General features: G+C 41.8%; 5 protein-coding genes and 1 long non-coding RNA gene across 9 annotated transcripts; 3 read left to right on the forward strand and 3 right to left on the reverse strand.

Moving 5' to 3' along the window:
- Positions 1 to 1,645: 1,645 nt before the first annotated feature.
- Positions 1,646 to 13,435, reverse strand: LOC306982491 (trypsin-like; the record flags this gene model as incomplete). Its single annotated transcript, XM_079582426.1, has 5 exons — positions 1,646 to 1,838; positions 11,412 to 11,678; positions 12,322 to 12,463; positions 13,172 to 13,328; positions 13,411 to 13,435. The coding sequence occupies 5 exons, from the start codon at positions 13,433 to 13,435 to the stop codon at positions 1,662 to 1,664; spliced, it is 768 nt and encodes a 255-aa protein (XP_079438552.1). The 3' UTR covers positions 1,646 to 1,661.
- Positions 13,436 to 40,435: 27,000 nt separating this feature from the next.
- Positions 40,436 to 51,114, forward strand: LOC306982492 (trypsin; the record flags this gene model as incomplete). The annotated part of the gene is made up of 5 exons (XM_079582427.1): positions 40,436 to 40,454; positions 41,470 to 41,644; positions 42,926 to 43,067; positions 46,908 to 47,171; positions 50,962 to 51,114. The coding sequence occupies 5 exons, from the start codon at positions 40,436 to 40,438 to the stop codon at positions 51,112 to 51,114; spliced, it is 753 nt and encodes a 250-aa protein (XP_079438553.1).
- A 3,696-nt stretch (positions 51,115 to 54,810) lies between these two features.
- On the forward strand, positions 54,811 to 79,021 carry LOC306982318 (cytidine deaminase-like). 3 transcript variants are annotated; one of them, XM_079582232.1, is made up of 4 exons: positions 54,811 to 55,013; positions 57,212 to 57,323; positions 60,990 to 61,047; positions 78,884 to 79,011. In XM_079582232.1, the coding sequence occupies exons 1-4, from the start codon at positions 54,821 to 54,823 to the stop codon at positions 78,995 to 78,997; spliced, it is 477 nt and encodes a 158-aa protein (XP_079438358.1). In that variant the 5' UTR covers positions 54,811 to 54,820; the 3' UTR covers positions 78,998 to 79,011. The 3 variants fall into 3 exon arrangements, with proteins under 3 accessions (XP_079438358.1, XP_079438357.1, XP_079438359.1); XM_079582231.1 differs by lacking the exon at positions 78,884 to 79,011 and adding an exon at positions 62,704 to 62,904; XM_079582233.1 differs by lacking the exons at positions 54,811 to 55,013; positions 57,212 to 57,323; positions 60,990 to 61,047 and adding exons at positions 70,518 to 70,680; positions 73,009 to 73,120; positions 76,147 to 76,204 and having other exon boundaries at positions 78,884 to 79,021.
- On the reverse strand, positions 62,728 to 79,146 carry LOC306982335. Its single transcript, XR_013794188.1, has 2 exons — positions 79,008 to 79,146; positions 62,728 to 62,838 (listed from the first exon to the last, which is right to left on the reverse strand). It is a non-coding gene; the product is annotated as an uncharacterized lncRNA (long non-coding RNA).
- A 7,432-nt stretch (positions 79,147 to 86,578) lies between these two features.
- Positions 86,579 to 108,097, reverse strand: dnajc16l (DnaJ (Hsp40) homolog, subfamily C, member 16 like). Of its 2 annotated transcripts, none has more exons than XM_079582153.1 (15): positions 107,668 to 108,097; positions 107,442 to 107,508; positions 106,994 to 107,139; positions 104,790 to 104,965; positions 103,923 to 104,107; positions 101,694 to 101,798; positions 100,326 to 100,484; positions 98,949 to 99,079; positions 96,711 to 96,888; positions 94,556 to 94,738; positions 92,749 to 92,825; positions 92,526 to 92,606; positions 92,204 to 92,290; positions 89,785 to 89,955; positions 86,579 to 87,702 (listed from the first exon to the last, which is right to left on the reverse strand). In XM_079582153.1, exons 1-15 carry the CDS (start codon positions 107,856 to 107,858, stop codon positions 87,225 to 87,227), a joined length of 2,415 nt encoding a protein of 804 aa, XP_079438279.1. In that variant the 5' UTR covers positions 107,859 to 108,097; the 3' UTR covers positions 86,579 to 87,224. The 2 variants fall into 2 exon arrangements, with proteins under 2 accessions (XP_079438279.1, XP_079438278.1); XM_079582152.1 differs by having other exon boundaries at positions 94,556 to 94,741.
- Positions 108,098 to 108,539: 442 nt separating this feature from the next.
- b3galt6 (UDP-Gal:betaGal beta 1,3-galactosyltransferase polypeptide 6) lies at positions 108,540 to 111,420 on the forward strand (the record flags this gene model as incomplete). Its single annotated transcript, XM_079582255.1, has 2 exons — positions 108,540 to 108,817; positions 110,377 to 111,420. The coding sequence occupies exon 2, from the start codon at positions 110,389 to 110,391 to the stop codon at positions 111,418 to 111,420; it is 1,032 nt and encodes a 343-aa protein (XP_079438381.1). The 5' UTR covers positions 108,540 to 108,817; positions 110,377 to 110,388.
- Positions 111,421 to 113,204: the final 1,784 nt, after the last annotated feature.

The following is a 113,204-nucleotide window of genomic DNA, read 5'->3' on the forward strand; positions in this document are numbered from 1 at the left end:
CAATACAAAACGTGCACATTAACAATTGTACATGTATGATTCATAAACAACAAGCATAGTTATATTCATTATTATAAAAGGTTATTATTATCGTATGCTGATATTTTGAGTCTCTGTGCTCTCTGAAGACGTTTAAGGCGAGACACTGCAGGTGAATAGGGTAAAAAATAAATACATTTACAGATATCAATTTGAAACGTTTGCTGATCATTACTGACATAGATATGAGAAAAAAATTGTATTGCAAGTTTTCTGTCATTATATGTTTTCATATTAAAAGAAGGCATTTTGTGCATAAAAATGGCCAAAATTGCCGATACAGTTGTGCTTGAAAGTTTACGAGCCCTGGCAGAATGTTTGATTTTTTGACTATTTTTCAAAGAATGTGAAAGATAACACAACATTTTTTTTAAACTCATAGTTAGTGGTTGTGTGAAAACCACTGGTTGAGGAGAGAAAAAAAAAAGAAAAGAAAAAAAGAAGAAAAGAATAAGAGAGAAAATAAATAAAAAATAAATAAATAAATTTAAAAAAAAGGAAGAAAAAAAAGGAAAAAAAAATGAAGAAAAAAAAAAGGAAAAAAAAATAAAATAAAAATAATAATAAAAATAAATAAATAAAAAAAAGACGGCTGCATGAGACAGTTTAACATTTAAATGAACTGGAACTGTAAGTGATTTTGTGTTGATTCGGGGCAGACATTATAAGTTTTTACTTCTTTCTGCTCCTTTTCATTCATGCTAAATGCTGTTGTTGCATTTTTAAATGAATGAAATGAATAAAAAAAATGAAAATGAATGAAATGAAACCATTTACGGTGAAACAACTGAGTTTGCCATTTTTACATCAAAATGAAATATGACATATTAGCAAGAGATATTTAAAGGGGATTTTCAATCTAGAATAAGCTAATCATAAAGGAAAGCTCAAAATTTCCCTTGTTTTTTGAGTTCAAAGCTGAGTAAATCAGACTGGGAATTAGGTTAAAAAATAAAGAAAATACAAATTTAGAAAAAAAAACAGGCCTGTAACGAGTTTTGTAACGAGTTCGCGACACATTTCCGCTCTATGTGAATGAATACCGGTGGGAAAGGCGGCTTTGTGAAGCGACATAGCTGCTACTTCTGGGCTGCCTCACGGACAACATCATAAAATAAGCATCGTACGGGCTACGTTTTGTCTTTTTTACACTCTGACATGAAAACTAAGATTAAGAGGGAGGAAACGAACAAAAACAACCCACTTCGACCAAAAAAATCAGTACTTTCACCTGCTGTGTCTCACCTTTGACCTTTGACCTCAATCAATCTGTCTAATTAAATCATCTAAAGTCTATTTTTCACAGTTTAAAGGTCACAAATCCTTAAAATAATAATAGGCTTCTACATTATTAATATAGAAGAGAAGAGTGGTGCTCTTCTGGTAATATGGCACGGTTTAATACAACCAACCAATAACATGTTTAAATAGAGAGGGGTTAAAAAACAGCTCAAAAGTCCAATCATCCAAATGAAGCGTTCTCTGCACAGCGCCTCAAACGTTTCATGTCGTCCAAACAAACCCTCAGTAAAGCTCAATATGAAACCTTTAACTTCTTCTCAGTCGGGTCGAGTTCATTTAGTTTCGCACAGAACGTTGCAAAATGTGGGCAATGGCGGTTTTTACTTCCGCGTGGCTTTGGAGCAGCGAGGGCGGGCCCAGATGGTCTGGTTGATCCAATGGCGGTACTTGGACACTCTGGTGTAGACGCCCGGGAACCTGGCCTCTCCACAGGACTGGCCCCACGAGACCAACCCGAACAGCCTGGCCCCGCACACCAGAGGGCCCCCCGAGTCCCCCTATACAGCAACACACCAGAGAGACACAGTCAAGCACAGTCACTGCATTGGTGAGGTGGACAAACTAGAACAAAATATACTGGAAAAACTCATGAGATCAACCACATTGTTGCATTTAAGGTCTTTAGATACAACCAAACCCGGAGGTATTGATGAATTGGATGGAAAACTATTTCTTTACTACTTTATTGCCTTAATGGTTTGTGCGGCCCTGTGAGGCGACTCCTGTTGTGATATTGGGCTTTACAAAACCATTGAATGATTGAGACGTCATGGGCGAGTGATTCTAAATGTGTTCTGAAGCGTAGGAAGGAGCGACTGACGGAAAAATAACTGCTGTTTAAGTTCTAACTGGTCCCTCTTTGTTACTGCCATGTCCTATGGATCTTTAACTATAGCTATACACACGATCTACGCAAGGATCTCCCGAGTATTTAAGCACATATCAAGCCCATATGTCCGAAGAAAGGACTATTGTTTGTGCCAGTGGACGATGGTTATTCCAGGTTAGCCCCGTTAGCTTGTTATAATCGTACGTTTTCACTGGATCTGTGTGTTTACGTTTTCACCACCGGATCTGTGTGTTTACGTTTTCACTGGATCTATGTGTTTACGTTTTCATCGGATCTGTGTGTTTACGTTTTCACCGGATCTATGTGTTTACGTTTTCACCAGATCTGTGTGTTTACGTTTTCACCAGATCTGTGTGTTTACGTTTTCACTGGATCTATGTGTTTACGTTTTCACTGGATCTATGTGTTTACGTTTTCATCAGATCTATGTGTTTACGTTTTCACTGGATCTATGTGTTTACGTTTTCATCAGATCTATGTGTTTACGTTTTCATCAGATCTATGTGTTTACGTTTTCACCGGATCTGTGTGTTTACGTTTTCACCGGATCTGTGTGTTTACGTTTTCATCAGATCTATGTGTTTACGTTTTCACCGGATCTGTGTGTTTACGTTTTCACCGGATCTATGTGTTTACGTTTTCATCGAGTCTATGTGTTTACCTTTTCAACGGATCTGTGTGTTAACGTTTTCACATACGTTTGGTTGTATCTAAAGAATCTGTGGCACTGGAGCAACACCGCCGCAATATCCTCCAGATCGAGGCAAAAGGTTGTTACAGTAGTAAAGGACTATTGACACTACAGCAAACAGACAGGTCTCCAGCAAAATCAAAGAAACCTCATTATCTCTTTCTTAAATGCAACCGCACAGCCTTGTGGACCAGGGTGCGCTAAAGTTAGCTAACGGTAGCCAAACCTACAGGTGCCACAATGACAATCTGCTACAGCCAGTTATCAGGACCGTGACAAAATACACAGTACTGTTAAAGTTACAGCTCCAGTGCCAGTTTGTGTAACTTGTAACCATTTTGCTTCTGGTGGGTTTTTGGTGGTTAGCAGAAGAAAAAAAAAAAGTGCATTTGCTCAGTGCTCATTGCTGGTACGTCCCATTGTTTTGCATTGGAGGCCTGTAGCATTATGATCCTAGCTTCATAGTAACGGTTGCCAGGATGTCTGATTGTACAGTTACCGTTTTGTGGCGTGGTTTTGCAAAACGTCAATTCTGAAAAATGCCACACAAAGTCTGAGTGGGTCAAACTGTAGACCAATTAAAAAAAGATTGTTACAGCACAAGTAAAACAATTCTTACTGAAAATAAGTTCTTTACACAATACCAACATGCATATCGTGTAGGCCACTCGACTCCAACTGCCCTGACACAGATGGTAGATGACTGCTTTCACTACATCGACAACAATTTGGTGGAAGCTGTTTTATTAGATTTTTGTTCTGTCTTTGATTTATTAGCTCATGAGTTACTAGAAAAACATGACGTATTTTCATTGCATGCTATTGGGTGCTTTTCCAGCCATCTCTCACATCATAAACAATGTGTAAATTATTCTATAGCGCTAGTTTCTCTGAAAAAGATTGCAATGTGGTGTACCTCAGGGCAGCTGTTTAGGGCCCTTATTTTTTTTTTTTGGTCACACTCAAAAATACATACATTGCCTTAGGTTCTGTACTTTTGTGTATTTCCACTTTCTTCTTACATCACCTACTTTGGTGTCTCCCCAACAAGCACTACTACCATTGTTACATTGAGTTAAAGTATCCACTGTCAACAGTATCCAAAAAGTCAAAGTCATTATCACCTCCCTCTGAATGCTACTTATCACTATCACCAACTACTACTACAACGACTACATACTTCTTCTACTGCTACACTGAATTCAAGGATCTATCGTCAACAGTATCAACAGTTGAAGTCATCTTGAACTCCCTCACTATCACGTCACTAACACTAATAACCACAACTACTATGTGCTGCTCCAACACGGAGTTGAAGCACCTCTTTCCAACAGCTCCAGGAGTCGCAGGTGTCGTGGCCTCTCTTATCGGCGGACATCTACACCTGCGCTTGTGGAGTTTGTGAATGCAGTCTGAGCCCTGCAGTTCGGGCCCATCTCCAGTTTCCTCCAAAATAATGGTCAAAGTCCCCATTGAGACGCGCTGCTGGGAACCGCGGTCACTCCTGTCTGCCGACCTTTGTGTCATCTCATAGCGCCGAAGCTCTGGGCGTGATTCATCATAGACAGGACATGTGCGCATTGTTCACCATTGTTGCTCGAAAATAATGTTATTCTAGGGCAGGTGGTCTCCAAACTTTCTTTCCCCACCCATGGGAAACTTTTTTCGCTGGATTTAAATGGAGGGACGTGGGACTTCACATTCTCAAATACAGTGTTTGTGTAGTGTTCACATTATATAAAGCTAAAAACATGCGTAAAAACATAAATACACAACATGAATTCATTTGTGGCATTGTGTCATTGAGTCTTTTTTTTAAAATGGTAATGTCTGCAATGCTGGAAATGACTTTAGGCAGACAGTTCCGGGACTTTCTTCAGATAAAAGTAAATGCTCTTGTATTATCTGGAGAAATAACGTATTGGAGAAGGATTGGTCAGGTGGAGGATTCGAGAATTCAGACGGCTTTATTAGAATGGAACCCAAAAGGTAAGAAACAGGAACGTTGACATCAGAAGCAATAGATACAGACGGCATCTTGTCATAGAAGGGGGCGTGGCTTCGCCGAGGGGGAAATAGAATCTTTAGGGAAACTCAATTTTTCACTCTTTTTAGCCATTTTCTGGTGGAATATGAACTTATTTATCACACATAAATGAAGTCAGGTGTAAATCGGGCCCATATGGATATTTTCTCACAGCAGATTGTTCTGTAGAAGTGAAAAAACGGCAGTTGTAGCTAGCGCTAGCTAACCGCTAGCATTAGCTAGATGCTAGCATGTAGCATTAGTTTAGCATTCTTAGTTTTTTGTGTATTTATGGGCTGTTGAACCACTTTGCTCCTCCCCATGTCTTTGTATCTTTATTTAGTAGAACCTATATTCAGAATTCAGAATTTGCTAAAGTAGTTTTTGAATACTTAGAGAAAGTTTAGATTTTTTCAAAATTGTTTTCCCCCTTAACTGTTTTCAAACATGACCATATATGGGTGATTCCAGAGATGCCGTCTGTATCTATGGAAACGGCAAATCGAGGAAGACCAAAGGACGATTGGATGCCGTTTCTTGAAGCATTGTAAACATACTTTATCCCTTAGCACATTGCAGAAGATGCATATGTGTCTTTACATAGTGTATACCTCCAAATTGTACTGTTACTGTACTAATTGTACCCCTTGCAGCAGTGGTAAGTAGTAGTGTAGTAGAACAGCTCATCAAAAGTAGTGATGTTAGTTGATCACACTTAGGCAACAGCTACAGGTATTGTGATGGCCCAGCCACACAGAGGTAACCAGTTTAAATGAGATTGGAACTAATGTTGTTCTCTGTCCCTCTAAGAACTGAGCAGTGGCGAGGGGCGGGCCTGGAGAGAGCTGGAGGCGGCCTTATGTGGACCAGACCACTGCAGAGGGGGACTGGGGTTAAGGGGGCTTTGTTTGTCCTTTACTTTTGTTTGTTTCTCCCCTGTGTTTCTGCTCATTATGTTTTGGTATGGTCCAAGCTATATATAAGTTGCCTTTTGTCTCATTTGAGGAGATCAGTTTGTTTGTGTTATTTAGTTTCCTTTGCACATTCTATTTTTGTAAAGTTACATTAAGTTGACCTCTTTTATCGGCCCATGTTTGTTGTGGCCAATAAAGTGCCTTTTTTGAGATCTAGTAGGGCTAACAGTTGTAAACATCGAAACAGCGAAAGAAACTGATAGAAATGTGACATCATTTTGACATGAGAATTCCACGTTTCTCCAGTGCCCTTACTGTAAACACAGGCTGATGCTGCAGCCAATGGGAAGCACCAAGTCCCTCAGTGTTAAATATAGCTGTTAATCAGTGATTCAGTTCAGTCCTGAGGCACAACACCACTCCCCCCCCCCTCTCCCCCTCTCGTGCATACAGCATGTGTGCGTTTACATTAGTTATAAGTTGACCGTGAATCGTCTTCTCCATCTGAACCTCTCCCCTGCATCCTCTGCGTTTGTGTCACCGAGGCAGCTGTGGCCACATATGTGAAGAGGAAAAGGTTGTGAGTGGCGATGGTCACTCGACGGGTCAACTCGACCAAGATGCATTGCGAGAGTTGAAGGAGAACATCTGTCGACACTGACTGAATGAATAAAAACAGCTGTTGTTAGGGCTGCTCGATTATTGAAGAAATAATAATCACGATTATTTTTGTCATAATTGACTGGCCATATGTCCATTCTGGAAGAGCACAGAGGGGCCACTGGCTGTAGGGCCACCGGTCCCGCCTTAACCGAGCTTTACCCAAATCTAAAAGCTAAAAAGAAAAGCATCAAAATAGCGACAAAAAAGAGGATGAAAACAAAACAAAAAATGTGCCGGAAAAAGCATTAAAAAAAGTGACAAAAATGTGATGAAAAGTCAACAAAAACAGGACAACAAAGCAACGAAAAGGCCACAAAAACGTGCCAGAACCATAATAAAAAAAAGACAAAAATTCAACAAAAATGTGAAAAATTCAATAAAAATGTGACAAAAATTCAGCAAAAATGTGACAAAAATTCAACAAAAATGTGACAAAAACTCGACAAAAATGTGACAAAAATTCAACAAAAATTCAATAAAAATGTGACAAATATTCAACAAAAGTGTGACAAAAATTCAACAAAAAGCCACAAAAAGTAATGAAGAAACAACAAAACTATGACCAAAATTGCGGCGACTTGACAAAAAGTTGCAATCACTTTGTAGGTCTCAGCTTTCAAATGAGGTGTTACATTGTTGCTCTCCAGGCTGGTCAGAGTCCAGGGCTGTTTTTCAGTCCCAGTCCGCCCCTGAATGCGCCTATGCATGTGGCACTAACTCATTTCGCATCGACTTTTAGAAAACTTCAAATCTTAAGAGTTTAACAGCAACTTGGATGAACTCAGAAGCTATCTCCCTGTTACAGAGCAATAAATGGAAGGTGTGTAATTCTGAACTCAGGTCGATGAGGATCGGATTCTACTGATCCCAGTTTTGTTTTAAACACTAACCCCAAGGGAGAAACCGCGGGAGCACAGCTTTGAGACTCTAACCTCCAAACTTTCTCCTTGCAAGAAAACAATGCAAACCCGTCCGCCGCTAAATCGTGGTCACAATATGGATGTAGTGACCCTGTTCTCTCTTGTGTGGATGAGATGGACATTTAATACCGGTTGCATAAGCTTTGTTTGCGATCGTGACATACTGGTCAGGGCGCTGTCATGCAATTCATCATCTTTCACACACACCGGTCTCTATCCAATGTCCGACACTAAATTCTATCTTCCTCTTGGGATTTGGCCACAACAGCTTAATCTGGAGTAATCCCATTCCCAGAGACAGGCCGGCACTCTTCTTCAATAAAGGCTGGACTGTGGATCGCGCGGATTATGTAACTTTGTACTGTCGAGGGAATTACATCCACAAAGGTGAGGGGACAATGGCACCAGGTACTGGGGAGGAAATCCAAATACATGGAATTGCTTTCCCTAAAATGTTGAAGGATATTCATTACTGGGAGGTAAATGCGTGTGGGTCTTTACCTCTTCTGCAGAAAATAATATGACATAATAATAATGTTGGGAAATTTGAACACCCGGTTTAGCCCTGCTTTAGTCCCGGTTTAGCCCTTCTTTTTCAACTATTGTGATGTCCTGCTTTGTGGCCTTCCTAAAAAGAGTGTCTCAGGTTTACAACTTCAACAAAATTCAGCAGCTCGTGTCCTGACGAAGACCAGGAGGCGGGACCACGTTACACGGGTTTTAGAATCGCTGCATTGGCCCCCCGTGTGTTTCAGGATCGACTTTAAAGTTCTTTTAATGGATTTTAAATGCCTTAATGGTCTTGGTCCTTCTTATCTTTCAGAACTGCTTTTACCTTACGAACCTTCACGGCCCCTTCGCTCCTCCGGCAGGGGTCTCCTAGTTAGGCGAGGCGCCCAAGACCCACCTTTTTAGCTTAGCTTTTGACTGACTAATCTATTTATTTAGTCCTAACTATATATTATATAATTATATATATATATTTCATTAATTCCTTTTACTTCGGGATTCTAAACTCTTGTGAGGGTTTTTAGATGGTTTAGAGGGGTGGTGTCTCTGTCCTGTGGGTGCTCAGGTGGAGGGGTGGTGTCTCTGTCCTGTGGGTGTTCAGGTGGAGGGGTGGTGTCTCTGTCCTGTGGGTGCTCAGGTGGAGGTGTGGTGTCTCTGTCCTGTGGGTGCTCAGGTGGAGGTGTGGTGTCTCTGTCCTGTGGGTGCTCAGGTGGAGGGGTGGTGTCTCTGTCCTGTGGGTGTTCAGGTGGAGGGGTAGTGTCTCTGTCCTGTGGGTGCTCAGGTGGAGGTGTGGTGTCTCTGTCCTGTGGGTGCTCAGGTGGAGGGGTGGTGTCTCTGTCCTGTGGGTGCTCAGGTGGAGGGGTGGCAGAGGTGGGAGACTCGAGTCAGACTCGAGTCGCAATTTTCGGGACTTGAGACTTACTTGACCAAAGCTGCAAAAAGACTTGACTTGACTTGGGACTTGCTGTTTGTGACTCGAGACTTAACTTGGACTTGAGGTAAATGACTCTTAATGACTTGCTGTGACTTTATAGTTATTATTTATTTGAGTGAAACTGTCGAAAGATCAGGATTCATTGCGTAAAAACGGCGCATCTATGTTTACATGATGGTTATTAGCCACATGCGTGTTCGGTTTCCAGACCAGTCTAATCAATACAGGAAAAAGGAGGAAATATTTCTTTGGATGCATTAAAAGTTTTCTAAAGACAGTGAAGAGGTGGAGATTTACGGACAGGAAAATGTTTGAAACAATGGGCTGGACCTACAGCGCAGACGGAGCCTCCAGAACGACGATGCGTAAGAGATGGATTAATCAACAGAACTCTTGGGGCTTTTCGATGTTTACATCATTTAGTGACTATTTTACGCATCTGCACAGAGCCCAGTGACAGCGGGACTGAAGGCTACGCAGAATCTACTTTGAGCAGGGGCGAATCCGAGTATACAGGGGCTGGGGCAGTACAGGGGAACCACTGACAGAAAAACTGCCAGAAACTAACAAAAAACAAATATTATTCTATATTTATATTTCATACTACAAGGAAAAGCAGCTCATGTTTAAAAGACTTTTTTTTTTTAAGTCGCCCCCCGGTCCCCCTTCCTTAAAATGCTGTCCCGGTAATTTTGTACATAGACTGTTTATTTAAAATATATATAGTTTGAATTTTTTGGCAATTAAATATTAATTAGACTTTAAATCCAAATGAAAAGTTTGATTTTAGCCTAAATTTGTAAAATCGCTATATCTTGAGAAAGCACTTGTTATTTTCAAGATTAAACACATTTTGAAAAGTAGACACGCTGGTGTTTGTGACTTGAGGGGACTTGCCGGCTAAAGCAGGACTTGACTTGACTTGACAAAAGCTATGACTTGACTTGACTTGACTTGAGCCCATGACCGATTGACTTGGACTTGCTTGGGACTTGCATTTAGTGACTTACTCCCACCTCTGAGGGGTGGTGTGTCTCCTCCTGCTCCTCAAATGGGGTTTCCATACTTGTCCATCTGTATCCAGCCTTATATTTTATATATATATCTATTATAGAAAACGCAATCTCAATGGCCGCCGCCTGGGCGCCGCCATGTTTATTTCCCATACCGACTTTGAAGCTAAGCAGGGAAGTGCCTGGTTAGAACTGGGATGGGAGACCGTTCCTCGGAAGCTAAGCAGGGAAGGGCCTGGTTAGGACTGGGATGGGAGACCGTTTGGGAACACCAGGAAGCCTGGCGACAGTACTGAGTGTGTGCGTGGTTGGTGTTGGGGGCTGATGTGCGCAGACTGGTTGCCTGTCCATGAATAATGCACCAAATTGTTAGGCCACTTTGAGCGTCTGGAAAAGCGCTATATAAGACTAATGCATTATTATTACTCTTATTATTATTATTACATCCGCGGCCGGCCCCCACGTGACGGTCCCACCGGCCGCGGGCATTGGCCACGGGTCCATATGGACCGCGGTGCCGCTGTCCGAGGACAACCCGCTGTCACAAAAACGCGAGTGCACGAGATCTGACTGCCGTGCGTGTGCACGCATCCAAACAGGGCGATGTGTGCGTGTGTGTATGTGTGCGCGTGCGTGCCCAAAACCTGCTCAAACACGAGCCTCTAATCAAACGCGCTGCTCCGACTGATGTATCCTCCGTGTGAGTAAAAGCGAAAATGAAACTACCAGTTAACGAGCGCATGGCCTGCACTGCGTAGTTTTTTTCTTTTTTCAACTTTGCTGCTGGACCATTTGTTTTCTATTTTGCTTTCACGTACTGGGAGCCCAGAGGTACATTTTATTCTAAAGCAGCTTTGAAAGCATTGCCAACTTTATTGTAAGGTTATAAATACTGTCTAACAACGATCATTAGGCTATTTCAGTTCAAAACCAACTTATTATTTTTTACATTGTACACTACCGTGATGCACCAAACCACGGGTCCTGCACCGTGAACCAAACCGTTAGAGCTGAACCCCTAATATTTATCCATAATTATCCCACTGTCTCTTGAATCCTGTTCCCCGAGTTTAGCGAAAATATTGTCGTTGTAGTTTATAAGAAAAGAGCACGGGTGCATCAAACACTCCAATTGCAGTTTGTTAGAATTTTTTTTTTGCCTTCATTCTTTTACACATTTGTAGTGGCCATAGTTTTTTGGAATGGGTTGGGAACCACTGGTCTATAGCTGAACTGTGTGACAGGTTGGACATTTCTTTGTAATCACTCACAATCTCAGAATATCAAATGTGGAGACTAGCGAGGCCCGGCCGAAGGCCGGGTCTCAGCTAGTATTATATATATATATATATTTATTTTATTATATATATCGGGTATATATTGGGGGGGATGGGAGGGTGTGCCTGCTTTAGCCCCAGTTTAGTCCTGCTTTAGCCCCAGTTTAGTCCTGCTTCAGTCCCGGTGTAGCCCTGCTTCAGTCCCGGTGTAGCCCTGCTTCAGGCCTGTCTCAGTCCAGGTCTAGTCCTGGTTCAGGCCCTGTGGCTCTCACCTGACAGGCATCTCTCCCTCCTGTGCTGGAGCCGGCACAGATCATGTTGTGGGTGATGTTGTGGTTGTAGGAGTCGCTGCTGTTGCACCTCACGGTGGAGACCACAGACACATTGACCGTGCGGAGGACCGGGGACGGAAGCCTTGACCCCAGTGATGTATAGCCCCATCCGGACACCTCACACCGCCGACCTGCCCCCAGCACGGACTCGGATCTGGGGAGGGAGACCGCGTGCACAGCAGAGCCTTCAACCACAGGAATGGTGAGCTGCAGAGAGAGGAGCGTCGTCAGGACTGGGGAAGCTCCTCTAAAGGTAAAAGCAGCTGGTCCTGGAGTTTGAACATTTGTGCTTTGTTAATCTTGATTTTAATTCATGAATCACAGGTTCAAGAGTGCCTGTTCAGGCTTTTGCAGGTATTTGGTAGTAATATCAAGCACACCTTTAAAGCGAGACACTGCAGGAAAACAAACTACTGTAGATCCGGTAACTGAGCAGATCACTCCGCCCCTGCGTAGCTACAACCAGGAAGCTGATGCTGCTCAAATATAAGTTATTTTAAATGGAAAACGGTTATAGTTCAAAAAAATATTCATTCAACACAGACATATATATGGGTAGTCTGGTGTTATAAGTGATTTATTGGCCCCCGGTGCACTGTGGAGCGGGTCAGACTGTTTTTAATGCAGGCCACTAGTTTCCATAGGCATGCACTAGCCTAGCACCACTAAACTCGTCATATACAAGGACTGCATCAATTAAAAAGTATATACATATACATCCCCAGAAATCAACAACATTTGGATTACTCGGAAATGAGGCCCTATGTCACAAATCCTGAAATATCCTGGAGGAAGGATTTATGTAAAAAATCTCCTCCTGAACCGCACGTACAGCCTAGAGTGTGCGTACCTCGATGAGCATGATGTCGTTGTCCTTGGTCTCGTTGTTGTGCTGTGGGTGAGGCACCAGTCTGGCGGCGGAGATCCTCTGCTCGGTGCCGTCAAATCGGCCCAGCTCGCGCTCTCCAGCCACCACCAGCATGTTGTTCAACCTGCGGCACAATGGTGATAAAAATGGATAAATTTGTTTTTAAAGAATTCATACTTATGTGTATTTGACCTTTCAGTGGGTCATTAATATCAACTTAGAGGCCATAAGCGCAACTGCAGGTGTCGTAGCATGTTGCGTTTTTTTAACTTAATTGTCCGTGAGAGTAAATACTACGCTGACAGAAAAGGTGAAGGGAGAGAGGGATATTGTACATGCAATTACACAATGGAAATATTTTTTTTCACTCAGACTTGGCTGTAAAAACTGTTTAAGTGGCGCTAGCCCGCAGTTAGCTTTGCCCGTTAGCCTGCTAGCTTCTTCTTCGTGATTCCATTTGTGTGTATTGGTGCCCCTGGTCCGGTGGCAGTCGAGTTGCAATTGTGGTTTTCTGGCCAGAGACACCAGGGGGAGATGTAAGACCCTCCAATCATCCCATAAACACTTGTATTACCCAAGAGGGACTACGGAAAGGATTTCTTAAGGTAAACAAGTTACTTAGTACTGCTTTAATCTACTTTTAAAACCTACTGTTCAAAGCAATGTTTCCCAACTCGACGCATGATTCAGAAAGGGACGCAAATGTGAGTGAATTTCATGCAAAATAACAATGTTGAGGTACCAAAAAGGTTTTTAAGCCTCAGTTATACAGGATATGACCTCTTTAACAAACCTTTCTTAAGATGAGACCAAGTAGATTTGTTTTTCTCACCCCAGGTTGCAGTGGGCGGCCGTGAGGACCCAGGACGGGTGAATGAGTGCTCCCCCGCAGAAATGCTTTCCCATAGGACTCTGGAGGGACACGATGTAAGGGACGGCGTCAGGAGAGGCCGGAAACCCACCGATGATCCGCGCAGTCCGTTCCAAACCTGAGTCCAAACACACACAAGGGCGACAGAGAACATGTCTTAAGTACTTGATGTTATTCAGACAGGACAGACAGCTGTGTACAGTCTGGGATCATCACTGGCACCATTTATGCAAAAAGATGAGGCTGAGGAGAACGTTTACCAGTCCAGCAAACGCACACGAGATGTTTACTGTAGTCCATATAAAACACTCGCACAAAGCCTTTTCCTAAAGGTTAGTGCTAGATCAGATGAGATATCATGACACAAATTAAGGTTAGGGCCAGGGAAATGGGTAACCTCTTAACTCCCGCCTGAACCGAGAGGATCTTTTTCCTCACGTCATCAGATTTTTTTTTTGTTGGATGTTCAACTAATTTTTGTAACTTTTTTGTAATTTTTTATCACATTTTTGTCATTTTTTCGTCAATGTTTTCGTCAATTTTTTCGTCAATTTTCATCATATTTTTGTAATTTTTTTGTCACATTTTTGTCATTTTTTTGTCATTTTTCATCACATTTTTGTCATTTTTTTGTCCATTTTTCGTCAATTTTATGTCACTTTTTTGTCCCTTTTTTGTCACTTTTTTGTCAATTTTTTGTCACATTTTTGTCATTTTTTTGTCATTTTTTTGTCATTTTTCATCACATTTTTGTCATTTTTTTGTCCATTTTTCGTCAATTTTTTGTCACATTTTTGTCACATTTTTGTCATTTATTTGTCACATTTTTGTCATTTTTTTGTCACATTTTTGTCATTTTTTTGTCACATTTTTGTCACATTTTTGTCATTTTTTTGTCATTTTTCATCACATTTTTGTCATTTTTTTGTCCATTTTTCGTCAATTTTATGTCACTTTTTTGTCACTTTTTTGTCCCTTTTTTGTCAATTTTTTGTCACATTTTTGTCATTTTTTTGTCATTTTTTTGTCATTTTTCATCACATTTTTGTCATTTTTTTGTCCATTTTTCGTCAATTTTTTGTCACATTTTTGTCACATTTTTGTCATTTATTTGTCACATTTTTGTCATTTATTTGTCACATTTTTGTCAATTTTTTGTCACATTTTGTCACTTTTTTGTCACATTTTTGTCATTTTTTTGTCACATTTTGTCACATTTTTGTCATTTTTTCGTCAATTTCTTGTGACATTTTTGTGACACTTTTTCATACATTTTTCGTCACTTTTTTGTCAATGTTTTCTCACTTTTTTGTCACATTTCCATCATTGTTTTATTGCTATTTTCACAGCTTTTTTCCAGAAGCTTTTGGACTGGGGTAAAGCCAAACTGGAGAAAATGTGCTCGGTTCAGGTGGGAGTTAAGGGGTTAACTTTAAGGATTAGGATTATTTGTATTTTTAGACAAACCAACTCATAGATCTATACAAACTCACAGCAGACCGTCCCTCCGGAGCATACGATCTGGCACTAACCTTTCCTAAACTTAACCAGACACAAGGATGGTGCGCTGTTACTATGGAAACCAAATTCACTGTTACCATGGAGATCCGCCATGTTTGTAGGGATGGAAATAAAAAGGAGAAGCTGTGCTCGATCCTAACGTATGGGGACAGTTAACAGGTCGGCTAGTCCGTTAGCCTGCTCAATGTATTTTTCCTATAGCTGTTAGCATTAGCCACCAAAACATCACAATTATGAACAACGTCAATCCATCGACCACATTTAGGTGAGGTCAGAGGATAGTTAGAAATCCTTACTGGATGTACAGACCTTTTGGAGATTTTACTTCATACAAATTAGCGTCTTAAAGTAGCCTCTGAGCTAAATGCTAACTCAAATGCAGTTAAGTTTTGGCTTTTTGTGGCTCAGATGCACATCCTGTGGCCACTAAACATCCTCGTATTATGCGTTGATGACAAATAAACCGCAGAATTGATATAAATGCCCTGAAATGGACAAAACATACCTCCCCATACGTTTGTATTGCTCCGTTTCCTCCCCATTCATTTGTATGGGATAGAACATTTGATTTCAATCAGGTCCAGGATTTGACAGCCATCTAAATGTGTGGGAACATTTCTATGTTTGTGTGCACTAGCAAACATTTTCCATAGAATAGCATTAACTAAAAAAAAAAATAAAGTGGAGTAAAAAAGCCACAGAACAGCTCTATTAGCGAGCGAGTTACTGCTGGTAAATGTTTTAATGTGAACAATAACTGCAGTAGAAGGAGGTACAGAAGGCGTCATACTAGGGGGCGTACGAGGAAAGTGTCACAATTTTTCATTCTTTTTAGAAGTTTTCTGGCCAACTTTAAACATATTCGTCTCATACAAAGTCAAGTCAAAATCGGGTCCATGTGGAAGCTTTTTCCCAGCAAATTCCCAGCAGTAAAAGCGAAAAAAACAGATCTTAATGCTAGCATTAGCATGTTAGTCTCGCCAACCAGACTCCGCTTCTTTACAGAAGAGGGTCTGGCAACACTCGCGCTTTCAAAGGAAGTGACGCAGCGATATGGAGCCGACCGACCAATCAGAGCAGCTCCCTGAACGTCACGTTGTTGCGCCTTTGTTTTGTAGTTTTTCAACACAAGCAACCACTTCACGTAATGCTCCGGTTTGCTTGTATTCTTAAGTTTTTCTGACATAAACGACAGAAGTCATTTCCTGAACTCCGTGTGGCAGGAGCACCATTGTTAACGTCCGAATGACGACAACTTTCTTGTCACTGTTTCTGTCGTCACATCCGCTATGTTCTCATTGGCTGCGCTTCAGTTGTCCCACATTAGTCCCGCCTCCAGCAGTAGCTTTTCTACGACAGGGTCGCCAGACTAGTCTCCTGTTTATTAATTAATAAACATCGGAGATTAGTCTGGATACCAGGCTATTAGCATGTAGCATGAAGATAACACTAGGATCATGGTTAACATTCTCCGTCAATTATGGGCTGTTGAGCCACTTTGTTTTTCTCCCTATCTCTGTATCTTTATTTAGTAGGAAATATATTCATAATTCAGCTTTGATTAATTTTGGAGTAATGGGTGCAAGAGTACTTCTCTTTTCCCCACTTCGTTTTCCCTCTGGCAGCTTCGAACATTTATGGGTGATTCCAGAGATGCTTTCTGTATCTATGAACAATTTAGAATGGTTTGTAACTTTTTATCGAAAAAAAAAAACATTTCATTAAAATGTTTATGCATGTTTAGGTTCATCTGGGGAGTTCAGTGTGTATTCAGTCTAAGATTGAGATGGAAAGGCATGTTTATTTAGATCATTTTTCATGATATTTGTAGCACCACAGCACATTCTATGTTATAGTTACACATGTTATGGCTCATTTGAAAGGTGAGACTCAAAGCTCTCCATAGGTGGAAACAGTTTAAGTCTATGTGCCTCGGTTCCTGAGAAATCTTAGCTACACAGAGGATAATTTTGATCAAAATCACAGATTTTTTTTCTAGATTCAGAGATAATGAGTGTTTTATGCAGTGTTTTCATTAACTTCTCTCTCCAACTCTCTCCTCCTCTGTCCTCTCTCCTCTCTGGACAGATACAAACATTATGTGAAGAGGCAAATGCCTAAATATATTTGTTTCAAGTCAATTTTCAACAACAACACTGTCGCTTTTGTCTGGCTCTCGTGTTGAAGACTTTAACAGGATGTTTCTCAGCCGTCCTTGGACCGATTTTGACCATTTAAAAACTCAGAAAAATGTTCAAATCTCAACCGTTTCGATCCATGGGAAGCCACTCTGCTTTGTCAAATACGTTCCAGAGAGCGAGAGAGAAGTGTCGGCTTTACAGCTGCGCAACAACATGCCCCTCGGACTAAAAGGAAAAGAAAAGATACGCAATAATATATATGAAATGTCCAGATGTGACTTTTCACAAGTTTTGATCTTCATCTATTTCACTTCTGTTCATTACAGAGCTACCAAAATCACACATAAGGTGTATTAGAGGGTCTGGTTTTGCCATTTAAAAAAAACAAAACGCAAAAACAAGTTTTTCCGTTTTTGGCACTCAATGTGTTAAATACCGGATCTTCACTGATGAATAAAACAAATACCCACCCTCCACTGTCAATACTGTCGCGGGATTGGTCCAATCAGCCGCTGGGGTCGTGGGACAAAAAGGTTCAGTGGGAGCATGATGAGGGGGATGTTTGTGCGCTTGGAATTCCCATCGGGGCAGTTTTCACTCATTGTCCCAAAGCCATTTTTTCCCATGTCGTTGACGTGTATTATTATAATGACCTCTGCTCAGGTAACTGTGTGTGTGGGAGGGGGAAGGGGGGGGCAGCTCCTACCCCAACCCCCTTCACTTTCCCACCCACCCCGCGCCTCTCACAGCAGTGTGTATTTCACTATCTCACTGTGAAGCCATTTTTCAAGTGAATGGAACGTTGTTTTTAAAGATAAAGCTGATTTTCATGTTTGCACTGTATATTTCCATCCATCCATCCATTTTCTTCCGCTTTATCCGGGGCCGGGTCGCGGGGGCAGCAGTCTCAGCAGAGATGCCCAAACTTCCCGATCCACACACACCTCCTCCAGCTGTTCTGGAGGGACCCCGAGGCGACACCAGGCCAGCTCGGAGACATAGTCCCACCACCGTGTCCTGGGCCTTCCACGAGGCCTTGTCCCACTAGGACATGCCTGGAACACCTCCCGCGGGAGGCGACCAGGAGGCATCCGAAACAGATGCCCGAGCCACCTCAGCTGGCTCCTTTCGACGTGAAGGAGCAGCGACTCTACTCCGAGCTCCTCCCGGGTAACTGAGTTCCTCACCCGATCTCGGAGGGTGCGCCCAGCCACCCTGCGAAGGAAACTCATTTCGGCCGCTTGTATTCGCGATCTTGTCCTTTCGGTCATGACCCAAATCTCATGACCATAGGTGAGGGTGGGAACGTAGATCGATCGGTAAATCGAGAGCTTTGCCCTCCGACTCAGCTCCCTCTTCACCACGACAGACCGATACAGCGACCGCATCACTGCTGACGCCGCACCGATCCGTCTATCGATCTCACGCTCCATCCGTCCCCCACTCGTGAACAAGACCCCGAGATACTTGAACTCCTCCACTTGAGGCAAGGACTCCCCACCGACCCGAAGAGGGGAAGCCACCTTTTTCCGGTGGAGAACCATGGCCTCGGATTTGGAGGTGCTGATCCCCATCCCGGCCGCTACACACTCGGCTGCAAACCGCCCCAGTGCGTGCTGAAGGTCCTGGTTCGTTGAAGCCATCAGAACAACATCATCTGCAAACAGCAGAGATGAGACTCTGAGGCTCCCAAACCGGACACCCTCCGGCCCCTGGCTGCGCCTAGAAATTCTGTCCATAAAAGTAATGAACAGAACCGGTGACAAAGGGCAGCCCTGGCGGAGACCAACACGCACCGGGAACAGGTCTGACTTACTGCCGGCAATGCGAACCAAGCTCCTGCTGCGGTCATACAGGGAACGGACAGCCCTTAGCAGAGGGCCCCGGACCCCATACTCCCGGAGCACCCCCCACAGGGCACCACGAGGGACGCGGTCGAACGCTTTCTCCAGATCCACAAAACACATGTGGACTGGTTGGGCGAACTCCCACGAACCCTCGAGTACCCGATGAAGGGTATAGAGTTGGTCCAGTGTGCCACGACCAGGACGAAAACCGCATTGTTCCTCCTGGATCCGAGGTTCAACTATCGGCCGGATCCTCCTCTCCAGCACCCCGGAATAGACCTTACCGGGGAGGCTAAGGAGGGTGATTCCTCTGTAATTGGAACACACCCTCCGATCCCCCTTCTTAAAGAGAGGGACCACCACCCCGGTCTGCCAATCCTGTATATTTAATAAACAAAAAACAAATTAAGACGAAAACGAAAAACAACCCAATTTTCGTTTATGTAGCCGGAAGTCGTCATATTTGTGCCAGCACTTTTCATTAGACCTTTGCTAACTTGGGATGAAAGTGAATGTGTTCCTCCCCTTGATTTGCTAATAGGCCATTGATGACAGAGAAAATCCTGCAAACATGGATATCACCTTTATCTTTAAAAACAACGTTCCATTCACTTGAAAAATGGCTGTTTTTTGTTTTTTTCATTTTCTGTTTTCTGATTTGCAAACCCAAATTGAAAAACAACTTGTTTTTCCATTTTTTATTTTCATTCCAATGAGGAAAATCCAAATACCCAAAAGTACACTGACCCTTCTAGACTAATAGCTGCAATAATAGCAGTCTGACTAATAGTTGTAACACAATCGCTGACACCACACAAATGATGGATGCCATGACAAAGAATCGTTTGGGACCACACCTTTCTGAACCCGAGGAGAGACAATATGGCTCAATATCGACATCAATATCTATCTATCTATCTACATATCTATCTGTCTATCTACAGTATCTATCTATCTACAGTATCTATCCATCCATCCATCCATCCATCCATCCATCCATCCATCCATCCATCCATCTATCTATCTATCTATCTATCTATCTATCTATCTATCTATCTATCTATCTATGTATCTATCTATCTATCTATCTATCTATCTATCTATCTATCTATCTACTATCTATCTACTATCTATCTATCTATCTATCTATCTATCTACTATCTATCTATCTATCTATCTATCTATCTATCTATCTATCTACTATCTATCTACTATCTATCTATCTATCTATCTATCTATCTATCTATCTATCTATCTATCTATCTATCTATCTATCTATCTATCTATCTATCGCAGTGGGATCCAATAAAGATCCAATACAATGAATAAAATCAATCTATAAATCAATCTACTCAATTTATTTGACATGTATGTAACCAGGAAAGTCCCACTTGCGTATTTTTAGTGGTAGTGGAAACTGGAGTACTGAAAGAAATGTACGCAGGCACCGGGGGGGAACATGTAAAATCCAAGCAGAAAGGCCCCGTCCCAGGTGGGAATCGAAACCCGGGACCCTCTTACCATGAGGCGCAAACGCTAGATCTACGACGCTTGATCTTTGACACTATTCCGGCTTGTTTGTCGAGCACGAAGTCATTGGAAGTGCTTTAAGAAAGGCACGTTCAAGTACACGACAGCCTTGTGGTTAAGGCCGTGACTTGGCTTCGAGTCCTCTCGTTGACATGTTGCTGAATTTCTCTTCCCCCTCTTCACCAACAATTAAAAACTAAAGTAAGGAATCTATCTATCTGCCAACTCGTTTTCAAATGCTATTATTCTCAATTAGGAACCACACTTGATGACATTTTAGCTAATGTTTATCATAATATAATCTTGATGGTTATATATGTATATCAAAAACCTGGTATAACTATGTCTACGACTGGTGTACCATGTTTACTTTACTTACAGTATTCAAAATCACTACACTTGCCATCATGTACCATTATAAGTCAGTCCCTTTGAGCTGTTTGGGTGTGACGGTTCCATGGGAGAGGACATCCCCGACAATAGGGCTACACCAGCTACTCCCAGAGGACCTCGAGAGCTGGCCACTCTCCTGCACTATTCACCATCGCTCAAGTGGCTTTATTTAACTTCTACTACGACCATTGTTCCCACACAAATACACTCCAAAACACTACCCAGAGGATTCAAAACATCTGTACTTACTTTGAACTAATGATACATCCAAGAAGAAGGCGAAAAGACAAAGCGCGGTCTTCATGTTTGCTGGAGTTTGCTGCTTTTAGGGTCCCGTGGAAATGTACGTCCTCCCAAATCCCGTGCCTTTATGCCGACTCACAGCTGCCTATGCTTTCGACACTTAACCCTCGCCCAAATCCACCCCTTACAGAAAGCCGTCAGTAGGTTAGCATCCTCGGGCAGTTTCATCTTTGTATCACTTTATTGGGATGATGAAATAGCACACCGCGGAGGCAGTGGCGGAGCGGGAAGGGGCACCGGAGCGGGCCTGGCGAGCGTTTACTGGAGGAAAGCGCTGACTAGAAACACTGATACACACAAGGACAAAGTAGCACTTTTCTCCAGAGAGACATTAAGTTCATTTTCTTTGTAGGAAACGGAGAGGATCAAGTACTTTTCAAGCATGTTTCTTGTCGGCCCATGTCTTTATCATTTCTCATCTGTTTAGGGACATTCAATCGCTCATTTTCAAAAGCTTGAAGGGAACCACCACAGACACAGAAGTGCTTTTGAAAATATAACTTATTTAGATGGATAACACCTGTTGTAAGTAATGTCATTTTATTTCAGTGAAGCAACAATTTTGATGAAGTTGACATTTTTAAACTACTGACCGGAAGTGACATAGATACAGACGGCATCGTGTCATAGAAGGGGGGGCGTGGCTTCAGGGAAAACAGAATCTTTAGGGGAACACAGGTTTTTCACTTTTTTTTTGTGCCATTTCTGGTGGAATATGAACTTATTTATCACGTTCAATAAAGTCTAAATCGGGTCCATGTGGATGCAGCAGATTGTTCAGTAGAGACAAAACGGCGGTTGTAGCTCGCGCTAGCTAGCATTAGCACGATGCTTACATGTAGCGTCATGTTAGCATTCTCCGTTATTTTATGGGTTGAACTACATAGCTCCTCTCCATGTGTTTGTATGTGTATTGGGTAGAAAGCTATGTCCATAATTCAGCATTTGTTAAAATAGTTTTTAAATAATTAGAGAAAGTTCAGATTTCTCTTGTTTTCCCTCTTAACTGCTTTCAAACATGACCATATATGGCCGATTCCAGAGTTGGCGTCTGAATAGATACAGACGGCATCTCGTCATAGAAGGGGGCGTGGCTTCGCCGAGGGTGAAAATAGAATCTTTAGAGAAACACAATTTTCCACTCTTTTTTGCCATTTTCAGGTGGAATATGAAGTTATTTATCACATACAAATAAAGTCAAGTGTAAATCGGGCCCATATGGATATTTTCTCACAGCAGATTGTTCAGTAGAAGCGAAAAAAAACGGCAGTTGTAGCTAGCACTAGCTAACCGTTAGCATTAGCCCGATGCTAACATGTAGCATCATGTTAGCATTCTCCATTATTCATGTATTTATGGGCTGTTGAACCACTTTGCTCCTCCCCATGTCTTTGTATCATTATTTAGTAGAAACTCTGTTCATAATTCAGCATTTGTTAAAGTAGTTTTTGAATAATTAGAGAAAATTTACATTTTTTCAAAATTGTTTTCCCCCTTAACTGTTTTAAAAAATGACCATATATGGGCGATTCCAGAGATGCCGTCTGTATCTATAGGTACAGACGGCATCTCTGCATTAGCCCATATATGGACATGTTTGAAGCAGTTGAGGGGGAAAACAAAGAAGAGATAAATCTAAACTTTCCATTATTACTGCAAAACTAATTTAACAAATACTGAATTATGGACATAGTTTTCTACCCAATACAGATACAAACACATGGAGAGGAGCTAAGTAGTTCAACAGCCCATAAAATTACATCGAATGCTATCATGCTATATGCTAATGCAAGCGACAATCGCTGTTTTTTCACTTCTACTGAACAATCTGCTGTGAAAAACATCCAAATGGGCCCGGTTTAGACTTGACTGTATCTGTATGTGATAAATACGTTTATATTCTGCCAGAAAAAAACGGAAAAAGAGTGAAATATTGTGCTTCCCAAAACATACTTCCTTCCCCCTCGGTGATGCCGACTGCATCTATAGAGGTAAAGTTCCACAGCAGTTTGACTCACTCATTTCTCATAGACATGACGTGTTCGGCACAGCAGCAGTTTAAAATGGTCAGTGTCCAATAAGGCAGTGGAACTATAAACATCACAAAAATGGTCAAAAGAGGAACATTTTTAGCAAATCTTAGATATAATTTTGTTAACTGTGTTTTAGTAAAAGCCTTCCGATGCTTATATATGTAGATAACTGTATAAAATGTCGCCCAAACCTGGTATAACTACGTCTAGGATTGGTGTACCATGTTTACTTTACTTACAGTATTCAAAATCACTACACTTGCCATCATGGTACCATTAAGTCAGTCCCTTTGAGCTGTTTGGGTGTGACGGTTCCATGGGAGAGGACATCCCCGACAATAGGGCTACACCAGCTACTCCCAGAGGACCTGGAGAGCTGGCCACTCTCCTGCACTATTCACCATCACTCAAGTGGCTTTATTTAACTTCTACTATTGTTCCCACACAGACACGCGGCAAATACACTCCAAAGCACTACCCAGAGGATTCAAAACATCTGCACTTACTTTGAACTAATGACACATCCAAGAAGAAGGCGAAAAGACAAAGCGCGGTCTTCATGTTTGCTGGAGTTTGCTGCTTTTAGGGTCCCGTGGAAATGTACGTCCTCCCAAATCCCGTGCCTTTATGCCGACTCACAGCTGCCTATGCTTTCGACACTTAACCCTCGCCCAAATCCACCCCTTACAGAAAGCCGTCAGTAGGTTAGCATCCTCGGGCAGTTTCATCTTTGTATCACTTTATCGGGATGATGAAATAGCACACCGCGGAGGCAGTGGCGGAGCGGGAAGGGCACAGGAGCGGGCCTGGTGAGCGTTTACTGGAGGGAATGCTGACTAGAAACACTGATACACACAAGGACAAAGTAGCACTTTTCTCCAGAGAGACATTAAGTTGATTTACTTTGTAGGAAACGGAGAGGATCAAGTACTTTTCAAGCGTGTTTCTTGTCGGCCCATGTCTTTATCATTTCTCATCTGTTTAGGGACATTCAATAGCTAATTTTCCAAAGCTTGAAGGGAACCACCACAGACACAGAAGTGCTTTTGAAAATATGACTTATTTAGATGGATGACACCTGTTGTAAGTAATATTTTATTTCAGTGAAGCAACAATTTTGATGAAGTTGAAATTTTTAAGCTACTGACCGGAAGTGACATAGATACAGACGGCATTGTGTCATAGAAGGGGGGGCGTGGCTTCAGGGAAAACAGAATCTTTAGGGAAACACAGGTTTGTAACTGTTTTTTTTTGCCCTTTTCTGGTGGAATATGAACTTATTTATCACGTTCAATAAAGTGAAGTGTAAATCGGGTCCATGTGGACGCAGCAGATCGTTCAGTAGAGACAAAACGGCGGTTGTAGCTCGCGCTAGCTAGCATTAGCATTAGCACGATGCTTACATGTAGCGTCATGTTAGCATTCTCCGTTATTTTATGGGCTGTTGAACGACTTTGCTCCTCTCTATGTCTTTGTATCTGTATTGGGTTGAAAACTATGTCCATAATTCAGCATTTGTTTAAATATTTTTTGAATAATTAGAGAAAGTTCAGATTTCTCTTGTTTTCCCTCTTAACTGCTTTCAAACATGACCATATATGGCCGATTCCAGAGTTGGCGTCTGTATAAATACAGACGGCATCTCGTCATAGAAGGGGGCGTGGCTTTGCCGAGGGGGAAAATAGAATCTTTAGAGAAACACAATTTTCCACTCTTTTTAGCCATTTTCTGGTGGAATATCAACTTATTTATCACATAAATAAAGTCAAGTGTAAATCGGGCCCATATGGATATTTTGCCGCAACAGATTGTTCAGTAGAAGTGAAGAAACGGCAGTTGTAGCAAGCGCTAGCTAACCATTAGAATTAGCCCGATGCTAACATGTAGCATCAAGTTAGCATTCTCCGTTATTCATGTATTTATGGGCTGTTGAACCACTTTGCTCCTCCCAAAGTCTTTGTATCATTATTTAGTAGAAACTATATTCATAATTCAGCGTTTGTTACAGTAGTTTTTGAATAATTAGAGAAAATTTACATTTTTTCATAATTGTTTTCCCCCTTAACTGTTTTAATAGATGCAGTCTGTATCTATAGGTACAGACGGCATCTCTGCAATCGCCCATATATGGACATGTTTGAAGCAGTTGAGGGGGAAAACAAAGAAGAGATGAATCTAAACTTTCCATTATTACTGCAAAACTAATTTAACAAATACTGAATTATGGACATAGTTTTCTACCCAATACTGACACAAACACATGGAGAGGAGCTAAGTAGTTCAACAGCCCATAAAATAACATAGAATGCTATCATGCTATATGCTAATGCAAGCGACGATTGCTGGTTTTTCACTTCTACAGAACAATCTGCTGTGAAAAACATCCATATGGGCCCGGTTTAGACTTGACTGTATCTGTATGTGATAAATACGTTTATATTCTGCCAGAAAAAAACGGAAAAAGAGTGAAATATTGTGCTTCCCAAAACATACTTCCTTCCCCCTCGGTGATGCCGACTGCATCTATAGAGGTAAAGTTCCACGGCAGTTTGACTCACTCATTTCTCATTGACATAACGTGTTCGGCACAGCAGCAGTTTAAAATTGTCAGTGTCCAATAAGGCAGTGGAACTATAAACATCACAAAAATGGTCAAAAGAGGAACATTTTTAGCAAATCTTAGATATAATTTTGTTAACTGTGTTTTAGTAAAAGCCTTCCGATGCTTATATATGTAGATAACTGTATAAAATGTCGCCCAAACCTGATATATCTACGTCTACAGTTGGTGTACCATGTTTACTTTACTTACAGTATTCAAAATCACTACACTTGCCATCATGGTACCATTAAGTCAGTCCCTTTGAGCTGTTTGGGTGTGACGGTTCCATGGGAGAGGACATCCCCGACAATAGGGCTACACCAGCTACTCCCAGAGGACCTGGAGAGCTGGCCACTCTCCTGCACTATTCACCATCGCTCAAGTGGCTTTATTTAACTTCTACTACGACCATTGTTCCCACACAAATACACTCCAAAGCACTACCCAGAGGATTCAAAACATCTGCACTTACTTTGAACTAATGACACATCCAAGAAGAAGGCTAAAAGACAAAGCGCGGTCTTCATGTTTGCTGGAGTTTGCTGGTTTTAGGGTCCCGTGGAAATGTACGTCCTCCCGAATCCTGTGCCTTTATGCCGACTCACAGCTGCCTATGCTTTCGACACTTAACCCTCGCCCAAATCCACCCCTTACAGAAAGCCGTCAGTAGGTTAGCATCCTCGGGCAGTTTCATCTTTGTATCACTTTATTGGGATGATGAAATAGCACACCGCGGAGGCAGTGGCGGAGCGGGAAGGGCACGGGAGCGGGCCCGGTGAACGTTTACTGGAGGGAGCGCTGACTAGAAACACTGATACACACAAGTATCAGTTTTTTTTCTCCAAATACTGTAGACATGAAGTTCTTCTCAAGGTTTTTTTCTTGTCTCATTGGTTTAGCCCCTTTCTTTGCATGGGGAATGTACATGGTGGGGCGTGGGAACTTCCTTTTTTTGAACTGTACACGTTTTCATTTGTATTTTTTGCCTGTGATAAATTTAATTGGAAATTTAATTTTACACTGTTTTCAAAAGAATATATTTTAAATGTCAGTCGATTTCGAAAGTTGTGGTCCACACTTCCAAGCCTGTTGACTGGTATATTGGAAGTTTGGATGTTATTCTGTAGGTCTTCCAGGGTCTGTGGACGATCTTTAGAATCAGGGATCTGAGACCCCACAGGAAATAATCACTAAATCAGGCGAGAGCGCAGTTTACGTCTCCTCTCAGGGACTTCAGTCGTCCGGGAATTGGACGAAGACAATGTCCCGACACTTTTATGAACAGAACGTTCGGGAGAGCACAGCACAGACAAATGAACTGATCCTTTTCTTTCTTTTGGGCACATTCTCCATTTCCCTGAAGGCATCCACCCACACTGAAATTGTCTTGTGATCAGGAACACGGCTCAGTTCTGTGACTACGAAAGGCGCATTGCAGCGCAATGACAGTGTGGCCGCTTCTATGGCAAAAGTGTGGTGTTCCCTCAACCACAGCATGTCTGGGACTGAAATAGGTGTGGACACAAACGTCCCATCCAGCCCCATCTATTGGGCCCTCCCCCATAGCTGTCAAGTCAAGGGACAGTACATGTTAATGAACAATACAGGAAACAGGACGACTACAGGACAAGGAACAATGGGACCACAAGATACACTGACATTCACACATACTGTACAAGGAACATGAGGGATCTCAAGTAACTACAGTCACAAGAGACTGGACAGGACAGAGGACCAGGAGGACAGAGGACCGGGAGGACAGAGGACAGAGGACCGAGGACCGGGAGGATAGAGGACCGGGAGGACAGAGGACAGAGAGGACAGAGGACCGAAAGGACAGGGAAGGGTGAGGCTGCTGAATCCACCAGGAGACCCCTCCCCTGAAGTTCTCAGGGCCCGAGATGGTTCATAGATGTCAGAGATGTACTTCGGTGCTAAACCATGGAAACACTTGTACACGAGCAGAGCTGTTTTAAAGTCTATTCTCTGAGTTACCAGAAGCCAGTGCAGAGACCGGAGCACTGGACTAATATGGTCGTCTTTCCTGGTTCTTGTCAGGACTCGAGCAGCAGCGTTCTGGATGTACTGTAGCTCTGATAGCTCGTTTAGAGAGGCCAGTGAGCTGCCGTTACAGTATCTAACCTGCTGGAGACAAATGCATGGATAAGTCTCTCTTTAAGTTTGTTTTGACACTATTCCTCTGATCTTAGCCATGTTTTTCAGATGGTAAAAAGCTGCTGATGTTATTGCTTTGATGTGTGCTGTGAGTGAGTGAAAAATCCAAACAGAAAAAATTCTATCTGTGTGCGTAAAACACGTCGCCGTCTGCAGGGAATTCTTCCATCGTCTGGGCACCACAATGGGTCATGTGAGTCACCTTTCTATTCAGACCCAGTTCAGAGAAAACCCCACTTCCTCCTCTACATACTGTGTCAACGCTACTGCAAACCACGCAGGACCGCCCAAGGAAGTCCTACAGGAACACTACAGCGCCCCAGGGGGAGGACACTTCTGACCAGGGCCGTCCCACATTCACAGGCGTCAGAATTACTCACAGAGAGAGAGAGAAATGACAGACGCACCCTTTCCAGGAAGTTCTTTAACACTGTATACAGTATATTATGGAACGACATGGTGATTTTACTCCACTGCTCCAACATCAGCACATTGTGAAGATGGAATGGTGCTGCAGGAACCCCCTGTTCTTCTGAAACTCGACACTCTGATACACCTTATGTGTGGTTTTGGGAGCTCTGTGATGAACAGAAGTGAAATAAATGATGATCAAAAACTTGTGAAAAGTCACGATCTGGACATTTTATTTATATTATTGCGTTTCTTTTCTTGTTTTTAGTCCGAGGGCGCGATGCCTCGTAGCGAACAGCTGAAAACCCGACCCTTCTCTTCTCTGGAGTGTGTGTTTCTTTGGGTTTTTAAATGGTCAAAACCGGTCCAGGGACGGCTGAGAAACATCCTGATAAAGTCTTCAATCCGAGAACCAGGCTGTTTAAACAATGTCGTTGTTGAAAATTGACTTGAAACTGAGATATTTAGGCATTTGCCTCTTCCCACAGCGTTAGTGTCCGTCCAGAGAGGACAGAGGAGGAGAGAGGAGTTAATCAGAAAGGGGAGTGCTACATAAATCCCCGTTATCTCCCTTTCTAGAAAAAAATAGTTTGATCAAAACTAGCCTCTGTTTAGCTTAGATTTCTCAGGAACCGAGGCACATTCATTTAAACTGTCTTCACCCACTGAGAGCCAACCCTAACCCTGGCTTTCAAACGAGCCACAGCATGTGTCCATAGCTATAACACAGAATATGCTGTGGTGCTACAAATATCATGAAAAACGGTCTGGATTGTTGGCACTCTACAGCTCGGCGCTCAATGTGAAAATCGGCCCACACTATATAGTAGAAATAACAGCGCATAGATCCGGTGAAAACAAGTATTATGCAATAATAGCGTCAATACAGTCGGTAAATATATAAAGCAGCCTTTGAGATGATCACACACTGAGCCGAGCTTGATGCATTTGTGGTTTATTGTGGACTTTTCATCAACAATGAGCTGTAGGCGATTGTAACAAGCTAACGGGGCTAAACTGGAATAACCTTTGTCCACTGGCACAAATAATAGTCCTTTATTCGGACATATGGGCTGGAGATCCTGTGTGTATAGCTATGGTTGAAGATCCCTAGGACATTGCAGGAGCAAAGAGGGACCAGTTAGAACTAAAACAGCAGTTCTTTTTCAGTCAGTCGCTCCTTCCTACGCTTCAGAACACATTCAAAATCACTCGCCCCTGACGTCTAAATCAATCAGTGGTTTTGCACAGCCCAATATCACAACAGGAGTTGCCTCACAGGGCTGCACAAACCATTAAGGCAATAAAAGTTCAGTCTGAATGCAGTATAATAGCAACAGGAAGTGCGCTAGGACACGAACGGTGTCATTTTTGATCATAGCGCCGCTCAATGGATGAAATTTTGAGAGAGCAGAACGCCTGAATTGTCCGTTTTACTCCACCTCAATTTTAAACTATGGGATCTTTAGAATGTTGTGACGTCTTGTGAACCTATTGGCCCAGTCAGGTCGACAATTGGCTCCGAGGAAAGATTTACCGGGTTTACATGGGTTTGAGCAATCTTACATCGTCCGTGTAACCCCAGTGATTGATCACCAAGCGGTAACGTACACCAGGATCTGTCGGTAACATTATCTAATGTTTGCACTTAAACCATTAGCGTGTCTTCAGACCCTAACGACAAGTCAGTCAACACTAGTCAACACTGAAACCCTCCGCTCTTTAGGCGAACAAACTTCAAACGCAATGACACGTGTGCTCTGTGAAATGGAGCTCCGAGGGGCTGGAAATGCACAAGGAACATAAGCATAAGATCTCAAGTTTCCTACAGCTTTGTTGAACAGGGGGAGCTGCATGGATGCTATGAGTTACAGGCTTGAGAGCTGGTGTGGGAACTAGGGGTGAGAAACCATGTCGGGAAACAATGTGAGGCCACAGTCACGAGGTCCGGACAGGGAGCCTGGCGACCGGGTCACTAGGTACGCCTGAAGCGGGAGTGGGAAGTTGTTGTTGCAGCTACAGTCAAGATTTACTTCTGTAACGGCACAAAAAGTGTTTTCTTTCTTTTTTATTTTTACTAGTGATGGGATGTTTGTTCAGGTGCATCCGCACAGTAAAGTGAAGATTACTCCGCAGTAAAGTGAAGATTACTGCGCAGATTTCGAACTACTCCTAGTATTATTACGCCTTACAATATAGTCCCCCCTTTTATCCGCTTAGAAAATCCACATTGTTTAATTTTGTGTAATTATACTTGGAGCTATAGAGGAGAGAGGGAGAGGCTAAATGCTAACGCCGTCTGCGCTGTGTTTACGTGACTGAAGGCACGGGTGAAGATCAGACAGGTCCTAAAGAACTCGTCAAAGCTAAGGCAAGAACATATCTCAGTGTGTAAAAACGGTGGCATACTCCTTTAAGCTTTTTTTTTTTAAGTATGTACGCAAACTATTGTCATGGTGATGGTAAGCTACATACTCACATCATTCACCCCGGCCTATTCCACACGTTTATAGTGGTGGGGGAAACCAGGCATGGGGAGAACATGTAACCTCCACACAGAAAGGCCCCGTACGACCCACGGATCAAGAGCCTGGATTCTTGAGCTATATAGAAGAAGCCCACACGATCATTTTGACTTCAGGTCCCGTCTCTGCATTTTCTTTATAGTACAGTGTCTTATATGTAACGTTATATGCATGTGAATTCACATCCCGCGCGGCAACTTTCAGTTCGACCCGGGTGGGGGCCTTTCGGTGCGGAGTTTGCACACTCTCCCCGCGTCTGCACAGGTTTCCTCAAGGTGCTCCGGTTTCCCCGACCAGTAACAACATGTATAACAGGGTCCCCTCTGGAGCTATACAGTTCTCCTGACCAAGACATTCAGAAACCCCAGCGGGCTTTCCTGGTGAAATGAAAAAACAAACGCATTCGCTGAAATATTATCTTGGCCGTGACTGTCCAGGCTGAACTCGGGCCTTGGTCCCTCGTCGCTAAAGTTTCCGCGGTGTGAAAGTACCGTAGATCTCTGCTGTTTTGTAAAGGTGTCCCGAGGGGGATTGAGGGGGAAGTTCAGAGCCTCTTGGGATAAGTGGCCGCCTTGCCATAAGTACCGAACCAATTAATCAGGCCAAACTCCTTGATGAGGTTTTGAAGCACCAGCGGAGGCCCCACCACAACATGAAAGATTAGCAGAAAAAAAAAACACGACTTTTCGGCGCATATCACCTCCACGTTCGGGTTTCACGTCTGTTCACCGGGACTTTGTCTCCGTAACGCAACAATAACGGCGGCACAAAGGCGTCCGAGAGAGAGGCGTAAGGAGAGAGAGGCTCGCTGCTCGGCTCATTGTCACCGCTCCTTTGCCTGTACTAGGTCAGCTGCTCTGCTTTCATTTTAGATATAGCCCTTACAAAAGGCGCGGGACAAAGCCGGAGCCGTGCCCGGTTTCAGTATAAAAAGTGGGCTTAGAGACCTTCCCAAAGATCGATGTCCCGGAATGAGAGGAGTGCGTGACAGCGAGCGCGCCTCAGTGAGTCAGCGCTGGGCCAGGGAACGCAATCCGAGCGAGGTAAGGCCGCCGTGGAGGAGGAGGACGGGTTTTAGCGAGATTCTGCCGCGCGCACGGGGGTCCGCAACGCCGCATTTTGTGATAATACTGAACTCTCTCAACGCGTTTTGTTCAAGACTCTCTCGGCACTTTTTGCAGCAACTTTTCTCGACACATTTTGCACTAACTTCTCTCAACACATTTAGTTCTAAACTCTCTCAACTTGTTTCGCTAATTTTGTTCTCAACTCTCTCCACGCATTTCATTCTTAACTCTGTCGACACATTTTGCAAATTTTGTACTAAACTCTCTCGACACATTTTGTTCTAAACTCTCTTGACACATTTTGCAGTAACTTCTCTCGGCACATTTTAAACTATATTCTTGACGTATTTCATTCTAAACTTCTCTCAACTCGTTTTGCTAATTTTGTTCTAAACTCTCTCGACACATATTAATCTAAACTCTCTCGACACATTTTGTTCTAAACTCTCTCGACACATTTTGTTCTAAACTCTCTCGACACATTTTGTTCTAAACTCTCTCGACACATTTTAATCTAAACTCACTCAATGCATTTTGTTCTAAACTCTCTTTACATATTTTGTTCTAAACTCTCTCAATGCATTTTGTTCTAAACTCTCTCGGCACATTTTAATCTAAACTCTCAATGTATTTTGTTCTAAACTCTCTCGGCACATTTTGTTCTAAACTCTCTCGGCACATTTTAATCTAAACTCTCTCAATGTATTTTGTTCTAAACTCTCTCGGCACATTTTGTTCTAAACTCTCTCGACACATTTTGTTCTAAACTCTCTCAATGTATTTTGTTCTAAACTCTCTCGACACATTTTAATCTTAACTCTCTCGACACATTTTAATCTTAACTCTCTCGACACATTTTAATCTAAACTCTCTCAATGCATTTTGTTGTAAACTCTCTTTACACATTTTGAAGATTCGGCAACTACACACTAGTGTTGTGTTGTGAGCATCTTAATAGTTACCACAGTAACAGGGCGCACCATCCGAGCGGCTGGTTGAGGTGAGGAAAAGGGTTGAAGCATGTCATCCCTTCTTAGGTGCTTATAAATGATTAATTAATGATGAGGAAAGCTTTGTAAATGTTTTACGTGTATACAAATGCTTCGTGGTCAAGTATTGCAAAACAAACAATATTCCAAAACAAAGACAGAAAATACATTTTGCTGCTTCTTAAAACTTTCTACTAAATGTTCACAGATTGAGTTCAATGTGGTCATGAGTGGATATTTGGTGACTAAGAGGGAAATGCTTCTGTAGATGGGGAAAGCATCATTGTTTTGGTGTTTTTATTGTTTTTTTAATATAATGATTTGACAAATCAAAGTTGTGGAGCTACCTTAGAAGGAAAGGAGAGGGACAGGGAGACTGTTGTTCGAAAAACAAAACAGAAAAATAGGATTTTAATAGATTTAATTTGTCTATAAATACCATTTGGCGATAGCAATGCAGCTATACAAGCTTTTTCTTCAAATCTGAATTATTAATGGGACTTTTTAAATGTGGATTTGCCTGTCCAAAAGCTAAAAAGTAAGGTCTAAAACAAACAGTTGAAGGTGTTTTCAATCGATTGTGTTTTGGCAGTGCAAAAGAAATAGCATAAGGCAATAGTATTAAAATACCAGAACGTGTTTTTCAAAGATAAGAGTCCATAAAAAAGCATATGGCAATTGAAGTTCCACCTCAGAATGGACTGTTAATAGTTTTAAATCCATTTTCCATCAGCAGAGAAAGTCTAAAAAAAAATCCTCAAACGATCCTGGAGCATCCTAGAGGCCACTGTGATGGAAAGTAAAAGTGCTCACCATAAAAAGTATTATTATGCAACTGACATTTTTCTCAGATTTTCTAAATAATCAACTCAAATGAGAGTCAGCATCATTTTCAATCCTTTAACTGTTAAAGGATCATTTGAATGTGATTGGAAAAAACCTTCCAATGATAAAAGTATTTTGTTCAAAAAAAATATAATATAATAAACAACTCAAAATCTGCTGTTTGATTGGGCAGCGTTTCAATACATTTCATAGGTTGTAAAGAGCTGATGATTGTCATTTGTTGAATTTGTCGCATTAGGAGGTCATATTTACTGAAATCAAAAGCTACTTCGATCAAAAACATCTTAACAAGTCAAGTTACAAACAATGGCAGCTTCAAAATGTATAAATCCATTCAAGCTTTTTGGAGAGTTTCTGCTTGGATTTCTTTGCAGGATGTCAGACATGTAGTGATGGGCGAGCGAAGCCTTGTAACACTTTGAGGCTTTCCTGCAAAAAAGTATTGCAAGTCTGTGAGCCGTTTCATTCTGTTTGAACACTGACCTCTTGTGGACAAACTTTATTATTGTGACTTCTCATAAACAGGACTGAAGCACCAGCACAATCATGTGGAAGAGAAGTTTCAAACAGACATGTGGCGGGTTTATTATTTCAAATCACTCATAGGCCGACAAATAAGAGTCATTTTCTTTTTGCTCTGCTGCTAAAGGCAGGACATCACTGTGAGATCTTTTTACTTCATTCAGTCAGAGCTCATTTTGGCACTACTTCCTGTAGATGGTGCTCCTTACGCTTCCTAGATGTTCATAGATGTTTTGCTTGTTGAGGCTCCAAAGGTTCTCAATGGGTTGAGGTCAGGGGAGGAGGGGGTCCACATCATGAGTTTCTCTCCTTTTATGCCACTGATGCAGAGGTATTCTTTACAGCAGGACATGGTGCGTTGTCATGCATGATGATGATCTTGTTAGGGAAAGCACGGAGCATAGAAGCAGCATAGAAGACAATGGTCAGTCAGAAACTCCACGTATTTTTCAGAGGTCATTTTCACACCGTCAGGGAGCCTAAAGGGGTCGACCAGCTCTCTCCACATGATTCCAGGCCAAAACATGACTCTGCCCCCTCCTTCCTGACGTCACAGCCTTGTTGGGACATTGTGGTCATTCATCAACTATCCACTACTCCATTGATCTGACCATCCAGGGCTACAGGGCACTCATCAATGAACAAGGCTGTTTGAAAATGAGTCCTCATGTATTTCTGAGCCACTGCAGCTGTTTCTGTTCTTGAAAATGTAATTAACAGTTTAGGGGAGGCCGGATAGAAGGTTTATGCACAACTGCAGCCTCTGGAGGGTCCTACAACTTGATGTTCGGGAGACTCCAGAGGCACCAGAAGCTTCAAATACCTCTTCTCTTACTCTGATGTATTTGTCTGGCAGAAACCGTCCTCATTGCCTTTATCTGCACAAACCTGTGTGTGCTCAGCCACAAATCTCTTACGATGATTACACTAAATCTTTGGTGAAATATCGAAGGTTTTCAGACCAAGGCATTCAACTATTTCGCGCTTTTCATCAGCAGAGAGATCCTTTTTCTTTCCCATATTGCTTGAAAATGGTGGTCTGCTTAGTAATGTGGAACCTCCTTTTTCAGTAGTTTTTCCCTTAACTGGGCTTAAACTGACAAAAATCATCCCAGTTTAATTGAAAAAAAATATTTTCACATAATGGCTCAGTATCACAACACAAATCTAACCTCAATACGCCAAGCCTGAATGAAGAATTGCTATTCTTTACAACAAAAGGGACAAACTGTCTTTTGGGATTTCATATGAGTGCATGGGCCACAACAGTGGCTAGGTTTACATAGTCAGAAATATCAGATAACTGGAGTAATCAGTAGGGCCGGACCGATATATCGGCAGCTCCGATATAGGGTATTTTCAACATCGTTTTAAAATGAGCCACAAGTTCCTCAGCCTCAGGGGAGCAGAGAAACATCGCAGTGAAAATCGGTCATAAGTTTGTGTACCTATTTTATATATATTGTTGAAGACTTTGCGTATAATTTAAGAATCATAAGAGACCAAGACTTTAATGTTTTGTAACCTAATGTTTTTTGTCTTTCAAACAAGCTCCCTCTGAAGTACCTACTACAAATTCATATACAGCGCCTTCTGTCACAGCTTCATACACAGGATTACACGAGACATTTAAAAACAATATGGCCATAAATATCAGCAGTGCATATCAGCATCAGCCTTAGAAAAACCCGCATTGATCAACCTCTAATAGAGATATTTCTAGATACTTTTTATGATTGAATACATTACTATGATATGAGGAAAAAAAAACATCAAATTGAATTATTAGAATATCAGTCAATATATCGGCTATCGGCCATGCCAAACCCTTCATATCGGTATCGGACCCCAAAAGTCCCTATAGGTCAGGCCCATAGATAATAATTAGAAATAGATGACTATCTATTCAGCCCCATTCATAGTAATGGTCCCAAGTCGCCTGTGAAACTTACATGACTGCCTAATATCAATTCAATTCATCTTTTTTTATTGAGCATCTGAGTTCCACAAGTTCTACATAGCACAGTAATCAAAAGTAATCAAAGCCAAAGAAAGATGCATGCGCAGGTCCATAAGTAAATAAATAAATAACGTGGATGTGATGCTCAAAAGGAGTAGGCAGAAGCTTTAGCTTGTTAGCACCTTTTGTACATTTGAGCAGTAAATACATTAATTTACTATAATCAAGAAGATAAATGACCCTGTGGGCCCTTGTCGGCAATGATGGCGCAGTTGGTAGAGCGGGTCGTCCCGTCCCGCAAAAGCACACTGTCATTGTGTCCTTGGGCAGGACACTTCACCCACCTTGCCTCCAGTGTCTGCGTACATTGGTGTATGAATGGGTGACTGGTTCCTTAGTGTAAAATGCTTTGGGCCTGATAAAGGTTGAAAAGCGCTATACAGTGGAAACCATATGTTTACATAGACCTTACAAAAAGACACATTTGCATTTTTTTCTCACTGTCATAAATAATAGAATAAACTTTTATTTTCTTTAGCTCAATTCAAATTTGACAAATTATTTCTATTTGTCAAATGCCAGAAGAAAGGGAGAGAATTTTCTAGAAATGTTTTTGTTACTTTTTTTTTCGTTACTTACACTAAGATTACTATACCTTTGAACAATTTGGGAAAGCCCAGATGACGATGTCATGACCTTGGAGGCACAAGTTTGGTTCATCCTTGGGTGCAATTTCAAGACACTTGAAGGTTCAGGTTCATTGGTTCAAACAATGATGTAAATGTCCAGTCATCATACAGATCAGAAAGAAGGCGGTTTCTGTGTCCCAGAGATGAACGTGCTGTGTCTGAAATGTGAACATCAACCCAAGAACAAAAGCAAAAGACCTGGTGAAGATGCTGAACCTGGTCTGAAGAGTTTGTCATTATCCAGAGTGAAACAAGTCCTGTACCGACATGGGCTGAGAGGGGACTCTGCCAGGAAGAAGCTCTTACTCCAAAAGACAAATCAAAAAGACAGTTTGGAGTTTGCAAATAAAAAAAGGATCAAGACTTACATTTTTGGAGACATATCCTTTGGCCTGATGGAAAAAAAAAAATGTTTGGCCACAATGAACATTGTCACGTTTGGAGGAAACACCATCCCAACTGTGAAATACACGGGGGCAGCATCATGCTGTGGGGTTGTTTTGCTGCGGGAGGGACTGGTTCACTTCACAAAATAGATGACATCATGAAGAAAGAACTCTAGTGGAAATATCGAAGCAACATCTCAAGACATCAGCCAGGAAGTTAAAGCTTGGGCGCAGATGGGTCTTCCAGATGGACAATTCTCAAAGCAAACGGCCAAACTGGTTACAAAGTGGCTTAAGGAAAACAAAGTCAATGTTTTGAAGTGGTCATCACAAAGTCCTGATCTCAATCCAGTTGAAAATGTAAAGGCAGAGCTGAAAAGGCATAGGCACGCAAGGTGGCTACAAATGTGGCCCAGTTACACCAGTTCTGTTTGGAGGAATGGACCAAAACTCCTGCCACCTGTTGTGAGAAGCTTGTGGAAGGATATTCAAAACGTTTGAATCAAGTTATACAGTTTAAAGGCAATGCTACCAAATATAATGAAATGTATGTAAACTTTTTGTTTTGTAAAATGTAACAAAAACATTTCAAAAAAAATTCTATCTGTCATTTTTCTGGAATTTAGCAAAATAGAAATAAATTAAATCTCTACTTGACCCCCCCAAAAAAAATATTTCTGGTTTCATGTCAGACAGTGAGAAAATAATGCAAATGTATCTGTTTATAAAGTGTATGTCAACATATGTTTTCCGCTGTAAGTTGAGTCCTTTTGGTCCATGTCTCGCCTGCCTTTATCCTTATCCTTTGCCAGTAACAGTAACAAAACATAAATAGAATATTCTGCAGTTATTTCCATTTTCAAGGACATTCATCCACAGCTAGAGTTGAGCTCCCAGTTTGTTCCAGAGCCTGACACCACACACAGGCACACACATACTGTTCCTCATGGTACTAACAGCTGGTACTTTAAGTGGACCACATCCCCTCAAATTGTAACAGCTAGCCTTTTTATCAACAGTTTTTGAATATTTGCTGGTCCCGGTCCATGGTTAGCTTTATACACTAATTGTGCAGTATGAAAATCGATTAAATCCATGAGTTACTTTGTAAAAACAATATATTTGTGTGTTCAAGGTATCCAACCTTATGAATAGTTCTGATTGCTCATTTTTGTAGTATCACAAGGGGGTGAAGTCATTTTTTGTAATCATTACCACAGACCTCCTACGCAGCCTGTTCCTTAAAAGGGCAGCAGGTGGACGGAGCCTCCACAGAGCTCCAGAGATTGACTGACAGGCACTGGAGCCAGTCAATGCACTGAAAATTCTTCCACTATTTCGGGTGGATGTAAAACAGCATGGTTAAAAATATTCACTACCCCAGTGTGGTCACATGGGTCATAGTGATTTTTAGAGTGAAAAATCTGTTTGCAGCCAGGGTTTTAAACCGTTCTTGGGGTCTGAAGTCCCATAAGAATCCTGTTTACCAAGTGTCTTTTGGAGTCACCCTTGGCCACCAGGGGGGGGTATTACAGCAATGTCAGCGCCATGAAGACCTCGCCTATTGGTCGGCCCCTAGTAATCAGATAGCCCAATAATCAGACGATCCAAAAACTTCGGGTTCACAACTGGTATGGCGTTGGAACCCACCAATAGGATGACAGACCATGACTCAAATATTCAGTTCAAATCAAACAACTTGATTTATCCCAAAGGACCATTTTGTTCTTTGGTCATAAAAAACGATAAAAATGAGACACATACAACCACATTCAATACATACGTCATAAACTGTAAGTGCATCAGGGCACAAGTGAGCCAGTGACGATGAGGAAAAAGAAAAACAAGACCTGTTGAACAGCGGTTTCTTTTCTGTTGGGGGGGACATATCGTCTCCCGGAGGGCATCAGAGTAAAGCGCGACCGCAAAACAGAAAATCGATTGAGTGTTATGGAGGACTTCACTTGTATTTACTAAGTGTAATGCAGAATACTTTTGTTTCCCCACACATCCTTCGTCATTAACAATTACAGAAGTCATTATAACAGACTCCGGGGTGTTTCTCTCCGGCTACTGTATTGATGAGAGGGACGAATGTTTGGCTGGGAAGCCGCAAATGAACTGCCCTTCGAGGAGAAATAAAGTCTTCTGAATCTGAATCTGAATCTAAACGTTGAGAAATGCTTTCTGGGAAAGGCTTGTGATCCACTGAAAAGGGTTCCACAACCCACATTTTGGGTCCAGACCCACCAGTTGAGAATCATGTGTTTTACTTTTCATATCCATCCATCCATCCATCCATCCTGGATGGATGGATGGATGGATGGATGATGTGTACCTGTCTGGTCTTTGTGCGTATCCAATACTGAATCGATACCAGAGAGAGCTCTGTGTGTGTTTGTGTATATGGCTGCTTGAGTGTGTGTGCTGCAGTGTGCAAGGAGTGTCTGCGTGTGTGTCATTTGTTATTTTCAAGAAAATGTTTCATATACTTCTCAAAATAACATCTGCCCAGCACAAAGGAAAACTAAAGGATTACTCACATTTTCATGAATGAAATTCTCTGAGGGAATATAGACCCTGTTTCTTCATCAGAAAAACATTGGTTAAAGTGAATTTCAATCATCCAGGATATTTAATACAAGAGTCCAAATAAACCAGTGCAACTGGACCTTTGTTGAAATAAGATGATGAAGTTGAAGCAGTGGTGGTCAAAGAACTTTAAAGTGTAAGAAATTAGTAAAAGTTGAAAGGAAATACTTTAAAAGTAAGCCCAATTCCGTTTCAAAACATGTTGTGAATAATACATTTGTGGCTTAAATTACACAAAGATCGTGCCCAAGTTCAGCACAGACCTTCTTTCTTACGGTCCATTTAGACCAAGCACGGCTCCTGCAGCAGCTGCGGGTGACTTCAGTGTTTTGTCCATAGATGATTGATCTGCTGTTTGTGTGGCAGTATGCCTGCATTTGGGCACTGCCACTTATAGTTTTAATGGTGACTGGCTGTGTGTGCCGGCCATCACCTGATAAATGGCATTTCCTGTGTATTGCTTGGCCTCTGACTTCCTGCTCACTCGGTCTTCTGTGTTGGCGGTTGTTGCTCCTCGTTGCTCTCCATCTCCGGCATTATTAATATTTGGCCGCGATAACAAGTTCAAACAAGTAATAAAAGTCAGTGCTAACTAGTTCATGCAAATGTTTCGTCCAACGCCGCCTTGGGCCTGCGTTTTCCCCCGTAAATGGCCCTACTGTGACTCGGCCCTCACTGTCAAAGCCCTGAGCCATGCATCTGCCCCGCTCAGGTTGGTACCGGCGAAAGCACTGGCACGCCGTTGTTTGGACCCATGATGTTTAACACTGAGTCAATAACAGCATGAGGGGTGTAACAAAGGTCGACATATTTTAGTGACAAAAGTTTGTTCCTGTGAATTTGATCGTAATGTTCTGTTTATGTGTTTTTCTTTTCAGTAACAAATACGATGAAGGCCCCGAAATTCTGGCATCTCACCCTCCTTCTCCTTATAGTATATACTAATGGTGAGTAAATTATAACCCTATTATACTAATTATTACTAATAGCAATACAGATACTGGATCAGATATCCGACATGCCCATGAAGTATCGATTCCAAATATATTTGAACTGGACTATTTTTGCACTCACTGTCTCTTCAATATAACTTTCACCCACCTAATCTATATTATGGACATTCCTTAACTGTAGAGTTTCAGAATGAGTTGAGCAAACACACTCTTTTTTAAATCAAAGCATAAATACCACATGCAACTGTGGTGTGATCACAGGGATTTTAGTTAGACAATAAATAATCTACAGGCCATTTTTGAGGAAGTGGCTTGTATCAGTTGGTGTTGGGTGTCTGTAGAAGCTCTAACCCAAACAATCAGAATTGAAACTAATATATGCATATAAAAAGTCTATGCATAGAGTTTGGGAAATTCCAGTTACCATGGAGATCCGCCATCTTTGCAGCTGTTAGCATACATTTCCATTGACTAACATTACCTAAAAACAGTATGAAAAGTGGTGAAAATAGCCGTGGAACAGCTCCGTTAGCTGCTGAGTTACTGCTTAAACACATCTGACAAACTGCAGTGTCCAAGTGTTTTACTGTGAACAATAACTGCAGTATTTTTTAAAACTAACAAACAACAGTAACTTTTAAAATCTCCATTAGTTTACAATTGCTGCTAATCCCATAATGCTTAGCGATATGACGTCACATTCCCGAACTCTATAGTTTGGAAGAACCCCATTACTCCTGCTAATCCTTTGTTCTGTTGCTCATTTGTGCTCAGTTTCATCAGCGTCGGTGGATGAGATTGATGAAGACGGGCGGATCATCGGTGGGCAGGTCGTTGTTCCGAACAGTATAGTTTACCAGGCCTCGCTTCAATTCTTTGGGCAGCACTTCTGTGGCGGCACGCTTGTTCATGAGCAATGGGTGCTCTCTGCCGCCCACTGCTGGAGACCGTGAGTCACTCTACATTCAAATTGTAAGCAAAGGATTTTGCAGACAGGTGCTCTTCCAGGACAATCATAAATATCATGATTTAAATACCATGGGTTAAAAGATCGACCCCGGGAACTGCCACATCCCAAAGGGATGACGTGGGCCCACCCTCCTGTGGAGCCACCATCCGCAGAGGACCCGTAGGGGTCGGGTGTAGAGAGGACTGGGTAGTGGTTGAAGGCAGAGGCCTCGACGACCTGGGGCCTTTCCGAAACCGCTCCCTCCTCCCTCACCCTACCCCCTAACACTCAATTTGCGCGTGCCCGTGGAGTGGAGTTCTGTCCGAAATGGACCCCTCAGTGAGGGGGAGTGGGAGAAAAGCTCTTTCTCAGCGAGTCTGCATCGACACCACACTTAGCAGGTGTGTGTTACACCGGAGAACAGTCCCACGAGCAACACACCAAACAACTTCAGTTCCGCGTTTGGAGATATGGAGTCCGAATGGAACTCACCATAGATACAGACGGCATCTCTTCATAGAAGGGGGCGTGGCTTCGCCGAGGGGGAAAATAGAATCTTTTGGGCAACACAATTGTTCACTCTTTTTAGCTATTTTCTGGCGAAATATAAATGCATCCATCACAGGGTGGCTGGGCACACTTTTCGAGGTGGGGTGAGGAGCTCAGTTACCCGGGAGTAGCTCGGAGTAGAGTTGCTGCTTCTTTGTTGAAAGTAGCAAGCTGAGGTGGCCCGGGCATCTGTTTTGGCTACCTTCTGGTCGGGAGGTGTTCCAGGCATGTCCTATTGGGACAAGGCCTCGTGGAAGACCCACGCTGGAGGGACTATGTCTCTGCGCTGGCTTGGTATCGTCTTGGGGTCCCCTCAGAACAGCTGGAGGAAGTGTGCATGGATCGGGAAGCCTGGGTATCTCTGCGCAGACTGCTGCCTCCGACCCGGCCCCAGATTAAAGGGAAGAAAATGGATGTATGGATTACAAGATAGGCAAAATAGTCTTATAAGTGTCCCTGATGAAGACCGCACTGCTAGACACGATTTAAGTCAATCAGTGTGCCTCAGAAAAGGACATGACTTTTTATTAATGAATGCTAATCCTCGGACGGTTTTAACTTGTAATGGTGCCTCCCATCTTTATTCTAAAAACCCACTGCCAACTTGCTCAAAAACCCCAATTCTTGGATGAGACACCAAACTGACGACATAACTTTTCCCTGCACTATGGAGAGCTCTTATGACTGAGAGCTTGTACAAACATGTCTGACCTGTGTTGTTGTGCGTTGCAGGCCGATACTGATCAGTGTGGCTATGGGAAAACATAACCTCAAGAAGACTGAATCCATGCAGCAGATCTTCAGTGTGCGTCGAATCATAAGGCACTTCAACTACTATTCAGGGACGTTTGACAGTGACATCATGATGATACAGGTAATACTACTGCAACTACTGCCACTACTGCTACGGGTCTGGGGCGGGAACCTCCACGTGTGACACGATTTGACACATGGCTCACGATAACCTCACGATATGCCGATACTCTGTGCTTATCAATATATAGAACATTCTGATCAGCATTTGTTTTCATGAGCTTTGTTACTCTTTTTCCTCAGTAGATTAGTAGCATACAATACTTGACTATGTAAAGGCGTTTTCACACATGTTGGAGTGCCTTATGGGTCCACCCAAGATCGCCCTAGTTTTAACTGTATTTTCTTCTAAATTAGTTCAGTCCGTGTTCACATGCACTCGCACCAGATGTCGCACCAACAGCCACGTAACAACGATCAGCTGTTCAACAAACTCTCTATGGTCACTCCTCTCCCTCGTAGTTAAATATAATGAGGCTGATAGGCGAAGCGAGGAGAAATGACCTGCATTGGCTCATGGGGAGGAAAGCTTTTCTGTGCAGCCGGAAGGGAAATGGGCAGAAGAGAGATGTACCTTAATGATATAAAGTTGATCCATTTTGCCTCGTCAGAGCAGTAATTCAGACGTCCTCATGCAGTGTTTATTCATTGTTCCTTCGCATAAAAAAGAGGCATGAATGCGAGAGTAGTTCAGCCCAAGGTCGGCTTCCGTGAATCGTTACATCCATACACTGACCCAAAAGTGCCACTCTCCGGTGGAGAACCCCTTTAGGTCTACTTAACTAGAGCCTGTGTGAAACGCCCTTCCTCACTGGTGTAAGAGGCAACTCTTCATTTTCTTTTCAATACGCAACAAACCACAGCTACACTAAAAGAAATAACTCACAGCAAGCTATTGAGAGTCTCAAGACACCAACAGCAAGTCCCAGGTCAAGTTAAGTCTTCTGGAGCATTGATCAATTAGGCGTAAGTCTCAAGTCCCGAAAATTGCGTCTCAAGTCATTAGACTGGAGTCTCCCACCTCTGGTTCTCACTGATCAGGACGTGTATCGTTTAAAAGAGACTGCTCCTTAAAGTTAGAGGTCAAGTGGCCAATGAATAGGTATTCCCTATTCATCCTGACCATGCTCAAAAGAACTGGGGCCACTGAGCAGGTGGAGGTGGTGACTGCCCAAGATGTCTTCTAGAAGGAGGGTTCTGGTCATCAACAATCCAGTCTCTTCTGCTCTGTGACACAAATTACGGTGCATGGACCCTCCTGCCTCTCTCTTGTCCACAGTGCAGACGATCTTGGTGGATTTCTTCCGGGATGGACTGCACTGGGTCCCGCAGGTGGTGCTGTTTCTTCCCGGGGAGCAAGGAGGACAAGGACTGATACTACTGGCCAGTCGGGCGGCCGCCTTCAGGCTGCAGTTCTTCCAGCGGCTGGTGGCAGGTCCAGAAGAGCTGATGTGGAGACTGTTGGTGTTTTCCGCATTGGAGCGAGCTGGGGGCATGGGACTGTTTCTCTTCTTTACTGATCACAGACTGGATGCCCTGCCACCCTTCTACCGCAGTCTGCTGACAGTGTGGAGCGAAGAGAAGAAGCAGAAGGAGCCTTCCATCGCACTGCACTGGCTGCTGAGAACGTCCTTGCTGTCCAGCCACCTGGACTGTCCTGCCCACACTAGAGCATTTGATGGAGAGGGCAGGACCTCAGTTGAACAACGCCCCAGCTTCGGCTGCTCACCTGGGCCGGAAGCCGGTGCGGAAAGTGGAGCGGTCTCCTGGCCCACTGGAGACAGAGACTCACAGGACCTGACTGGACTATGCTGAGGAGGTTCAGTTCCAGCGAGATGTCCCCTGACTCTGCAGATCCCTTCCCAGTCATCCCTAGCCCTAACCTGGAAAGCTCCTCAGGCCCCCTGTTGTCCAGCCCTGTCTCCACCTCACTGGACTGTTCCCTTTGGAAAATCTTACACAGACTGATGGTGCAGGCCCTGAACCTCTAGTGATGTGTCAGTCGCGAACGATCCGGCTCTTTTGAAGGAGTCTTTACAGTGAACGATATGAAAGGGTTCGCGGAGGTGAGGTGTGTCCGTTCGGGTTCGGAGGGTGTTTCCAGTGGTAGAGCGAAGAGGAAGGGGTACCAGAGCAGGAGGAGAGAGGTTCAGGAGCAGAGTCAGTTCAGGGAGTTCAGCTTCCCGATGGCCCTGTGTACGAAGCTGTTCCTCAGTCGACTGGAGCTGACCCGTAGATTGCGCAGTCTCCTCTCTGAAGGCGTGACCTTGAAGAGACTGTGTGATGGGTGCGAAGGGTCCCAGGCGATTTTGTGGGTGAGACGGGTGGAGTACATCTCCTTAATAGAGGGGAGAGGGGCACCGCAGATCTTCTCCAATCAATCAGAGCTGGACAGCTTTGTTTTCAACCTTTTTTTATTTTATTGTAAACTTTTTGTAAATAGCTCGAGGTGTGAATGTGAAAATGTAAAATATTTTTTCTGACGGACTAAATAATGGTCTGGTTAAAAAAAAAAAAAAAAAAAAGATCTCTGTGCTATCTCTTTTCTCTCTCGGGCCGTTTCTCAATCTGTGTACTTGTGTGGACTTGTGCGCTCGTGGACTTTTGTGCAGCGTCATCACGAGCCCTGTTCCAATTCAAAGTCCAATGCATCAGAGGCAGGGGCGTAGCACCAAATTCTGGGCCCTGGGTACAAACTATCTTGTTTGACTATCAATGTTTGACTTGAAATTGCATCTGACTTGGCTTCAGTTACAGAAATTGAAAAACTTTAATCCTGTAGTGACATAGATATTTAGATTCGGGTGGCATATTCTACTTTCATTGGGCCAATTAAAATGGCTAGTTTTAGGTAGAGCATAATGATTATTAGCAGATCACATTAAACAGGAGGACTGCACCAGGGACATGGGATATTTGTGCTGAGAAAACTTTAAAATAGGCATTAAAATGCTATTTTACAATAAATGATGATACTGTATGATGTCTCTGTGGCCCACAGGCCTGAACATAAAACTCAAGGGCTTCAGCCTGATTTAGTCTCTCACCATATTTGAAGCCTGTACCTTTAAGTGTATTGTCAGTAAATTGTTGTTCTATGAAGTTACGTTGGAATAGGCTAAATGGCACGAGCTCCACCTTTCACTAGAACGACGTTAGCTCGTCTCCAAAGCTGCGCATTTATAATGTGTGTCTTCAAATGTGCGCGGCTAATTAGCATAATTAATTTGGCGAAAATGGCGTGCGCGACCTGTGGCTTTTGTCACAATATTGGCCTGTTGGCTCAATTATAATAATTATGAGGAAAGACAAACTTTAGAGGTTAAAACGAGGAGAGAAGGAGCTCAGTCTCTGACTCTGCACCATCCTCGTCTCAGAGCAGGCAGAGGCAGGACTCGCCTCACCTCATGTTTAACTGTCATTTATGACAGAAAGTTTCCTCTAAGGTCCGCTAGAACAGGCTAGTGTTAAATAAAAGCACATTAGAGCGAGGCCAGACTAATATCTGTCTTTCCTCATAGCTCTGTGTCATTACATTACAGAATCCACCTCATCAAGTTTTTAAAGGGGTGTCAGGGCCCTGAGATATCATCCTATCATTATTGTTTGTGCAAAATTCTGTGTAGCAACCATTGTATTTCAGCCCGGTTGTTCAGTTATCAATTATGAGGAAACTTAGAAAGTACACTACATAACGCTTTTTGCAGCATTTTTGAGGGCCCCTACCCTGCTCTGGGCCCTGGGTACTCAGTCCCCTTTACCCCTCCAGTCCGACGCCCCTGATCAGAGGAGACTTGTGCGTTCTCCGCCAGCTATATTCCCCACAGTCAGTTTGACTTTGAGCACGTGGATCATTCTCTGTCTCTTTCCTCTCAGTAAAACCTCTTGTCCCTCCTCTCAGTTGCACACGCCGGCGATCATGACCTCTGCCGTGGGACTGGCTCCTCTGCCGGCGATGATGATGATGGGCCAGACCTCTCTCACATTGCCCTCCAAGTGCCGTGTGTCCGGGTGGGGCGTCACCACACTCTGGTCCTACAACCTGTCTCCCAATCTGCGCTCCGTTTCTGTGGATCTCTTTCCAAGCTGCCGGTACTTCTACTACAGAGTAACGGAGAACATGATCTGTGCGGGCTCATGGCGGGGCGGCAAGGACTCCTGTCAGGTGAGCAGGGGCAGGGCACTTACATTTATCTTGTTAGTCTGGCGTTATATCCCTTTAATTTGAGCATAACATAATAAAACACCTGACACTGATTAGTTAGCTCCAAAGCAGCAAATGTATAGGTAAGAAAAGCTGAAAGAGTATATTTATAATGCATGATTCAGGCTTAGGGTTTTTTCACACTGGGACAGGTGTCTCATGTCAACGGAAACGTTTTAATTACTCGTGCATGTGGTTTATGAAAGCGATTCGTCGATTATGAGAAATACGTGTCGACATTTTTTTTTATTATCGACATTATCGATAATGCCGACTAAGCGTTGCAGCCCTAACTGACTGGTACATTTTGCGCCTAGTCTTAAAGAGGGGGTATTATGCTTTTTTCAATCACATAGCACCAGTCTATATCACACTACAATGATGACCAAACCTTCTGTTGGTCTGTAAATGCAGTAAATTAGAATAACTGCCTTGTATAAAATGTCTCTCTCAAAATCTCAAAATGGCTGTAGTGAATGTCTTGAAATAGGCCTCTGTCTCTTTAAGAACCTCTGACCCTTTCAGACACGCCCCCTCCACACGCTGTCTGTGGCATCAGTGGGGAGGGGGTTCTGCTGAGGAGCAGTGGTTGGTTACTCGGCTGGTGACGAAAGCTCGGAGGCGTCTCCAGGAGGTGGGGGCGTTCCTAGGAGGACTCGGGCAAACCTATCCCTAAAATGGCCGCCATCAGAGTTTTTACAGATTACTCAAAAATACGTGAATGTGCCAAGGCAACACTTCAGGCATGTTTTTAATGAGGGAATGACATAATAACATGATGTAAAGCTTGAAAAAGTCGATTTTGCATAATACCCCCCCTTTAGGGACTGTGTCTGCTTCATTAACGTGAGCTGGGAGTTTATTCCATAAAACCGGAGCTTGGTAGCTAAAGGCTCTGCCTCCTACAGTGATTTTGAAGACTCGAGGAATCAATATATGGAATGATAGCGTCTTGGAGATAGATCAGAGCCAAACCCTTTGTGGCTGTCAATGTGAGAAGCAGGATTTAAAATTTGATTCTAAACTCAACAGGAGGCCAGTGGAGAGACTTTAGCACAGTTGTAATGTGTTATCTTCTATTATTTGGTAGCATTGCCTTTAAACTAGGGATGGTCTATATATCAGCGCCGCCAATATTCGGCCGATATTTGTCTTTTTTTCCCCATATCGGTATCAGTCCGATTTTGAAAAATATCGGCTGATTTTTTTTTCTTCTTTTAATTAAGGAGATCACTGTTCATGAGTGAACAGTGATCTCCTGCATCTCTCTAAACAAAGACAAAGCATGGAAAGAGCGGGAAACATATAAAACCACTTAGAAATTCCTGTACAGCTCAAACCAGCAGTTGTACATCAGACAAGCAGTGTGTGTTCGCTTTGGGGACGGTAAAATCCCCCATGCTTCTCCTGTGCGTCCAAAATCGGGCTTAAAAATCAATTTCCGCGATTGGAGTCTAGTCACGTCTTTCTGCTGCCCACATTACACGATTATAACACATATTAACTCTTTCAAATGTGTAAGCCCTTATAGGACCCGCTGTTATGGACCGGGCATTTGGATGCAGGGTAACACAAGGGGGCGCCATCCCAACCTTCTCATTGTAAATGTGAATTTACTTTCGCCAGAGTAAGACTTTAGGTCAGGCACCGTGAGTGACAGTAATGTGACGCTAAATTCTCACAGAGCAACAGGTGAAGAAGGAAGTCATGGAGCTTCTGCTTTAGACAGAACATTATACATGCATGTGAAATTTAAAACTTAAGTATGTGGTAAGTTAATTAAAAACATTTTTTAATCACACAATTGATGCTTATAAAGGTTGAAAAAATATCTACATAAACATTATCTGGTGAAGATTCATGTTTGTCCCGGTTCCACTGAGTCGTGATGGGTCAAGTGGACCATGATCGATGTGGACAGGACAGTGGTAGATGTACTTTTACTTTGAAGAAAATATTTAATATAAGGGGCGGCACTTACAGCTAGAAGGTCCCGGGTTCGATTCCCACCTGGACGGGGCCTTTCTGTGTGGAGTTTGCATGTTCTCCCCGTGTCTGCGTAGGTTTCCTCCGGGTACTCCGGTTCCCCCCACCACTAAAAACATGTGAGTCCCCTGAAAAAGAGATTCTTCATCTCAGTGGGACTATCGTGGTTAAATAAAGATCAATAAATAAATACAATTTACTATAGTAACTGTGTTGAAGAAATGAACCTCATGAACTTCTTCTGTAACATCTGTCCACATCAGTCCTGCTGCACCACGACTCAGAGGAACTGGGACAAACATGACTCTACAGCAGTTTTTTTGTAATAAATAATAAATAATTAACATTCTTATACAAAAACAGGATTTTCATACTTGTTTCAAAGGAATGCTTGAATTTCAATCTTTCATTGTTACATCCAGCAGCAGTGTAATGTTCCAACGCAGAATCTCCACGACTTCCTTCTTCACTTCTCGGCCTGTGACTGTAGAGCAGTGAGGCCTCAGCCTTTTAACAGGAAATAAAGGCTACCTATTTGGCGTCATGTTACTGTCACTCACGGCGTCTGACCTACAAAATAATAAACCCACAGCTTAACGGGTCAACCCCCCACATACTAAGGGACGTCTTCAAATAGCCACGACTCGGGACGACTCGGCGTAGTGTGTGCTAAGCTTTACTTGATCAGACTAGCAGCATTCTGTGTGTTCGCTTTGGGGACGGTAAAATCCCCCATGCCTCTCCTGTGCGTCCAAAATCGGGCTTAAAAATGTTAATCTTTCATTGTTACATCCAGTAGAAGTGTAACGTTCCAACGCAGAATCTCCACGACTTCCTTCTTCACTTCTCGGCCTGTGACTGTAGAGCAGTGAGGCCTCAGCCTTTTAACAGGAAACAAAGGCTCACTATTTGGCGTCATGTTACTGTCACTCACGGCGTCTGACCTACAAAATAATAAACCCACAGCTTAAGGGGAGACACTACAGGCAAAACTAAATTTTTTCAGTTTTCAGGTTTTTTGGCCAAATTGGTCTCTGAACATACAAGCTTTCACCCGGAAACAGAAAATATACCTAATCTTCACAATAACATGTTTAAATATTGCGCTGATTCAATGTTCCCCCATAGACTTATATGGGAGAATGCAATTTCAAGGGCCTTTTTCTCAAAACACATTTTTCTGTCATTGTGGCGACACTATGTCCACGTCAGTCGGACCTAAAGACTTCACATTTTCCAGCCTTGGACTGAACAATATTTGGAAGATTTTTTCAGAGGGATTTTTTATTATCTAATCCCTAAGCCCCATTTATTGAGTTTTGAATGTCAAAAAATAAGGCGAACAGCTTATTTTAAAACTAAACAAGAAATCCAAAATCCCCTCTGAAAAAGTCTTGGCAACTCATTCATCAATAAAATTAAACCATAAATTTGAATGTAGCTCTATCCATTATTCAGATTTCGTCGCCGAAAATATGGGAAATTTGGGGCATTTTTAGGCATAAAACACCTTGTTCTTATATGAAAAGATAAAATGACAGAAAACTTGCAATGCATTTTTTTCTCACATCTATGCCAGTGATCTACAGCAAAAGTTTCAAATTGATATCTGTAAATGTACATTTTTTCCCTATTCGCCTGCAGTGTCTCGCCTTAATGGGTTAACCCCCCACATACTAAGGGACGTCTTCAAATAGCCACGACTCGGGACGACTCGGCGTAGTGTGTGCTCAGCTTTACTGTGAAATCTTCTGTCCTGTTCCAGGGCGACTCCGGCGGGCCGCTCATCTGTAATGGGAAGCTGCAGGGCATCGTGTCGTGGGGCATCGGCTGTGCGCACGCCTATTACCCCGGAGTCTACACCCGCGTGGAGAACTTCGTTGACTGGATCAACTGGGTGTTAGTGAACCGCATTTAGAGCCGGGACTAAACCGAGGACTCCTCCACAAATACACAAAAAAAAAGCCATCGGGAGATATTTTACACCGAAATATATTTTTTATGAAGGAACTGTCTATAATAACCTGGGAGATTGTTGTTTATGTTTCCTCATGTCAAATTATATTTGTACTTAGTATGGGCTCCGAGCTCAAAATATTATATTTTAAAGTTTTTACAATTTCCCCCCAAAGGTTTATGTATCAAAAATAAAGATTCATATTTATTCAAGTTGTGTACTGTACTTCATAACCATGCTACTACAGCTGGTACTACCACTACTACTACTGCTAATGCTACCGCTATCACTACTACTACCAACACCACCACCACTACTACTACTGCTACTGCAACTACTACTACTATTGCTATCACTACTACTACTACCACCACTAACACCACTACTACTACTACTACCGCTATCACTACTACTACTACCACCGCCACTACTACTACTACCGTTATCACTACTACTACTACTACTACCACCACTACTACTACCGTTATCACTACTACTACTACTACCACCACTACTACTACTACCGCTATCACTACTACTACTACTACCGCTATCACTACTACTACTACTACCACCACCACCTACCACCACTACTACTACCACTACTACTACTACTACTGCTATTACTACTACCACTACCGCTATCACTACTACTACTACTACTGCTATCACTACTACTACCACCACCACTACTACTACTACTACTACTACTACTACTACTGCTACTGCTACTATTGCTATCACTACTACTACCACTACTACTACTACTACTACTATCACTACTACTACCACTACTACCACTACTACTGCTATTACTACTACTACTACTACCACCACCACCACCACTACTACTACTACTACTACTACTACTACTACTGCTACTGCTACTATTGCTATCACTACTACTACCACTACTACTACTACTACTACTATCACTACTACTACCACTACTACCACTACTACTGCTATTACTACTACTACTACTACCACCACCACCACCACTGCTACTACTACTACTACTACTACTACAACTACCACCATCACAACTACTACTGCTACTACTACTACTACTACTACTACTACTACTACTACTACTACTACTACTACTATTACTACTACTACTGCTGCTGCTGCTGCTATTACTACGACTACTTCTACTACTACCACCACCACCACCACCACCACCACTACTACTACTACTACTACTACTGCTACTGCTATTACTACTACCACCATCACAACTACTACTGCTACTACTACTACTACTACTACTACTACTGCTATTACTACTACCGCTATCACTACTACTACTACCACAACCACCACCACTACTACTACTACTACTACTACTACTACTACTACTACTACTACTACTACTACTACTACTACTACTACTACTGCTGCTGCTATTACTACTACCGCTATCACTACTACTACTACTACCACTACCACCATCACAACTACTACTACTACTGCTACTACTACTACTACTACTACTTCTACTACTACTACTACTACCACTACCACCATCACAACTACTACTGCTACTGCTACTGCTACTGCTACTACTACTACTACTACTACTACTACTACTGCTACTACCACTACCACCATCACAACTACTACTGCTACTGCTACCACCATCACAACTACTACTACTACTACTGCTACTACTGCTACTACTACTACTGGTACTACTGCTACTACTACAACTACTACTACCACTACCTCAAAGTTTGCTTTGAGGCACGTTGAGACCACAGCCTGCTGCAGAGATGTGTGTCAGAACGCACCATGGTGGAGTATTGCAGAGATAAAACTTCCTTAACTTTGAGAATTGTATAAAACTTTGTAATTCAAAATGAATGTACAAATGTTTGCACAACCAAGCCCCTGATGTTCTGAGAGGGCTCATAGTCCCACTTCGATCTTTGGGCTAAAGTTAGAAAAAAGACCTTTGGGCAGTTGGCCTTTACTAAGCTGTGGTGTTCCACACTTTTGCTGCGTGGAACTGAAACACAGCCTCACCTTGTTTGGTGGTGACTCTGGGAACCACCAGGAGACCCCTCCCTGAGGATCTCAGGGCCCGAGGTGGTTCATACGGCTGTAACATGTCAGCTACTGTATATACTTTGGTGCCTGACCATGAAGATTTCAAATTCTATTCTCTGAGCGACAGGAAAATCAGTGCAGGAGGACTGCACTAATATGGTCGTATTTCCTGGTTCTGGACAGGACCATGGACCGTGAACAGGCCAAAGATCAATCGGAGATAATTTGGACGTTTATAAATTATTTATTAGCCTATTTCTCTGTGTCCCTGTAGAAAATGCGACACAGCCACTAAACTAACAAACTAAAGTCTAGAACACATGGGTCAAGGCCCGCAAGATGAGCTAACGTGGCCCTTTGTGGGGCATGAATTCCTGAGTATGTCAAAAAAATAAAAATAAAGGCGTCTTTAGCTCATTCCAGTGTGGAGTTATGGATTCCATACAGGGGTGGAGTAACCAATGCTCACTCCAGCCACTAGGGGGCAGCTTAAATTTAAAAAAAGGAAACAATTCCACACGAGTCCAGCAGAGAAAGCTGAATAATAAGAGATCAGGATATAGACAGCATATTATAGCCATATGGTAAATGGTCAGTCTGCCCCAGTGCGGCTGTGGCTACAATAGAAACATACTGTTAGCTCAAAGATCTCCTTCAGAAGCGCGTCCCGGTCAGACCCAAAACCACTGTTCCCGTCTTCGGCGAACATGTCGGCTGTGGGACAGTTATTAACTGACTGTAAAGTGCGCCTTCGCCTGCGTGCTTTGACATAAAGCAGTCCTCAAGTCAATTCAGCAAAAATATTGGCTTTAACGATTGTTCAGCAAAAAGCGCCTGAACAATTGTTTTGGAATCCTCCGGAATCCTGCTCTCTGAGTAAACGACTTGTGACCGTGTGACATTTACATCATAGTGTCAAACAGGAAGTGCCCGATAACACACCCCCTGAGCGTCTGGACAGAAGTTCTTTTTGGCCCGAGGCTGTGAAGAAGGGACTCCTCTCTTACCTCCTCTGGACACCGCCTGTTCAGTTTTCTATAACGATAATGTCTCGAAAATGCGCATTCGGCTGCGAGAGCTACAGGACTTTATTCAACCTTCCTATAGTTGGACTTTCTCTCCGGGATTCAACGTCACTCAAATATCATATGTTTGTCACTTCACTGATGGGTGAACCTCGGCAGAATCAAAGTGGATTAACTCTTATAACCAGCGCGAGTCCCACAATGTAAACAACCGATTCGAGAGGCCAGAGGCAGAGCGGTAAGTCAATCAAAAAAAGCCATTTATGAAGCTGTGTTTCATATGTCAACTCCTGCCTCGGGAGAGAGGTGGACCGGCTGGGCGTCCTGGTGCAGCCGTGTTTCAAAAAGTTCTTTTTCCATGTGTTTCACCTGAAAAAAGAAGGGAATTAATACTACTACAAATACTGTTTCGACTGCCACTGTCAGTCATGAAACATTCCTTTCTTTCAAAACTCCTGAGCTGAAGACAGTTCACTGTGCCGTCACCGCATGCTCCGATTGGCCCATGTCTCGGCTGTGGTCCCGCCCTCTCCCGGTTAAAAGGCCCCATTGCAAAGGCCCGTAGACAGAGCTCACCGACGGCTGCACTGATGACACACAGCATGGAGCGAGCGAGCGGCCTGAAGACGGCGTCGGGCGGTCACAAGGAGCGAGCTTTGCCGGATGACCAGCTGAAGAAGCTGATCCTCGAGGCCAACGCCGTGAAGGCCAAGGCCCACTGTCCCTACAGCAAGTTCAGGGTGGGCTCGGCGCTGCTGACCACGGACAACCTAATATTCACAGGTGAACGTCACATTTATGTTTAACTACAATTGTTTAGCCTCAACCTCCAACAAGCTTTTTACTTTTGAACAACGTTGTAAATGTTAGTATACTGTGTCTGGGCTCTCTCAGACCCTCCACCAGGGCCTCAGTTAGCGGAGACTGTGTGCTCCCAAAGCTCAGAAAAGTACCACAATGCACCTTTAAAGAGGCTAGATGCAAGTTGGCCATTTTATACTCACTCCTGCCACCTCAGGTCTTACGTGTAACTGCACCTTCTATATTAAGCTCGTGCATGACGGCACTTCTGACCCGAATTAACACCTTTTTGAGTGACAGGATTTTAGAGGCAGTTGTGGTGAACAGGTCTGGGCTCATTCTGCACATGAGGACATGGCTGGAACATGTAGGGGGAGGAAAATACATACAGCAAAATACTGGTACCGGGTCGCCAAAATCTTGCTCTTTTAATGCACAGACGAGGACACCCAAAGGCACTCCCTCCAAATGTACAATGAAGAACAGGTTGAGCAGGAGGTGGGCTGGTGCTCGAAGGGCGCCCCCTTTTGGCAACAGCTTCCCAAATCTTGCTTCTTTTGACGCATAGACCAGGACACACGGAAATGTACTCACATTTCACATAAGAAGGAAACCATATGTTTATATATGCACGTACTGTCCATGTACAGGTGTATATAAATATAGCAATGATGGTTCTATGTGGGGCAGCATCAGACGGCAGCAATAACCTGTCACCATTCCATTCCATACTTAAGAATGTACTATAAGACCTGATTCTGTAGCAAAGACTATGTAAACTTATTTCCTATGTTTGATTATGGTCAGGTATCTATATCCTAACCCATGTGTTGATTATGTTTATGTATATCTTAAATGTACCATAATGAGCTGGTCCCAGAGAACAAACCGGAATGTAAAAGAACGGCAGCTGTAAAGTTTGTAAATACGTTTAAAGGGGTCGGCATTTCTTTTCTAACAACATGGAACTTGAAATAGCTCAAATAAACTAAACAAAATTTAAAAATAAAACTAAAAAAAGCTTCATTTTTAAACTCCGTACAGTCCCTTTAAGGTAATAATAACTGCCATTCACGTGTCAATGCAAAAAACAAAACAAAACAAAAAACACAACTAAAAGTATGCAGTTTGAGAAATGCTGAAATGAGTTGGGGGAGTACTCGGCCACTCACCCAAATGTAAACAAAGTCAGGTCCTCGGCGCTCATGACATGTGCCAGAAATGAGACAGTCAAGTTTGACGACCTCAGGGGCATGCGTGGGACACAGGGTGACGACACACCCACGTCAACAATGTTAAAGGAACAGGCCACCGTTTTTTACATACTGAGATATGTTCTTACCTTAGCTTTGACGAGTTCTTTAGGACCTGTCTGGTCTTCACCCGTGCCTTCAGTCACGTAAACACAGCGGTAAGGTAAGAACATATCTCAGTATGTAAAAACGGTGGCCTGTTCCTTTAAAGGTGCGGCCTCACTGCCCTGTTAATTACTATAATACTATAATACCATAATGAGAATAATAGACTTACATTTGTATTGTGCTGTCCACGCCCGATGAGTCACGGATGGAACTTACTGTTCTGATCTGAGGTCGCAGCAGTTGGTCAGGTCTAGCTTCAGCGACGCTGTGTGCCCAAAGAATGAGACCAACAGATGACCTGAATAATCCCCCCAACAAACCTTAAAGAGGGGGTGTTATTCTTTTTTCAATCACATAGCACCAGTCTATATCACACTACAATGATGAGCAAACCTTCTGTTGGTCTGTAAATGCAGTAAATTAGAATAACTGCCCTTGTATAAAATTGCTCTCTCAAAATGGCTGTAGTGAATGTCTTGAAATAGGCCTCTGTCTCTTTAAGAACCTCTGACCCTTTCAGACACGCCCCCTCCACTCGCTGGAGCAGTGGTTGGTTACTCGGCTGGTGACGAAAGCTCGGAGGCGTCTCCAGGAGGTGGGGGCGTTCCTAGGAGGACTCAGGCAAAGCTGGCCCTAAAATGGCCGCCATCAGAGTTTTTACAGATTACTCAGAAATATGTGAATGTGCCAAGGCAACACTTCAGCCATGTTTTTAATGAGGGAGTGACATAATAACATGATGTAAAGCTTGAAAAAGTCAATTTTGCATAATACGGAGTCTCGGAAGTGAAGATTATGTTCATTTGTGTCTCCACGCAGGTTGCAACGTGGAGAATGCGTGTTATAACTTGGGCCAGTGCGCTGAGAGGAACGCCATCGCCAAGGCCGTGTCCGAGGGCAGTAAGTCCTTCAAGGCCATCGTCGTCTCCAGGTAACTGCTCAACAACTCTGATTACAGCAGGGGTCACCAACGTGGTGCCCGCGGGCACCCAGGGGCCCTTTGGGGCATGTCCAGTAGCCCTTAGGACTTTTTCTAAAGTGTAAAACACTTCATTTTCTTGAATCTAATTCTTAAAATTACAGTTATTTTGGTTCTTGTGACTCGGTATGAGTTTAAAATAAAGCTATTTTAAGATAATATGGGGTCAATGTCCTATAAGTGAACAGTGTACGTTTAAGTCTTTAGGATTTGTTTTTAACTGGTAGCCCTTGAACAACTTAATTCTCTTAAAGTAGCCCTCAGCTGAAATAAGGTTGGTGACCCCTGGATTACAGCAATGGCCGTTACCACAATAAAAAAAATATTGTCCCTGTCCCTTGTTGAACAAACAAACAAATGAAAGTTTTAATTTCATAAAATAACCCAAATAGTAGGCTAGTACATGTCAACACATTCTAAATTACACAAAATAATCCCAACAATACAACTGTAAAACATGAAATAAATACCGTCGTATATCCGTCTTTGCCAGCAGAGGGCGCACTATCACGGTGGATTCGCTTTTCACATCTGTCTCGGCTCCGGGTCTGCAGCTAAACATTATTGATACTCTCTGGCTCACGACTTAGAGTAGCCCTTGTTCACCCCCTAGTGGCGGGTCTAAACTGTACAACATACAATATTATCACATATTGTTACATCCTTTCTCTCTTGGAAAAAGGAAACTTTCTACACATTTGCAAAGATTAAATACAAATAGAAATGTACTTTTTTTTTCTCTCTCTTAAACATTACCCAAAATAAAGCAATAGCTTAAACATCTCAAAACACTTTCCTTTTTTCTTTTTATTCCCCAACGTCCCCGAAAAGCCTGTTTAACTAGTAAAGTCCTTGTAGCGCTGAGGCTGATGGACAGCTCTACCACGTCTGGTTATGTTCGGCATATCGCTCTGAGTTTGAGGGTTCAGCTGGACTAGTGCAGTGTCTGTTTGGGTATCTGGGGTGTGAACAGTCTCTACGAGCGCGTCTGAGGTGTCACTGTGTACGGTTCCTCCTGAGAGCTGCACTCGTATCCACTTCAGTCTCATAGGATCTGGACAGAGAGCGTGAGATAAGGGTCTTGTCCAGAATCGTTGGCTTGTGCCTTGCTGTTACTTTGTGGGTTACAGTGTTAATTTCGTTGGCTAAAACATTTAGTCTTAATTTTAGTCAAAGTGATATTTTTGTCACTAAAATTGGACTAAAACTAAATTAAAAGTTTCTCATGAGACTAAAACTATGACTAAAATGTCCAGATATTTTAGTCGACTAAAATAAGACTAAATAAAAGTGAAAAGGAGAGACTAAAATCATCCAAACTTCTGCTGACAGTCTGAAAAAGCCTCAGGTCATTTAAATTCACTGTCAAATGAACAGGTCTGAGCTTTGTTCATGTGGAGCAGCTCCATGAAGTCGAGGACCATGATTAAATATGATTATAATGAACATTATCAATGCAAAGTCGACTAAATTAGTCTTAATTTTAGTCGATTAAATTGACATGCAAATTTAGTCGACTAAAAAGTTTTTTTTTGACTAAATCTTGACGAAGTCAAAAGACGAAGACTAAAACTAAAATAAAATATGTTATCAAAATTAACACTGGTGGGTTACCTGGGGATGAGGTTCTGTGGTCAAACTCCCACAGTTGGCTGAATCGGAGACGGGCACATGGTTCAGTTTTTTTCAACTATTTAAAATAACGCCCATTTTACATCTTTTCTTATTCCACAGAGTCTCTTTGGTTTAACATGATGTAAAAACAAATTGTTTTACTTTTTGTTGCAACCTTTGGAAAAATGGACCGCGAAATCAGGCATTTTAGCCCAAAACAATCACGGAACATATATTCATATTTCAATATTTGCTAAAGTAATGGTGGAGTAAAGTGAGAAAGTTCCGTTTTTTACCCCTCTTTGTTTTCCCCTGGCTGCTTTGAACATAGCCATATACGGACAATTCCAAAGATGCCGTCTCTATAGATACAGACAGCATCACAAGAATCGCCCATATTTGGTCATGTTTGAAAACAGTTAAGGGGGAAAACAATTGAGAAAAATCTAAACTGTCTCTAATTATTCAAAAACTACTTTAACAAATGCTGAATTATGAATATAGTTTTCTCAAGTTTCTCTCAATATACAAAGACATGGAGTGGAGCAAAGTGGTTCAACAGCCCATAAATACATAAATAATGAAGAATGCTAACTTGATGCTATATGTTAGCATCGTGCTAATGCTAAATATCCACATGGACCCGATTTAGACTTGACTTTATTTGTATGTGATAAATGCGTCTATATTTTGCCAGAAAATGGCAAAAAAGAACAAAAAAATTACAAAATAACATGATGCTACATGTTAGCAGCGTGCTAATACTAACGCTAGCTTGCGCTTGCTATGACTGCCGTTTTTTTCGCTTCTACTCAGGGGCGGACTGGCCAAATGTCCATTCTGGAAGAGCACAGAAGGGCCACTGGCTCTAGGGCCACCAGTCCCGCCTCAACCGAGCTTTACCCAAATCCATCCATCCATCCATCCATCCATTTTCTACCACTTGTCCGTTTCCGGGTCGTGGGGGCAGCCGTCTGAGCTGCCCAAATCACATTGCACCAGCCCCTATGGCTCCTCCTGCAGGTGTTTACCCAAATCTAAAAGCTAAAAGAAAAGCATCAAAATAGCGAGAAAAAGAGGATGAAAAGTCAACAAAAACATGAGAAAAACGCAACAAAAAATGATAGAAAAAGTCATTAATAAAACAACAAAAATATGGCAAAAATGTGGCGACGTGACAAAAAGCTTCCATCAGTTTTGTAGGTCTTAGCTTTCATATGAGGCGTTACATTTTTGATCTCCAGTCGAGAAGCTTTTAGATTTGGGTAAAGCCCAGTATAAAAAAACATGAATCTAAAAGGAATTCCGTGGAGTATGGTGTGCCACAAGGTTCAATTTTGGGACCATTATTATTTATTATTTATATTAATGATTTTGCTTCTGTTTCTACGACCACCTTTCCAGTTCTTTTTGTTGATGACACCGATCAAAAAAATAATAATAAAAAGCCGAACTGGGGAAAATGCACTCGTTAATGTTAAGGCGGGGGGTAAGAGGTTAAAATATGTATTTGTGGAAGTGTCACAATTACGCTAATTTGGGCCAGGCTGGTCAGAGTCCAGGGCTGTTTTTCAGTCCCAGTCCGCCCCTGCTTCTACTGAACAATCTGCTGTGAATAAACATCCATATGGACCTGATTTAGACCAGACTTTATTTGTATGTGATAAATAAGTTTATATTTCACCAGAAAATGGCTAAAAACAGTGAAAAATTGTGTTCCCCAAAAGACTCTGTTTTCCCCCTTGGCGAGGCCACGCCCCCTATGGCGCAATGCCGTCTGTGTCTATCTATGTTGTATTGTGGACTAATTCTGAAAGTGAGTCTTTTCTCTTCAGTAAATGCAAGTGTTTTGTTTTTTGTTTTGTGAAAAGGATGCAATTTAGCTATTTAGCACATTTGCACTAATTCAAATCTAAAAAGTGCCCAAGGACAACAACAGACGGCACCAGGTTTAGCAATAATATTGTTTTTCTGTCTCTAATACGAGTATTGTTTTGTTGACAGCGATCTGAGTGAGCAGTACATCTCTCCCTGCGGGGGCTGTCGTCAGTTCATGAGAGAGGTATGTTTGTTTTAGCGTCCGGTCAAGTTTAGTCACATGATGAACTGTTTGCAATTCCATGAGTCGCAATCAGTGATACAAAAGTGCTCAGATTGTCCATAAGAAAGCATCGATATGGGCTTTCTATCAAAATCTATCAACAACAGAGGGGCAAAAACACTTCCCTGGGGCAAACCCATGAACTATCAGCCAATGCATTTCTGACCAACACCAATCACTCACTCACGCCTCATTCATACACCAGGTCTTAATTACATGAGTGGCTTAAAGGTCAATATTTTTCCCTCACTAAAAAATCTGTCAGACCTTACTTAGTCAGAAGTGGTTCTCGTCTCCAATGAGATGTCACCGCTTTACTTCTACTACTACTTTCAAACATGAGGCTGAAACACAGTGAGACCTCCTCCAAATGCTATATTTGATGCATCATCCATATCTCACACATCACAGAAACCTTGCTATTTAGGCCTGCAGCTAAAATGCGTACTTTGGTTAGCAAAGCGGCTAACCCAGACCAGTTTATTATTAACATCACTGAACGTATAAGGCACACATCTATGACACCGTATGCTATTATTATGTGTTTGTTTCCTGGTATTTACGCCATTTCTGTGGGTCCTCTATCAGTGACATGTTAAAAATCTAGTGGTCAGTAGATGTGTGTCCGACTCCAAAAATGATTTAGCTTTAAAGAGCAACTAAGGCCAACTTTTTTTCTGCTGATAAACTGTATATCGGATGATTTACATGTATATCTGAGTATTCACAAGTCGGAATGTGTAGCTTTAAAATGTCATGGTGTCTTTTCCCAACCTCACCTGCAGATAACTGGCAGTGGGGGGCATCCATGTGCTGGACAAACATTGTCCAGCAGCAAAGGCCAAAGTTTGAGATGAGTGAACTGGCAATAAACAGCGCCATAAGTAGACAATATTTACAGTAAGACATTTACTGTGGTTCGCAACCGTTTTCAAGGCCCAGAGGCTCTACTGAAAATTATTTTAGATGTGAGGACAGGCACTAATAATAAACTCTCTCATACATTGCATTAAATTTCAAAAACGTTGGTCGCAGGGTGGCACGGCAGTTAACAAGTCAGCTAGAGCTTTCTACGAAATAATTCACAATCTATATAATAGTCAATTAAGAATACGATATAAAAACTACACACAGTTAAGCAGTTTGTAATGCATTGGTAAATATGGCATCATTTATTAAACATTTGCACAGTTTTACCGTTGTCAAAGTGAAACTAAACTCGTGACTTTTCCCACATTCAAAGTCCTTCAGGCTGTTGCGTGGGAGGAAGCACTGGAGCACATACAGCGTTAGTTAGATAAATATAGAACGTTTATCAGCATAAAAAGGTTTGGTGCTTAGTTCCACTTACAGCATTTACAAGCACCTAAACAGTGGCCATATAGTGCGGACCATTCCTGTGTCCTGTGAAGGTGCTCCAGAGTAAGGAGTGGTCAAATTTAGGAAAAGGGTTTGGGCGAGTATCTTACAGGGTCATAATCATGGTCTGAGCAGTGACTCTGCTGCAGTGACGCTGGCAGGACATGTAGACAATAGGTAATAGGTGGATCATGGGTTTTTGGGTGTGGGTTTTTTAGTATAACCTGTTTGTTTTTTGTTTTGGTTGTTTTCCTGTAGTTTGGCTTGGACTGGGAGGTCTTCCTGACTAAAACAGACGGCTCTTACCTGCGGATGACACTCGCAGAGCTGCTGCCGGTTTCCTTCTGTCCTGAGGATATGGCCAGAAAGTGACACTGCAAACTGGCAATTGACCTCCATGTTGGATCCTTCAGAGGAGAACTGTGAACACAGTATATCAACAATAATACTTAACAAATAATTGTATTGTGTCAATTTAAAATGTATTAAATGTGTTAGTATTATATGAGTGGGGAAAAAAATGACTTTGAGTATTAATTAAAAAAATGCTAAATGCTTTCATCAAAAACAAACCTGTTTCGTTTCTCTCTTGAACGTTTCTGTAATCACAGTCATGCAGAGGGTCTGTGATGTGACAGGTACAGATGGCATCTCTGGACAAATGGTCTTGTTCCTGCCAAAGGGAAAACAAAGATCGAAAAAACTAAACTTTCTCCTATTACTCCAAAAACTACTTAAACAAACACAGAATTCTGAATATATTTTCTGCTAAATAAAAATACAATGACACGGAGAGACGCAAAGTGGTTCAACAGCTCATAAATGCATAAATAACAGAGGATGCTAAACTTGATGCTAGCTTCATGCTATGCTAAAGATAGCATAAGTGCCGGCTTTTTGTATCCACTGAAATATTTTCTGTGGAAAAATATATCCTTATGGACCAGATTTTGACTTGTGTGTGATAAATTTGTTTATAGTCCGCTAGAAAATGGCTAAAAAGCATAGTTGCGATTTCTATGTGAAGTAGGGATGGGCAGATCGAAACCAAAGTATCGATATATCGATACCAAACGGCTACTTTTTAAGTATCGATATTTGGCAAAAAGTATCGATACTAATTTGCATATGTAAAAGGAAGGCGGGGCAGCGATTATCAACACAAAAGGATGATTTATTTCTTTGTTCTGAGCCAAAACAGTCCAGAACAGCAAAGGATTGAACTGAGCCAGTCAAATCATTCTGGTTTAGGTTCTGTTTGTCATTTAAATATTAATGTTGTTTATGCATTTAATTTCACATTAACATTGTTTAATTAACCAGTTAAAGTAATATACTTTTAATGGACCAATTAATTATATAAAATAAACCAGTTTTAGAAATGTATATTGATTGAAATACATTCACCCATTTGAAATGACACCGGTATCGGTATTGACAAAAAAGACCCCAAAAGTATCGGTATCGTATCGATTCCGAAAAATGTGGTATCGCCCATCCCTAATGTGAAGCTTCCTCAGCTAGGCCACGCCCCCTCTTTTTTTCAAAGCACTTAAATGTGCCTTGCCCATATAAGAAAAGTCCCTACATCGCCCCTAAAAAAAATGTGTCAAAAACAAAATAAAAGGGCAAAGCACATGACTATGATCTAGTGGGTAGGTTTATTAGCCTGGCATCCTGGAGACTAAGCAGGGTCTGGTTAGCGAGACGAGGGCCCTCAACCTTTACATGCGCCGAGAGTTGGAGGCTTCTGGCTTGGGGTAAGTGCTTGTTGCTCCCGTTTGGGTTTGTGGATTTACGCCGAGACTGATTCCAACTTGCGCGTCATTCCAAGATACGGCGATGGTGATAGTGTCTCATAATCGTATTAAATTCTAAGCCAAAAACAAGTACGTTTTACATGACTGAGCACATCAGGAGCTGCATGATGGATCAGAGGGGGTTTGGCACCGCCCCACATGACCATCAGAATCTATTGAAAGTGTGGGAGGGCACTCAGAAGGGGGGGTTTGGTGTCCTCCCCCAATAATTTTTTTTTACAATTCAGATATGATATCCTGCAATCTGGTGCATTTTAGATCATAAATAATCATTGTAGCTGGTCTATTTACTGGTGTTAAAGAATTATATTTCTGGGCCCCTTTCAAATTGGGGCCTCTCAGCATCTCTGGATCTGCATCTCTTCTCTGTCTGTATAACCTTTGTCTCTCTGCTGCACTTATCTTTGCCATTTTCTATCTGTAAAAATCATTAAAAAAAAATAATAATTCACATCACAACATATTTACAATAAACAATAAAAATGTTAACAAATAATTTCTGCTAGTTTTATGATCAAATATTTGATATGAAAATGTGAAGTGTCATATTACGTCACTCTGTTACACCATTAGTGTAACAGAGTGACCGTAACACCAATGACAATTTTCTTCAAAAGCCTAATTTTACAAAATGATGTCCATGCTATATTAAAGCTAAAATGATGTAGCTTAACATTAGCATCCTATATTTCGATGAATATGATGAAAAATCATGAACTAAACAAAATTTCCTACAAAACAATGTGATACCAATGACGCACAAAAATGACCCACAGTAAAATCTGACACTCTAATGATGATGTTTTCACTTTTAGAATTCAAAAAGACACTCACCAATAAGTTGTGCTGAAAGACTCCTACTAGTACTTGACCTTTGACCCTGGTAGCACTTTATTACATACTTTTATACTTTCACAATAATGGTGTGTGTAGAAAATAACACCAATGACACAAAATCAAGGGACAGACATTCTTAATACAATATTTATATATTTTAAAATAATATTTTTTTTTCAATCAGCATATTTTATAAGGCCAGCATTCATACATATTTTTGTGGTTTTATTTTTATTTTTTTTATCTTAAATGAAATTGCTTTTATGCTCCATTGAAGCATGAACCCAAGGGCGAGGGACATGGTGTTTTAAGCAACTACCTGAAATTTAAAGTTAAATAACTAAATGAAGGATCAGAACTGTAGACCGGAAACATAATCATCTGATGAAGAAATGTTCAATTATATAGATTATGCAAAGATATGTGGAGGTTCTATTAAATGTTGTTATTTTATGAGCTATACACATCTGGGGACATGATTTGGCCGATAATTTGATAATGGCCCAAAGACTCGTTCAGACACAGATCGTTCACGACCGACACATCACTAGAGCCGCCGACAGAGCGTGAGAGTTGGCCGCCCTGCTGTGGGTTCGGGGCTTCGTGCTCAAGGCAAGTCGCTCGTTGTTTCGCCTTGTCTTTCTGGCCCGGGCCGAGGCTGATCCAGATCCCGCCCCTCTCTTGATTCTGAGCCGCAGCTGGGACGAGCCGCTGATCCCACACCGGTTCCCCCCCCTCCTCCTGCTGCCTGCACGTGTATGTAGGTAAGGCCCAAAGTGTTAATCCAAGTTTGTGCTTTTAAGATACTATTACTCGTGTCTCCATTGTAGGCTCGAGAACTTATATCAGGATATAAGTATATTATATTGGGAGTGTATCGCCGGGGTCCATAAACAGGCTCCAAAGTAAAACACGTTTTTCATTGGGAAAAATACATTGAGGACTTTTTTTTTTTTCCAATAAATCAATAATAATAGGACTGCAGCCTCAGGGTTAGCCTCCCGGTCAGACCCAAAACCACTGTTCCCGTCTTCGGCGAACATGTCGGATGCGGTTATTAACTGACTGTAAAGTGCTCCTTCGCCTGCCCTGTTTGTCACTTCACTGATGGATGAACCTCGGCAGAATCAAAGTGGATTAACTCTGATAACCAGCGCGAGTCCCACAATATAAACAACCGATTCGAGAGGCCAGAGGCAGAGCGGTAAGTCAATCAAAACGCGTGTTAGCCATTTATGAAGCTGTGTTTCATATGTCAACCCTCTGCCTCAGGAGAGAGGTGGACCGGCTGGGCGTCCTGGTGCAGCTACGACAACCTGGAGCTGAACGCCCAGAAGACAGCGGAGATGATCATGGACTTCAGGAAAGACAGCCACACCGTCCCCCCTCGCCCTGGCAGGCTCTCCCACCCCCATCTCCATTGTGGACTCCTTCACCATCACCCAGGACCTGAAATAGGAGCCAACCTCACCTCCTCCATCACCGTGTGGTTCCCCGGCGCTACAGACCGGCACAAGCACCAACTGCAGCGCATTGTGCTGCTACTGAGAAGGTTGTGAGCTCCCATCTCTCCAGACCTGTTCACTTCCAGGACCCGGAGGTGTGTGGATCGGATCACAGCTGACCCTTCTCACCCTGGATACGGACTATTCACCCCTTTCCCCTCAGGCAGGAGGCTACGGTCCATACAGACCCACACCTCCCGCCACATGAGCAGTTTTTCCCCTCTGCCATCAAACTCATGAACAAAAAAACAAGTCTCGATAGCCTAGTTACAGACTCTGCACTTGCACTGGAGTGTCCACACTTAGATCCACTGCTATCACCCTATCACTTAATCACTTCATTGTTTTATATCACTTTATATCCATTTATACGCCTACACATCGGTAAATACAATCCCGCTGTTGTTCAATGTCAAATTGTTGTTGTCTTAACATATGTCAATTTTCATTTTATCTTATTTATTTAATCTTCTTAATGCATGCCCCATAGCCTTATAGTTGAACATTGTTTAGCATATTTTTATCCTAATTCTGTGTTATATGTCGCACGTTTGCACCGAGAAAGAATCCTAGTTTGTGAACCTGTTCTCAAACCATGGCAATGAAACTTATTCTGGTCCTGGTAACTGCATTGTGAAACATAAAATATATATTGGCAGTGCAGGTGTTGCAGGCGCTGGTGACAGACGGACATAGGAGCTGCACGTAGCACATTCAGCTGCACGAGGCTGCGCTGATTCTATCTTTAATAAAACCAGATGAACTGGAGTCCAAAGGATTTCTATGGTGACTTTCTATCAAGAGTTTTATTTTCTATGAGTGCGTGAGCTTATTGGCTCAGGCCAAAGATCAATCGAAAAAAATGTGGTCGTTTATAAATTATTTACTCGCCTATTTCTCTGCAGCCCGGTAGCAAATGCATCACAGCCTGGCACCGGTCCCCGGCCCGGTGGTTGACGAGCACTGCTTTAAGATAAACACTGCCGTGTCCTTGGGCAAGACACTGCCCAGTGAGTATCGACACACGTATCAAGCACAGAGAGCAACACCTCGGCCAAGCTGTGTCATGAACGTATAATTTATGGAAAAGTCACGTGAACAGCACTTTCACTGTGTCATTTTGTGTCATGTATAGTCACACGTCGTGCAGCAGGGCGCGCCAGTTGAACACTTGGCTCATTTTGTCATTTGGGATTTATACATCGGGGCCAGTCTCGTGGGTGCTGCTGCGTTCGAGCACATGCTCCGGACCGAGGCAAATCTGCCCTGATAACAAATTCAATAGATAGCAAGTAAAGCACAAGAGCCATCTGTTTTCTTCTCTATCAGGTCCATATTGAAGTGTAACGCAAACACATAGATATAGGCTAGTACATAATTTAGTTGTTATAACCTGTGTGTACGGTTTGTTGGTCAGATGATGGTCTGTTATTGTTTAGTCATTTGACTTGAAATACACTGGTAAACAAAAGCAACTGCGTTCCAAATTATTATGCAAAGATTTTCTAAATTGTCAACTCAAATGAGAGTCAGCATAGTTTTCAAGTCTTTAACTGGTCGAGGATCCTTTAAATGTGGTGGAAAAAATCTCCCAGTGACAAAAATGAATATAGTAAAAACCTCAAAATCTACTGTTCCAAATTATTATGCAACTCATCGTTTCAATACATTTTAAAGCTTGTAATTAACTGAAAATGGTCATTTGTTGTATTTGTAGCATTAGGAGGTCATATTTACTGAAATCAAAAGCTATTTCAATCAAAAAAATATGAATAGGTCAAGTTATATTTTACCATAGGAGCCCTTGTGTGATAGCAGCTTAAAAATTCTTAAATCCATTAAATTTGTGAGTTTTTTGACAGTTTCTGCTTGGATTTCTTTGCAGGATGTCAGAATAGCCTCCTAGAGCTGCTGTTTGGATGAAAACTGCCTCCCACCTCATAGACGTTTTTTTTTGTTGAGGCTCCAAAGGTTCTCAATAGGGTTGAAGTCAGGGGAGGAGGGGGTCCACATCATGAGTTTCTCTCCTTTTATGTCCATAGTAGCCACTGATGCAGAGGTTTTCTTTGCAGTATGACATGGTGCGTTGTCATGATGAAGAGGATTTTGTTTTGTAGCATAGAAGACAGTTGTCAGTCAGAAACTCCACTATTTTTCAAAGGTCATTTTCACACCTTCAGGGAGCCTAAAAGGGCCTAAAGGGGCCGACCAGCTCTCTCCCCATGATTCTGGCCCAAAACATGACTCCGCCCCCTCCTTACTGACGTCACAGCCTTGTTGGGACATTGTGGCCATTCACCAACTATCCACTACTCCATTGATTTGACCATCCAGGGCTACACGGCCTCATCAGTGAACAAGACTGTTTGAAAATGAGTCCTCAAGTATTTCTGAGCCACTGCAGCCGTTTCTGTTCATCAGCTTCAATGAACAGTTTAGGGGAGGCCCGGATAGAAGGTTTATGCACAACTGCAGCCTCTGGAGGGTCCTACACCTTGATGTTTGGGAGACTCCAGAGGCACCAGAAGCTTCAAATACATGTCTGCTGCTTTGTAGCATCTGTTCTCTTAATCTGATGTGTTTGTCTGGCAGAAACCGTCCATATTGTGCCATTATCTGCACAAACCCGAGTGTGTCTGAATCATCCACAAATCTCTTACCAGTACGATGATTATGCTTAATCTTTCATGAAATATCGAAGGTTTTCATACCTAGACCAAGGCATTCAACTATTTCACGCTTTTCATCAACAGAGAGATCCTTTTTCTTTCCCATATTGCTTGAAAATGATGATCTGCTTAATAAAGTGGAACATCTTTTTTGAGTAGTTTTCCCTTAACTGGGCTTAACCTGAAAACTAACCTGAAAACTAAACTAATCATCTCTGAGATTAATGTCAGTGATTCATAGAGCCCTGAGACATGATACCATCCATGAGTTTTATTAATTTTTTGCTTTTTTTTTTTACCTTTTTGACACAAAAATACAATTTGCATAATAATTTGGAACACAGTGATGCCACAAGCACAATCCTTTATTAAACCTTGGTCAGTGACTTCTCATTAATTCTTGTTCATTGTTTTTATTGTCATTATTCGGAGCAGTTTTCCTCTTTCTAAACGATGACTCTCAGCTAATAAACATCTCAATCCTGATGATTTGGTTCACATTTCTGAACGAGAATAAATGAGCTCAGTTAGTGTTGAGTTCTCTTTTCTCAGGCTCATTGCTGTAATGCTTTTGTTACCACTCGATGGCACCTATACAATGACGCCTACCAACACTGTGTGTGATACAGTGTGACACGATTTTGAAAGTGTAGCATCGGCCCATCACTACATTGGAGTGTGAATGGGTGACTGGTTCCTTACGATCAGGCACTTTGGGCCTAATGGAGGTAGAAGAGCACTATATAAGTTGAAACCATTCACCATTTACTTGTTTCTCATTTTGCAAACTAGCAGTGGTTTTCTGGTCCAATCAGGACAGCAGTAAATTGATCATTTACTTTAAAATTTTGCTCCCACTCTCTCCTTGCTTTGCTATCTTACAGACTGTCACTTTAAACAAACAATATTTTAAAAGCCAAAAGCCAGGCAAAGCTTTTCTTTAGTAATGGTGAATTCATTCAAAATATAGGCACTTTAGATTATTTGTTTTCAAAACCTTCATGTGCTTCACCTGAAAAAATAAGGGAATTAATACTGCAATACTATTACGACTGCCACAGTCATATACCGACTGCCATGACTGTTCAATCAGTCACGAAACATTCCTTTCTTTCAAAACTCCTGAGCTGAAGACAGTTCACTGTGCCGTCACCGCATGCTCCGATTGGCCCATGTCTCGGCTGTGGTCCCGCCCTCTCCCGGTTTAAAGGCCCATTGCAAAGGCCCGTAGACAGAGCTCACCGACGGCTGCACTGACACACAGCATGGAGCGAGCTTTGGCGGATGACCAGCTGAAGAAGCTGATCGACGAGGCCAAGGCCGTGATGGCCAAGGCCCACTGTCCCTACAGCAAGTTCAGGGTGGGCTCGGCGCTGCTGACCACGGACAACAGAATATTCACAGGTGAACGTCACATTTATGCTTAACTACAATTATTTAGCCTCAACCTCTTTACCCCCACCTGAACTGAGCACGTTTTCTCCAGTTTGGCTCGACTATATCTACTATACTAAATCTAAAGGCTTCTCGAAAAGGTTTGTTGAAATAGCGACAGGGACGAGAAGAAAGCAAGGATACCGCAACAAAAAAGCGTCAAAAATAAAAAATGTGTAGCAAAAATGTAACAAAAACTCAACAAAAAACAACAAAAATGAGATGAGTCCTTACCAGGGGCGGACTGGCCATATGTCCATTCTGGAAGAGCACAGAAGGGCCACTGGCTCTAGGGCCACTGGCACTGGCCTCTCAATTTACCTTACCCTTATTCTGGGCGCAACCGAGCTTTACCCAAATCTAAAAGCTTAAAAGAAAAGCATCCAAAAACAAGAATGTGCAGGAAGAGCAACAAAAAAGTGACAAAAACGTGACAAAAACACAACAAGATGTGATGAAAACGTGACGACAAAGCAATGAAAAAAGCAATGAAAAAAAATAACTTGACAAAAAAAGAAAAACAAGAGACGAAAACACAACGAAAAAGTGACAAAAAAGTGACGAAAACACGGCAAAGAGCCACAAAAAAGTAATGAAAAAGCAGCAAAAAGCAACAACAATGTGACAAAAAGCTACCATGACTTTTCTAGATTTTAGCTTTCAAATGAGGCGTTATGGTGTTGCTCTCCAGTCAAGAAGCCTTTGGATTTGGGTAAAGCCGAACTGGAGAAAATGCTCTCGGTTAAGGCGGGGGGTAAGAGGTGAACATGTGTATTTGTGGAAGTGTCGCATTTACGCTAATTTGGGCCGGGCTGACCAGAGTCCAGGGCTGGTTTTGAGTCCCAGTCCGACCCTGGTCCTTACAGAAAACTGACCGCATTATGGAGCCACCCTGAAAATAAAGGCGCCATCCTAGCCACCTAAACAGCAGTTTTAATTTCGTCGACCAAAATATTTTTAGTTAAAGTGATATTTTTAATGACTAAAATTGGACTAAAACTAAATCAAAAGTTTTTCATGAGACTAAAACTATGAATAAAATGTCCAGATATTTTAGTCGACCTTGGTTAAATATGACTAAATTTGTCTTAAATTTAGTCGACTAAAATTAAAGATATTTTTTTGACTAAATCTCGACTAGGATTGAATTACATTTTACGTCAAAAGACTAAAACTAAATTAACCTCTTGACTGGAAACACATTGTTAGACAGGAGAAAGTAACTGAGCTGCTGATACACTACTTTCTCTAGGACTTTTCCTAAGAATGGCAGTTTTAATATGGGCCGGTAGTTGTTCAGTACCTTTTTCCAGTCTCGAGTGAGATGTTAATGGAATAGGCCACCGTTTTTTACATACTGAGATATGTTCTTACCTCAGCTTTGACGAGTTCTTTAGGACCTGTCTGATCTTCACCCGTGCCTTCAGTCACGTAAACGCAGCGCAGACGGCGTTAGCATTTAGCCTCTCCCTCTCTCCTCTATAGCTCCAAAAAAGGTCAAGATAGAAGCTACCAAGCTCTTCCACGTTTTCCCTATTTAAATATGGTTACGTGAAGTGTTCCACTACAAAGTATAATTACACAAAATTAAACAATGTGGATTTTCTAAGCTGAAAAAAGGGGGGACTATATTGTAAGGCGTAATAATACCAGGAGTAATTTGGCATCCGCGAAGAAATCTTCACTTTACTGCGCAGTAATCTTCACTTTACTGTGCGGATGCCAAACTACTCCTGGTATTATTAGGCCTTACAAAATAGTTCCCCCTTTTATCCGCTTAGAAAATCCACATTGTTTAATTTTGTGTAATTAGCTTCTATCTTGACCAGTTTTGGAGCTATAGAGGAGAGGGGGAGAGGCTAAATGCTAACGCCGTCTGCGCTGTGTTTACGTGACTGAAGGCACGGGGGAAGATCAGACAGGTCCTAAAGAACTCGTCAAAGCTAAGGTAAGAACATATCTCAGTATGTAAAAACGGTGGCCTATTCCTTTAACTAATTGAGCAAGGTCTGGCAACAAGCTGGTCAGCATTTCAGTGCTCAGATTGGCGTCACTACCAAACGATTTGCACCGATAAGCAAGCAGCTGATAGTTTAGAACATTCCACGGTATGTTATTACAACAGCAACTCAACTATGGTAGAGCGTAAACAAACACTACCTAATGATCAGCTCGACTTGGACAATAGTGTTTATTTGGAGTGTCCGCAAAGCGCTGCATGAAATGATGATTATCTAAACAGTGATGCACATGTGAGTCTCGGAAGTGAAGATTATATTCCTTTGTGTCTCCACGCAGGTTGCAACGTGGAGAATGCGTGTTATAACTTGGGCCAGTGCGCTGAGAGGAACGCCATGGCCAAGGCAGTGTCCGAGGGCAGTAAGTCCTTCAAGGCCATCGTCATCTGCAGGTAACTGCTCAACAACTCTGGGTTTTGGTCTTTGGTTTAGTCTTGGTTCAGCCCGCGTTTGGCTTTGTTTTTTTCCCCCTGGTTTTGTCCTACAACTCTGGTTTATGTGTATAGTTCTGGTTCAATCCTGGAAGATCTGGTTTGGTCTTAGCTTAGTCCTGGTCAGTGGGAAGATATTTTAGTTAGGGGGCGCTGAGGGACAAAATTTACCCCCAAAATACTTTTTCTGTGCACAAATCCTATTTATTAACCTCTTAACTCCCGCCTGAACCGAGAGCATTTTCTCCAGTTCAGCTTTACCCAAATCCTGTAGGCCAGTGTAACGCCTCGTTTGAAAGACCTACAAAACTAAATTGATCTTTTTCCTCACATCAGATTTTTTTTCATCACTTTTTTTGTTGGGCAGTCGTCTCACTTATGTCAAATTTTCGTGACTTTTTTGTAACTTTTTCGTCAAATTATTCGCATTTTTTTTGTCAAATTCTTATCACTTTTTCGTCCATTTTTTCTCCATTTTTCTTCAATTTTTTTCTAACTTTTTTGTCAAATTTTTGTCAATTTTTGTCATTTTTTGTAAAAAAAATTCTCACTTTTTCGTCAATGTTTTCTCACTTTTTTCACATTTTCAGCCTTGTTTTCGTCTCAGTTTTGTTGCTATTTTCTCACCTTTTTTCCAGAAGCTTTTGGACTGGGGTAAAGCTGGAGAAAATGTGCTCGGTTCAGGTGGGAGTTAAGGGGTTAATATTGCCTGCAGTTCACAAACTATCCACCAGGGGGGGGCTGCAGCGCCCTCAGCACCCTGGGTTCCCACGGCCTTGGTCCTGGTTTAGTTCAATGTTAAAACTCGGTTTACCCCAGGAGAGTCATCCTCTCCTGCTTTTTGTATCTGTTCAAATGCAGGAGCGTCTGGAATTCACAAACAGCCGATCAAATCTCAAAGGTTTTTACATCGGTCCAATCACAGGACCATGTTGTCACAAAAGGAACCGAATTAACCACAAATAAAATATTTCCTTTAATACTTTAACCTCTTAACTCCCGCCTGAACCGAGAGGATCTTTTTCCTCACGTCATCAGATTTTTTTTCCATCATTTTTTTGGGGGTTATTCAACGCTTTTTTGTAACTTTTTTGTCATTTTTTGTCACATTTTTGTCATTTTTTCATCAAATTTATGTCATTTTTTTGTCACATTTTGTCACATTTTTTCGTACATTTTTGGTCAATTTCTTGTGACATTTTTGCCACTTTTTCCATCAATTTTTGCCAATGTTTTCTCACTTTTTTGTCACATTTCCATCATTGTTCCAGTTTTGGGACATAGTACATAGGAGCTAGGATCAGGACATAGGAGCGAGGATCAGGACATATCTGCACACAGACTAGGGTTTAGGGCTAGTTTAGTCCTGGTTCATGGGTTTAGTCCTGCAGTACCTAACGCAGTCCTCATATCAGTTGTGGCTTAACCCTATTTTACTCCTGGTTTAGTCCCGATTTAAGGAAACTCCGGTTTGATGTAACTTTATGAGTCACATATTCGAGAAAAGGACAAAGTTTCATCACATCCTCTCATAAATGTGGTCACTGTTTTGTCAGACGCTCGAGCTTGTACTGAAAGGTTATCTATCTAAGGAAGTAGCAAGATGTAGATGTCAGTATGATGGAAATATACTCAAAAACATGAATAATAGCTTAATATAAAGACACAGTGACAGTATGCACAGGAGAAACAACACCTTCATTGCAAGAAGCCACAATGCAAATCACCAAGGTCTTCAATCTGTCCGACATTTGCATATTTTTTGCTAACACACATCCTATGGCTTAAAGCACTACTAGGGAACTTTTGCTCATTAGCATAGATGCAGACGGCATCTCGTCACAGAAGGGGGCGTGGCTTCGCCGAGGGGGAAAATAGAATCTTTAGAGAAACACAATTTTCCACTCTTTTTAGTCATTTTCTGGTGGAATATCAACTTATTTATCACATACAAATAAAGTCCAGTTAAAATCGGGTCCATATGGATATTTTCTCACAGCAGATTGTTCAGTAGAAGTGAAAAAATGGCAGTTGTAGCAAGCGCTAGCTAACCGTTAGCATTAGCCCGATGCTACATGTAGCATCAAGTTAGCATTCTCCGTTATTCATGTATTTACGGGCTGTTGAACCACTTTGCTCCTCCCCATGTCTTTTTATCATTATTTAGTAGAAACTAGGTTCATATTTCAGCATTTGTTACAGTAGTTTTTGAATAATTAGAGAAAATATACATTTTTTCAAAATTGTTTTCCCCCTTAACTGTTTTCAAAAATGACCATATATGGGCGATTCCAGACGATAAAACAGAGGGACGTCGTTGGAAGGTTACATTTTTCTGGACACTTCACATTGCATTACTACAATCTAAAAACAGTTCATCGACCATAGATAGAGATGGCTCTACATAGAAGGGGGCGTGGCTTCGCCGAGGGGGAAAATAGAATAATTTGGGAAACAACATTTTTCACCCTTTTTAGCCATTTTCTGGTGGAATATGAACTTATTTATCACATACAAATAAAGTCAAGTTTTAATCGGGTCCATGTGGATGTTTTCTCACAGCAGATTGTTCAGTAGAAGTGAAAAAACGGCCGTCGTAGCTGGCGCTAGCTAGCCGTTAGCATTAGCACGATGCTAACATGAAGCATCATGTTAGCATTCTCCGTTATATATGTATTTATGGGCTGTTGAACCACTTTGCTACTCTCCATGTCATTGTATCTTTATTTAGTAGAAAACTACATCAATAATTTAGGGTTTGTTAAAGTAGTTTTTGAATAATTAGAGAAAGTTTAGCTTTCTCTTCAAATTGTTAGCTAAAAAGCTATGAATAAAAAAAGGAAAGGATGCAAAGGATGCAATTTAGCTATTCAGCAGATTTGCACTGATTCAAATCAAAAAAGTGCCCAAGGACAAAAACAGACAGTAACAGGTTTAACAATAATATTGTTGTTCTGTCTCTAATACGAGTATTGTTTTGTTGACAGCGATATGAAGGACCAGTTCATCTCTCCCTGCGGGGGCTGCCGTCAGTTCATGAGAGAGGTATGTTTGTTTTAGCGTCCAGTCCAAAGGTTCGTCAGCTTGACCCATATCTGTGTTTGAATAAGAGGCCACAACATGTCTGTCCAATACAAACCAGGTGGAACACACGAGTCTGAGCACTACAGATGTCAAGTTTAGTCACATGATGAACTGTTTGCATTCCATGAGTCGCAATCAGTGAAGAAAGCATCGATATGGGCTTTCTATCAAAATCTATAAACAACAGAGGGGCAAAAACACTTCCCTGGGGCAAACCCATGAAACTCTCTGCCAATGCATTTCTGACCAACACCAATCACTCACTCACGCCTCATTCATACACCAGGTCTTAATTACATGAGTGGCTTAAAGGTCAATATTTTTCCCTCACTAAAAAATCTGTCAGACCTTACTTTGTCAGAAGTGGTTCTCGTCTCCAATGAGATGTCACCGCTTTACTTTGTCGTCAAACATGAGGCCGAAACACAGTGCGACCTCTTCCGAATGCTATATTTGATGCATCATACATATCTCACACATCACAGAAACCTTGCTATTTAGGCCTGCAGCTACAAATGCGTACTTTGGTTAGCAAAGCGGCTAACCCAGACCAGTTTATTATTAACATCACTGAACGTATAAGGCACACATCTATGACACCGTATGCTATGTTTGTTTCCTGGCATTTACACCATGTCTGTGGGTCCTCTATCAGTGACATGTTAAAAGTCTAGTCAGTGGATGTGTGTCCGACTCCAAAAATGCAGAAAACTTTACAGAATATGATTTCGCCCCCAACCCCACCTGCAGATAACTGGCAGAGTGTGTAAACATTGTCCAGCAGCAAAGGCCAAAGTTTGAGATGAGTTAACTGGCAATACACAGTGCCATAACTAGACAATATTTACAGTTAGACATTTACTGTGGTTCTATGGCCAAAAAATAAAATCTCGTTTTTTTTATTCAGTTTGGACGATTATGATTTTAATAGATTTTATTTAAAATAAAGTTTAAAAAGTCTCCTGCTCTTTCATATGAGAAAAAAACCCGCTCAGAGTCCTGCTCATTAATCTTTCATAATGTAGCTACAATCAGGCCCATTAAGATAACACAACCCTTTATTCAAAAACTGTTATTTTTGTTTTAGATATTCCTTGTCTGCTCTCAAAAGTAAAACCTCTTAATAAGCCATGGAGTTTTCAAAAGTGTCATGCCTCTGCTGTGATTGACCAATGCCCGCTGGCTGCTCTGCTTCATAACCACGACACTAGAGACCGCCATTGCTGTTGTACCTCCATAGAGCCGCTAGTCTCCCATTAGAAATCACACGCTAAAAACAACAGCTAGATATTGGTCCTGCTATAACGGTGGTTTAGCTACAATTAAAGGGACCAGGCTGATTTTCGTAACATTTTAGAAATTTCGTACTTAAAGGGATATTTCAGGATTTTTTAGAGTAATTTTAACCATTTTGCATTTAAAATACTTTATATTTGAGCAGCATCAGCTTCGTGTTTGTATAAGCTACGCAGCGGCGGAGTGATCTGCTAGAAAATAGTCTCTCAAAATGTGATCAATCATGTGATGCAAGGTCAGTTATATTCTAAAAATGATTCTATCGACACAGACATTTACATTATAAGTGATTTGCCTCAGGTGCTCTGTGGAGCGGGTCAGACTGTTTTTAATGCAGGCTAGCGGATATCATAGAAATGCGCTAGCCTTGCACTAGCCTAGCGCTACATAACTCTTCAAATATAAGAACTACCTGAATAGCAAAAAAAGAAAATCTCCAGAAATCAGCAACACTCTGGATAACTCGGAAATGAGGCCCTATGTCAAAAATCCTGAAATATCCCTTTAATGATGGTCGGACAGTTACCATGTGAGCAGCGCGAGCTACACGTCACGCAAGGGCCGAGCCTACGGTTAAGATCCCGCCCTTATGCCCTTTTTAGGAACATGCTTCGTCAGAGCTGGGGAGGGGGAATCTGTAAATCCGCCCTGTTTCCCCCGTCGAACATGGTCATTACGGTAAACGGGGAGGAGAGGGGCAAAAACATTTCCCTGGGGCAAACCGATGAAACTCTTTGCCAATGCATTCATACACCAGGTCTTAATTACATGAGTGGCGAAAGTGGGAAAGAAAACTCCACCGCATACTCTTAAAACTCTTAAAACACAACACGCGGCCTTTGCGAAGCAGCAGAGGCATTAACCAAATAAAAGCTTCTTAAAAACACAACAAAAACAGACAAAAACAAACTCACCAGGGGCTAAAAGAACCCTGCATCTTATTGCAGTGAAGTGCGAGGGCTAACTGCAGTGCCACCATGACACTTACGAGTAGTCACTGAAAAGGCCAAAGTTGAACTGGGAACTAAAATACTTAATTATACAGTTTATCAGCGTAAAAAGGTTTGGTGCTTAGTTCCACTTAAAGCATTTACAAGCACCTAAACAGTGGCCGTATAGTGCAGACCATTCCTGTGTCCTGTGAAGGTGCTCCAGAGTAAGGAGTGGTCAAATTTAGGAAAAGGGTTTGGGCGAGTATCTTACAGGGTCATAATCATGGTCTGAGCAGTGACTCTGCTGCAGCGACACTGGCAGGACATGTAGACAAAAGGTAATAGGTGGATCATGGGTTTTTGGGTGTGGTTTTTTTAGTATAACCTGTTTGTTTTGATTGTTGTCCCGTAGTTTGGCACAGACTGGGACGTCTACATGACTAAAGCAGACGGCTCTGTCAAGCGGATGACAGTCGCTGAGCTGCTGCCGGTTTCCTTCGGTCCTGAGGATCTGGACAGAAAGTGACGCTGCAAACTGGCTTTTGACCTCCATGTTGGATTCCTCAGAGGAGAACTGTGAACACAGTATATCAACAATAATACTTGGGCCATATTTATATTTAAATTAGATTTTATTTTATTTTTTCATGTAAATTTAAAATGTATTGTATGAATGGAAAAATTAAATCGACTTTGAGCATTAATAAAAAAAATGTTTTGTGATATTTTCATCAAAAACAAACCTGTTTCGTTTCCTTCTTGAACCTTTAATCACAGTCATGCAGAGGGTCTGTGATGTGACAGGTACAGATGGCATCTCTGGACTCGCCCACAAATGGTCTTGTTCCAACCAAAGAGAAAACAAAGATGGAAAAAAATAAATGTTCTCCTATTACTCCAAAAAAAAAACTACTTAAACACAGAAATTATGAATGTATTTTCTAGTAAATAAAACTTCAAAGACACGGAGAGAAGCAAAGTGGTGCAACAGCTCATAAATGCATAAATAGCAGAATGCTAACCCTTGATGTTAGCTTCATGCTATGCTAAAGATAGCATAAGAGCCGGCTTTTTGTATCCACTGAAATATTTTATGTGGAAAAAAATCATCCTTCTGGACCAAACTTTGTCTTGACTTTGTGTGTGACAAATTTGTTTATAGTCCGTTAGAAAATGGCGAAAAAAAGCATAGTTGCGATTTCCATGTGAAGCTTCCTCGTTTAAGCCACGCCCCCTCTTTTTTTCAAAGCACTTAAATGTGCCATGCCCATATAAGAAAAAGCCCTATATGTGTCAAAAACAAAATAAAAGGGCAAAGCACATGACTATGATCTGGGTAGGTTTATATAAGTCCTTTTTTAAGGGTTAGTGCTAGATTGTCTGCTCCGGAGGGACAGAGGTCTGCTGTGAAAACATGAGATATCATGACACAAATTAACCTCTTACCACCCGCCAAAACCCAATCCATTCTCTCCTCTATGCCATTGTCGTCACTTTTTATTTCCCTTATGTGTTTTTGTCACTTTTTTATTACTTTTTTGCTGCTCTTCTGTCACTTTTTTGCTGGGTTTTTGTCATTTTTTCTGCTGGATTTTAGTATTTTTTTTGCTGGATTTTTGTCTTTTTTTTTGCTGGATTTTTGTCATTTTTTCTGCTGGATTTTAGTATTTTTTGCTGGATTTTTGTCTTTTTTTTGCTGGATTTTTGTCTTTTTTTTTGCTGGATTTTTGTCTTTTTTTTGCTGGGTTTCTGTCTTTTTTTCTGCTGGATTTATGTCACTTTTTTTGCTGGATTTTTGTCCTTTTTGCTGGGTTTTTGTCTTTTTTCTGCTGGATTTTGGTCTTTTTTTGCTGGATTTTGGTCTTTTTTTTCTGCTAGATTTTTGTCACTTTTTTGCTGGATTTTTGTCTTATTTTGATGAATTTTTGTAATTTTTGTCGCTTCTTTCGCTCACTTTTAGCTTTTTTTTTGTCGCGTTTACGTCCTCATTTTCTTCTCGTTTTTTGCCTCTGTTTTGAAGAAGCTTTTTAGATTTGGAGAAGAGTTCAGGCAGGAGTTAAGAGGTTACGGTTAGGGCCAGGGAAATGGTTAACTTTAGGGTTAGGATTAGGATTATTCGTATTTTTAGACAAATCAACTCATAGATCTATACGAATCACAGCAGACCGTCCCCCGCGCATACGATCTAGCACTAACCTTTTTTAAGTCCCCTAAGAACTCCTTTTGAGCACTAGTCTTGTTTGAACTACTATGCTGCTAAAATAAATAAATTAATTCAATGGAAATAATAACACTATAGCCTAACTTTGCCCAGGTCTCAGGGCTAAACCTACCTTACTGTATGCAGTCCTGCGGTCAGGGCCTTTAAACTAGCATTGTTTTTCTTGATCTGGATAGCGGATTACCAAGGTCACAGGCATACGGCAATGGTATATTTCTTTAAAAAAAAAAACGACATGCATCTGGAATTAGATTTGTGATGTTTTTATTTATTTATTCAAACAAAGAAATACAAGACACAGGATTAAAACCGCACTTTTAGCCAAACGCATCCACCAGTGAGAAGACCATAGGCTTACAGTAACTTTCAACACAGCCCATTTAATCATCCAAGTCCAATTCGTGTCCACGGCACAAGTCATTCATCAGTCATTGAAAGTATTGTTCAGACCATGCTTAAATGTTCACAAATTAGAGTTTAAATGGAGAAGAAAGTTGTGGTTAAGACCAAGTTCCGCATTGTCCCCCATGTTACGTTTTAATCGTTAGAAAATGCTATATTGACGAAAACAGCTTATTGGAAGTTTCCCGTTCTGGATTCCCTCTGTGAATCGCCTCTGTCATTTTAGGAGCAGCGCTTCCTGGTTACCTTGCGCTACGGGGAGGGGCCATAGGCAAACTGGGCGGCTATGAACCAAGGCATCACAGCAGGTCGAACAGTTTCCATGAGAGTTAAGATTACTCATACCACAACTCTATGTATGATTAGTAGTAGAAAGCTCCTTCAATTCAATTTTGAATTATATCCCACATTTGCCCCCATTTTCCTGAGGGTTTTAGGGACCAAGTAGGTCACAAACTGCCAATCAACCATCAAAGAATTGTTGGAAACGTAGAAAATACCAAGACAATTGCAACTGACCTTTCGCAAAAGCTGCGTCCCCTTAGTTACTGTTGCTAGCTCCGTCAAGAAGCAGCTGAACACACATCATGAAGTGCTTGTTAGTGACTCTCGCTGGTGCAAATGCTGGTTCTGCAGGTTCTAGAATAGATACAGACGGCATCTCGTCATAGAAGGGGGCGTGGCTTCGCCGAGGGGGAAAATAGAATCTTTGGAGAAACACAATTTTTCACTCTTTTTAGCCATTTTCTGGTGGAATATGGACTTATTTATCACATATAAATAAAGTCAGGTGTAAATCGGGCCCATATGGATATTTTCTCACAGCAGATTGTTCAGTAGAAGTGAAAAAACGGCAGTTGTAGCTCGCGCTAGCTAACCGTTAGCATTAGCCCGATGTTAACATGTAGCATCAAGTTAGCATTCTCCGTTTTTTTATGTATTTATGGGCTGTTGAACCACTTTGCTCCTCTCCATGTCTTTGTATCTTTATTTAGTAGAAACTATATTCATAATTCAGCGTTTGTTGCGTTAGTTTTTGAATAATTAGAGAAAGTTTAGATTTTTTCAAAATTGTTTTCCCCCTTAACTGTTTTCAAACATGACCATATATGGGCGATTCCAGAGATGCCGTCTGTATCTATCTGTGATGATGTCATTGGACCCAACGGGGGGCAGGAGCCAGTTTTTCCTATTAACAGCATTACACTTTCACAAGTCGTAGCTAAAAAGAAAAAGTATGAATAAAAAAAATGATCATCAATATCAGTCACTGGGTCCATGATCTCTCTGTACAAAAACAAAATAATTTTTCCTCTATATAATAGCATAGACCTGTAGAATGCTGTGATGTCACCTGCAACCCAGCAATAACAGCGCGATAGCCTCCAGATCGAGGCAAAATGGGCTGCAATGTGCAGTGGAGGAACATATTCAAAATATGCAACAAAGGGGACTCTACAACTATCGAGGCTAAAAGCATTGGCCTCATGTGAAAGTGGGAAAAAATCCCTGGAGCCACCCATTTGCAAACGCCGCAGTATTGTGGACTAGTCATGCTCTACATTCTCTTCTTATGTTAGTCTAGTATTGATAAAATATGAGCGTTATTGTTAAGTTAGCCTACAGGAGCTGAGCGCACCAGCTGCTTGTGCGCCCCTCATCTGACCCCCTCATTCCTACGACCTGTCACCACTAAGGCTTAAAGGGATATTTCAGGATTTTTGACATAGGGACTCATTTCCTAGTTATCCAGAGTGTTGCTGATACCTGGAGATATTTTTTTCTAATTCATGCAGTTCTTATGTTTGAAGAGTTTCATGGCGCTAGGCTAATGCAAGGCTAGTGCATTTCTATGGTATCAGCTAGCCTGTATTAAAAACAGTCTGACCCGCTCCACAGAGCACCTGAGGCAAATCCCTTATAACACCAGACTAACCATATAAATGTCTGTGTCGATAGAATAATTTTTGGAATATAACTGACCTTGCATCACATGAATGATCGCATTATGAGGGACTATTTTCTAGCAGATCCCTCCGCCGCTGCGTAGCTTATACAACCACGAAGCTGATGCTGCTCAAATATAAGTGTAACTGTCCCTCACATTAAGTCTTATTTTTGTCCATATCTTTCGCTCCTACGCCCTCTAGTGGTAAAGTAGACGGAACAATTATTTAATTTTTAAGGTTCCGTCCGACCTTAATTGATTGCGCACTCAGCTAAGCCATGCTACAGCAGCAGCTATGTTTCAGCTCGTTCCCTGAATTCAAAAGGTGAAAGAAAAACCAAAGGAAACCAAAGAAACAACGAGAAAGATATTGGAGGTTTGTTTAGTTTGTTTATTTAGTTAATAAATCGCCCATTTCGTATTTTAATATTTATTTTATATTTTAGAAAGCTAATTAAGAGCTCAGACATTTAGCCCCTCGTTGGAGGTCAGCTCACGAGGTTTGTCTCAAGTTTTACATGTTTATTTTGTGATATTGTCAATTTTATGTTAATATTTGTTTTCTTATTTGTGCCCAGTTCTCACGGGTTGCCAAAGTTGTCAAGCCAATAAACCCTGTTTTTAACTACCTCGTGCCTATGCTAAATCCTTGAGGGTGCTACAATAAGGTATTTTAAAGCAGTACTAAGTAACGTGTTTACCTTAATAAATCCTTTCCGTAATCCCTGTGGGGGTAATACAAGTGTTTATGGGATGATTGGAGGGTCTTTCATCTCCCCCTGGTGTCTCTGACCAGAAAACCATGTTTGCAACTTGACTGCCACCGGTGCGGAGCAAGCAATACACACTAATGGAATCACGAAGAAGAAGCTAACATGCTAACAGGCAAAGCTAACTGCGGGCTAACGTCACTTTAAACAGTATTTACAGCCAAGTTTGAGTGAAAAAAAATATTTCGATTGTATAATTGGATGCACAGTAACCCTCTCTCCCTTTGCCTTTCCTGTCAGCGTAGTATTTACTCTCCAAGACAATTAATAAGTTAAAAAATCGTAACTTTCTACTACACCTGCAGTTGCACTTATGGCCTCTAGGGGGAAGAGTTACTTAGTGCTGCTTTAAATGCTAAAGGGTTCAAATTATTCTATCGACACAGATATTTATATGGTTAGTCTGGTGTTATAAGTGATTTGTCAGACTGTTTTTAATGCAGGCTAGCTGACACCGTAGAAATGTGCTAGCCTTGCATTAGCCTAGCGCCGAGACACTCTACAAACAAAAGAACTGCATGAATTACAAACAAAAATATCTCCAGGTACCAGCAACACTCTGGATAACTAGGAAATGAGGCCCTATGTAAAAAAAAATATGAAATATCCCTTTAAGCCCCAAGTGAAAGTCCACCAAGTGTCACGTTTAAGGCCAGTCTGGGGTTGGCGCAAGTCCTAGATTTAATATGACATAGAAGCGCTTAGAAGTAAACCTTCATTGTGACGATGTCCAGGAACAACAGCTCACGTCAAACAAAAAGACGCACGGTGAACTACTGTCACCTTGGCGTACAAGTTTGCAGGCACAGCTCATGTTTTGTTTTGGGCTTTTGGAGGAGAAAAAAAGCACGCCGCGCTTCACTATTGACGGTTCGCGATGAGGTATGATCGGACAATGCCACTGGTGTACCGTGTAAAGTAGGTCAACCGCAGTGTTAGATAAACGTATAAAAGCAAAGACTAACATTCAACGAGTTAAAATCTACAAATAAATAAATTCAGTGCAATGGGCATTAAGCCACGAATCAAACAAATCGTACATAAAGATTCCTCACGTACACTCACAGCTCGCGCCGGAAGTCTTTTAACAAGTCCGAACGGGGAAAACTGGATCGTAAATTCATCACCAAATCTGCATTTTTCCACAAATAAATAAGGCGAGTGCTGGAAGTCATGCAGATGTTTAGCTAACTATTTTATAATTCTAAAAGTAGTAGTGCTTCTTAAAATCCAGGATAAATGTCTATGGATAAGCGGTACTACGAAGCGGGGTGAGAACCGGACGACACCATCAGAGCCGCGGGTGGATATTTTGGTAAGGGGGGGCTGAGGGACAAAATGTACCCATGAAACACTTTTTCTGTGCATATTTCCATTTATTTATTTATAATGCCTGCAGTTCTTAAACTAGTCATATCTAATCCTTTTAATGCCCAAATTATTATTACGATTATTATTACTTTTTAAACCACAAACTCAAATAAATCATTACGTATTTTGTTTCTTGAGATTTGCCAAAGTACAATGAGAGGAATGAGGGCAAAATATCATTGTGTTTTAGAGCATGTTCAACAGACTTTGGCAGAAAAGATGTCCTTATTTCGTTGGGTGATCCAATCATAATTTCTGTCCCAGCTTTGATGAGATGACGTTAGCATTAGCATGTGGCCGCTAGCATTAGCATGCTGTTGCTAGCCGCGGCATTTTGCGCAGCAACTGAAAACATGTTTGCGAAGGTTGAAACTAACTAGCCGATTAAATGACAAAATAACACACAGCATGCCCGTATACAACTAGATTTCTGTGGTGAAAGTCGTGATTTTTTAACGTTAAGCTCAAACAGGTTTCGGTTAGGCATAGATACAGACGGCATCTCGTCATAGAAGGGGGCGTGGCTTCGCCGAGGGGGAAAATAGAATCTTTAGAGAAACACAATTTTCCCTCTTTTTAGCCATTTTCTGGTGGAATATCAACTTATTTATCACATAAATAAAGTCAAGTGTAAATCGGGCTCATATGGATTTTCTCACAGCAGATTGTTCTGTAGAAGTGAAAAAACGGTAGTTGTAGCAAGCGCGAGCTAACCGTTAGCATTAGCCCGATGCTAACATGTAGCATCAAGTTAGCATTCTCCGTTATTCATGTATTTATGGGCTGTTGAACCACTTTGCTCCTCCCCATGTCTTTGTATCTTTATTTAGTAGAAACTATATTCATAATTCAGCATTTGTTACAGTAGTTTTTGAATAATTAGACAAAGTTTAGATTTTTTCAAAATTGTTTTCCCTGTTTTCAAAAATGACCATATATGGGCGATTCCAGAGATGCTGTCTGTATCTATCACGTGTTTGGAACAATACCCGGTATAGCATGTTTTCCATTTTAGTTTTGGCCACAATTCATTTTATGAGTTTCAAGTACTTAAGCCAGTGCTTTGGCAGAAACAGCACATTGTTTTGGAGTTTGGATGAGACAATGGAAGACCTTTGTTTAGTAAATGATGCTGAGGTCTGTATCAATTCATGAATGAGTTACACATCATTATTTTTACAATGAATAAAATCTAAGCAAAAAACCAAGATTGATCAATTTTAGAAAAAGAAAAAAATAGTATAATTATAATCATAATACTACTAATAATAATCATAATAATTTAATATTATCCAGCCGCAGTTTTTTTTTAAACAATAAACAGTAGTAAATTTGAGTAATGTATTGTGCAGCCCTACTCAAAGGCCAACAATGTCATGCTTGTACCACGTCCTCCTTTTGCTTCTCCCCAGCTTCCTCACCCCTGATTGGTCGAGGCGCCGCCTTCCTTTCATATACAGGAAGTGACAAAGAGATCCAGCTCCGTAGTACCGATTATCCAGGGTTAACCATGAAGCTACCACTAATCCTGGGCCTGTTCAGTGCCGAGTTGTTGGGTGATGTTCGAAGATATGGCCAATCAATCAATGAACTGACGTCCTAAATGAGACACTGCAGGTGAATAGGGGGAAAAAACAAGTCTAGAAATGTCAATTTGCTGGAGATTACAGACATTTGAGGAAAAACAATATTCCTAGTTTCCCCTCATATAAAAAAAGGAATTTCTTGCGTAAAAATTACCTGTATTTTCAGCAACAAAATCCAAATAGAGAATCAGTCAGAGGGGATTTTTACAAAGGTTTGAGAAACGTAAGTTTTCACCTGCCGTGTCTCGCAGGTCAAGCATGTTGTTTTGATGAAGATTTGTTAAAGTTCACTTCAGTATTATAATGCAATACTTTATATGGGAAGAATGATGCTTACTTTATGCTTCAGCTGAAGAAGTAACTGTATGTAACCTATTTTAATTTCTACAAGCTCCAAAACATAAAATATAAACTTAGCTGCAGACTCGTCATTATGTTCGCGTTTTCCTTCACTCTCAGCTGTGACTGGTGCTTGAATTTGGGTCCAGTGAGGGCCAGGCTGGGACGTGTATCCGCGGCAGAGTGCCCTCCAGCAGCCTCTCCATCCACAGCCCCAGTCTGTCCAGCTTGTGATGCAGCTCTATGCTGGTGGCCCGGCTCGACCCCCGCTTGCTCGCCGCCCCGTCCTCTCGCGAGTGGGACCGGGACCTGGACTTGGAGCTGGAGCTGGAGCGTGATCGCGAGCGGGACTTTCGAGAGGAGCACACGGAGGCGTCGGACAGAGAGGCGTCGCCGCCTGATTCGTCGCCCGTGAAGACCGGCCGGAAGAGGCAGAAGTAGCGCTTGTGTCCGTTCAGTGCCAGGACGTGTCCGGTGAAGTCGGAGAAATCCTGCTCCTCCTCCAGGTCCTCGGGCCGCGCCGAGCGCAGCAGCGCCGGCATCCAGTGCCGGTGTTTGTCCAGGTTCAGGAAGGAGAAGTGTAGCGTCTGGGTTCTGTGAAGGAGCAAAAGAGTTGAATCAGCCTCTTCTGTTGAATGCACACTTTTGAGATTTGTATTGAATAGGTCGCGTTTACGTCACATCACAACATTTCTAAAGAGCCCATTGCAGGGTTCCAGGAATCGCCATAGAAATCCTTTGGACTCCAGTTCATCTGGTTTTATTACAGACAGAATCAGCGCAGCCTCGTGCAGCTGAATGTGTTACGTGCAGCTTCTTTGTCTTTCTGTCTCCAGCGCCTGCTTTAAAAAAGCGTGATCCATAGTCTAATTACGCACGTGTTCCTAAGCGCGCACTGCCAATAAATAGCTCCCACTCCAGTTCATTGTCTCCTCTGTCAGCACATATGAACTAATGTCCAATTATTTTCTCTGAAAGGCGTCCAAAGGTGGTGACAACATTTGAAAACATGAGCGTGATGTTGGTCAATAGGAAGGACTTTCAGACATAAAAAATAATGAAATAATGTGTCAGGTTTGTGAATCCAATCACTGTCTAATACTGATGAGGAAAAGCATTTGACAATTTTGGTTTTGGAGATTTCTTACAAAAACAGTACATCTCCTGTAGAGAATTGGCCCCTGCCCTCCACCAGGCATTATGACATCATCACATTCTAAAACGTGAACACAACCTATACGTTTGTTAAGCGTGACGTCACGTGTTCCGCTTCCGGGAAAATGGTTAAAAAGAGTGAAAAACTGTTTCCCAAAAGATTCTGTTTTCCCCCTCGGCGAGGCCACGCCCCCTTCTATGATGCTGTCTGTATCTATAGTGCACCAATTCACCTTATTCCGGAAGTTCCCGTGGGCGCCGCCATGAATTGTGCCCGCCCCTTTTCTCCTATCTGTTTACATGGGACTGGAGAAGTCCACATAAAATCTGTCACTACATGAAAACAAAGCCGTTTTTCGGCCGCGCAGAGAAACGCTGCAGTGTCGACATGTCGGTGCAAATGAACACTGGCCATTTTACACAAATCAATCTACTAAACATCAGATTTGAGCGGAGAATATTTTCCCTTGTTCTCCGTTTAAATGAACGGGTTTTGCGCTCGACCGGAAACGTCAGGACAATGGAAATGCCGAGACAAAGCAAAAAGTGGCAAAAGTGGGTGGGGCGGAATGAGGTGGATAAGCTACAAACATTTTGTAACATGAATCGTTCATGTTCTAGAATTGTTGAAAGAAATTTCCAAAAAGAAACAATCCAAATGTGTTCCCTGATCATTATTTGAAACCTGCTGTATCATTCTAATGGCGGAAGGTCCATTCTACTGACCAACATCACCCACATGTTTTTGAATATTGTCTCCACTTTTGGACGCCTCAATGAGGAAAACAATCAGACCACAGTTCATATGAGCTGGAAGGGAGGACTTTGAACTCTGTGGCAGGAGAAATTAGCGACAAACTAAGACTAGAAATCTGCATTTTGATAGTTACCATAGTTACCACTAGCTGCCCTCCACCTCAATTTTAAACTCTAGGCTCTTTACAATGTTGTGATGTCACGTGAGCGCAACCTATAAACCAGATTTAACTTGTGTTGAAGTTGTTTGTCTGGATTTTAGATTCCGGGGTTCGCACCCAGAAAATATCTTTGATAGATAATTTACCCAGGTTATTGCATTTTTTCCCTGCTAAAGTAAATTGTGACAATAGTCTTGTGAACAGACATTATAAATTCACAGTGTCATTCAGAAAGATTGTTTTCCCCTCGAGAGCTAGCAGGCAAATTGTGAAATGTACTTAAAACTCCTCCCTGTGAAGAATGAGGATGTTAGAAATGCATTAGGAATGAGTTTAGACACAACTAAATCAAACTTCGCACGAAATTAAAGCAAACTAAAAGATCAACAAACATCAAGAGTAAGGCCTTGAAGAATGAGACTTTCTACAAAAACCAACAAACGAAACAATTGAACCACTTTACAATGTCAGAGGTTGTGTGTCACTTACAGGAACATTTCTTTTCACGACGCACTGCAGAGTTCCTGGTAACTATCGTTTCATAATAACATTTAAAGAACAGTTTTGACAAGAATGTCATCATTTCCCAGTAGCTTAGATTTACCCGGAGAAAGAGAAGACCTCCTTGGCGAACTTCCTGAGCAGCACGTTCTTGGAGGCGTCAGACAGGACCAGGACCACGTTGATGTGCCCCGGTCTGAGTCGCACCAAGTTACTGGTGTAAGTGATGTCCGTCAGCTCCGTCACCTCCACAAAGTCCTTCTTTGGTGGACGACTGCAGAGAAATCAGGGAAATGTTGAGCTGGAAGTGATGATACTGTACAATCTATGGGCGAGACACGACTAAACGGTTTAGTTTTTCAGGTTTTGGGTTTTGGGTTAGGCATTAGCCTCACGCTCTAGGGACATCAATAAGAGCAGCCATTTCCAACATCCCCAGACCCCACTTACGCAACCACTGAATTAGAGTAACTTGCAGCTATCAGAAGGATTTGATATGAACTAATATCTAGTCTGATTGATTGCGCCTTTAACCTCAAGAAAACCAAACTTTTACTACAATTAGTATCATTATTATTATTATTATTATACTAACGAGAGGCTTTAAAGCAGGGGTCCCCAACCTTTTTCCTGCTGCGCACCGGCACAGGACCTGAACATTTTTTCACTGCTAGGTATTGGCAGTGCACGCTTGGAAACACGTGCGTAATCAGACTATGGATCACGCTTTTAAAGCAGGCGCTGGAGACAGAAAGACATAGGAGCCGACGTAACACATTCAGATGCGCGAGACTGTGCTGATTCTGTCTGTAATAAAAACCAGAGGAACTCGAGTCCAAAGGATTTCTGTGGTGACTTTCTATCAGGAGTTTAATTTTCTATGAATAAAGTTATTGGCTCATGGATAGGCCAAAGATTAATTGAAAACAATGTGGTAATTTAGAAATTATTTACTAGCGTATGTCTCTGCAGCCAAATGCATCACGTCAAGGCCCGGGCCCGGTGGTTGGGAACCACTGCTTTGAAAGGCTTTAAAACTCTTTTGTAAACACAAAAATCTCTGCAACAAATGTGTGAAAAAAAAACATATTAAAAAAACAAAACATATAAAACATAAATATTCACAATTTTAAACCTAGTTCAAGCTATAGTCATGCTTTTGTCTCCCAAAACATTTTAACGAACCATACGCCTTATTTCCATCTGAAAACTATAGGGCTGGGCGACATTTTCCCATATTGATCGATCTCTGGACTAGCAAGCAAACAGCTGCAGCCAAACTGAAAACTAGAAACTAGAACAACAAGTAAACGAGTGCTAATGCGAGTAAACCACGCATTTATTAGTCAAAAAAAGACGATCAAACTTAATTTGTTAGAATTTCAGCTAATCCACGGCTGCAGCCTCAAAAATAGTCCACATGGTCCAAATAGCGATTGATAGTTTTCCTCTTTGAAGGTAAACTCTTCATCCCCGTGCGTGTCCTCTTCCTCTGAGGCTCTTCGTGTTCAATAACAGTAAAAACACGGCCCCAGAGACGGACGTTTATGTGAAGAAACCAGTAAGTCAGTGTTTAAGCTGCTCAAGACTATGGCATACTACCAGTTAGCATTTAGCTTCAATAGCTCAGCTCCGAGAAAGGTTTTTTGTTTCCTCTTTGATATGTTAATATAGTCTGAGGGGTGAAGCAGATCTTTAGTGAATCCTGCTGTAGCTCGACAGACAGAGCTGCTGCGTCTGTGCCACATTTGCTGGTTTTATCACATGTACACATGCACTCTCTGCGGCCGTGTTATAACTGTTCTCTTCTTGAGCAATGATTATGAGTTCTTAAAAACGCCAATCAGTTTCCCTTTCATTTTCATCCTGAGTAGAGATATTGTTTTATGTTGTAGTACTGCATAATTCTACTTCGGTGTCATTGGAAATGCATGTATATCCAAAAAAAACACCAGGAAATAGAACACATCATTTTCATTTAAAAACACAACCCTGAGCGGCAAAACAAATCATGTAATTGACTTGATCCCCGTGCGTGTCCTGTTCCTCTGAGGCTCTTCGTGTGTTTCCGCTTTGCCCACTAGACGAGTTAGCGCAACTTTGTAGCTGATTTTACACGTAAAATCACCAGGTCCTCTCCTCTGGCTTCCGCATGTGCCATCCTGTGCTTCCTGTTTGTTAGGGCCGAGTGATCCCTGGGATTGACCTGACAGGCACTGCAGCATTGCATGTCCATATTTTTTTCCAGAATGCGACAGGTCTGGCCAATTCTCCTCAATTAAAACGCACCACGCGGTTATCGTGATTGACCTTTATTATAATCCCGATAAGACTGAAATTCAATTAATTGCCCAGCCCTAAGAAAACAATAACTAATTGTAAATCTGAAGAAGTTGTTGTTACATTTCTAATCTACTGCAGGAGTTTCAAAGTGATATATCCAATAAATGGTATAAAAGGTCCAATTGTATTGTGCGTAGAGATTGTTGTGTCCCCCTAGTGTCAAGTCACTGCACGCTCACCTGGAGGTGCCTCTGTCTGTGGTGTCCTCTGGCGATGGAGGCTGCTCTTTAGACTTTGGTTTCTGAGGCTTGTTCTCTCCGGGTTCACTATTGGGCAAGAAGAGGTCATTCAATAAGCCACATTGTACACACAAGGCTCATTTTTGCTTTATTTTTGAAAGGTACGTAAAGGTATATTGGTGTAGTAAGAAGTGCATTGGTGCTAAGAGCCCCAATAAGCGTCCATGGGGTCACGAGCGAAACCTGCTTTACCCACATCATCATCGTGTTCACATATTTTGCACCAGATTTCCTCCTTACAGTGAACTGAGTTTAAACCCACCTGAAAGCCTGGATGATGACTGTGCCGAACAGAATGAACAGGGCGGAGAAGATCAGCGACAGGATCGGCATCATCTCTCGCCTGAAGAGAGGGAACAAGTTGGGAGAAGTCTTTAAAGCCAACAACAAGATGATATTTCACCATTTTGTTTTATCAGCCATAGATTTATTCACAGTTCGATTCATTGCACAGCCCTACTTTTATGGAATATGTGTGGTCTTACCAGTTTGAGTAGAGAAGATCGTCGTACACTTGAAGGAAGTAATCATACGCAGCATTCAGCCAGCGGATGATGAAGATCTGAATCAACAAAGAGACAAGGTCTTCACATTAATATTATTTCCAACTATTTTCAGTCCAATACATGCCTTTCAGTCATGTGACTTTTGTTGTTATGGCGGCCAGTTTGAATACCAAAGTAGAATTATGCAGTACTACAACAAGTAACAATATCTCTACTCATGATAAAAATGAAAAGCAACTGATTGACAGTGGCATTTTTATGTACTCGTAATCATCTCAAGAAGATAACAGTAAAAACATGGCCCCAAGAGACGGACGTTTATGTGAAGAAACCAGTAAGTCAGTGTTTAAGCTGCTCAAGACGTTGGCATGCTACCAGTTAGCATTTAGCTTCAATAGCTCAGCTCCGACCTGAAATCCCCTGAACCACACTCCAAACATCTAGCCTTGGATACAACATGTGAGAGAGGTCAGAGCTGAGCTGTTACTGTAGTATCACTCTTTAGGTTCGTTTTTTCAGACACTAAGGTTAGAGATGTTAAAGATCTTTTACCTTTACATGTTTCAGCCGCCATCTGCAGGCCGTCATCAGAAGTATCACCGGCGTGCGGTGACGTGTCACTTATCAGCTGTTCTCACTTCCGAGGCGTGACCAGTCTGACGGTCCCAATAGGTCTGACAGACTGGTCACGCCCCCTGCCGCCCGGTGGATTCAGGGCGACCAGTCTGTCAGACTTGTTGGGACCGTCAGACTGGTCACGCCTCGGAAGTGAGAACAGCTGATAAGTGACACGTCACTGCACGCCGGTGTTACTTCTGATGACGGCCTGCAGATGGCGGCTGAAACATGTAAAGGTAAAAGATCTTTAACATCTCTAACCTTAGTGTCTGAAAAAACGAACCTAAAGAGTGATACTAGAACACAAGCAGACACCATGAACGTTACGAAGTTTGTTACTGTAGTATTTCCTCAGTGTTCATAGATGTGAGACACACATGTTTATCATGTTGAAGCCATTGATAATGGTTGACCGTTGCTAACCGGTAGCATGCTAACGTCTTGAGCAGCTTAAACACAGACTCAGATAGTGTCTGTGCCACATTTGCTGGTTTTATCACACGTACACATGCACTCTCTGTGGTCGTGTTATAACTCTTATCTTCTTGAGCAATGATTACGAGTTCTTAAAAATGTCAATCAGTTTCCCTTTCATTTTCATCCTGAGTAGAGATATTGCTTTATATTGTAGTAATGCATAATTCTACTTCGGTGTCATTGGAAATGCATGTATATCCAAAAAAACACAAGCAAATAAGACCCATAATTTTCATTTAAAAACACAACCCTGAGCGGCAAAACAAATAATGTAATTGACTTGTTTGGCTTCTGTTGCCATGCTATCGCTATGCGACATCCCCTACATGCCCTCTACACGCCCTCTACACTGGGAAAAGTGCCAACTTACTTACTTAACTTGTGCTTAACCTCTTAACCCCCCTTGAACCGAGCACGTTTTTTTCCGGTTTGGCTTTACCCAAATCTAATGACGACAAAGCAACAAAAACACAATGGAAAAGCAACAGAAAAGTGAGCAAAGAGACACAAAACCTCAATAAAAAAGCAACCAAAGATGAACAAAAAGGCAACAAAAGAGCAACAGAAATTTTTTGATGACATAAAAAGCTCTACATGCTGCATACTACCCCCCACAGTTTTTCGATGAATTGTCCCGCCCTGTGCTCAGTCCTGAGTCCCCGTGTTCCTGAACGTGGGTGTGCTTTCTCACCGGCGCCATCTCGTTGTTGAGCTCGGGCAGCGTGGCGTCCGAGCTGAGGTAGGACGGGTCTTTCTGCAGCAGCTCGATCTCTCCGTGGAGCCTGTACTTGTCCTCCTCGCTGCCGTTCCAGCCTCCTCCGACCGAGCGGAACAGCACTTTACCGGCCTGAGTGCGTCTCTCCAGCAGCACCACCTGCTTCAACACAGACCGTTACGAGGCATTTTCATACTGTAACGTGAGGAGCACTGTCGCATTTTCGAGAATAGGATACAGGCGTTTGTCATTTCCATCTGATTCCAAAGGCAGGGTATGAAGGATTTTGAAAACTTTATTATTTCCAAGATGTGGGGTCGACATCTTCAATAATGAATATTGTACTTTATGACTAACATAAGTTTTTTCTTTTATTTTCTAAGGATTTAGGTTTACATTATCTGAACTAAATAATAACCACCAAAACCCCAGGACCTGACAACCACCATTTGGCCTAGCTGAGGGGGAAGAAAACCATGGGAATCACAACTTTTCCCACTTTTTAGTTGTTTTCTGTTGGATTATAAACACGTTTACTTGACTTTATTTGTGTGCTATAAATCAATGTTTTTGGTGGATTTTGTTTTTCCACAGTAAATTATTCAGTAGAAGCGAAACACAGAACTTGTTGCTAACATGAGCATATGTAGCATTAGCTTTCTGGTTAGCATTGTCCGTTTTTTTTAAGCATTTATGGGCCGTTGAACCACCAATTATATGAGCGAGTTCATCGAGTGCTCCTCTCTGTCAGGGCTCATCATTGAGGAAACAGCTCCACATTGTGGCCGTGTATTATGCACTTTGTGACGTCTTTAATCTGTAAATATTCAGACTTATTAAGCATGCTCAGTGTTAGGCCTTATTAATGATTCTCTTGGTTTTAAACGCACATTAACGTTAGCATTAGCAGCAGTAGGTTAGCTGCTGAATGAAACATGTACCATTTGCCCATAAGCTACAAAACTACATCGTAGGCTGTATGATTTTGATTTAATGATAATATGAAAGGGACAGACTAAAAGCTGACGCTGTAGTGACATAAAGCAACCAGCGGAAAAGTTACACAAACAAATGTCACTGACGTCACAGTGGGTTTAGCTCAGTTTATGCCTTCTCTGTGAATTATCTGAAGCAATAGGTCACTTCGATGGCTTCATTTTCACATCGAATCCAAAGAAAACGCTTTTTCATGTGTAAATTAGAAGTTCTCAGATGATCTTTCCTCATTCATTTCAATGGACAAGAAAGAGACCAAAAGGGGAGGTAACCTTTTGGCGCCACTGATGAGTGACGTAGACGTTGCTCCCATCTATTAATGCTGGTGCAGCTTCTAGTTAAAGCTCTGCGACTGAACTCAGGAGGTTCTGAGCTTTCAAATGAGAATATGCACATTGGCATAAAGAGAGAGACTAATGGCAGAGTCACACTGAAGACTGAACAGGTTCTGGACGCATTCATCTAAACCTTCTATAAAAGTATCTGTAAAACGGACTGCTTTTTTTAAATCATTATTTCAACCTTAATGTTTATTTTATTTTATTTTTTTAAGAGTCATTTATAGGAAAATAAAGTACTTTACTTTATTTGTGATAAATTCGATTCTCGGGGCTATTATAGTGGCTCCTGACAGCATCCCAGTTGCTGGTGGGTCACATGTCTTCCCTAGGGAACGCTTCAATATTTACCTTCTGAAAAATCATGAAATGCGCTGCTGTAGTAAGTTTATGTCATAGATTTCAGCTTTAATGGCATGACTAATGCTTATTCAATACATGTGTAGGAAAATACAGTATTTTATTCATCGACTTGAATGGCCTTTGAGTAGTGAATGGGTACAGAAATCAGTGTGAGGCCAGCATAAGCACTTAAAACTTGTCTTTTTGAAACCAGTCAAAGTGATTTTTAAAATGCAGTTTACGGTTGCGAAATACTGTCTAAATGAAATGATCAGATAATGCCCCAGATTTAGATTATTAGAAACCCAATCCACCCAGCAATCAGTCAGCTGAATCCCTGGTGTCGAGGCCTGGGTCACGACTTTCCCAGTTCCACTTCTATTTCTCTGCAGCCCTTGTTCTCAGCCCTCATCATTTTCCCTACTCCCCACTCGTGTTTGTGTGTTTGTGCAGACCTGCGGGGAGAGGGTCGCCTGGTTCCGGAGCAGGGCCTGGCACAGGGGCTGCTGGTGCTGCTGATAAACGTAGGCGAATCGAAGCACGTCCTTCTTGTTGGCTGCCGCAAACTCCAGAAACGCCTTGTTCCCGGGAGCAAAGGCCTGGTCCTGGTCGGTGATCAGGAGTACGCAGAACCTGCACGCAAGCACACACAGTAGCAGTTATCCAGACTAGTTATAAGTCTAGACATGGTAACGTTATATTGGAGGATGTGACAAAAAGAAATGCAGTGGTTTTGGTTTGGCGAGTTTTGTCTTTGCCGCCATTGCTGTCTTCCTCTTGTATCTGAACTCGGAGCAGTCTGATCATCTCCGAGTTTTTTGTAATTACCACTTCGAGTCAGCCACATTTGAGTCATTTCTAAATGAGAAAGTCTAGTTTTACACAATTTCATTAAAAAAGTAATTAAGCATTAGTATATCAACAAATTATCTTGTTGATATAGATACAGACGGCATCTCGTCATAGAAGGGGGCGTGGCTTCGCCGAGGGGGAAAATAGAATCTTTAGAGAAACACAATTTTCCCTCTTTTTAGCCATTTTCTGGTGGAATATCAACTTATTTATCACATAAATAAAGTCAAGTGTAAATCGGGCCCATATGGATATTTTCTCACTGCAGATTGTTCAGTAGAAGTGAAAAAACGGCAGTTGTAGCAAGCGCTAGCTAACCGTTAGCATTAGCCCGATGCTAACATGTAGCATCAAGTTAGCATTCTCCGTTATTCATGTATTTATGGGCTGTTGAACCACTTTGATCCTCCCCATGTCTTTGTATCATTATTTAATAGAAAACTATATTCATAATTCTGCATTTGTAACAGTAGTTTTTGAATAATTAGAGAAAATTTTAATTTTTTCAAAATTGTTTTCCCCCTTAACGGTTTTCAAAAATGACCATATATGGGCGATTCCAGAGATGCCGTCTGTATCTATACTGAGAAGTATTGAAAATAAGGCAGAAGTGTCATTGTGAGGCTTTCCCCCAAATTGGCCACTCTTCTCATCCTCTGATCATCGCTTTGAGATCTTTTGTCACAGCCCCGTCTGTACATTAGTTGATCAACATGCAGGGCTGGCCCAGGGCATAGGCGATGCAAGCGGCCACCTAGGGCGCCATCTGCTGGAGGGCCCCCGAATTGCGCTTTAATTTTTGAACCATACCCTACATCTACAACATTGGGGATTTTCGGACATAACTTTGGAGCAGTTATGTGATAGAGACTTGCTGTCATTTGTGTTGGAAACTAGATATTTCATGCTTTCAAATGACCTGGTCCTTCTACGCCCCCGGGAATCTGCGTAACATTGTGGTGAAACCTCGTCATTTTAATATATAATATAACTGTTGCGCACACGGTTCATGAAGCACATGCTCAGATTTTGCTTTTTTTTTTTAATGAGGAGATAATCACAATATAATAATCATAACAAAATTAAATAAAACTAACCCTTTCCATATCCAAAGTGTGTCCAAAAGGATGGGAATAGAGTAACACAGCAAAAAAAACTATAGAAAAAGTGTGTTTTTTTCAATCTTGCCTAGGGCGGCAAATTGGCTAGCGATGGTCCTGTCGACGAGCTTTCCGAGTTGATAACACTATACTACATTTAACTGGTGAAAAAACTGTCCTGAGAAAAGATAAAGTCCCTGTGACATCGGCGTCAGACCACGTGTAGCTCTGATTGTAAACAGTCAGACAAACCACTTTCTCCCATTTTTATAATTTATTAATATTTTTATTGTCAATGTAAACTCACAAACGTCTCATTACGGATGAGGAAACAGGAAGCGACCTCCCTCTCTCCTGGTACAGCTTCATTGTTTTACCTTTTCTGCGAACTGCATTTGTATGTCTTTGCTGTGTTTTTGTGGAGGTCTTTTGGATTTGTTTATTTTGAGAATCCAAAATGGTCCCTTAAGAAAGCAGCTTTTTAAGGGTAAACAAAATGGTGAGGGGGCTGACCAGTGCAGGACGCCACGCTCTGAAACAGGGACAAACCCAGGAGGAGACAGAGGAGACAGAAGGCAGCCAGGCAGGTTATACCGAGTGCTACAGCTTCTCTGTCCTCCAAGGTCATGTGGGTCATGTTGACACTCACTATGTTTTAGTCGCCAAAGAGCTAAAGGAAACAACACTAGCAAGGAGCTATTCTACGTGTGCGTGATACCTCCCCTTGAACAAAAGCCTTACTTGCGTCTGCGGTGGAACTGTTTGATGGGGCAGAGCTCGTCGAACAGCTGCTGGTTGACGAGGCGCGGCACCTGCAGGAACTTGTTGTTGGTGACAAACTCGTCCATGATCTGCTTCTTCATCCCTCGCGCCTGAACAGAGCACACGGTACAGCGTCATTACGACTTTAAATCTCTTAACCGAGCACATTTTCTCCAGTTCGGCTTCACTCAAGTCTAAAAGCTTCTAGACTGGAGCTCTGATAGTAACTGTATTTTTTTTTTCTTTGGCGTTTTTCTCATATTTTGGATGTTTTTTGTCGCTCTTTTGTGGCCTTCTTGTTGACTTTTTGTTGCTTTTTCCATCATTCTTTGTGTCTTCGTCCATTTTTTTTTTTTTTCTCATATTTTTTATGTTTTTGGTCGCTCTTTTGTGGCCTTCTTGTTGACTTTTTGTTGCTTTTTCCATTACTCTTTGTGTTTTCGTCCCTTTTTTTGTTGTGTTGCTTTTCAGCACATTTTTGCCGCTCTTTTGCCGCATTTGTGTCACATTTTGGAAGTGATTTTGTTGCATGTCTTTTTTTTTGTGTTACTTGTTGGTCCCTTTTTTGTGGCTTTTTCATCACTCTTTAGAGCTCAAAGCCTCTCGGTCAGGGTGACTCCTCATTTGAAAGCTAAGGCCTATAAAACTGATAGTAACTGTATTATTTTTCTCATATTTTTGATGTTTTTTGTCGCTCTTTTGTGGCCTTCTTGTTGACTTTTTGTTGCTTTTTCCATCCCTTTTTGTGTTTTCGTCCCTTTTTTTATTGTGATATTGTTGCTTTTCCAACATATTCTTGCCGCTCTTTTGCCACTCTTTTGCTTTCAGATAGAGACTGAAACTCAGCCCAGGACAGATCAATAGGCAGGCAATTAGCAGTCATCAGCTGAGAGTAGGGCCATTCAGACTGAAACTCAGGTGCGAGTTAGGTCTTTAGGACTTAGAACTACAAAGACTCATAACTACAAAGATGTTTACCCACAGGTGAGAGCAGCCGTTAATAGAGGGGAGGGACTAAGCCGAGCTCAACTTCTTCCTGTGGTCTATAGCACGTTTTTGTCACATTTTTGCTGTTTTTGTCTACAGCCTACAGGCCAGTGCAATGCCTCATTTGAAAGCTAAGACCTTGCAGTTCCTGAAACTATGTGTAAGCTCTGTGAGAGTAAAACACAACTTACAGGCAGAGGATGGCAATTGTTAAGATTGAAAAGTGCATTAACACAAAATGTAACAAATTGCTGTGTAACTTGTAAAGGAGTGATGATAAAAAAAATGCCTCCAAACACAAGTATAAGTATTGCGACATTGCCCCTGTGATTGGTCGATAGTGTTGATGACGCCGGTGTACAGCAGCACCTGAATGATGTCCACGGGGTTCTGCGTGTCCTCCTTGAACAGCAGCATGGTGGGAGCGTACGTGTTGACGTTGAACTGCCGCAGCAGACGAGTGTTGTGGGTTGCTCCCTGATCCACGTATCCGAAGCGTACGTAGTCTCTGAAGGCAAAGGCGGTGAGCTGCAGACACAACAACAACAATGTACATAGTAAACAATCGCCCCTTGACAGGTGGTTACAATCTGGTCCACCCATATATGGTCATGTTCAAAGCAGCCAGAGGGGGAAAAACAAGAGGAGACAAACAGAGCTTTCTCCCATTTCTTAACCGTTACTATTAATAAATGCTGAATTATGAATTTATTTGTCTACGGAAACAAAGAGAGGTGCAACGTGGTTCAACAGCCCATAAATACTAAACCTAACCCTAATGGACAGTGCTAACCAGGAAACTAACATTAGCTTCATGCTACATATGCTCACATTAGCAAAGAGTGCCGTTTTTTCTCTTCTACTGAACAATTTGCAGTGAAAAACTATCCAGATGGATCCAATTTTGGCTTGGCTTTATCTGTGTGTGATAAATATATTAATAGTCCACCAGAAAACGGTGTGCCTTTAACCTCTTACCCCTGCCTAAACCCAGTGAATTTTCTCCAGTTTGGCTTTACCCAAAAGCTCCTGGACTGGAGCTTACAGCCTATAGGCCAGAGCAACGCCTCATTTGAAAGCGTTTTTGTCACATTTTTACCCTGTTATTGTTGCTTTTGTATGGCTCTCTTTTTTGCTTTTTCATTACTTTTTAATCATGTTTTTACCACTTATTTCTTCCGTTTGTGTCGCTCAATTGTTGCCTTTTTGTCACTTTTTTGTGGTATTTTCATCCTCGTTTTTGCCTCCGTTTTGACTCTTTTTTTTCAAGAAGCTTTCAGATTTGGGTAAAGCTAAACTGGGGGAAATTATAAGAGGGGGGGGGGGGGGGTAAGAGGTCAAGACCGGACTAAGGAACACAACGGCACTGAAAGATTGACCCAAATCTGAAAACAAAAATCTCACAGATGTCTGCTTTGCTTTATTCCTGACTTACACACACAATTCTCAAGTTTAGTTTGACCAGAAAGAGCCTATGAAAGCCTATAATGCTGAAGGAAGGGGAAGAATGTGGGGTTACTAGAGGCGCAGGCACATAATGCAACAACAAGAGGACCGTCTCGTTCGGAGCAATGCTGTCCTTGCACCAGGTGGAACATTGGGCCCTTAATGTTTAAACCTTTCAAGACTATGGGATCTTTACTATTAGCACCAGGTGGAGCTGTTATCATTCCCTCACCGTAATATCGGACACACTGAAAAGAGAAACCAGAGATGGCCAAGTGCCCTGCCTCGTACCTTATACAGCAGGGGCACCACAGGGACCTGGTCAAACAGCAGCACACTGGGCTTGTTCTCAACCTGCCACGCCTCCAGGAACGACAGGTAGTTACTGTCCGAGATCTGCAAAGAGAACAGTATATTCATTTGGTTATTATTTGTTTATTCGCTTGGGACGGTGTTGCTCCAAGGACACTGTAACACAGAACGACACAATCTCCATACAGCAAGAAGTCACACACAAAAAAAAAAAAAGGTTTTTAGATTTACACTAGGATTTTTGATGGGAAATGGTGCCATTTTTGTCTTATATTAGTAACATTTTAGCCTTTGGACCTGATATTAGTAGCAACGCAAAATGCAGCCGTCACTGAGTGGTGAAAAATGACCTGAATGAGCGTTCCTCAGCTTTAGCGCCATCTAGCGGATACAATATAACACTGATACTTATGAATCTAGTATCATTAAACGCAGCTTGAATCAAGGAATATAAGGATATAAATGTGATTTTGACCCGCGGCTTTTTGAATGAAGTTATAAAACCTGGCCGCGCCGTCAGCGGCCGCTCTAAACCAGGGCGAGTCCGCGGTGTAGCTAGCGTTAGCTCCGCTCCGCGCCCGACTGTAGCCCAGGTCTGTGGCTGTTTATGGCCCTGACACATGCCCTGGAACATGCCCTGACACACGGGTAACCAGCGGGGTCCACAGGGCACCCGCATCAGCCACAGTGTGAGGCTACGAAGCTAGTTTCCCTTGTATAACGTGTGTCGCTCCAAATCCTCTCTGCTCCGCGGTGCGCACTCACTGGCATAAAGCCACAATGCGGAGTTTTTGAACTACAAATGAGCTCTTAAAACGATCTTATTCACATGATTTATTTACCAAAATAACAGAAATGCAGTAGGACATTTTTGCTTAATTTCCACTATGAATTTACAAATTAAGTAACTAAAAAAAAAATTAAAAAAAATCCTAGATATATGATTTTTTTATTTTTTTTGTAGATTACCATTATTAGTTTATTCAAAAAACTATACAAGATATCCCAAATCCCCTCTGAGAAACTCTTCTTAATGCACCAACACTAAACTATTATTTTTTAAATTGGATTGTTGCATTATTTAGATTTCATCTGCAAAAATTATTGTAGCCTACATTTTGGCATAAAATGTCTTGCTTTTTGTATATAAACAAATATTACGGAAATACAGCAATACAGTTTTTGTTCAGATTTTTGTAAATAATAAACAGCAAAAGTTTCAAATCGATATCACCCACTTAAAATGTTTTCCCTATTCACCTGCAGTGTCTCGCCTTAATTATTTGTTAAAATATGCAAATTAGTTGCATTGGCTCAGCCCGCAATTATAATCTGACATCATAATTGAAATCCTTGACAATTTTCCTTCTGGGATGTGAATTTTGAGAATGATATTTGGGGAGATGGGAAAGTTAGAGCACAAAGAAGCTGAAAATTGTACCACTTTTTGTGATAAATCGGTCCAGACTATATCCTATTGTTTTAATGGAGATCGATTTCACCAAAAGTGGCCGAAAATGAAAACTGAAATGTTTATAACTTTGGAAGTACTTCATGTATTTTAAAAATTCAAAAACCCTTTTCATCCTCTTGCTGACCTCTACCACCCTATGCTCTTATAAATATTGTCTACTGTTTTTCAAATTTTCATCTGGCATTGCTAATATTAGACCTCAGTGTTATTAAAGCAGTACTAAGTAACTTGTTTCCTTAATAAATCTTTTTCGTAGTCCCTCTGGGGTTTATACAAGAGTTAATGGCATGATTTGAGGGTCTTTTATCTCCCCCTGGTGTCTCTGGCCAGAAAGCCATGCTTGCAACTTGACTGCCACCGGGTCGGAGTCACCAATACACACTAATGGAATCGCGACGAAGAAGCTAACAGCTAACAGGCTAACCGGGGAAAAGCTAATTGCAGGCTAGTGCCACTTAAACAGTATTTACAGCCAGGTTTGAGTTAAAAAAAAAATCTCCATTGTGTAATTGGATGAACAATATCCCTCTGTCCCTTTGTCTTTTCTGTCAGCGTAGTATTTACTCTCAGTCTTACTCTCTAATTGACTGTTCACATTTATGGAACATTGAAACGTTGAAATAGTTATAGTAAATAGTTATAATAATAAAATATAGCAATATCCTCATCGCAATATGTTTTTTTTCCTGATTCTGAGCTGTCCTATTTTAAAGTGTATTTAAATCTTCCATTACCTTCTGTACGAGCGTGTTGGGCAGCAGGTCCTCGATGAACTGCCTCAGGTGCTCTCGGACCACGGCCTGGTGGAAGAAGGACACTCTGCCGTTCACCAGGCCGATGATCGAGGGCGCTCTGTGGGCCCCCAGCTGGTTGGACAGACGGCGCTCGTAACCCAGGTCAATGATGCCGATTCCCACGCCTGCAAAAGAGGGATCGAAGGTTAACATTTGAGAAAACCAACACTAAGGCTGTACAGTAGGGCTAAACGATTTAGACACAAACCGAACAGTGATTTTTACCATAGACATGCGCTAGCACTAGCATAGCACCACTAAACTCTTCAAATATAAGGACTGCATGAATAAATTTTTTTTTTAAAAAACTCCAGAAATCAACAACACTCTGGATAACTAGGAAAATCGTGTCAAAAATCCTGAAAAATCCCTTTAATTGTGCAGCTCTACTGTACAGTTTGGGGAAAACACAATTTTTTGATTAATTTGACAATCAATGGCATTGCCATTAGATTTGTAATGTAGCTTTTAAAAAGGCTCGGCACCTATTGCAACCTTTCAAATTGAAACTTTGATTGTGCTGTGATTAATTGTGTAGCCGTATACAGGTACTGCTGTGTTCGCATGTCAGAAAGATTTTAGAGCGACTGAATTTAGTGTTAAAAAAAGCCTGTCTCTTCATATTTTCCATCTGTCGACCAGGAAAACTCCCTATAAATAATAAATAGCTGCATCTGCCCACAGAACCCACCCTCTCCTAATGGCCTTTCACAGGATAAACATGTCGTACAGCAAGTGTCCAAGTCACAGAACCTAAAAACACAAACTCTGCTTCTTCACTTCAAGTTTCTGAATGTATTAATTTACCGAGCGGCTCGAGCTCCTCCACGGTCTCCTTCCACACCGGCTCGATGTGGATGCAGGCGAAACACCACTCGGACGTGACTTTGATGAGGTACGGCCTCCTGAAGCTGTCCGGCAGAACCTCACTGTTGAACTGAGCGTGATGCAGCAGGTACTTACTGTCCGCAAACTCACGAGACCTGGGGGACAAAGAGGTCAAAGGTGGAAAGGTTTGTAAAAAGGAAACTGCAACACACACTTTTGAGGAGCCATAGAAGCAGCTTTGAGAGGGAGAGGGACGCAACGGGGAGCCAGTGTGGGCGCACGTTAAACACATTCAAAGTTTACCTTTGTTATGCAGATATGTAATGTCTATTCACACTATTCCCACAGTTACCCCCTTCCACTAGAATTAGTTTACATAGAAAAAATCTGTTACGACATGGACACAAAGCCGTTTCAGGCCCACAGAAACAGTGCAGTGTTGACTTGTTGATGCAAATGAACATTTTACACAAATGAATGTGCTGTACATTTTAAAGGCGAACATTTACTCTGAACGGACTTCATACTCTACCTGAAGTGTCAAGATAACAGAAGTGCCGATCCGTGGGAAAAAGAGGCCAAAGTGGACGGGGCAAAATCCGGTGAATAATCGTTATGTAATAATAAGAATGATTAAAGTGATGGTTGCTACGTTTGCAAAATACAACCAGAAACAAAGCAAATTTTGAAATGAATTGATCAAGCTCCCTTACTCTCCTGATTGGACCTGACAGGTCGGTTCACAGGAAGCTTGTCTTATTGGTCAAAGTTACGGCACAGGGGATTCTGGATATTGCAAAAGATATAGTCATTTAAAATGACTTATGTTAGGCCTTCACCCTGGCGCTGCTCTGCTGGTGACATGGAGCAGGGCCCCTGCTCATTCCTACCTCTGTCAAACACATTAATAGTGAGCAGTGTTAATTTTGACAACATATTTTAATTTAGTTTTAGTCTTAGTCTTTTGACGAAAATATAATTCGATTTTAGTCTAGTTTTAGTCACAAAAAAAATATCTTCAATTTTAGTCTAGTTTTAGTCGACTAAAATTGCAAGTAAATTTAGTCGACTAAATTTAAGACGAATTTAGTCGACTTTGCATTGATAATATTCATTATAATCATATTTAATCTTGTTCCTCTGCTTCATGGAGCTGCTCCACATGAATAAAGCTCAGAGCTGATCCTTTGGCAGTGATTTTACATGATCTGAGGCTCTTTCAGACGCTCAATAGAAGTTTGGATGATTTTAGTCTCTCCCTTTCATTTTTATTTAGTCTTTTTTTAGTCGACTAAAATATCTGGACATTTTAGTCATAGTTTTAGTCTCATGAAAAACTTTTAATTTAGTTTTAGTCCAATTTTAGTCGTGAAAAACAACACTTTGACTAAAATTAAGACTAAATATTTTAGTCGACGAAATTAACACATTAATAGTGAGTGGTAGAGGGCGCTCTGGGAGGGGCACCACTGAAAAGGTTAAAGGGTGCACCAATCTAGTGCTAGGTGTGGTGCTTGTACAAGCTAGTAAAAACAATAACCAACAAACCTGTAAGTTTTATCTTGACACTTTTTTTATAATCAATGTATTGGCATATCCGACTGGACATCTGCAATACTCTGGTACTCTCACAGTAATCATCCTGCACATAGCGGACAGCAACTTTTAATGCACCACAACAGTGAGTTGGAGAAAAGGTCAGAGGAGGAAAAGACCTTCTGTAATTTTCACTAATGTACATTTGTGACAATGGTGTTGGGCACACTGTAGTATGGTGACTGTGTATGTGTAACTTTGAGCTGCTGCCTTGTTCCAAAACAACTAACTAACAAACAAATTAACTAACTAACGCCAAACTGCAGACTCCGGCAATGTCTGTCCATTATATGAATTCTATTATATAAACATTAAACTTAAAAATGTTTTAAATAATTGCCTTGTGTACAGAGTGTTGAACGGTCTGGCTCCACCGCTTCTTAAAAAATGTATTGAAAAAAAGAACGGGGAAACAAGCACTCGCTCCACAGTGAGAGGGGACAGTGAAGTGCAGTTTCAAAAGTTCGAAACTTACAGACTCACTTTGTTTGCACATGAAGGACTGCATCTAAACATCATTTTGGCAATCAATTAATCTGCCGAAGATTCTTTTTTCGATGGAAAAGTGGCCTTTGAGTGCCGATTACCTTGGGAACTGAAAGAAGGACTCATCGAAGTAGAAGCTGTGGTGGAAGCTCCTGAAGCCTTGGTGCTGAGACTGCCCGAAAGGCTGGTTCTCCTCCATCTGACCGTATCGATCGAAGTTCGCCCTGCGCTCCTCATTCGACAAGATCTGGAGACGACAACAACTTTTATTTGACCTTCAGTTAACCAGTAACGTCCTCCCTTGAGTCTTTTTTCATTGGAGTAAAGACAATGGGGGAAACTGTGCCTCATAATGACACCAGAGGCAATTCTACACTTGCTACACACACAGATTAAGACAAATAAGTGTTAATATTATTGTATTTTTATAACGAGCAGCCCAACTTTTGGACTATAATGTAAACATAAAAAGGAAACAGACCACAGACAATGAAACATTTTGATGTCCTGCTACCAGTTCATAATAAGTTCTGACATTAATCCTCCTACCTCATAAGATTTAGAGATCTTTATAAACATGTCCTCAGCAGAAGGGTCCTTGTTCTTGTCTGGATGCCTAGAAAAATCACAACCAAGACAATCACTTTGAAAAAGCCCCCTATAATCAATTGCAACAAACTTGTTTTGAGACATATATTGTGCAGATTACACTGACAAGGCATAACACAAGTCTAACATGCTCTGGGGTGGTGATGAATGGCCTAGATGCACTCACCATTCCCTGGCCAGGGTCTTGTATGCCTTCTTGATTTCAGCCTGGCTCGCTCTCCTGCTAACTCCCAATATCTTATACGGATCGAACTCAGCCGATCGCACAAAACACGGCTCTAAAACGAGTAGAAATAAAAGCAGATACAGCGTTGATGTCCATTGAGGTCGGGTCCGTGTCGTCCCTGCAGCTGTCATAGCTTCTTCTTGGTGTGGTGGTGGTGCAGCAGCAGCAGCACCAACGACGTTAGCAACAGCGCTGAGAAACCGGGTGAAATGAAGCCAAATGCTGATATTATTGAGCTAATACATTATGTCATGAGCGCTAACATGTCCGCAGGAAAGGTTTGGGTTAAAGCAATAAGAAAATGCAAGTTGACATCCTTCTGTTTAGGGAAGCTAAAGGTGGATTTGCAACCTCAAGCTAGGGGAGAAGCGCATTGGCAAAGCGGCAGAAATGCGACTTCCGGTATAACGTTTTATTTTTTATTTTTTTCATAATTTGCCAAAACGTCGCGCAGTTCTTCACTATGAGATTATTCAACTAATATATTAATATCTCGACAAAAAAAAAAGTGTGATTTTTATTTGAGAAGTTGAATTTGTGCTTTTATTTTGAAGTAAATCAGTCGTCAACATCCGGGTGTCGTTCTAGAATCTCGTCATGCGCATGCCCGTTTTGCAGCTGTCGTCAAGTTATCTTTTCTGTGACCATTTCCAAACACTTTCTCACACTGCTAACGCTACGTTTGTGCAGAAATAGTTATGAAACATACATCTTTTTTTTTTTTTTACAAACAGTACGTTTTTTGTTTTGTTTTATTTTTGCATTTTTTTAGCTCTCGGGGTGGGGGGGCTTCACTTCCGTTTCCTTTTCGACATGGCAGCCCTCTTTGCCAACCGCTGATTGTTTACCCACACACAAAACAAGCAATTTGGGCAAAATATGGATTGGATTACGCAACAATTGGTTTTATTTTTTTTAATAACTGATTTTGCGGCTTCGCCTCTTGGTCGGGCACGTGCACGTCGCGTTTGTTTATATTTTTAGGCGATAATATCCAAAGTGCGTACAGTATTATTTCATCCCCGTAGCTAACATTGGCTCAACAAAGCTGCAGCTGTGATTTTCGGTGATCCGACTTCGTCATCTTAAGGTAAAGTGCACGATAAATGTCTGCTTTTTGTGCTTTTGTTGATTTAGCTTGAAAAAAAATAATAAATGCAGGGGCTGCTGCAGATTGCACTTATCTATAAAAGCTTCCTTTGTGTTCTTCGTATTGATGAACAGCTGCACCTGGGCGGTCATTGCAACGAGATGCTTCCTTTTGTTGAACATGCAAGGTCTTTGCTATGTAAATATAGAGATTTATTTTATCCTTTATTCTCAATAGGCATACATACACAAACATGTATGTGAGTCACTTGTGTCTCCTGACCAAAACAAGATGAACTATTGCTAAGTGGGCTGAAACGTGGGGTATGCAATTTAATCCAAGCAAAACCAAAGCAATGTTTCTCTCCAAAATGCAAACATCGACATCAAATTCATGGGCTGTCCAGTCGAAATGGTTAATGAACATCTCCATCTAGGATTTTGGATTACAAGCGATCTCAAATTTGACAAACAAGTGGACTACGCCTGCCGAAAGGCGCCATCTCAAATGTTCCTCCTTCGTAGACTCTCCCTCTCTGTTAATGACAAGAATCTATTAACAAGACTGTATAAATGTTATGTTCTACCTCATTTTGAATATGCATCACCTGTCTGGGCCGCTTTGAATGTCACACAAACTAACCGCTTGGAAAAACTCCAACGCCGAGCCATTAGGATCATACTACATCACTCCTACACGCAACCAGTTACAGATGAGGACTACGAATAACTAAAACTGGCTCCTCTAAAACACAGGAGAAACTTTGCAGTTATGTGCTATGGATACAAGCTGTTACGAGGATTACTTCCAAAGGCTCTCCAGTCCCCATGTCCAACCATTAAAAGAACTCCTATTGAAACACGGAATAAAGCACTTGTCCATCTGGGCATAGAGTTCCCCACGAGTCGAGCACTGGACCGATCTCCATTTCTATTCGCAACAAAGCTACTAAACAAAATTCCAGAACTGTGGGACTGTCCTACTTTGGACTGTTTTAAAAACAAATTATGGGACACTCATAAGAGGCTCATCTTTGATGTTATGTTTTAATATTCATGAACCCAGCCGTCAATGCCTTTGGGCACGACATTTCTACTTTAAAGTTGTAATAACAAAAATCTAATGCTGTTAATTTTCTGTAAATTATGTACAAAGCTCGCTTGCACAATTAATTGCTGTCAGACTGAAATCACATTTTGGATGGTTTTAGTTTTCACTTGCAGGACTGGTCTTTTCTGAAAGAAAGACCAGTCTGGCTGGCCAGGCTTGTTGTATTAAAATGCTAATCTCAAACGCAGCAAATATTTAGGCAGCGCAGCCCAACATTCTTTGCATTCAACATTTTCTGTTTCAGTGGGATTCTAGTAAAACCTGCCATCCTTTTAGGTAAGACTTCTGCAAACAGGATCTGAAATGCTCATGTATGTGTTCAGCAGTTCATGTTTCCGTTTTCTCTCAAAATGTCGCTTTACCTGTTCGTGTTTCAACAGTGCACTGTGGACAGAATCAGAAAAGGCGAATGCTCTGTAATTGTTGCTTTTCCCGTTTTCTCTCTGCAGACCTCCATCATCATGAACCTGGTCCGCCTTCTGTGCCGCCACAAGACGGCCCTGGTCATCGGCACCGTGTGTTGTTTCGCGCTCGTCCTAGTCTTCCTGGCCAAATGCACTTCAGAGACCCTAAAACAGACCCTCGCCGACCCCCCTGGACTCGCCCCCCACGCCGGCGCCTCTCACCATCACCAGCAGGAGACGCTCCAACCCCACCCTTTCTCCCCTTCCAAAAAGGACCTCGCGGCTTTCCTGGTCGTCCTCATCACCACCGGGCCCAAGTACACGGAAAGACGCAGCATTATCCGTAGCACGTGGCTCGTCAAGCGCGACTCGGATGTTTTAGCCATGTTCGTGGTGGGAACCAATGGTCTCCCCGTTGAAGATATGCAGAATATCAACACGGAACAAGCCCGCCATAAGGATTTGCTACTGCTGCCGGAGCTCAAGGATTCCTATGAAAACTTAACGTTGAAACTCATACACATGTACTCGTGGCTCGACCAAAACGTGGATTTCAAGTTTGTCCTGAAGGCGGACGATGACACATTTGCGCGTCTGGACTTGATAAAAGACGAGCTGAAATCCAAAGAGGCCAGCCGCTTGTACTGGGGCTTCTTCTCGGGCAGGGGCAGGGTGAAATCGGGCGGGAAGTGGCGCGAAAGTTCCTGGGAGCTTTGCGACTACTACCTGCCTTACGCCTTGGGAGGTGGCTACGTTCTGTCGGCCGACCTGGTCCGCTTCATCCGCTCGAACTCCGGGTATTTCAAAACGTGGCAGAGCGAGGACGTGTCGCTGGGGGCCTGGCTGGCGCCCGTGGACGTGAAGAGGACTCACGATCCGCGCTTCGACACCGAGTACAAGTCGCGCGGGTGCAACAACAAGTATTTAGTGACGCACAAGCAGAGCCTGGAGGACATGCTGGAGAAGCACCAGACGCTGCAACGCGACGGGCGGCTCTGCAAGGAGGAGGTGAAATTGAGATTGTCCTACGTTTACGACTGGAGCGTGCCGCCTTCACAGTGCTGCCAACGGAAGGATGGCATTCCGTAGAACTCTGGACCGGTTAAAACTGGGTTAGTGCTAGATCGTATGCTCCGGAGGGACGGTCTGCTGTGATTTTGTATAGATCTATGAGTTGGTTTGTCTAAAAATACAAATAATCCTAATCCTTAAAGTTAACCCCTTAACTCCCACCTGAACCGAGCACAGTTTCTCCAGTTTGGCTTTACCCCAATCCAAAAGCTTCTGGAAAAAAGATGTGAAAATAGCAACAAAACTGAGACGAAAACAATGATGGAAATGTGACAAAAAAGTGACGAAAAATTGATGAAAAAGTGGCAAAAATGTCACAAAAATGTCACAAAAAATTGATAAATAAATGACAAAAAAATTGATGAAAAAATGTCAAAAATGTGATAAAAAATGACAAAAATGGATTTAAAAAAGTGACAAAAAATGGATTCAAAATTGACGAAAAAATGACAAAAATGTGATAAAAATGTGACAAAAATGTGACGAAAAAATGGACGAAAAAATTACAAAAATGTGACAAAATGTGACAAAAAAATGAGTTGAATACCCAACAAAAAATGTTGGAAAAAAAATCTGATGACGTGAGGAAAAACATCCTCTCGGTTCAGGCGGGAGTTAAGAGGTTAACCATTTCCCTGGCCCTAACCTTAATTTGTGTCATGATATCTCACGTTTTCACAGCAGACTGTCCCTCCGGAGCAGACGATCTAGCACTAACCTTAAAACTGCCACGGCAAAAAAAGGAGCATTTACAGAAGTTAGAATGTGAGGGGTTTGGACGAAAGACGATTTAGCAAATATCTTTTCAAATTTAGGTCTTCAATTGTTCCTCCTGGACATGTGGAGCCAATGGATAACTTTGATTAGAAAAAGAAGAGTCTGGAAACCGGTTAGATCGCAAACCTACTCACATTTTCACTATTGTAGATCGTTTTTTGCGATGTGGCTGTAGTTTCACAATACTGCTAATTTCTGAAACCTGCCCGATCCTTATTTTCAACCTCATGCCTTCCATCTTTACGTCTTTTCCTGCTGTCCTTAATATTTTTGGCAAAGTCTGAAGCTTATAAGGTGCTTCTACTGTGTAACATTTGAAACCCCAATGGGAGATTCCTGCCATTTTTTTTTGTAAGTTTATGCCTTTTTAAAATATCTATTTATTGATAATTTATTTGAACACTACACTGGTACTGGGGTGGGATTTATTGTATTGCTTTTTATCTCTATGTTTACTTTGTGTTGACAATGATTCACGCAAACGGGACGGCTGGGTATATACGGGGTGGTTTTTATCTTTACTGATCACAGATTGATTGCTGAGACCTTTTTGTTCCGGATAAGGGGAGACACTGCAGGCAGGATTCAATTTCGGGGCCAGTTTTTCTCAACATTTCTTCGTAGATTAATATGGGAGATTGTAACTTTCTGTAATTGTGGCGACAACCTCACTCAAGATCCACTTCCAACTTAAAAGTATCTGCGATTTTATGAGAAAGGTTTATTGATTTATTGAGCTCTGCTTTTGTCAGCTTTTTTCAATTTTGATGCATTATGCAATTTTTCAAGCAAAGCAAAGTTGATGTTTGTGCCTCTTTAGTGGCCGCTTGGGTGTTTAGCATCATAGATATCATATAAAAAAGGATGTCTTAAAGCAGTACTAATTAACTCTTTCCCCTAGAGGCCATAAGCGCAACTGCAGGTGTCGTAGCAAGTTGCGATTTTTTAACATATTAATTGTCCGTGAGAGTAAATACTACGCTGACAGAAAAGGCGAAGGGAGAGAGAGATATTGTACATCCAAT

This window comes from Gobius niger, assembly GCF_951799975.1.
Source record: "Gobius niger genome assembly, chromosome: 24".
NCBI classification, from domain to species: Eukaryota; Metazoa; Chordata; class Actinopteri; order Gobiiformes; family Gobiidae; genus Gobius; species Gobius niger.

Excerpts from the sequence above, each read along its gene's own strand:
- LOC306982318 (XM_079582232.1), top strand. The coding sequence starts at position 54,821 with ATGACACACAGCATGGAGCGAGCGAGCGGCCTGAAGACGGCGTCGGGC. Across the intron at positions 55,014-57,211 it reads GGACAACCTAATATTCACAG|GTTGCAACGTGGAGAATGCG; the intron begins GTGAACGTCACA and ends GTCTCCACGCAG. Across the intron at positions 57,324-60,989 it reads AAGGCCATCGTCGTCTCCAG|CGATCTGAGTGAGCAGTACA; the intron begins GTAACTGCTCAA and ends TTTTGTTGACAG.
- dnajc16l (XM_079582152.1), bottom strand. The coding sequence starts at position 107,858 with ATGACAGCTGCAGGGACGACACGGACCCGACCTCAATGGACATCAACG. Across the intron at positions 92,607-92,748 it reads GATCTTCTCTACTCAAACTG|GCGAGAGATGATGCCGATCC; the intron begins GTAAGACCACAC and ends CCCTCTCTTCAG. Across the intron at positions 92,291-92,525 it reads GTCATCATCCAGGCTTTCAG|TGAACCCGGAGAGAACAAGC; the intron begins GTGGGTTTAAAC and ends CTTGCCCAATAG.